Here is a 142,703-nt window from a genome sequence, read left to right on the forward strand (position 1 = left end):
CCCAGTACTTCCAGCTCCCACATTCCAGAACCCCCCAACGCCAGCACTCCCCGCTTCCCCCAATCCCAGAGCTCTCCCACCCCTCCAAGCTCCCCCCAAGGCCAGTCCCCCTCCCCCAGCACTCCCAGCTCCCCCCAACCAATCCAAGTCCACCAGCACTCAACTCTCTGTTAATCCCAGAGCCCCCAAAGCCCCAGTACTTCCAGCTCCCCCATCCCAGAACCCCCCAACACCAGCCCCGCTCCCGCCAGCACTCCCTGCTCCCCTGCCCCGTCGAGGCGGGCCCCGCACATAGACAAGCCCCAAATTCAAGCTTAACCGAGACCGCGCGTGCCCCACCCTCGGCTCCGCCCCCTCACTTGTAATTGGCTGGCAGGGACACCCGCCCCCGCATGCTGAGCCGCCGCTCCTCTCCCCGCCCCCTTTCTGCCCCCTTCTCTGAATGGCTGCTGTGCTCCCTTGGCCACGCCCCTCCCTGGTGTGCGGCCGCGCCCCCAAACGCTTTGCCCCTGCCGCGCCCCCCGTCGTGAGTGGCTGCTCCCCATCCTCGCCCCGCCCTTCCAGCGCACTTGTCGCTGTGATTGGCCGGTGCCGCTCCTCGCCACGCCCCCTCCCTCTCAGCTCTCCCCTCGCGGCGAGTGGCCGCGCCTGCCCCCGCCCCCGGCCCCGATTGGCCCGGCTGCCGGGTGGGCGGGGCGGGTTCCGACGGGAGCGGGCTCGGCGGCCGGGCCCAGGGAGGGCGGGGGAGCGGCCGGGATGAGGGAGGCGGCAGCGGCAGCCGGAGCCGCGCGGAGTCGGCAGCACCATGGAGACGGGCGGAGGCGGCTTCCTCGTGCCGCTGCTGCTGCTGCCGCTGCTGCTTCCCGGGGCCGCCGCCGAGGAGGGTGAGTCCGGCCGGGGTGCAGGGGGGTCAGAGACACGGGCAGAGGGGCGCACAATAGCTGTGTGGGGTGTGTTGGGGATGGGGCAGTGGGCGGGGGCTGGGTAGAGTGGATGAGGGGGCTGGGCGAGGGGGCTGGGGCAGTGTGTGGGGGCTGGGTAGAGTGGATGGGGCCGGGCAGGGTGGATGGGGCGGGGGGGTCCTGGGGCAGGGTGGATGGGGCAGTGGGGGGCGGGGCAGGGTGGATGGGGCAGTGTGGGAGGGGGCCGGACAGGGTGGATGGGGCAGTGTGGGAGGGGGCCGGACAGGGTGGATGGGGCAGTGGGGGGGGGCGGGTAGGGTGGATGGGGCAGTGGGGGGGCAGTGTGGGATGAGGCAGCGGGGGGAGGCTGGCAGGGTGGATGGGGCAGTGGGGGGGGGGCCTGATAGGGTGGATGGGGCAGTGGGGGGTTGGACAGTGGCAATGTGGAGGGGTGGCTGAGTAGGGGCAGCGTGCAGGCTGGGTGGGGAAGGGGCCATGGGAGGAGGTAGGCATGTGACAGCGAGTATCTGTGTGGGCGGGAGGATTGGATGGATGGGGGGGGGGGGGGGGAGACATCTGGTTGTCATTGAGCCATGAACTGGGCACTGACAGGAACATCTTCAAGTTCCCTGTGCCCCACATGGTTCCTCCTAGCCTCCCTAGGAGGGTCCTTTGCCAAAACAGGTGCCTTGAAGAGAGGGAAACAGTTGGGGGGTGAGGAGATGGGGATGTGATGAATAAAGAGTTTCTGCCATCTGCATATAAATAGTGTTTCCAGCATGTTTATAAATAGTTGTTGTCATTGTAAATTGCATTTCCTGAGTGTCCCTATAAACAGCAGCTAGTCCTCACCCTCCTTTCCCTTCCCCTTCCCCTCAGCAGAAAGGAGGGTAGCTGGGGGCTGGGATCAGGGGAGTGAAGTCTGCAGAAAGTCTTCCCTTCTGTGGGGAGTCTGTCCTGGACTCTGGTTGCTCACCCCTTCCCTCTAGTCTCGGTGCCTGGTCCCTTTCTATCTTGTGCCTGGAGATTCCTTGCACAGATAATTCTCTTTGGCACTTGCAGCTTTACAAGGAGCCCCTGGTTCTTCGTGCTAGTTTTGTCTGCTATGTGAAGAGAAAAGGCAGAATGGGGAAAAGCAAGCAGATTGCTCAAAAAGTCAACAGCTGGGAGGGTGCACATGTTTCCCAGTCTGCCTCCAAGATCCAAAACCTCCGCAGACTATTACTCTGGCTGTGTGAACTCCTCCTGGTTCATAATTTATGGGAGAATAGATCAGTATCTAGAGAGAACATATATAATGCGAAATCATGGTAGAGCTGTCAATTTGTGGTTGTAAAGACGTGAATTTTTAGTATTGTATTTGTGCTATTGTGGGGACAATAGAACATGTGAAGGTAGGTGAGTTTCATTAGGCTGTGCAGTTATCATTCCTTTCTTAATTGACAGAATAACACAGAGAGAAGGTGGGTGAGGTAATACCTTTTATTGGACCGACTTTTATTGGTGAGAGAGAGAAGGTTTTGAGCTTACACAGAGCTCTTCCTCAGGTCTGGTCTGAAGAACCGAATAACATCAAGGCAGCTTAGATATTCCCTACAGCCAGAGATCGGAAAAGGTTACAGTGTAGTCTGGCCAAATCAGTGGATTTTCACTTCCTCTGTCCCTGGACCTATAAGTGTCTAATTTAGCTGAAAGAAGTGTGTAGCTTAAAGATTTGGACAGCAGTTTTATGGTTTCCAGGACCAAAGAATCAAAAGCTTCCATCCTTGTCTGATTAATTCTTACTGTGTTTGCTGGGTTGTAATCCCATCATTTAAGGAGAGAGTAGAAGATGGACATCTGGTGATGTGAACAGTAGAGTCACTACTAACTCTAAATTCCAAGGCAGACTGGCTGACATTGTGGATAATCTGGTAAACTAAACCATGTAGATTGTATACCTTAGGCACAATTGTCATCCAGGTGAACTAACATGAGGTGCTGGTATAGAGCTTGTAATTAGTGCTGTAACCAGTTCGTCCCTGTATTATTGGTGAATAATGCACTAAGTGAGAACATGATTATGATTTAGGCCCTATGTGATAAAAGTTAATAATTCAGGTAGCTAATGCAAATTCCCAATATGTTGTTGCTTGACTGGAGTTTTTTTCCCCTATGCTATGCACGTGTGTAGTTGGAAAACAGTTCTGCTTTTCTGTGGTATGCAGAAATTAATTTAGAGTCCCAAAATTCTCCTGGTTACATGACTAGAATATTCTCTGGAATGGAAACTCTAGATTCAATTCCTTTTCCTTTCTTGAATTAATCCAGAGGAGATCCTGGTAATAAAGTCTGGTCAAGTGTAGTTTGTTTCGGCTTGAAATACTATTTGTGGCTGCTAACTTCCTGTATGTCTAGGTGCCACATGACTGCTGTTGCATTAACTGCATGACACTGCTTTGTTTTGTGTTGAAAAGTGTGAACTGTTGCTTCTGTTTCCATTGCCAGTGCAGTGTGGGTACTCTGGAGTCCTACACTTCAGAGCATCCTTCATTATGGGTTCCCTGGAAGCTACCTGACTTTTGGCTTACAAAAAATGCCCCATGGATATTGTGTGCGGGTCCCCATCTGGTCACTTACCCAAGTTTGTATTTATCTGTAGACCAACACACAAGCTTGCCAACACTGGCTACCTCCTCCAGAAGTTGACTAGATTACCAAGAGCAATCCTACAGACAGTGGATCTCACTGGAACTCTGCTGAGAGACTGAGTGTGCCCACCTCTGGGATGGGACAGTATCTGATCTAAATACACAACCCGGAGATTGGAAAGGGGGAAGGAAAGTGAACTCCTGTAGCTTGGGACTGTGCTTGTTGTACTAAATGTATCCTGAGGCTTCAGCCTTCTCTCTAATCCCTCTGCCCTTACCTCTTCCCTGTCACTGCCTACCTCAGCTGCTGCCCCTTCTTCATACTTTTAGGTCATGATGCTCCCTATGCCTGGAAAGACCCTCGCTCCCCCCATGCTCTTCATCACTGACCTCCCCTCCTGGACTGTCTTCTCCTCCTCCTAGCTCAGTCTCTGCTTCAAAGTTGTGAGCAGATCAGATTTGCTTACCTCAGTTCCACCTCTGTAAAGAGTGATGATAATCCTTCCTTTCTCTTGTCTGCTTCGATGGTAACGTCTTCAGGGCAGCGGCTGTCCCACTCTCCGCTTGTGCAGTGCCCCGCACAGCAGGGCCTCTTACCGCTATTGTAATACTAATAACTGGCGTATATTTTAAGCTTCTTACCTTCTCCCTGTATCTATCACTGCTGTGTTCTATGCTTATCTTCTTTAGAAAGAGAGCTCCTTGGGGCAGTGACCCTCTCTGGCAATCACTGGAAAATGCTGGGCAAAGCTCTGATGCTGCATTAATGGTTAACAATACAAATAACAGGATGCATGTTGAAGCTATATTGAAAAGTGTGGTTCTGCCGGTGCTGTGATCACCTGGAAATTCTTGCTGGCAAGTTCCCTTTCTTTACAGTTGGTTTCACAGCAACTCTCTGAACTTGCCCTTTGGAGGTGCTTAAAAATGTCCTAGGAGGAAAACTCAGATAGGCTGACTTTGTTCTAGTCTCATGTCTCTCACCCCTCTGCCATCTTCCTGCTTTACTTTCACACTCAAAACCATTGAATTCAATCTGGCTGTAGCATATTGATCTGCTTTCTGCAATATTTTTCATTCAAATAAAGCAGGCAAATAAATGGCTAGGAGTTCATATGCTTTTTTTCCAAATGAGCCCAGTGAAGCTTAATTGAACAGCCTTTGAATTTCTGAAGAGCTGTAGTTAAAATACACTAGGGTCACTAGTGTTGCTGACATTCCCATTCACACCGTGAAGATGGTGTTCAGTGTTGCACTGTGGTGTGAAGTGGCCCAAGCCCTAGAGGATGCTGAGTGTTGTAGTCAATGTTCTGTCTAGAAATGGCATGGCAAGCTTGGTTTCTTTCCCCATTCTGCCTCTTGCTTTCTGATTACGTTGGACTCTGCTTTTCCCCTAACATAGAGCTCTGTGCTTTCCACTTGCATGGATTTAGTGATGGGTAGTGGTTTGATTTATCACTGATTGATCTCTCTATTCCATCCCGCATGTGCTCGCTGCATTTACAAACTCCCGTGGGGGAGAGGAGCCAGGACTCCTCTGAGTGTCTGCGCCATTCCCTTCACAGCAGAGGGCCTTAGCGTGGGAGGCTGGACAGTGAATCTAAGATCTGATGCTCTAGGCAAGATAACATCTAGGACTAAGTTATATGCAACCATTTGGATCTGAGAGCTGTTGCTTTTAAAGGCTCGACCTAGTCTGCTGTGCAATAGTCTTCAGACTGCTATTTATTCTGTGGCATTCAGATTTGGCTCAAAAATCTTGTGCAATCTGTGCCTATAGTGTGGTTTGCTTGAAAGGAAACATTAAGTTCTCACTGTAAGAGCAACCTGGGCTCCTCTGCCATTGTAGGTGAAATACACTCCTTTTGTAACTAAGAAGCAGTGGGACTTTCACATGCAGGAGTTGAATCCTAATCCTGGGCTATGTAGAAGTTTCTCAGACTGAGAAGCAGTCCCTACGTTATTGAGAATGTTCCTGCATTGGGTTGCTCTATTTCTTCTAGGACCATAGAGGATAGAGTTGGCCGCAACTTCTCTCGTTCAGTGGATGAAAACAAAGTTGAGCCCTGGTCTGACCCCCTTTCTGTTCTGTGCAGTAAACCCTGATCCTGGCTGCATGGTAGAATCTGCCCATGGTGAATTCTGGGGGAGGGAAGCTCCCTCTTTGAAGTTAAAAGGTTCCTGGTGGTTTCAGTGCATCACAATGTCTCTGTTATAGCCCTCTCTCTTTCCTCTTGCCCCTTTCACAATTCATCCATGCCCAAAATACTATATTAGTGCCCCAAATCTTAGAGTGGTCCCTGACACCATATCCTTCTGGGAGTGCGGTGGAAGCATCAGAGTCTGAACACCGGCCACCAAGAAAGGCTACGGTACGTGGATGGAAACGTGCTGAAAGCCCAGCTGGATCTGGTGGTTGAGTGGTTGCAATGTTCATATTAACAAAGCCTGATTTCAACCTCGATCTGCAATTAAAATGACCCCCCAACATCAAGCTGCAGCACTGGTTTTCAGCCCAGATCATTTGACTGAACAATCTGGCTCCTCTGCCTCTCTTCCCCTCTCAGGAATGAGGGCAGGTGCAGTCCCTTGGAAGAAGGCAGTTTACTGTCCGCCTGCCTGGCATGTTTTTAGCTCTGCTTCACTCTAGTGACGCCCTCTGGTGGCTGCAGTTTTTTCATTCCAAGTAATCCCACAAATTGCACCTGTTTATTGCCTGATGTGGGTTGCATTAACCTTGCCTGTTAGCCTCTGTCGGCTCCAACCTTTTGCTTTTCCTATAGGAGCCTGAGGAATTTGAAACGTTGTTTACGCTTCTCAGCCTTATGGGTAGGAAGACCAAAGAATGACTGAAATGCAGTGGTGTTGTAGCTTTGTCGGTCCCAGTATATTAGAGAGACCAGTGGGTGAGGTAATAGCTTTTACTGGACCAACCTCTGTTGGTGAGAGAGACAAGCTTGCGAGCTTACGCAGAGCTCTTCTTCAGGTCTGGGAAGCTCACTGGTGAATTGATCATAATGCTCCTTTCTTGCCTTAGAGTCTATAAATGAAGGAGTCCTACGCTGACTGTGCTGTGGGATTGCTTTCATATTTAATGCAATAACTACCATGTTTAACTCCTCTGCAGAACTTGGCACCACAGTGCCATGGAGCTGAGGGAGCCTTGCTGCAGGATTTCGACCCTAGTGGGGCCATGTGTGTTACATGGTGGGATCCCTGCACTCCTGCCCACTGTTGGAAAGCTACTGACCTTTCACAGTGGCGTCACAATGAACTGGAAGATGAAAGGATTTTGCCCACTGTGCTAATTTAATTTTCTGGACACCTGCCTGTCTTTCTGGGTGTTCTTGGTCTCTTTCCTGGGGTGATGTGTACTTGGTGGGAATCAGTTTTCACTTCTTGGCTTGCCCTATCTTTTTGCCACACTCCTTAGAAGTCACGGAGACAGAACCACTTGCCTTGAGAGGAAAAGAGCTTAAATGAATGTTGTAAGCAAGGGATGAGTGGAATCCAACAGAATAAACTGATTCTTAGTCTCTGGATGATGATTATCAAGAGAGTTTATATGCCTGTGTCTTCAAGATGTGTGTTTCAACAAGAGCCTCCTTATTACCCGGATCTATAAGGAATCTACAGACACTGAAAGGCAGAAGAGAAAAATAGAGAGAGAAGAGTGACACTCAAGTGTCTAACTAGAACATGCAAGGATTTTAAGGAACCTCTGTAGCACTTCAATCATCAGATTCCTAAGGACTGCCAGGAACTCGGCCAGAGTTCAGGTGTGCTCTGTATAATGCTGCACAGAGCTCTCCCGAATATGGGCAGAGCTAAGTTGACCTTGACTACGTATTTTGCCTATTTTTTTTTTAGAAGCATTGGAACAGATATGTACATGATGTCCTAAGTATAAAACTGCCTGGCAGTCCCGAAATTGTCAGTGTTAACCCTTTACACGCTCTGTCCCAAGTCCACACCTTCAAGCATAGTTGTACTCTGTCTTGACCAATAGCGCCATCTCAGCCAAGACACAGAGATTTTGTGTATGAATCCTGAGCTGTGACGGCTTCATGGCACCAGAGACCCAGGGGCCAGTCTGATAAAGGAGGTTTCATTATTCTGTTCAGATGTCTCACAGCCATTGCTATTACACAGTGATAAAGTGCCCTCCTCCAGCATGTGCAAACCCTTCATAGAGTAAGTTAGTGGGAGCAGACACGGTTACGGCAAGGCTTACGATTTAAAATAATAGAGCATCATAAACGTAGTTTATTGCACCAATATGGAGGTTTTCACACACTCTGGTTTTTGCAGAGTAAGAGCTTTGGCTATTCAGCTCCACTGATTTCACAAATTAAACAGTCGCCATCCCATGTGCTGCCTCAGAGAGCAGGGTTATTTTTATTCAATCTAATACAGCTTGTAGGTCAATTCAAGCTTGGCAGGAGAGAGTTAGTATTGTACAGCAGTAGTGGGGGAGAATCCCTGTCCTCTTAACCCCCCAGCAACACAAGAAAGATGAAAACCTCTATTGCAGCTAGCCCCACGAATGAGCCACCCACACAACCGACTGTGCTCCCAGGAGACTGACTGGAAACTCAAGAAGTTGGGACACCAGCTTTTCCGTGTAAACCTACTTTATCGGCCTTCTAGTAGGAATATCCCAGTGCATTTCTCTCAAAGTGGGCTGTCATTCAGATGGTTTGAGCTCCTGGGCCCGGCTCTCCCCAAACAGAACACCTGCAGCTCCCACTAGAGCCTACCTCCTAGTGACCAGGGGAGCATTAGGTGAATAGGGTTCTGTGTGTACAGAGCACACCTGAACTCTGCCTTGGCTGACCGAATTGATGCTAATCTATGGTTACAGGAGTTGTGGAGGGATGAGAATCCCTGGCAATCCTTAGGGGTCTGATGACTGAAGTCTTGCTTCATGCGTTCCTTAAAATTCTTGCATGTCATAGTTAGACACTTGAGTGTCACTCTTCCCTCTGGATTTTTCTCTTCCACCTTTCAATGTCTCAGACATCTGCCTGTAGATTTCTTGTATATCTGGGTCATAAGGAAGCTCTTGTTCAGGCACACTTCTTGAAGACATTGGTGTATAAACTCTCTCCTCAGGAGGCTGCCCAACATGTTAGGGGGCTTGATTATCATCATTGAGAGACTAAGAGTCAGTTTATTCTATTGGATTCCACTAGTCCCTTGCTAACAATGTTCATTCAAGCTCTATTGCTCTGGAGATGAGGGGTCTGCTTCCTGGCCTCCGAAGGAATGCGATTCTAGGAGAGGGAATGGCGATCCAATAAATTAGCAAGTATTCAACAACTCTGCTGCTCAATTAAATTTGGGAGTTGGTGTCATGGCAACTGTTACACTATGGCGTAGCCTTCTCTGTGCTGGGCTGGTCAGAGAGTTTGAGGCCAGAAGGGACCCAAGATCATTTAGTCTGACCTCATGCATGGCTCAGGCCACCAGTACGGCCCAGGGCCCACACGCTAAACTCAACAACCAAAATTAGGCCAAATTATCACAGCCCACAGGAGACTAGACCCTTATGTGCTGCAGGCAGAGAATAGGAGGAACTGAGGTGCACCAGAGCCCGAGACCCGTGCAATTAGCAGGGAATTGATTAAGTGAGAGAGACCTGGATAATCCTGGCAAGTGACCCTCACCCCATGCTGCAGAGGAAAGCAACCCCCCCCCCCCAGATCACAGCCAGTCTGACCTGGGGAAAACTCCCTCTGGAGCAATCCGTTAGACCCTGAGCATGTGAGCAAGAACCAGCCAGGCAAGCATCTGAGAGAGAATGCTTGCCTGCCCACCTGTCCGGTGTTCTACCTCCAGCCAGGGCCATCTCTGAAGAAGAAGAACAAAAAGCTTGCCTCAGAATACATTTTGGGGTGTGTGTGTGGGGGGGGAGGGGGAATCCCTTCCTGACCCTTGCAGGTAACCAGCTAAGTCCTGAAGCATGAGATTTTAGGAACACAAGGCATGAACCAGAAGAGACCCCGAGGGCAGCTGAGCCCTGCTCTCCCCCCAATCACAAGCAACCCTGCCATCAGGGCCGGATTAATGCAGGGGCTTTAGGGCCTGCAGCCCAGGGCCTCCGGCTAAGACGTGAAATATCAGGTTCTAAGTGCTGGGGAAGATGCTGCTTGTGTGTAGGTTCTGCAAAGTACATAACACAGCCAAAGTGTGGGATGGAATTTAGGTCTAGAGTTCTTGCATGCTGCGTGCTTAACCTGGCAAACTAGGTAAAGTAAGTTGGTCAGAAATACCTGGAGCTCTTGGGGAACCCAGCTGCACAGTCCCTCGAACAACCAGCTTGAAGATCCCATTAGAGTCCCCTTCATAAAATTACCTGGTGGCTGTGGTGCACCCTGTGATACTTGAATTAGGCAGCAGAGCATGCTGAACGACATTGCCATCAACTGGTAGAGAGAGCATTCAGTCTTCAGCAGACCGTTCTGAGTGCCTGTTGCCCTGTGGGGAGGCCAGGAAGAAGGAATGAATATGGATACTTCTAACCTTCTGCTCTGCCAAACACGTGCAGTCAGTGCTCCCCACGGGGCTCAGTTACTAAGGCAGGTAATCTTGGCAGCGCAGGCACCTGTGCTTCACTGGAATCCATGCACGCTGACAGGCGATAATAAACTCTCCTGAAAATGAGAAATCCAAGAATTCAGCATCAAACGATTTATAAATAACGTGATTTTTCCAAAACATCCCTTTGTGTTTTTCCAAATATTACAACACTGTCTCACTAGGTTCATGTTCTATGACAAGCTAAATGTTCTCTGAAACAAAGCAGAGATTTTCAGCACCTTGGGGTATTCTGTAGCCCCTGGATGAGTGGGAAGAGTGGAGCTGCAGCCTAATGCGAGGGGAAGGATGGGCAGGCTAGAGCATGTGGGATGCTGGCTTCTGGGACTCCCACCCTGTCTCTTTGCTTGGCACACTTTAGCACTAGTGTCTCAATGCCTATGGGACAGTATTAAGAACAGGCATGCATCTGGGTGAAAACTAGATCGTATTGTTTGAGAGGGGAAGGAGGGTCAGAGAGCAACTAAAGCAACAGTGTGAGATGCTGGGGTCTGAGAAAGCTCCCGCTTGTTCCTGTCGTTAGGGGCCCTGGGGCTCGGGACATGGAGTTATGATGTGTAAGAGAAGATGGAGCCAAGGAGCACAGAGGACTGTATCCAGAGAGGCCCCACAGAGATTTCTGGGACTTAAATTTACTGTACTTGTCACTCCACTGCAGCTCTGAAGGCTGATTTGCATGTGCCTGCTTTCTTAGCTGCTGTGCAGTGGTAGCGCTAAAGAGAGATCTGAAATCTCAATACTTTCCTGTCAGGTTGTGGTGCTGGCAAGGAGCAAACGAGCGCTTTGCTGTGCTTTGAGAAACATGCTTTATTGCCACTCCACCAGGAAACAATATTTGAACATCTCATTAGCTTTTAAGGCCTCTCTTTTATGTGGTTTTATTCTGTTATCCAGATGTGCATATATTTGCTTAATTTCTCTATTAAGCTTCAGTAGCAGAAACATCTGTCTCTTTGGTCTTTGGAGATGGTCTCTCCCAGGGGATCTCTCTTCAAAATGGCAGCACGAGTGGATTTTATAAATATAATTTAAAAGGGCAAATAATTAATTTTGTAAAATATTGATTGCTCCTTTGAGAGCTCCCTAATACAATCATGGCGGTTCTGTTACCTGATATCAGATCTGATCAATCAGCGGGTCCCTTGGAGAGGGGATATTCCATTAAATTTCAGTTACAATACAGCCAAATGGACTGCACACAAATTTGCCTAGCAGGTACGATGGTGTGTTGCAAATATGGAACTCAGCAGCATTGCTTATTGGTTGAAGCATGCGGTGGAGGAAGGAGAGAATCTAGCGTCTGTTCCTGGCTCTAGAACAAACACAATGTGCCTAGGAGAAGTCTATTCCTGTTGTCGACTGAGCATGACACCCACTGAGGTCTGACACACTCAAGTTTATTAATTCAGACCTTTGTTTGAACAGAAGCATGCCTTGGGATTGCAATTACTATTAAAGTAATGAATGACAGAGAGAGAGAGAGAGCAAAAAAAAAGAGAAAAAGACAGTGGCCAGCTATTTTCCCCTGGGGCATCAGCGGGTCACAATGGGTTTCTCCTACTAACTCCCTTCAGTTTATGTAATATCTGTGGTCAAAACCTCTCCTTTGTCCTATGCAGCCTCGGCTGTAAGCAAGTTTGCTGACTAAGAGGCTCGCTAAGAATACACTCGGGTCAAACAAAGCTGAAGCCAGCCAGTCAGTACAAACATCACCTCGGTCAGTCCAAAAATACTCATCAGACGCAACTTATAGCACTTCTCACAACCACCTTTGCCTCTGTTTCTTCATCTGTAAGGTGAGGACAATGTGCTCCTCCCAGGGATGATGTGTGGCTTCATTCATTACTGCTTGTAGAGTGCTTTTGGGTCTTTAGTAGAAAGGCACTAGAGGACAATGAGTTGTTAGTGTAAATTGTGTAAGGTTCTGCATTATTGACTGTTTTCCTTGTTAGCCCCTGTGTCTGTCACACTTTGTTGCAATTAAATCCAAAGCAGCCCAGAGTAACACCACTGAGGTAGGGAAGGAGACCCGGTAGGGCTTCCTCTTCATCCTCCACCCACCTCTCCCACACCCATTTTACTTCTAATACAATAAGACTCCATTATGGGCATGTAAGGAAGCTGCTGGCTGTGTCGTTTGTGGGGAGTGAACCCAAGATCTGTGGATTTAAAAGCATGAGCAGATACTGCCTGAGCTTCAGGTCTGTGTCTATTAGCTGGAGGTAACAGCAGCCTCATACCTGCCCATGTAATCACGAGAGGGACACGCAGAGCCAAACGGTGTTAACATGGGTTATGTGCAGATCTTTTGCCTAATAATCCCCCTGGAATTGTGGGTACGATGAGATAGCTAGAGTGTGTCCTGCTGACATTTTTAACCACAAAGAGCTCTGTCTGGAAAGGGCAGAAGAGTGTCTAAAAAAGTGATGTGAAAACTGAGTCCCTCTTCTTCCCCCCACCTCCCCAAATCAGAAACCCCTGAGCCTAGAGGAAGAAACTAGCTGCCAGTGACTTGCTCTTGCGGTCTGTTTTTTAAATTGTCATTCATTTGTTGAGGGATTTTATTCATCGCTCTAGATTTTCAAATAACGAATGCCCCATCACTGGGCTATTTGGTGATTATGTAAATAGTCGCACAAGTGTGGTGAATAATAATAATAATTCCTCTAAACTCAGCTGTGATCTGGAAATATAGGTGCTTCATTTGAACATTCACAGCTCGAAATGAAAGCTGCAGACCATGAAATGCAGGGAGGGAGGTTATTTGCGAGAAGTACTGGTTTTGTCAGAATTTGTTGCTGTAAATAATTTCAGCATCGCTGTAATCCGCTCTACTATAATGTAGGAAAAGAGCATTAGCTGAACTATGCCCAGTGGATTGTGGCCAATTTGATTGGGCTTTGGAGTAAAATGTATGGTCTGCATTGTAACCAACACCCCCCTGCAAATGAATGATTCGAGGACGGAGAGAGCCAATGTTTGTTTTCAGTTCACTCTGAACTTCACTTCATACACATTATATTTCTTTTAAGTATTGCTCATTGTGCTGTCCAGAAACAGCCCTCTCTCAATTTGCTGCTCAGATACTGAGAAGCCTAATGCCGCTAAGCACCGTTGGTGATGATCAGCGGAATTTATGAAGTGGTACAATATGGTGGGTCTGGCAGGGGGCATAGCAAATGGCCAAATCAGCAGTAATATCATTTGATGGAAGAACTAGCATCTGCTAGGAATACACAGCACAGGCTGGCAATTTAAGGCTTACAGATAACTAAACTTGATGGTGGGGGGGGAATTCTGCATGTGAATTAAAACTTCTTTGATTCTATGGAAAGCGAAGGTAGAGATGAGACTACTTATTCTCTGCTATTGAGAGGCAAGCAGGTCATGGGCTGTGTTTTGTCTGAATCTCTGCCCCCCCCCCCCCCCCCATCCTCAGGTTGGCTTGGGAATCCCTTATTCTCTGGGGGAAACTTTGTACCAAGCTCACAGTTTGCAAACTCATGAGTAAAGCTACTTTTTAGTCACTGGTATTTCACAGGCAGTAAACCACTCCATGACTTTTACTATATACCCCTAACTAAAACTTGGGCTGGGGGACCTCAGGGGGGAGGAGGGGCGTGGGGGTGCTGGGGTGGTGGTGGCCTGCGATCCCCACTGGTGCTGGGAGGGGGGAAGGGTTGGCAGGGCTGGCAGGCTACCTACCTGGCTCCAACCAGCATGTCCCTGTAGCTCCTAGGGGGAGGGGCGACCAGGGGGGCGCCGCGCGCTGCTTCCGCCACAAGCGCCAGCTCTGCAGCTCCCATTCGCGGGGAACGGGGGTGGTGCCTGTGGGCGTGGGCAGTGCATGGAGCCCCCATGGCTGCTCTGCCTAGGACCTTCAGGGACATGCTGGTGGGAGCCGGGGAGCCCCCCAGGTAAGCACCGCCACACACCCAACCACCTGCCCCAGCCCTGAGCCCCCTCCCACACACCCAAACTGCTGCTGCTGGAACCAGCACCGGCTGCTGCAGAAGTCACGGAATCCGTGACAGACACGCAGCCTTACTCATGAGGGAATCAGTAATGACAATTTTTTTTAATTATTGTCCGTTAACTGAATAAACAAGCTACTCTCTGTTTGTCTGTGACTGAAGTTATAGCACAAGTTCCTGAGAGCTAGCAGTTATCCTTAATATCTTCATTGTATCGGTTTAAATGTTTGACAGTCTTTATATTCCAAAGTGGGTATTAAAAATGAACATTTTTATTATTATTGGTGATCGTCTCTTCCAATAAAAGGCCCATGTGCAACACTTACGCCAGTGAAATGTTTATCACTGTGATAAAAATGCAGATGGTTCCAGCCTATTATTTTTGGCATGAGCCTGTAGAGATTAGCCTTTATATCCTGTTAGTTTTAAAGAGAATCCCACTACAGAGGGATGGTGTCTTTATGACTTTCAGAGGGGTGAGTGAGTTTGATCCTGCCTCTCTTGGGGTACTCTGCCAAGATACTTGGTTCATTTCTACACTGGAATAAATGAATGACTTGGTATAGCCCCGGCATGGAAATTACAGCTACTGAGAGTAGAAAAGACCTGTTGGGTCATCTCGACCGTTCCAGGATCTGTCCCTGCTGGTGACCTGTGATGTTTGGCCATTACATATGGGAATCAAAGTGGGCGTTTATATTTAGTGTAAAATGATATCTAGTATCTCAGGCCTGGTGGTGGCAATGGTGCATTTGGAAAGGGCAGCACCATTTTCCAATGTGTTGGAAACTGACCTCACCCAATCCCTTTTGAGTAACTTGGATCAGAAAATGGGAGAATTTCCAGCAATTCTGCTGTTGTAAAGGTTTTGATGTTTGTAAAGTGGAACACTGTGCTTTGCTCCAAGGAGCCGCGTGGGCTAACCTGACCTAATCTCAAGCATTAAAGTCAATTTCAATGTGGTATTTAATGTCAAGTTGTTGTCATGGGATTAGTACTGAAAATCACTTGTTCCAATGTCATGGTATTTCTAGACCAGACTTACACACGTGAGTCATGTCCCTTTGCTGATCTTTTGGTTGTAGTATGAAGAGCTGTGTTGCAAGACACTACTCAGAGCCCAATGCTTAGCTGTCTTTAGCTAGCTAAAGATTTTTCTACTAGTACCCATCACCATGGGTATCTGAGAGTTTTAATCCTCTGGAATGAAAGCTGTGCCGTTAGTTGGAGTTTTGCCATGACCCTCAGTGACACCAGCATTTCACCACTCAGGTGTAATTGTGCTCCATAATGTGTATCCTGGAATTCTTCTTGCCACTGTAAAATAGACGTCCCTCATAGATGCAATTACAGTGTAGCTGGGTAGGTCTGCGGAAGCTTGGTGAGGTAGCTCTACCACAGCTGGTTAGTCAGAGGTACACAGGAAAGTTTTTTAGAAATGAGATTAAAGACTCCACATTAGCAGCAGTAAGTTCTTGAACTTAACAGTTCTCAACTAACTTACACGTTTGCAACAAAATATTGGATGGTCTGTTCCCCCCTCTTTCTCACCCCACCTGCCCCATTTCAGGGCTCTGTGGTTACCCTGAGATAGTTGCTGACCTTCCAGACCCCCAAAACAGCATGTCCTCTGGCAGTTTTGCTGCTGTTGGCACAGTAGAAATGGGCAAATGCAGAACCTGGAACTCTGGTCTCAGCTGGTCAGGGAAGGCAAAATGGCCTTTGAAATAGTTTGCAGATGTGGTAGTTGTCGTCATTACGTTTCTAGTGTCAGCTGGTGACAAACTGGGATTTTAAGCTGTTTCAGGGTTTCCTTTAGAGCACGGCAGTTTCACTCCTGTGAAACTGCTCCATGGGGTGTACATCTGAGGCACATTGTGCCTCTTTAAAAGTGAGAAGTGGTCTGAATACTGTCTCCAAATGGTCGAGCTAGTTGGTCATTTCAGAGGCTGGATGTTCAGTGTAGTTCGTCAGGGTGGCTGAGATGGGTGTGAGTTCTATAAATTCACTTTTTAACACCTCTGTCTCCCATGCAGTTGTTTTGCTGGATTCTAAGGAGTCGCAGGCCGAATTGGGCTGGACGTCGCACCCATCAAATGGGGTAAGTGAAAACATACGCAGATATGTTCTGTCACTATAATACAGCTCCAGCATCTCACCCGTCCCACCCCCGGTCAGCCTGGTTAACTCTGATTTAGAGCAATGGTGTGCGTCCAGCAGTACTCGCCGCCTACACGTGTCACGAATCTCTCCTGATTCTGCATGGTGACTCCAGGCTGTTTGGATTTATGGGAATGGCTTGGTGGCTCGAGCGACCTAGCTTCAGCAGCTGAGTAACACCACCTGTGGAAGTGCATTCGTTGGTGCACTCCCTTCAAGGAGATGAAGACAGAACTCTTGATCCCGATGATCTCCTCAGGGGTGTCCAATGCTCTATACTGTGGAGGGCCTTTGCTTTCGGCTATTGCTTGTCTAGATAGGTATCTGCCTTCAGCCACTAAATAGCATTAGAATGATGGGTAGACAAAATTCTGCTTAAAATCCAGATCCCAGAGGTGAGCTGAGAAGCAGCGACACGTCTCCGTGATGTGAACAGCAGGCTTGACAAGCTGACACAATGCTGCCTTGACGTGAACGGTGATGTTTGTCAATCCCAGACAGCCGGGGAGAGGAGCTGAGTGAATGTATTGATTATGTCAGAGGAACACTGCAAATTGAGCATAGCTCATGACAATGTGCTTTGCATTCTTGTACTAAGAAAAGGAACTCAAGTCAATTAAAGCTTTTCTCTCTAGTTCACTTTCCAGGCCGGTTGCCTTAAGGATTCACTCTGTTCCCTGATGAGCAAAAAGGGCAGGATCTCTGGAATTCTTGGGGAACTTGACCCCATACCCCTGCATGATTTGTAGTTTGTCTAAGTGAATGGCTGCGGTGCCGCCTCTGTCTATAGCTGTGCCCACTTTCACCTGAAAGGGCAAATCAGTGAAATCAGATGTTTCCTGCTGCTCTTAACTCTCTCTTCAGAAGTGACACTGCATGTTTGGAGCTTGGCTCAGGGGTCAGCTGGACTGGAGCCTGTGGGTGGCTGGGAAGGAACTCCATTAGGGGGTTTCTTTGGTTATCTCACTACAAACTCTGCCACCTGTGGAAGGACTTGCTGTGAGCAGCCCTCAGATCACTTCCTTCTCAGGGCTGATGATCTAATCACCATCTCATCAATCAACACTTCCCTGGCTGCTGCAGGGAAATGCCACTTCACTTACACTTGGGGTGAGTTTGTTCCTTGAGAGCATCAATGTCCTTGGCCTGCTTTCAGGCCGGAGATTGTCCCTGTTGGGTTTGAGGCACTTGGCTCCTTCATCCCCAGCCATCTCTAGCTTCTTTTGATATTTGGCAGTGTGAGCTGCTTCTGGGTGACAAATATTTCCTGTCCGGGAAGGTAAAGCCATGAGAGACAGATGGTCTTGGGGACTTTGCCCCCCATTCTGACCTGAGTTGCTCAGCTTGCCGGAGTCATTCTTGGCAGGGAGGGTGGAGTCCTTCTCCTCGCCTGTCATTTGGTGGGCAGGAGAAGGAAGTTGGCCTGACACTTCCTCTCTTCTTACTCTCCTTCCCCCCCCCCACCCCCACCGGTGCTCTAATTAGGAGGGTAGTTTCCCCACTGGGGAGCTGTAGTTGCTGCTGTGTTATACTAAAATACAGCTTATGACCTAAAGCTAGTGGAGTTGCAGAGAGACTGACAGTCACCACCTTTAGAACAGTTCAGTAGGTGCTTGGAGAGAAGAGGTCAGTCAAATGGGATTGGAAACTGACCCTGATAATACACTTAACTATGACATTAGTCACTAATACAGGGAAAGCCATCCCTGGCCCTGTGGGAGTGAACTAGGGGATTGTGCACCTTGCCTCTAGCTTTGCAGACAAGACTTTTCTGGCTTTTAGAAATTAGATCTTGTTTTAGACATTAAATCCTGTGTCCATTCTCTCTGTTACTGGCTGTGTTGGGATTTATGTATTCTGTGGGCTTCAGGTTTTATTTAATGTCTGCTATAATAATGCATAGGTTAAGGGGTTTTTAGTGGCTGTATTTATAATGATCTCAGTATGAAGGGGTCAAGTATCAGAGGGGTAGCCGTGTTAGTCTGGATCTGTAAAAAGCAACAGAGACGCGTCTGACGAAGTGGGTATTCACCCACGAAAGCTTATGCTCCAATACATCTGTTAGTCTTAAAGGTGCCACAGGACTCTCTGTTGCTTTTTACAGTATGAAGGGGGTTTTACTTGGAAGACTGGTTCTCACTAAATAGCAGTTATCATGACGTGTGTGTTCTTTTTATAGTGGGAAGAAATCAGTGGAGTGGATGAAAACTACAAACCGATTCGTACCTACCAGGTCTGCAACGTCATGGAGTCGAATCAAAACAACTGGCTGCAGACAGGCTGGATTGCCAGGCGCAGTGGCCAAAGAATCTTCATTGAGCTGAAATTCACCCTGAGGGACTGTAACAGCATCCCTGGAGTGGTTGGCACGTGCAAGGAGACCTTCAACCTCTACTATGTTGAGTCAGATTCTGATCTGGGCCGCAGCATCCGTGAGAACAAGCATACAAAAATTGACACCATCGCTGCCGATGAGAGCTTCACCCAGGGGGACTTGGGTGAGCGCAAAATGAAGCTGAACACAGAGCTGAGGGAGATTGGGCACCTGAGCAAGAGAGGCTTCCACCTGGGCTTCCAGGACGTGGGTGCTTGCGTGGCTCTGGTTTCCGTGCGGGTTTATTACAAAAAGTGCCTCTCTACGGTGCAGAACTTGGCAGTGTTTCCAGACACTGTGGCAGAAGCAGCATTTGCAACCCTGGTGGAAGTTAAGGGCACCTGCGTCAATCATTCTGAAGTAGACCTGGATAGTCCTCCCAGGATGCACTGCAGTGCGGAGGGGGAGTGGCTAGTCCCCATTGGGAAATGTACATGTAGTGCTGGCTTTGAAGAGAAGGATGATGGGTGTGAAGGTAAAAATGGCCATTCATGCTCTATTTCTATTTCAGGCCCCAATCAGTCCATCTCATTGTTATACTGTGTCCAGCACCCTGGTATCAGAGCACAATGTAAACAAATGGAATTGCATTTTGTCAATCTTGTGTTGTGGCTTTTTTTTTAGTTCATTCTGATTTACTAATCCAATAACCAGAGCTTTATTTGGGGACCGGGAATAAGGTATGTTGTCTTTTGTGATGGTGGTTGTACTGTGCCGACTGATTCAGCAGCATCTTTGACTAAACAGACATGCCAAAGGCTCAGAATAGCTTCAGGTATTTTCCATAACTTTGTACGTGCCATAAAATGACTCTAGAACATTAATATCCCCATTGTCGTGCTTTACACTCAACTTAATAATTCAGTGACTTTACAGCTTGCAAGGTTACATTTAATGACAGCTGTAAAAATGGATATAACCCCTACTTAACTAGTGTCACTTTAATGAGTCTGATGCTGAAATTCACGTCAGTTTCTCTCTTTTAAAATGATGGTAAGAGAAACTCAGCATTACCAAGGGGCTGAGTGAGCCAGGGGGCTGGTGCTGTCCTTAGAATCAGTGTTTGGAAATGCTTTTGGAATGGAAGAGGATTATTTTGTTAACGTCTTTTTCTTAGTTCTTGTTCAATACCTAATCTCAGCCCAGCATTGTAGCAAATGCTTCTGTAAATCAAGTTAAAAATGTCAAAATAACTAAGATGCATCTGTTCAAACAATTTCAAGGGCAGGATGCTGAGAGTGGCGTTATCTGTGCAAATACTAGGAAGTTCTTGTGCACCCTTTTGTCACAGACTAGTCAAGTGTCCCCTCTTGGGCACTGTCCAGATTGCTGTGAGGGGAACCAATTGCCGGATCCTGAGTGCTTGAGGCCTAACCAGTTCATGTACTGCCCTTAGTCTGGGGTCCCAGCACGCAGATCCTCTGTCTAGCTACCCCCTCTTGAGAGCTGAGGCCTCCATGTCCAACGGTCCAGCCCCTGTGATCAGTGCCGACTCCCCCTCCCACTGTACTCCCCCATAGCTTAAACACACCCTGTTCCAGAGCTCCGTCTGTGTGAGCATGCTGGTCCCACAGGTTAACCTTTCAAGGGCCTGAGACTGGTGTAATACAATGCACATACAGCCTTTGCACAGGAATCTAACATGATTGCTCTTAATCGTACAAGATATACACAGATCTAGACAAAAATAATAAACTTTTCATGCATTTGCCTTAGTTTCCTCCCTACTCCAGAGCATTCTTTGGGTTGGGGTCAGTCTTCCCTGTGGACCTCCAGGGTCCTTCTACAGCTGGTTTGTCTTCCCAATCATGGCACCTCTCTCTCTTTCTCTGTCTCTTTCTGTCCAGGTCAGCTTGTGTTGACTTTGGTTGGTCCCACAGCTAAACTATGGATGGGACAAGCAAGCCATATGAGCAAAGTTTGAAGGAACTGGTTATATTTAGTTTGGAAAAGAGGAGATTGGGGGGGAACATGATAGCGGTCTTCAGCTACTTGAAAGGCTGCCATGAAAAGATGGAGAAAAGTTGTTCTCTTGCCATAGAAAACAGGACAAGAGGCAATGGGCTCAAACAACAGCATGGCAGATTTAGATTAAATCTCAGGAAAAACTTCCTAACTGTAAAACCAGTAGGACAATGGAACAGACGCCTTGGGAGCTGGTGGAAGCTCCTTCACTGGAGGTTTTTTCAAAAGGAGGCTGGCTAGCATCTGTCTTGGATGGATTAGACACGACAAATCCTGTATCGTGGCAGGGGGGTTAGACTAGATGACCCTTGTGGTCCCTTCTAACCCTGTGATTCTATGATTCTAAAACGGAGGTTATCTCGGTGACTGTCAGGGTAACTTTATTTTTAAGATTGCAGTGGCTCTGTAGCTATTGCCAAAATGCAGATTGGGTGAAACCCCTGCTACCCTCTGCTTCTGGAAGGCCATGCAAGGCTGCAGAAAACTCACTCCGTGAAGAGGCAAGAGGCGAAAGGACGTAAATATGTCCTAAAGTGTTAACATTTCTCTGTGGTAGAAATGCACCCGTGTGTTAGAGTGAGCTCTGCCTAAGGACAACAGTTCAGTTGTCAAATGAATACTTGGCGCCATGCAAACCTTAAATTCCCTTTACAGGATGCAGTGTGCCGGCCGTCTCTGCTCCCTCCTCCCCCGGAAGGCGGGAAAGCCTTTAATGGTGCTCTTGGTAGTAGTGATTCACTTAATGCCCTCTTTAAGAAGACCATAATAAAACTATTGAATTGAAATCTTGGTATTGTTCATTGCTTCAGTGCTTGCGTGGCAGCTTGCCATGCTCTTCCCATCTGTTTGGAGTGGGGAATTTACATAGCGAGTCCCAGAAGGCTCTTGCTAATGTTTCAGGTTTCTCTGTGTTGAGTTTAAATAATTCATATTCTCTTAGGAAAAATATTTGAAGTAATTTAATGGACATAATTAAGTTTTTTTTTTTGTTTTTTTTGTTTCCCCCCCCCCCCCCCCCCATTCACAGAAAGCAGGTCATTAGTCACTCTGTGGAGCTGCATCTGATGTCTGGTCAAATATCAAAATAATTTTGAAAAGTGGAAATTTCTTTAAACCTTGCTTTAGCATAGTGCTAAGTGAATAATGTTAAAGATTTATGATGAAAGCATCCAAGGCCGCAGGAATTCTTCGACAAGGACACAAAATTAGCTTCACTTGAAGGCAAACAACAATGGCTTTTTGTGGATGTTAAAATTGACTGGCTGTGCAGCAAATCTGACTCCAGTGCTTTGCTCCCAAGATCTGTTCTGAGAAGGGCCCTACTCCAGGTTAAAGTTTTCCAGGGCCTCCTTCCCAGTGAAACTGTGACTCTGACCTCTGACAGCAGTGCTTTTGCCTACCAGTGAGGGAGAGAATCCAGTGGAGGCTTGGGGAACTTCATGGATGGCAAACATAAGTGAGGGAGAAGCAATTCCAGCCCATGTGATTGCGGGCCAGCTCAAGGGAGCAGCAGCTCTGACTTGGGATAGTGGGAGCTGCTTGGACCTGCAGCAGAAGTCCTTTCCCAGTATATCATGATGGTTGCAAGCCACCGTGCTGATGTGTGGGCTGTGGGTGAAGGCCGGCGTCTAGGGGAGAGTGTGTGCAATGCTGTCTCTCACACACTGAGCTGGTCTGCCAGAGCATTTGCCAGGGTCTTTTCTCTCCCCCAAGGAGAGGGCATCGTGCAACCTTGCTGGGCTATTCTGCTCCTCTGTTGAACACCCCCTCCCTTTCCCTCTGGGGCCATGTCTGAAACATGTGGCTTGACTGATTTGTGATGAATTGCTCTGAGGCTCCATTTGTCTGCGGGTGTCACTGCCTGATTTGGTGCGGGGGCTGGGAGCAGGGCCCTTACTCCATGAGGTGACAGGGATAGAATCCTAATCTTAATGGGCTTCTCTCGCTCATTCTTTGTTGGCAGCCAGAAGTACCTGTTCTTTTGTTCAAGGACAGCTCCCAGTTAAACTGGGATAAGCTCGGGGCAGACCATTTGTCTGGTGTAATGGGGGCCTGGCAGTTAGGAGGCCCTGCTCTTTGCCAGGCTTTTCCTCATGTTACACTTCAGAGCTCCCTGGCCTCTGTCTGTTTATCCTTCGAGACCTTCTTTGACACCCTTCTGGCTGCACCTCATGTTTGGAATTTGCTGGGAAGTAGCAGCATGTGCAGGACCAGCAGTCACCTGGCATCAGGTCTGCAGTGAGCTACCCAGGGCTGGGAACTCTCTGAACGCGGGGGGGGGCGGTGCCAAGCATGAGAGGGAGAACTGCACCTGCAGTAAGATACTGCAGGATCCAGCAGACTGGTCAGCTGTAATTGTGACCTGCCTGGGGGCTCTGCAGTAGGAGGATGCCATGCCACGAGAGCACTTCAGGCAGGAGGCCATAAATGCACCTGAAACATGGCTGCTGCGGGCACAGTTCTGTGTGCTTGCTTGGCCCCAGGCAGTGGGTTATAGAGGTGGCAGTGAGCTGGGTCAGAGCCAGTGCTGCCCCATGGAGAGGTCAGCAGGAGTCAGCTTCTTGTGGCCTCCCAGCTGCTCTTCCCACGAGGGCTGCCAGTCACTATGAATGGAGCTACAGGTGATAAACAGCCATGGTGTGCCAGACCAAATCCAGCCCTGCTGGCCTGGCATTGCACCTACTAATGCAAGCTTGGATCTGGCCCATGTCTTTTAAAACCTGTGGAAACGAGAGACCCTGCAGCAGGGCTGGGGCTCAGACAGAGCAATGAAATGGTTGGAGCAGCACTGCTGGAGTTAACATCTTCTCAGTATTCAGCCTTAAAGAGGGGTGCTGAGCAAAGCAGTGTCTGTCTGTCTGATCCCCAGCCTCTGCTCCTCTACCCCGACACAAGCCAGGCCCTAATGTTTCTTCTGATTACTCCCTCTTCCAAATGTTTCCTGCCTGCCCCGGTTCTGACGCTGCTAACAGAGAGTGTGCCTACACTATGCCCTGCAGGGAGAGTGCAGAATTAGGCATTGATTGCAATGAGGAAATGATAAAGTAACTAAAGCTGGATGTGTCTGAACGTGTGGGTTGCCCTTTGCAGATGAAAACACCAGGGCTGAGTCTTTCTCCCTTACCAGTGGCACTGGCCCTGCTCTGACTGGCCTTTAAACATGAGCCCTTGAAGACAAGACACAAACTGGTTCCTGAGTTAACTCCAGACCCAGGTAGCTGCCAAGCCAGGAGCCTTTCCCAATAAATCAATTTTTCATTTGAAAAATCTGCCCCATTCTCCAGCTCACAGTAAAAGTGAAGAGCGGATCCTAGTGTTTTAGATTTGTAATTGGCTGGGTGCACAGAGCCCACAGACAGGTGTGTTTGATTAACTCTAAATAGGAAGAAAAAATAAATTAAATGGTGGCAGGGAATGAGAATCATGCGAATAGTCATTCACACCCCCCCAGCCTCCCCGACAATAGCATCCTCTGTGGTTCTCCTTGGCAACCTCTAAACCTGAGCTACAATGACCCTGTTTGCAAGCATGACACGCTACATCCAGATCAGAGTCCTGTGAACCAAATGAGCGCTGGGGTCTGTAGGGAGTGTATCAAGCCTTCTGGTCAGTTTTATTTCCTGCCTTGCTGATCAGTACCTCTTTAGTTGGGCGCTATGAGATTGGGCGTTAAAGCTGGCATCTCTGCAAAGCAGAAGGGATGGGGATCGACACAATGGAGTTGGATAAAATAAGCAGGGCGGAGTCATGGACTTTGGGTGGAGAGGTTGCAGAGCTTAAACTTGATGTGGTGGAGAAGGAAGCTCTTTTAAGACATGCTTTTCTCAGTGGGGAGGAAATGGATTTCTGTGTCTTCTTGAATTTGCAAGGCTGGGCTCTAATTAGATTATAACTCTCTAGTATTCTAGTGATTAAAGTACTGAAGTCATCGTTGTGCTGAGGGAATATTCATGTTTTAGCACACTAATCAGCAGAGATTTAAAAAAGGACTAATAGGATTTCTAGCATGCACTGATCACTGCTGCAATAAATCCAAATATTTTTGCTGTTCATCTTTCTATACAGCTCCTTTCATCCTGAAGGCTCCCAAGGCAGGTGACAAACTTTGTATGTGTTCTCATATATTATAAATCACTTCACCAGTCACTGAAATGCAGCCACCTCTAGCGTAGAATGAGGTAGCTGTTGACTATCTTATCAAAGAAGATGAAGTTCTGTCACTAAATACATTTGACACACTCTTCTTGTTTAGCGTATGGCTGTAGCCAGATGCTGCTCTGTGCTTAGCTTTGTTTTGAAATCTAGCTCCAGTGATCACATAGTGAGTGAATTAAGTCTTATTACACTGTAGCTGATCAGACCTGTCCACTCCTGCCTTTTTCCTGACCGGGTCCTCAGCAGCTGTGTCCTTTTACCCTTAATATCATGAGACACATGCGTTGGTCCCCTACGTATAATTTACTTTCCAGTGTATGCAATATCTTTTGTGAAACTGAAGCCCTAATGTAGAGACTGTGCCTGACATTTGTTGTAAAGTTGTCTCTGCTTCGTCTTCTCCATCCTTCTCCTCTTTGTATCTGCAAGGAGAATTTCAACAAAGCCCAAGGTTAATATTTACCAGCCAGATTTGTTGCAAATGAGACAACTTTCACCAGAGGGTGAATTAATATGATGACCAGTTTCCAAAAATAGCTGTCAGCCACTTTTCTTTGACAGAAACGTAAATTCGCGCCGTAGCTAAGTTTTTTCTTTTCAATTTATTTCTGCCCAGTTTTGACAGCCCTGGTGGGAGCTGGCTGCGCGTTAGTATTCTGCTGGGCTTGCAGCAGGCACTGGAGAAATAGCCTCTTTGTATGTAGTTCTTACTTCACCTCTATCACCTGCCAGTCAGCATCTTTTCCCCCAGGAGGCTATGATCTAATTAGCAGGCAATTCCACAGGCTTTAGGACACCTTCCTTGTGGGGATAATGGCACTGAAACCAATTTTGGGAGGGATGTGGAATCTCTACTGCTTTGTCAGGATTTTAAAAATCCTGTTAAAAAGGTGAATTTAGTGCTGGTGTAAAGGGTCAGCTTGACAGCTCGGGATGTTGCAAAACCATGCTCAGAAGTGTCCTCTGTTTGCCAGAAGCTGGGAATGGGCAACGGGATGGATCACTTACATTGGCCTGTTCTGTTCGTTCCCTCTGAGGTACCTGGCTTTGGCCACTGTCGGAAGCCAGGATACTGGGCTAGATGGACCATTGGTCTGACCCAGTATGGCCGCTCTTAGGTTCTTGTGTGCAGAACAGGTATAGGCACAGCAGTGGTACTGCATGCTCCTAACCCATTGATTTGCCTCAGGGTTAACCTGTCAGGACTGAGATCAGCAGAGTTCAGCCTTGTCTTGTATTTGCTGTGTTATAGGAGCCAGCGAGATGGCGAAGGGACAGTCCACATTACAAGCCACCACCATAAAGAAGCTGCGTGTGAGCAGTGGGGATCAGTCTGGAAAGTGTGTGTGTGTGTGTAATAGAATGTGCAGGGTTGTGAACCATTGCTGAAGGGTTAAATTATCTATAAATGCAGCAATGCTTCTTTCTCCAAGTGCCTGCCTCACTAACCCTCTTTCCCCTTCTCTATCCTTAGTACGCTGAAAGCAACGCTTAGATTGCAAGCAGTCCCCATTTACACTGTGCCTTGCTGCCCCTATAGTTCTCCTCTTCCTCCGAACGACAGGGAGTTGGATTTAGTCATTCCTGGTCCTAGGTCACTAGGTCTTTTCCTTAAGAGGTGCTGACAAGAACTCAAATTAAATCAAATCCTCAGGTGACATTAATTAGAGAGAGATTCTTGACACTAAGACCCAGCCTACCCTTAGAAAGCATGGCCATGACAGACCATCAGTGTGTGTTAATGATGGGAAGAGCACACACTCGGACATGAATATGGAAATGGCTTTAATATTAACATAACAAAGAAGCAAGGCGTGTACTAATTGACTCTGTCTGGCACTCTGCACGCGGAGATGGAAATGTGGATTTTGCTGCTGGACACCTGAAGCTGTGGTAAATTTTAACCAAACTTTCCAACAGATTTCCACTAGTGGAACATAGCCTGGGTTTAGCCCAGTGCTCAGGACCAGCACAAAGGAGATGGCGATTAGAAATGGACATGCACACTGAAGAACATCGGGGCACCATCCCAGAGGGGTGATGGGCTAGTATTATATTTTCATAAGGGAATTCGCACTGTATTATGTATCACTTAAAAAATGCACTTGTACATGGACTCATAGACTATCAGGGTTGGAAGGGACCTCAGAAGGTCATCTAGTCCAACCCCCTGGTCAAAGCAGGACCAATCCCCAGACAGATTTTTGCCCCAGATCCCTAAATGGCCCCCTCAAGGATTTAACTCACAACCCTGGGTTTAGCAGGCCAAGGCTCAAACCACTGAGCTATCCCTCCCCCAGTGTCCTAGGCTTGGAGCCCTTTGTGCTGCAAAGGGCTTTTAGGGATGGGGGGCTCAGCTCGTGAGCTGCTAACCTGTTCATGGGAGAGATTCCTCTGATTTCTTCATTTGTTTAACATATTGAATGAATTACTGTGGTAACTGCAGCCATGCTTACTACAAAGGAGCAGGCTCTGGAGACACGTTCTGTCAAACACTTGATGGTCATGAGTTCTGTTCTGGGCTTATCATAGTTAATACAGAGGAGGAAAATGTACATAAACGCTCTCCTAACAGATCAGGGTGATGGTAACACTAAGTGCTGTGTGTGCCTGTTTTGCTGTTGAGGGACACGCGTGTCCCACAAGTCATATTGGCAACTTACTGGCCGCATCAGCTCATTATCTAAATTGTTGTTGGGTAACCGGTGTGAAGCACATTCTCCTCCCAAGTTGCTGATTGGATTTTTGAGCAGCAAGTCAGAATTGACACAGCACAGACCACTGGAGACATTAATTCACTGTGTGAGTAATTGCAGATGTTGATTACTCACTAATATATCTACAGCAAATAATGGCCCAAATCTCTACTTACCCATGAACTTGGGCTGGGACAAAAACCTCTTAAATATGGATTTTTTTCACTTCTCTGGTAAGACATGTTCACTTTATTTGGGGCACAGGGGAGTCTCGTGGTTCCCCCCTACTCTCTATTGGCCATTGACACCCCCCTCCCCACTGGTGATGGAGATTCTGCACTCTACAGGAATCAATGGGTGGTAAGAGAAGCATGTTCAGTGATACAGTGGGCCTCACCCTTTCACTAGTGTGGAATGTGGGGTGGAGCATAAGTCACCACACTTGTTTAGGGCAGATATTCAGGTAACTAACCTAATCCCAGTTTGAAAGGTGCCCTTATAATTGAGGCCATGCAAGTCTGGGCAGGAGTAGGGGGAGCTTTAGTTTTCTTTGTTACTCTGCTCAGGTTGTGTACACGACTGTCAATAGGCACGTTGTAGTACCTGCTGGGCTGTAATCCTGTAAAATCAGCCGTCCAACAGAGTGTGAGAGGGTCTTGTGTTCCCCATTGCCACTCACTGAAAAGTGGCTGCAACAGCAGGACTCTGCTTGACCCCTCATCTCCTTTAGAAGAGCGAACGGCTCGTCCTGCTGATGGTTCGCTTTCCAAATACACACCGCCTTCCTGCCCTGGAGAAGAGCTGTGTAACTGTCTAGTGTTCTGTTGATCCCTGAAGCTAACGGTTTGCCCTATTGTCTTTCAAGTGTGTGCTGGGGTGTCCTTGCCTATATCTAGTGTGCTCTTCCCACAGCCCCTGTTAAGTTAGATTAATACAGTCCTACAGGAAATTCTAATAACCCAGTAAACAGTAATTTCCCCTTGCTGACCATGTCCCAGTCAATGTTCATGAAATTATTACCCTTTAGCATTCTTAGATTGTTACATAGCAATTCCAAGACCATCTGCACAGGCAGAAGTGCCATTCGGGAACGTCTAACTTGTTCCTGTCTAACGCAACAGCACCTTTAGAAACAGCTGGAAACAAGGAGAGTCAGCACCGCTTGACCCGCCATCTCGCCAAACCCACCTGCAAGTGCCCTGTGGGAGTTCTGTCCTGTGTTGCAGTTACTTCTGAATAACAATCCGTTTACATTTATCTTCTGACTCTCTGCGTCAATGCCAGGTGCCCCAGAGGGAGTGAACCTAACAGATAATGATCAAGTGATCTCTCTCCTGCCATCCATCTCCACCCTCTGACAAACAGAGGCTAGGGACACCATTCCTTACCCATCCTGGCTAATAGCCATTAATGGACTTAACCACCATGAATTTATCCAGTTCTCTTTTAAACGCTGTTATAGTCCTAGCCTTCACAACCTCCTCAGGCGAGGAGTTCCAGAGGTTGACTGTGCTCTGTGTGAAGAAGAACTTCCTTTTATTTGTTTTAAACCCGCTGCCCATTAATTTCATTTGGTGGCCCCTAGTTCTTAGTATGGGGACAAGTAAATAACTCCTAGCTGCGTTAAATGTTTGGAAAAGGGGAGTCTGTGTGCCAGGCTCCATCTCATGCCCTGCGTGCCATCCCTCTGTGAGCAAACTGTACTTCTTCAGGAAGTTAAGATGCTCCCAATGACCCTGCTGTTTCTCCAGGTGTCTCCTGACTCTTACATTCCCTCTAGTCTTGCCCAAGCAGCTTCTGCCATGAAACTGTGACAGAAAGAGAGCTGATGTCGGGGGAGCTTAGTAATGGACAAAATGAGTCTGATGGGACAGCCACGCAAAACTTCCTGCAGAGCTGAACATTTGCTGCCAGGCTTGGGACTGCTGTGCTCAAACTGCTACAAATGTCGCACTGCTCACTCAGTTCGAGTCCCCATAGAAAGGTCACCTAGCCCCAAACTCTCCCCCATTCCCCCCCAGACACATGGGTCAGCCGCTCTTCTGAGTCCCCGCTCGTATTGTAAATGTGACGCTTCTCCCACCTGTCCCTTCTGAGAAACATTCCAACTAGTTTAAAAGGCGCCCGAGGCGGAGGGAAGGGAATGCGGGGGAGCTAGTGGGGTTGCTGATGCAGAACTTTCACCAGTTGGGTGGATTTTTGTAGTATACACACGTTTTTCCTAAATTCTGTAGATGGGAAATGAAAGCTGTGCCCCGTGTCGGGGGAGGATTCCGGCCAGTCACATCACTCTCTCTTGCATTCCTACCAGCTTGGCGCTGCTGGGCATGTTTGTTTATGTGGGAGTTGCTGCATTGGCCAGAGTCTGTGGGACTGAAGGTAAAGTCATTAGCTGTTCAGGAGCTAGCAGGCTGCTTTTCCTGCTGAGCGGCTCCCAGCCATGCTGCTGGGTGCTCTGGGGAAGGGATTAGCAAATGGGATAATTAACAACCCGCAGATATGGTGTGCGCCTTTGGAAGGCTTCCTCACTGGCTGAAACGGGCCCTGTATTTTGCAATGTGTTTTTAATTAGTAACAGTTCTGTGCCCTTTCTAGCACCTTCCATCTGAAGGGTTCCAAGGACTTTACAACCCCTAACTCAGCTAGCGTCGTAGGCACTTCCCGATGAGACAAGGCCCAGGTCGATGTCATTCCAGTTACAAGCAAACTGTCCCAGAGAATGGTAGGTGCCACTGGCACTGGCACAGAGCTGTGCAATGGGGACAACCAGCCTCGTGCTGGTTATGCAGTGGGCGGCATTGTACCTCTGCTGGGTGATTAGGCCAGGGCATGTTATTAATAGCTTGAATTGGCTGTTGAATCTAACCGTGTGCACAGTATAATTATGTTCTCTGGCAGCATGTAATTGTTGTTGGTAATGCCGAGACAAGATTTACGATGGCAAAGCCTGGCTTGTTATCGGGGCTCCTCACCCATTCTTTACGTGCTCCGAACACTGAACATCCAGAGACACAAGGGGGGGAGGGGAGGGGATAGCTTTTACTGGACCAGCTTCTGTTGGTGAGAGAGAAGATTTGAGCTTTACACAGAGCTCTTCTTCAGATCCTGAAGGCAGGCTCTGTGTAGCTGGCAAGCTTGTCTCTCTCACCGACAGACGTTGGTCCAATAAAAGCTATTTCCCCCCCCCCCCCCCCCCGTCTCTCTATTAGCCTGGCGCCAACCCAGCTACAGCAACACTGCACTGTACAGCTAGACTATTGCCCGAGAGTGCAAACACAGCAAGGAAACCTTCAGCCTGCCTGTGCTCTGGGTGTTTCCTTCTCTTCCTCTGGCAGTTGTTAATGGTCCAGCTATTTCTCAGATGCTGCCATTCTGCCTCAGCCTTTGGAGAAATGCCTCTTGCTGAGCAGCCACCATCTTTGCCCAGTGACCATCCCTTTGTCAAATGCAACAAGGACTTTGATTTGCAAATACCTCCCCACCTTTCCCCATCGTGATTCAACCAGCGAAGATCCTGCTGCAGCACACGCTTGGAACGGTGGTCTGCAAAGGGCAATTAAATTGGGCCCTTTCTTGCACTGATATATAAAGAAGCCTGAAGTATCTGCTTTGGTTTTTACTGCAGAAATCTCAGGCAAGAAGTCTTTTCTTTCCTGTATTTGGCTTCTTGAACCCTTTAGCTGAAGGGTTGGTGTGCAGAGCCCTTAATGAAAAGCTTCCCTCTGTAGAACTTTTCTACAATTCAAATTGGTTGTGGGTCAACTGGAATCTTTGTGTTAAAAGTCCACACAGTGTGTTGCAAATCTGGCTTTTTAACACGTGTTATCAGTCGAAGCGTATGTGTATAGCTGCAGAATGAGTTATCCCGCAGCTACAACAAAAAAGCTTTAACTAAATAGGGAAAAAAATCTTCTTCACGATGTTTAATCAGGCCTTATTTACATACAGAGCTGGTTGAAATTTTTTGACCAAATTTTTTTTCCTGTCAAAAAGGGGCTTTGTCGAACTGTAACAAGATAATCTCATTTTGGATTAAATTGTTAGACTTTTTTTGAAGGAAAATTTTGAAATGAAATTAAAATTTTATTTCATTTTAGTTTTTGAAAACAAATAATTGGTGTGTCCCCATCTTTCTTCCCTCTTTGCCTCCCCCGCCCCATTTTGACACTGGGTGCAATAAATGTATCATTAAATAATGTATCATGCCCAGGGCATGTGTGGGGTTTTGTTTTATTTTATCATTTTGTAACTTTTCAAAACTTTCCCAACTTTGGAAGAATTGCAGTGTGGCAAAGTTAGGGTTTCAGTTTTCCTTTTGCTTCTCTCTAACTTGTCCAAAGCTGGGGAAGTTACAGAATGTTAATGGGGGAAGAAAGAGTGAGAGAAAACCCAACCTCTTCCTCAGGCTATGTCTACACTATGCAGTTTTTAGCGACACAGCTGGCCGTTACAGCCGTGCTGCTAAAAGGCGCACAGTGTAGCCGCTGTTTGTCGGCAGAAGAGAGCTCTTCTGCTGACAAGAAAGTTCCACCCCCAACGAGCGGCGCTTGTCATCGACAAAACTTTTGTCTTTCGTGGGGTGGGGGAAGGTTTTTTTTTGTTTTTGTTTGTGTTTTTTTTAACACCTCAGAACAACAAAAGTTTTGTCTTTCACTTGCCAGTGTAGACGTAGCCTCATTCATTCTGTTACACTCCATGCCAAAAAGAAGAGACAAATCCAAACTTTTTTTTTCTATTTTGGAATACTGATTTGAAACAGCAAAATTGATTTGAATCAAAATGAAGTCTTCCTGCAAAAAAAGTCAAATTTTTGAATGAAATTTTTCATGTTGAAATCTTTCACAGGGGGACGGGGAGAGAAATCGGGTTTTCAACCAGTGCTACATGCAGGAGTTGTCCGGTATCTTAACCTTGCTCATTTTCTGGTCATCCATGGAGACTTTTAAGACTGGTTCAACAAGACCTGAATGTCTGTTACTCTTTAAAAAGCAGCGATGTCCCCACTGTATTTGAAAGGGGGAGATTAAACCTTTCAGGCCCTGCTACCCATCATAGAGAAGCAAATAAAGACACGGTTTTCCTGCCACAGACCCTAAGATGGGGGACTCAACAAAAATGGAAGAGATGGCACAGCTGCAGGAACTGAGTTGAGCGTCAGTGCTTGCTTGACGTGTGAGAGTCTTGACACACTGAGCGCCTCACTGAGAGGTTAGTGGGTGCTATAATCGCTCACTCCCAGAGGTCAGATGAGGATGACGTAGCAGCAAGTAAATCAGAATGCCTCCCCTCCAGGGTCTTAAACTCAGGACTTGATTTAGTGTCTTCTGCCAGAAGCTGGTAGTTAAGTTTCTTCATACAGAGGAAACGCAAACATCAGCTTTATAAAAGGCAGTTGCTGGCACTGAGTGAGTTATTGGCAATGTCTTTCCCGTATTGGCACTCAAATGCGTACTGCGCTTGTGTCCTTGTAAATCCTAAGGGTTATTTGTTTGCATTGCACATCAACCATTCTCTCGCTGTCCTCAGTATTCATCCTGTACTTGAATGTCAGAATTACTGGAATGTGGAACAAATAAAACTGCACTAGAGCCAAGATGAGACAGGCAGATGTGGGGATTCAGGAGCTGCAGAAATAGAATATATTTATGTATATAAAATGTCTAGGTTTTGAACACAGGTCTTTAAAGAAAGACTCCATCTTCGCTAAATAGGGAAAGTGCTTCTGTGGCATCTTTCCATGTGGCTGGGACGGTGTGTCTGACTAGTACTTCTTTAGATGGCAAGTCTGGTGCAACATCTGTCTTTTTGTTTTGTTTGTACAGCATCTAGCAGAGTGGGGTCCTGGTCCGTGTTCGGGTTCCTTGGCACTGTGATAATACAAATAACTCAGGATAATAATACCTAAATCCTGGCGTGCTCCATGCCGTGCTGGGAACAGAGGCACTTGCATTAGCCAGGTAAGAAAGCAGAATTCAAAAAGGTTGAAGACAATCTGAGCCTTAGATTTGATGGGGGCCCCGTGCAGGTCACCTCCCCTCCAAACAGTCTTGGAAGTTGGGGGACTCTTCTAATAAATGCCAGCTGGTGTTATAGCCATTGGAATGAACAGAAACCCAAATCTAACCTAAAGCAACAGGAAAAGACACACTTATTGTAAAAGGGCAACAGGAACAATGGGGCCTCTTTACAGAGAGACCGGCAGATGTCCAGAGCCATGCAGAAACTAAGCTGGCAAGCCAGGAGAAGCCCTCCTGTGACTGAGTGGGAGGTGAAATGGGAACGCCTAGGGAGGGTGTGTTGGTTGTAGTCATCCTCCAATGGAAACCAGACAGCAGCAGGTTCCTTAGTCCACTGTGGCCGTGCACTGCATGCACATAGGGTGACCAGACAGCAAATGTGAAAAATCGGGACGGGGGTGGGGAGTAATAGGAGCCTATATAAGAAAAGGACCCAAAAATCGGGACTGTCCCTATAAAATCGGGACATCTGGTCACCCTACGCACATGACTTTCTTCCTAGTAGAGTATGTGTGATTGCCACAGCCTGGGAGAGGTCAGAGAGTGTCATGGGTATGTGCAAGCCTTAAGTAATCCAAGGTATGTGTCTGATACAGCCTCCTCCCATCTGTCCATGGCTTCCAGGTACCACACGTGGTTAGGACCTGGTCCAGCAAAGCTCTTAAACATGTGTCTGACTTTAAACACATAGGTGCTTTCCGAAACTGGGATCTTACCTGGCTGTGTCAAAGCATGGGGTGGAGGATAGTGTTGGGGGCCTTTTTAAAGGCTGTATATTTTAGTATCCCGTCTTTAATTTGAAAATTCTCTAATTTTTAATGGAAACAAAATGTTTTAGTTGAAAATTAGAGAATTTTTAAATTTAATATGGGATTCTTGTAGCTCTTTAGTGCAAAAAGTCTTCTGAAGCCTCAAATCTGCTTTTTCATTTAAATTAAAGAAAGGGATCCATATGTACAGCACTTTGTTTTTTAAATGTGTTTAGTTTTTTATACATTAGCTTAGAAACCTGAGTTTATTTTGTCTTTTGGCTGATGCCTGAGTATTATGCATAATCAACTGCATATAGTTTAAGGATTTATTTTTCTCTTGGGATTCTGGTGACTTGCACCAAACACCCAGGCTTTACTTTCATGATTTATCCAGTATCCTTCACAATATACAGCTTTGCATAATTTCCTTGGCAGATAGAATTCTGTGCATTTAAAGGGACATTCTTTATATATACATTGATTTAGTAACACTAGTAAAGGATTTTTTTTTTTTTTTTGCTTAAAAATAAAACCACCTGAGTCCATGTAATCTGAGAGCTTTTATATTGACTCTAACTTCCTTTTTGCTCCATGACTTTGTTTTGGCATCTTTAGCAACTTGGACAGTAAAAGCAGACAGGTCACTTTCCCTAGTCAGGTTCTGCATATTAGCATACTGTGGTAGCAGTGCTTTTGCAACCCAAGCAAAGCAACTCTTTACACTGCATTGAGAACGTCTGTCTTACTGAAGCCCTCTCTCATCTGTTTAACAACCTACAGTTTGAGTCTATCCTACCCCGTAACAGGTGCCTCTCTCTCCCACACACACTTTCTCCTGTGCCTTCCTTATGAGAGATGTTTCTGCTGTAAATTCCTTTTTGGAGTGCTTATCAAGGTTGGGGATATTTTATTGTCCTGCATAGTCTATCGCTATGTTACGGTGTGTCTGACATAATTAGGGCCCTGGAAATCCTGACAGAGCTAGACACAAATTACCCAATGACTCTTTATTTTAGCGTAAAATACTCAGAAAATTACAAGAATCACAACTTGTTTGCAAAATTCCTGTCAAGCTTAAGGTTATAGATGTTTGGCTCCTAGATGGACATACTGATTGTTCTGCTGAAAGGCAAGGCAGACGATAAGTATTGCACTCTTAGCCGGGGGAACGCTGGAAGGCAGGTAGGTTCCAGGTTGTTATCGGGGGTAGGCTGGGGATATTCCTGTGCAATGTATGCACTGACCTGTAACTTGGTGAATTACGTTACAAAATTGAAACAGACAAACAGTAAACTACAGTAGGCTTCTGTTGATGTCTCTGCTTTTATGTGGCCTTGAGGAAGGCTCTACATAAAGAGAAATGTTTATAAGGTTTTTGTTCAGTACTGGGGATTGCACTGAATTAGGGTGACCAGATGTTCCGATTTTATAGGGACAGGCCTGATTTTTGAGTCTATTTCTTATATAGGCTCCTATTACCCCCCCATCCCCGTCCTGATTTTTCACACTTGCTGTCTGGTCACCCTACACTGAATTCAAGTGAATATTTTTGTAGACTTTAAATTGAGGGATATTTCAGCGCTGCCATACTGATAACACTTGGGGTATTTAATTTTCCTTTAGATAAAATCACTGAATTTAATTTCTCCTAGTAAGAGCTTATTAATATTTCAAGAGATGCACACAATTCTGGCATCTGCACATAGTTTATTTCACTTGTGTTCTTAAAATTAATTAAGAAGGGCAAAAAATATACTGTAGTGTTGTCCTAAGAGTTTCAAAAATACTGAGAACACATTAGACTGTAGACTTTGAAAAGTATTGTTGAAAACCAGTTCTCTAACAGAAGAAAAACTACCTTTGATTTCCCTCCTGTTCCAAAGTGGCACAGTCTGAAAGATCCATTTTAACAGTAAGGTACCAAGATAACAGGAGTTTAAAAGGGAAGAGCATGACTGTCCCTTGAAGAACTGATCCACTGCTAGTATTGATCTCTCTTTCCCACAGACTTTGTCCCTCTTCCACAGGCACGGAGATTGTACAAGATTTTCTTTTCTTCCTCACAGCGGGGCTTGTACCAGAATTGCTCACCGTCTGCAAAATATTGATGACAGTTTTTGCAATAAGACAAGGCAAGATTGCAAACCCAGCATGTATGGGGGAAGACAGGAGAGCTCCTCTGTGAGACAGTGACAATTGTTGACTAGGCTTTTTCCCCAGCTCAGGGGCTGTACCACTTACACTTTATCATAGATTCCAAGGCCAGAAGGGACCATTGTGATCATCTAGTCTGACTTCCTGTATGGGGGCGGAAGGGAAGCCCGTAGAATTTCCCTACCCATGCCCTGCCCACCCTCCTCAAGGGGGTTCTCATGGTAGGTACTGGAGCAGCTTATAAATAAGACATTCAATAACGTGCCTATCTGAGCAAAGGAATTGCTCTGTAGAGATTGGTGTGTCCTTAACTAATTGAGCCCTCCTGCCGCTGCCTGTCTCTCCGCCTCTTCCTTGCAGATGCCAGGTGTCGCTTGCTTAGTTACAAGAGGGCTGGTGGTGATGTGGGAGAGGTGCCCCTAGTACTGAACAGCAGCTCAGCTTTAAGCTGAGGTGCAGGGGCAAAAGTCTGGACAGGAAACGGGAAGATTATTTTTCCTGAGCGACCTGAGTTTTCCTCTTGAACCGGCAGCGTGGCCGCTGTTCGATTCAAAAGGCACTCTTCAAAGGAGCTGACCCTTATTTTAAAGTAAGACCTGCTGCATTAAGTCATTGATCGATTGCAACAGTTTTAAGGAACAAATACCTGATGGGTTCCCCCCCCCCCCCGAAATATCAGGGAGGGGCAATTTCAAGCGGCGTAAACTCCATTTAGCTCCATCAGTGCAAGCTACACTTATGGGTCAGCACTGGGCTAGCCGTACCGGGTGCTGGGCATTGATTGCTGAACAAGAGCTATTCCCTAGCGTAGACCCGGCCGGGGATTAGGAGCTGGGAAGCTAGTGGGATCTGTCAGACTTCTGAATGAGTCTGCATAGAGAGCAATGACATGAAGGCTTCTCTTCCCATTTTCCTCCAAGTACATTTCCAGTAGTGATGGCAGATGTGACTCATTGGTATCAGCTGTGTCTCAATCAGGGTCAGGGTCCTGCACACTCTCCTGGTATTTCTCATCTTGATGTAAGTGGTGTGTGTAGCCCAGGAGTAAAACAAGAGATCGCAGCCCTAATGAAAATGCACTGGAGCAATCTATCTCACTTGGAATTACTTCTATCTGAAGAATAATTTTTTTCTCTTCCTAGGTAGGTCTAGAGAGTGGAACAGTTTGTTCTTGTGTAGTCAGGGGCTGGGCCAGTTTGTGTCTTGAGCAGCCAGATGGTACACTAAGCAGCAGGATTGTGTTCTGCTGTATTTAAGCTTTTTCTTGCAGTATCAGAAAATAAAATTTGCAAGAGCAGACCAGTGTGCTGCCCAGAAATCCGCCCCATAGCTGGGCGTACCCAGGGGCAGCTACCTCTGCTGCCTGGTGTTGTGAATTACTGTCTGAGTGCTACGACCCAAATCTGTACCTCACCGGGTGTGCGGTGGAGGGAATGGCCCTTCTGTGCACTGCCTGGCAGGGCTCGGAGCTGCGTAGGACTCTGTCTGTACTTGCTGTTTGGGAGAGGCAGGGGTTGCTGCTGTTGCCCTCCACCCCAGGGTTTCTTCGCATGACTGTCACGGTGCTGCCAAATTAACCTGCGGGCGTCTCGGCAGCCGAGCAGCTGTCTGTCCATGAGTGTGTCCGTATTTCGGGCGCTCTCTTTATTCACTGTAGGAGGGGGGTGGAGTGGAGCCTGTGCTACCTGCTGCTAATTTGGAGCTGTCACGGTGAGCCTCCGAGAGCCCGAGCAGGGAGCAGTCAGGGCTCTGTAGGGACGACACCTCGTTCCAGTCTGACTGCAAACGTGTTCATTCAAACCCACCCAAAGCGCCGGATGAAGCTGACGCTCTGCAGAGTCCGTGTGTGTTGGTTAATCCTCCTGCTGGCGTTCACTGCCCACAGTGCGAGGCCAGGCTTGTTCAGAAACAAGTCCAGGACCTTCGGGGGGGGGGTCCACCAGAACTTGCTTCCTTGTGGGCAATAAAATAAATGTCTTTAGACTCCTCTGCTTTCTGCTGCATCCCAAGAGTGTGAGCACTAGCAGGGCTCTCTCTCCAGAGCGCTGACTGGTGCTCCTGCCCGCGGGCGTTTCAAACCAGGGGCACAGATACATTCTCCCTTGATGGCTCTGCTGAGGGGTATCTCCAGGGCTCCCAGCGTGCCCCCGCCCCACCATTCTGCGAGTGCTGGGAGCTGTGAAGGGGCTGGTGTACAGCTAGCTTCAGATGGCCACTTCAATCAGCTTGGCAGGGTGGGGATTGGTCCAGGCAGGCTCAATGGGGGCTGGACGCTATCTGAGTCCCAGAACCATAGACTGGGCTGCACGTTCGCTGCTTAATGCTGGCAAGAAATTCTGCTCTGGTTATTCCAGTTCATTAGACTGGGCTTCTCCTTCCCTCCTGAAATGACTCCTTTCCTTGATCTCCTCGGCACTGCAGCTAATTGCCAGACCTCTGGTGTGGAAGGATTCAAACAGTCAGTAGAGGGGAGGATAGATGTGCTGGAGAAAGACAGTTCAAATGGAACTTGTGAGGAGGGCCAGCACACAGGTGGCGATAGCATTTTACAGGTCAGCTGGCAAAGCCTCCCCCGGGGCCAGGTGACTGAAGGGAAGTGGCAGCTCGCTGGCATTTACTGCCTTTGTCAGTAACTGATATGTCTCGGTGGTAATGGAGGGAAACCTGAATGATCGACAGCTTCAGTGCGATGATCTGATGCTCACAGGGGTGCATTGGCCTCAGTGCTGGGACTCAGACACTCCCATCCCGGCAGCGAGCCGGCAAAGGCAAACTCCAGGTTCAGCATTCAACGTGCAGAGTTATCCAGACTGGCTGAGCTTTACTCGACCCATAGGTCGCGTGTTCCATGGGCCACCTTGGCTCTCTGGCGCCGGTAAGGGGTGTGTGTGTGAGAGACACTCCCTTCCCCCCAGTCGGAAATAGATGGGAAATGAACACTGCTACCCCTCCAACAGCTCCTAGTGGGAGGAGAGGGGTACGTGGCCGCCTCCCATCCCCCCCCCCATCCTCCAGGCGTCTCTTTGGGGGTATCAGGGCTATTCTGCCCTCTGTGGGGTGAGGGGCAGGGCATGATGCTTCTTTGGGAGACTGACTCTGGCCCGTTGTGAGCACCACCACTTTGCACTCCAGAGAAGCTTTGGCTGGAAATTAGTTGGCCTGTTTCTACATCAGAGTCTGGTTTGCTGCCCAGGGCCGAGCCGCTGCGCTTCTCGCCCGGACTTCCTTAATGATATTTAAATGTAATCTTCAGAGTGTGAATCTTAATTACATGAAATCTGCAGCACCTCGTAGCTCCTGTCAGTGCTGGAGGCACGTAATAAAACCTCCGCTGTGCTCACAGGACGGAGGAGGCGCCTTGGTGCTTTGTCCGGGGATTAGTTCCTTGAAGATCTTGGGCTTGAATTTACTTAAAGTAAATTTGAGACAGCAAGGGGCAGATTTCCAGACGTGCTGAGCACTAACAGCCCAAGTGCTCAGCCTCCTAAAAACCAGACCTTTCATATCTCAAGGTGGGAACCCAAAGTTAGAGACCACTTTGGAACACGTGGGTCTTGGCTTGAATGTGTAGTGAGTGCCGAAAATGGGGAAATTGTCCCAGATCCAGATGATCACCCAGTGGTAATGTGCATTTATTAGCAGTGGGAATGTCCTCTGATCTACCTGGCATGAGATTGTGGGTGAATTTCTCCCACCTTTTAGTACTTTGATATTCTGATCCATTTCCCCCCACCGGCCATGGGGCTTGGGAATCTACGACATGCCTACACGGAGCACTTGTAGCTGTTCCTCGACAAAGGTTCTCTTTTCATCCATCCCCGTGTGTTAAGAAGCACACGTCCTTCCTGATAGTCTGATACAATGTCTGAAACATAACTGAGTTAAGCTTAATAATGGCAATCAGATGGATGAGAGGCCAGGAGTCAGCCTGGTACAGGGGGCATCAGTGGTAGCTAAAATCCATGGGAAGAACTCCGGAGAGAAATTGCAGTGAGAGCAGTTTCGTAGTTCACAAATCGCAGGTGTAGAGACAAGTGAGATTGATGTTTATACAGTACTTCGAATGTCCAGTTTGCTGTAGACCCGTGTAGCTGGGACCCTTTTCTTCACTGACATCAGGAAGGGGGCTGGCGTGCAGCTGAAACTGTGCTTTCACGTTACTTCAGTCACACAACAGGACACATGGAAGTAGCATCTGTGTAGTCCACACGCAGGGCTCCACCTAGGGACCTGCAGATCCGGTATGTGTAAAATACATAAGACAACCTGTGAACAGCTGTTCGGTCCTTTGTAATGAAAAGTCACTAACATTGTGTGCGGTGTTTGTGCCATAGTTCTGAGTAACCGCTCCATTTGCCTCGCACTGGAGGAGAAGGTACCGGCCAGCCGCAGACTGAAAGGGGATTTGTGGAATCACTGGTAGAGTGTGCTGGGTTTTCAGATGACTCAGATGACCTTAAGGCCAAGAATGCTACTGGGAGAAGTGAGCAAGAATAGGATCATCACTAAGAAAAATGAAGACTGATTCTTTTATAGGGAAAAGGGGCTGTTTTAACGGCTGCCCCTCTATCTGATTCATCTCTCATCCTTGCCCTTTGAAGGGGAATAGATTATGCAGTTAATCCCTGGCTCCCTCTCGGGGCCTGTTGCTCACACCCCTCCCTCTCCTACCTGCTGATGTACTAGACCAAATCCAGTTCAATGGTTCATCCACCTTTTTCTCTTATAAAAGGTTTCACCCTGGCATTTCATTTAGTGACAGCAAAATCTGTGATCATATACAATGGACACCAGAGAATTTGCCCTTGTCTCCAGGATTGTTCTTTCCTTCCCCCCCCCCCTTTTTTTTTTCCAGGTGGATGAAGTGAGTGAGTTCTCCACCTCTGCTCCTCAGTGAAGCAGAAGGGTGGAAGTCCAGTAGCACAGGAATGATTTTTCTGCAGCTAGGGAGAACAAGGCCCACTTGCCAGAAAGATCTTTGTCTGTTGGCCTGTGAAAACCCAGTATGACCCAGTCTAGGCAGGTCTCCCCAGGGGGAGGTGTTTACAACCTGAGTGATAAATCTTAATCACACTCACACCCCTCCCCAGTGTTTGGTTCCTGGAGGAGCTGTGGGTTGCATACAATCTCTGGCCCACGGTGATACATAAACGTAATACAATATGGTCCCCAAAGATATTGCATGATATAGCTGTTACAACTGAGAAGGGGGCAAGGCTCCAAAGAGGATCCCGTGAAATGCTGGGTAAAATCCAATTTGCTAGCTGGCCGACAGAAGTTTCTGCTCTTCCCTTCTGGTATCTCCTGTCTCTGAGGGCTTGTCTACACGCAGATGTCTATGTTGCCTTATCCGTTTCTCGGCTGATACAGTTACAGTTAAAGCAGTATGACCTCCCAGTGTGGATGCAGTTATAACAGCATAAAGGGGCTCAGGGACCAGGCCGCTTTAACTCTTTGTCTAAATCAATATAGTTACAGTGAAGCAAAAGCTGTGCGTGGAACAGCTCGAACATAGCAAAAGCCACTGCAGAGTTTCTTTAACAGAGAAAAGCGTTCATGTTCTGGACATCCACCTCTCTGCTCTGTCTCGTCTTCCCCCACCTGGCACCTCAGAAGCTATAGGCAGAGTTGGAACTCCTCTTCCCAAAGGAGTGGGACTGAATGTGGGTCCTGCAGCCTTCTGCTCAACTTCTGTTTTTCCCCTGGGCAGCGCCAGCAGCCTGTCTGACTGTGACCCCACTCGGGGAGGGTGGTGCTGAGTTAACTTGGCAGCACATTAGAGAATGCTCTGTCGCCTCCAGCTCGGGGGCTTTGCTTTGAGGCTTCCCTGTTGTGACACACCAAGTTTAGTCTGACATGGACTCGCACACAAAGGTAACTACCATCTTGAAAGGTGGTGTCTGAAGATTTTGGAGAGGAGAGACAAATCTTAGCTATCATACAGTGTCAGCTGGTTCTGCCCGTCTCTCCCCTCTCCCAGGAACCTGAATGACGAGGCTTGGGCATTCTAATCAGTCATGGACAGTGATGGAAAAGAAGCCCTATAGGCAGAGGCAGAGTTGACAAAGAGAGACTCGCGGAAGGAAATGCACTAAAGCTGCATTCCCGCTCTCTGAGCTCAGCAATCCCACTGCAGGGGGGTGGGAGGGGAGAAGTGAGGGGTGGGAAGAGGGGTTTTATGGTAGAGCACCAATGTGCCAGTGTCCATACTCCGTTGCTTCTCTCACAACAGTGTCTGTATTTTCTTCTATGCCCTTTCTGAGCTGGTCTGTCCAGCCTTCTTGGCATTCAAATCCTTCCTAAAAGCTACGTCTACCTCAGCCCCCACAAGCAACCTGCCAGGCGTTCTTGGCTCGTAGCAGGGCAGCAGGTGCTCTAGTATATGTGCAAAATTAAAGTGGGGAACTGAGACATGTACCAGGCGCCACCCTGCCCCCTCTTCTCCCCCTGTTTTCTCTTTCCCTTTGGAAGCTCTGCAGGGCAGGGGTTTTGACCTCCTACGTCTGCCCAAAGTCCAGCATGCTTTGGGTGCCGCTGCACTGCATTAATCTTCATTTATGTATCTGCTGGATACAACTTGCACCCTGTCAGAAGAGAGACAAGGTCACTTGGTTCAAGACAGCAAGTTAGAACAGCGGACAGGGTGAGTGCCCCTGGGAATTTGAGGGCGGGGATGATGGCTCCCATTCTCCTTAGTGGTCTCCAGAGCAGTTCCCCTGCTTTTCCATTGTCCCTTCGCTCTCATTAGTCTTGCCTCGCCAGATCAGACATGTAGTCCATCTGGTTCCGTGGCCTGCCTCCCAGGAGTGGCCAGCAACTTGTGATTCAGAGGGAGGAGGCTGTCTGTAGAAAGTGCCTGGCGAATTGTGCAGTGCTGAATGTGCCGTCTGGACTTGTCCCAGGGGTGGTGTGAATGTGGGTTCTTCCTGCTTGAACGTGCGTGCTGCCCTACTTCTGCCCACCCCTCAGTTACGGGGGCACAATGATGGGAGGGGAGTGTTAACTGGGTGGGGGAGAAGGGCCAGAGCCCTGATGTCTGTTCATCCTGGATCATTGGCACAGAGCGGACTGGAGCGCTACAAAGGAGCTGACTACGGAACTTTCAAACGTCATTGTGAGGAGCCACACACAGATAAATATTGATTTTTATTTCTACTCTTTGGCGAAGAGCAAATTAATTCCAGCTCACGTTGTTTGTGGCTATTGGATTAATAGGCGGCAGCGCTACTCCAGCTGGGACAGTGGCATTTCTCTTTGTATGAATAGATGTCAGCTTGAAACATCGTTTTATCTATACGACCGAGTTGAAATTTGCAGCAAATGCTCTTGCCTTAGGGGAAATGATGTCACTGTTTTACCGCCGTGTGACAGGAGCTGGCTTTGGAATAGGGACTTTGAAGGTGCTCGGCGTGTGTGATTCATCACGAGGCCTTGACACAGCAGCACAATTATCCTCTGTGAAAGCCAGTTCCCTCCCTTCTAAACCGCCATCCTATGCAACTGATGGATTCTAAGGAGAAAATCTGTTTAGTGCTAAGTTCTGCCCTGTCCCTCACCCATGGACAACAAAGAACTTTCTCCTGCAATGCTGTGTGCTGGTGTTTGTTGCCACTGTGCTTCAAAGGGGGTCTTTCTAGTGTCTCTCGGGACCTACCCCATGGTGTGTTAATTTGTATATAATACCTAGAGCTTTGGGTGAGCCCTGTTAAACGAGCAGAGAGTTGAAGGGGCTAGTTTCTGAGCAGAGGTTAAGGGGAACCTAAAATGTATAACAACCCGCTCCTCGTTTGCCCCTGCCCTTCAGTGTTTTCCCTGCAAGAAACACCCACCACCAAGTGGTCATCCATGTTCTGCTGAGAACAGATTATCAACAAGCCTCAGAATGAACCTGTAACCCCCCCCCACCCCTACTGCCGAATGCAGTAATGGGGTGTATGATGATGTGTGTAGCACTTGGAGTGGATAGACCAGGTTAATCCAAATCGGCTTGCATTCCCTCTCCAGCTAACTAGCTTCTCTGGCTCCACGCCAGGGACCTGTTTGAAGGAGGCTGGGCTGGTGGCTCTATGACTGGGAGGATGTGAGGGGATTGAAGGTTCCAGGTTTAACTCGTGAGGACGTGTACACGTGACCAATAACAGTCCATAAACATACTGGTCTGAATCACTAGGTTTGGCGTGTTTGTCCTGTCATCTCTCCTTTATGGCCTTTTCATGAATGCATGCTATTAAACATCTCGGCACAGAAAATTAACACACATTAAAAGTGTACGAACTTTGTCAAATACAATTTCTCACCAAAAAATGAAAGGAATTGATTTTAGAAGACTACTGAGCTGTAGTGTTAATTATAAATGATCGTATAGGCGTTTGGGGGAGAAACTGCAGGCGTTATTGATTCGTGCTGGCAAGCATACAACACTTCCACTATAGCTATGAATTAAACAACATGAACAAGTTCAATAGTGCTAATGCATACTGTGTCCTTCAGGTTTTTTGCCTCTCTGCTTTAGAGATGTCTAAAGGGTTTGTGGGTGAACAAAGTAAGTTGAGACAATGAGAAAAATACAGATCTGTCAAAAAGTTCAAAAATTAAATGCTTAAGAGGTATATAAAAAAACAAAGGTAAAGGCGACCATATTGAACAGCAGAAGAGCCATTGTTCAGGGAAATGAAGAATTCCAGAAAGGGGGAGTCTGATTTCGCAAAGACAGCTATCTAGAAGAAACAAACTCATGACCAAAATTTGGCTGCAAAGCCACAGTGAATGTGGGAAGATCCCAAGGGGGAGATAGATTTATCATAGGAGCTCAAGTAGAAGGTGAAAAGCCAGTGTGGCAACTGCTCCAGAAATTGTTTACTGGTCTGAGGATTGGGACAGTGTCCTCAGGCTGTTATGGAAACATGATTAGGAAAAAAGTAATCTGTTTCCTCCTACACTTACAGCTAAACAAACCCTCTAGATTTAATACATCTGAGCCTCACACAAGAGCAAAAAGGGGAGAGAAGAAAGAATAGAAGAAAACGTGTTTAATTACAAAGTCAGCTTCTGTTCGGGTGTTTGAGCCGTAAAGCTCTACCCTTGGCTCTGAACCGCTGCACGTCAGTGGGCAGCTTTCTACCTTCTATGAATGTGCCACTGCCGTGTGAAGCAACCGGCATCCTTAGCTTTGGTTAGGAAAAGTGAGTTGGATTTGAGGGTTTTTCTGTTCAAGACTCTAAGGGACTGGGTGGCCTAGCTCTAGCATAGCTTCCCCCGCTTCGCCCCGGCCGGAAAGCAGGCTCTGGCCACTCTCGGCGTACTGTCCTGTCCTGGGAGCGACCTGCGAATAGAAACCTCAGTGGGATTCCCACATGCAGCTCAGGCCCCAAAGCCACAAAAATGGTGTTTGTGTGAGACCAGTGAGTTGCATTTTGCAGAGAAATGTGTGTATTTGTCCCCTAATGATGCACTCTCTTCTGTGGGGGCTGCAGCTTGGCTTTGTGGAAAAACATTTGTATGTGGCCCTGGGGCGTCTCCTGCTGCGCTGCCTTGTTTGTGGAGGAGCTAGAACCGGGGGAATAACATCCTTTCTCCCCCAGAGTTCGGGGAATCTCTTGACGGTACCTTTGCAGAGAGGGGTCTTGAGACGAGGAACGTGGCTTTCTGCGTCGGTTCAGGGTTAGCATCCCATGTGAGGCGCTCAAAGGTGAAGACGGTCCAGTGCCACTTGTTGAGAAACTGACAAACAGGTGGCTGAAGGGCTCGGGGTGGTGGCCCAAAGAAGATGTCTTGATAAGCGACAAGGGGAGGTAAATCGGAAGGAGCAAGAGCAGAGGTGTAAAAGTGAGGACAGTAAGCATGGATTTTTGGTGGCATCAGAAAGGGGAGCCAGTGGAGAGATTGAGAAGGGGTGAGGTGGTTGCGGGAGAGAGGCACTAGGTGGAACACTGGCCTGCTCTTGTGTTCACCACCCAGATGGTGGCATGTCCAGACTTCCCACCACACGAATGCTTAGGAAGCGTGTATGCGAGCAGTCCCTGCAGTCTGAGTCACCTACAGTCACACTGGGGCCTTGCACTCCCATGTCTCTAAACCATGTAACTTTGCCACTTTAATAATCTGGAGCTCAAGCTGGGTTCTCGGTAACTACAGCAAATCAGAGCTGCGAGTCCCTGCCTGTCTGCCCCCCACCACCACCAGTGCTTGTGATGTCACAGTCGTGTTAGATGCCGATCTAGCAGGGAGGTGAGTTGGCAGTGGTCACAGTTCGTTTCAAAGCTGTTCTCTGAATGCTAGGTGAAGATGAATGCAACTTCTGAGAATGCCTCCTTCCAAATCTGTGGGGTTTCTGTCCCACGCTGGAGCCCTGCTAATGCAGTGGCGGTGGGGGGTAAATACCCCAACTCCTGCTCTGACAGCTTCCTGGGGGTGCGGAAGGCTGGCAGCTGCACTGAAATTTGGAACTTCACAAATAATTTGACATCCTGTGAGCTAAAGTAGCTAAACTTCCTTTCAATCAGATCCCTCCTGCCTTCACCATGCCGCTCTCTCTCCTGCGGAGGGCTCCTCTGTGACCTGAATCTTGTGGCTCCTGCCACGTGCACTGCAAGCTGCCCCTCCAGGCTGGGGTGTGTGCTGAGAGTTTGCGCAGCATGGTCAGAGCGTGTTTCGCCGTTATTGCTGATGGGAGAGATTGACATAACTGACTTCATTTCTCAGTTCTTCTCTTATTATTCTGGATTGACCTTGCCATGAATTCGGTGCTTTCCATTTCCACAGAGAATGTCTCTCCCATCTGAGTGCTGGATTGGCTACATGATGCTGTTTTGTGACGTTCTGAGCCCTGCCAGTATCCACAACCATTTAGCCTTTTACAAATGCTTCAAAGTGCCTTGCAAGGAGCCGGAGCTCCCCTCACAAAGCCCACCTCAGCGTGATTACATCTGAAAACGGCTCCATGGAGGAAATGTTCAGAACATCCTCCTCTATCCTGCGGCTTGGAAAGATGAAGCTCACATTCAATACGGGGAGTTCCAGATTTTGACTGGACAGCACACAAGGCAGCACAGCATCCTGGGCGGGGGGTAGTGGCCAGAGGCTTTGCTCCCAGTTTCAAGGAAAGAGCTACTAGCACGAGCCACAGGAGCAGCTCTGGGTTTTTATAAGCAGAGGCATCATGCAGGTGGGCTAAGAAATCCAGCCCCCCCGGCAGCAGACAGTTGTGATCTTCAAAGTGCTTGTCCTGAAATTCACCCAGAAGGGAAGTCCTCTCCCAGTCCTGCTGGAGCAATTGCTGGTTTCCATTCGCAGGTCCCTCACCTTTTCTCTACAATATCAGCCTACCCCTTTTGAAGGAAGGCGTGGAGGAGCAGACCTGTACCACTGCTGTCCGGTGGAGAGGAAGCATATAGAGGAGTGTGTCCTTGTTTTAGTATTAGCATTAGGTTTCATTCCTAAATCCATAATAGGAAGTGGCTTCCACCTCGTATTTAATCTCCCCTCTGTGCTCATCCTCTTTATTTTATGCTAAGCTGCCATATTTACTCAGGTCTCTGCCCCACTCCTCTTTGCAAAACAATAAGCATGTTTCAGTTAGTCAGGTGAATAAGGCCACAGAGAATGGATTATTGATTTTCACTGGACTCTACTGATTTGCTGGGTCAGTTTTAGTGGGTTTTAACATGCTCATGCTCACATTTGTCTGATTAAATACCATTGCATAATTTAAAAAGCACTCTGCAGCTGCTGCTTCTGCATTATGCAGAGCCAGACAGACACTCAGCATGAACCTGGGAGAGGAGGGGAGGTGTACTGCTGCGTTGCAGCTAGCCAAGCCCTATCAAGGAAGGGTTCTGACTTTACCAGTGTAATAAAGCTGCAAACATTTAAATGTGACAGCTGTAACAAGCAAACGGCTGTGGAATCCGGGCAGTATGGGAGGATTTCTGACCGGGACCCCTCTCTGCAAATAAAATTTACTTCCACAACGGACCTTTGGGTACAGTGAACCCAACAGCACAGTGGTTCTCGACCTGCAGCCTGCGGCCCAATCAGCACAAAGCTGTGGCCCATGTGATATCCTCAGGGCCATACAGGTAGTATTGGATGTGGCCCACAACGTGTTATGTTATGTTATGTTATGTTATGTTATGCATATGCAGCCCTCGATGGTAAACAGGTTGAGAACCACTGCAGCAGCAGGATCACAGCCCCTGCTATTACTTACCCCTGGTGGGTTTCTACTTATTTAAATCTAGCCGTGTCTCCATGGTTCTTGCAGCAAGATGGCAACAGAAAACTGGCTGTAGATTTTCCCCTTAGTGAGAGTGGCCGAGATTGAATCTCTTTGCCGAGTTATAAGATGCCACTAGCATTATCCCAGCCCGTCCTCCTGTTCTCCTAGAGAATTGTCTTTCCCCTAGGAGCCACGTTGCTGCCAATTCCATGCTGAGAGGAGCTGCTCTACACTGATGTCTGTCCCGATGGGATCGTGAGCTGTAGATGGGAATGTGGACAGGAGAGCAGACGCTGGCAGTAGCTGAGTCCTGCACTGCACTGTTAGCCATTAGGCTGCAGGACTCTTAGAATTTCCATCTCAGATGCTATGTTGGCATCAAATTAAATCCCTCTGCCACCACTTAATTAATAACGGGACTCCATCGCTCAGCCAGGTCATGATGGGACATGGTGCAGAGCCTTGACCTTCGAGTCTGTCTGTGTCCCCCGGAGACCTGGGGGGAGGGCGGTTCTCATGTGCAGGTCACAGCGCCCCAATTACCATAGGCGCTGCTGCAGAGCAGGTTTCACTTGCCCAGCCTAAGGATTATTCGGTGTCGCTTTGTGTGCACTGGCCATGGCTTCACGCTGCTTGTGTCTACGTCACTATCTCATGCTACAGTACTTGCATGGAAGAGCTGGAATCCATCTGTGGGTCTAGAGCAGTCTCTGCTCTAGGGGCCTGGTTGTGCAGACACTGGAGTGGGACTCCAGAGACCTGCATTCAATTCCTGGTTCTGCCACTCTTCCTGTGTGACCTTCAGCCAGTCACATGATCCGTACCTCCATTTCCCTATCTTTAAAACGTGGTTAATACTTTCCTACCTTACAAGGAAACGGAGGATAAATTAATTGTTTGAGGCTCTCCGTTACTAGTGTGCTGTGAAATGGAGGGGATGCGGCAGTTCTGCTGGGCAGGGGAAGACCGTAATCTGAGCAGCTTTGCCATGTGCGTCTGAATGCTGCATCCCTGCTAGCATCTGCTCTCCTTCCAGAAAGGGTCAGGCATGAAAGTTTGATGTCACTTTCTTCCTTTCATAGAACCACCTCCACAGAAATGCAGATGCGTCCCACGGGTGCATCTGCCAGGTCATCTATCTGCCAACCTACAGCACAAATCAATGATGCTTGTTTTGCTACTATTTTGAGCGCGCACCGTGTTTTAACAAGATGGGAACAAGTGCGCTTGCTGTCAATACAAAGAATAAAGAATGCACGGTAAATGAGTGGTCGCTTGCATGGGCATCAGTGATGGGACTAGGAGGGAGGCAGGCAGTTTGGTATGCTTGGCACCACGAGTTTGGTCATAGATTATTGAGTCATTACCATTATTTAACATTTATATTGTGGAAGCACCTGGGGGCCCAGGAGTGGGGTGCAGATGACAATAAAAATGGTGATGCCATTATGTAAATTGATGGTGTGTCCTCATGTGAAATACTTTGTGCATCATTGGTCACCCCCTCTCAGGAAGGATAGTGCAGAATTTGGGGCGTGGGAGTGGGAGAAGATTGGAGAAGGATTCCAGAAATGGTTAGGAGGCCTGGAAAAATTCTTTTAGAAAGAGACATTGAAAAGTTTGGGGTTATTGTCCTTAGAAAGGAGACAAGAGGGGATTTGATAAAAGTCCATGACATATTGAATGGTCTGGAGAAGATAGGAGATTGGGGGATTTTGTTCTCCCTAACACAACAAGGGGACATTCAAGGAAATTCTTCATCAGCATCATGGCAAATCCCACAGGAATGTGGCCTCCTTGCAAATCGAGCACCACTCTCTTGCAGCAAGTGAACAAACAGGAAGGGACAAATCCAGTAGAGGGGAAAACGCTGGGCTTGAGCTTTTTGCAAGGTTTGCTTAAACCAAAGACTGCCAAAAATATATGGTATTGTGCTCTCTTAAATCGATCCCAGCTAAGAGAAAAAGAGCAGGATCCAAGTCCTAGTTTGGCTTCCTCACCATGATTAAGGGCCTGTGGTTTGTTATGAATTGGGAGATCTGGGAGGCAGTTGTTGGCAACTGCAGCCTGCAGACCCTGGTTTCCTATTTCAGTGCATCATCCTGCAGCTTCCCCAGCATTCTGGTGAGTGCCAGGAAGGATGACAAGGAGAGAACAGCTGCTTCAGTGACACAATTTCTCCCGATCGCTCTATTTTTGCTTCCAAGAATTCTGAGCTGACCTGACTGGGCTTAGGAGGCTTAGCTTGCATCCCATACAGAAGTAGCGTTGACAACGGCCAGGCAGTTGTTAGTTTTTTGCATGGCTGTAACATTGTGCAAGAATCCTATTTAATTTGGGTTTTCAGAGACAAGAGCAGATTCACTGTCCTTTTGCAAATAGGGAAACAATCCTTGTTTTAAGGTTGAAAGCTGCACAAGCTGCTATCGATCCCCACTGCAGCAAAGCTCCTCTGCTGTGCAGAGCTGAGAACGGGCAGCAGCTCAGTGCAGCGCCTGCAATGCCGACATTATGCAAGGTTTCCGTTTGTGCCGGCCGTCTAAGAGAAGATGTCTCTTACCATGTGACCAAGAGGAGTGGGCAGCTCTGCCTGAGTTACAGACCTCTGGGAACATGGCACATGGGCCTTGGGAAAGTGCTGAGCGGGAATTCTCTCCCAGGCTGAGTGGGACTGGCAGTCTAAGCTGTGAAAGCATTTTGTTGTTGTTACTGGACACATTTGGGGAAGCTTGTTGGCAAAGCCTGCTCCATTCTTTCCCCTGATGCTCTTGGTTTGCTCGGCTGGTATCGGGTAAAGCACTCTTGGAGGAGGTCTCATGGACATGGGCTCTGATTCGACACTGAAAGTCTATGGCTACTGAGCATGCTTCTCCTCTTCCCTTGGTGCACATGTACCTAGAACTGAGACAGGACATTGCAGGGATCAGGACATAAAACAAATGTGGGTTTGGGGCAAGTCCTGAAAGGTATTTATGTAACATTAAAAAAAAAATTCTCTCGTTTGCATGGTAGACCTCAACTCTGCCAGCCAGCAATCCATACATGTGCCAGACTCCAGGGAGTAGAGAATACCAGAGAATGGTTAGCTGAACTTTGCTCTCAAGGAAGAGGAAGGATTAATAAAATGCTTCATGCCGCACCTTGATTTGACTTGCAGGGCGATGTGAATTCCAAAAAGACTTTGCAATAGATGAAAATCTGCCTTTCACTTTGTGTTGCCTGAGCATTCCATTGTCCGATGAATAAACCCCATTCCATTGTCCTATGAATAAATGTCATCCACAGCTGATCCTATATCTCTGGTACTTTGTCCTAAGATCACAATTGTAGCTGCCAGTATTATATCACGGTAAAAAATTAATGAACCGGAGTGCCCTGGAATAATTTCTTGTAAAAGGAACAATCTCAGCAGTGAACTCCTTAACAACGATAAGATATGGGTGCAGCTGGGAAGTTTAAAAGTGATTAAGTTTAAATATTCAAGAAGCTGATGAAGGGCTGATGCAGGCATAGCAGACAGCAGCACCTCACAAATGAGAGGAAGGAGAAGCAAGCAAAGTGTGGTGCTGAAAGTTATGTTCTGCTCATACGTTCGGCTTGAATTCCAGCTGAGTCAACCTCATTGCAGCCCCTATTGGCTCAGCTGGAGGTGGCTCCCGCAACAGACAGAGGAGCTGCCCAATAGAGCAAAGGGGTCCTGGTTGGAACTCCTGCTCCATAAGCCGTGCAGGAAAGCGCGTCTATCCAAGTCTGTCTGGCTGATCGCACCACGACTCTTACGCATTTTGTTTTCAGGCTTCTCTCTTCCCAAATGCTTTTAGGGTCACCATTGAAACTAATGACTTGTTTGGTTGAACCTCAAAGGTAATTTACAGAGACTACATGGGAACCAAAAGTTTATTAGTTTGTAAATTTGTATCATTCAGTATCGATGACTATATTACACCACCTCACCGCCCACAATCCATCTCCTGTGTCGGTAAAGCCACAAGCCTCCTGTTTGCCCAGGCTTGCAGCCTTGTGGCTTGATTCTCATTTACACGGACACCATTCTGGCCTTAGTGTAAATGCTCTGTCATTGTTGGTTCTTCCCTCCCATTCAGACTGTGGCTAAATCCTGCTGCTGCTGCTGCGTCTGTGTCCTCTCTGGAACTTTCCCTGTCCCTCCTGACTCCTAAAGCCCATGGCCATGCATTATTCATCGCCTGCCTCATCCTGCAGCCACCTCCTCCTTGTCCTCGCTCAGAGCCCCCCATTGCTCTCCTCATGCCTCTCCAACCTGCTGGAGCTAAAATCTGGCAACCTTGACTCCGCGGAAAGGTTTCTGAACACTGAGACCCAAAGCAAAGGGGGCCTCAGGACTTGGGGAAGGTTGGTCACTAACAACTGCTCCGTTTGCTTGTGCTGCCAGAACTCGGCTTGCCATAACAGTCTGTCTGTCTCTTCACAGCTTGCCCTACTGGATTTTATAAGCTATCCCCCCGACTCCCTCTCTGCTCTCCCTGCCCCGAACGCAGCTTCACACATCGAGAAGCCTCCACGTTCTGCACGTGCCAGAAGAACTACTCCCGGTCCCCGTCAGACCCGCCATCTGCCTCCTGCACCCGTACGTCTCTCTCCAGCAACATCCGTGGTTCGGTAAATGGAAGGGAGAGAGAGGAGCCAGCCAGAGCCGCCACTGCCCTGGGGCTGGCCAAGCCTATGATAGGCCAAGGAGGTGCCCCCAACCCGGGTGGCAAGGCCACCAACACCCAGGCAGAGCCGCTTGGCCTCTATAGCTGTGTCCCGGGGCATTAGCATCACCGGGAGTTATTCCAGTAGCACCCGCAAGGAGCTCGGTGCTCTCCAAACAGATAGGAAAAGCCAGGCCCTACCGCAGGGAGCTCACAGTCGGAGGTTATAAGGCCTGAAATCTGGGGCTGTGAACATGCCAGTAAGGATTGCCGGCATTACCCCAATAAAACGAGGGCATGCTTGTATAGACACAGCCTAGCACAGCTCACGTTTTTAATTAAATGGCATCAAGTTAATTACATTTGATTAATAGATACTACGGTGATGGGCACTTTAGAATTGCTTATATAATAAGCAGCAGCCTTCGTGGTTTGACTGACAGCTAGCCCGAGTGAGAGGTGTCTTATTCTTGGCCTCACTGCAGAGCCAGATGGCTTGGCTCTAAGCTATTTCACCGTGTGAAGCAAGCAAAGCCAAATCTCCAGCTTGGAGCAGTGTGAGTAGCCGGCATGTGTCAAGTGTCTGCAGGTATCCGACACTAAGGCTCTGTCTGCACTGCAAGGACACTGCACTGTGTCCTTAATCTGGGTTAAAATAGTGAAGTTACGGCATCTTGGCTTTTCACTCCAGTTAGCAGCTTGAGTGCAACCCCATGTTCCCCTACAGGCATTCATTTAAGCTGCTAATGCAAGTTAAAAGACAGGCTAACGTCGCAGTGAAAATGCAGCAGTTTGAGTTAGCTAATGCGGATTAGCTAACCTGAGTTAAGAACACGCCTTTTTCTGCAGTGCAGACGTACACTCACACTGCAGGGAGACTGATCGTTAATCCCGTTCTGCCTTGCTCAGAGCTTTCTTTAAAACGTTGCTTCAGTGTGGACACTCTCCGTGCTGCACCTGCAGCACATATTGCACAGGGCTGAGGCTGCCCAAGTGACGCCTTGTGTTACTGGATGGCATTACGAGTGCCCTAGAAACAGGCTGTCTTGGATCCAGCTTTTCCTCTGCCATTCTGTAATTTCCCCTGAATTCCAGTGGCAGTGCCAGTGTGGTTATAACTGTGACGGCCCCGCACTGGTGCTGCTGGTGGTTGCACCCACTGCACCCGCAGTGAAACGCTCCCTCTTCTGCTTGCAGGTCCCCCATCTGCTCCAAGGAATCTCATCTACAGCCTGAAGCAGTCCACGCTGGTTCTGGAATGGAGCGCACCAGCAGACTTGGGCGGCCGGACCGACATCACCTATAACCTCCTTTGTGACCGCTGCTCGGCGGCTCTCCGGCGGCAGTGCGAGCAGTGTGGCAGCAGCGTTGGCTTTGTGCCTCAGCAGACGGGATTGGTGGACAGGACTGTTACCCTGGTGAACTTGCTACCACATGTTAACTACACTATCCGTGTGGCAGCTGTCAATGGCGTCTCTGATTTCAGTGCCTTGTCAAAGCCGCAGTACGCGGAAGTGAACATCTCCACCAGCCTCACAGGTACGGGCCACGCCTGGCTGCACTTGCTGCTTTACCCCCCCTCTGCTCCTTCCTGTGAGCATCTGGGACTTGCACTTTGTGATGCAAGAATCCCGAAGGGGTAGAAGGGGAGTGGTGTGGAGAGCCCCCCCCCCCCCCCCCGCCCACGTCCAGTGAATGACCCCTGCAGGGAGCAGCCTCTGGTTTGAGCATTGGCCTGCTAAACCCAGGGTTGTGAGTTCAATCCCTGAGGGGGCCACTTAGGGATCTGGGGCACAAATCAGTACTTGGTCCTGCTAGTGAAGGCAGGGGGCTGGACTCGATGACCTTTCAGGGTCCCTTCCAGTTCTATGAGATAGGTATATCTCCATATATAACCTGCCCCCGCCCACTTGCACTACGAATAAGGTTCCAGTCTTAGCCTTTGGTTGCAAAGCCCACAGCCACTGGCTTTAACTCCCCTCAGTTTCTATGAACTGCACACACCGAGCTGGGCACGGCTCTGTAGGCAGCTGTTCTTTAATCCAAGTAACTAGTGAAACCAGCAGTGCCCTGCCCCTGCAAGAACTAAGCAAAACAGAGCCGCCTAGTGGGGTTACAGGAAGGGGACCGCTCAGCCTGCTAGACCGCGCTAGGATGCCACACTGGCTCCCCTCAGCTCCAGTGACTCCCCCAGCTTTCTGCTGGCTCGAATGGGAGCTGCCTGGCTACATGCAGCGCCGCTCTGGCCAGCGAGGCCTGCAGCTGACTCTGCGGCCTGTGGTGATTGTCCAGCATGGCAGTGGCACAGCCTAGAATGAAGTTCACTGGCTTAGAGTTCTGACCAATTTTGTTAACTTAGAGCTCTCCTGGAAAGCCCAAGGTTTTCTGAGCAGTTCTGCAGCACTGAGCCCCAGGGCCCCGGGGAGGAACAGTCAGGTTAGCACCCGCAGCTGCTGTCACTTTACAGAAGGGGCGTGGGTCATGTTCACTGCTGGGCCAATATGCTCCTCTTGAAGCAAGTGACGAATACAGGAGCCACTGGGCCTGATATGCAGGAGTGTGATCCAGAGCAGCTGTTTCTGGAATCCCAGACATGCTCTGAGGACACAGTGCTGGGGCGTGACGTTCCTCGGCAGAGCTCCTGGGAATGCCTGGTTGGATGATGTCTCCCCAGTAACATGAGACCATCTGCCCCTGGAACTGGCCTGTCCAGCACTGCACCTCTTTCTGCTGCAGCCCGTGCTCCATGCCAAGCCGTCAGGGTCTGGGCTGGTGCTAGCTGAGGGAGCAGCAGTTTCCAGAGTCTCTGAAAGAACTGCTGACCCATAGGCACTCCCTGAGAGTGCTGGGCTGGGAGGCTGGGGGATACAGTGCACAGGGCTGAGTAGTCACATCACAGTTCCCTGCATTCCCAAATGTGCTGGCCATGTTCCTGGCACCTTCATCAGGAAGCCAGAGATCCTCTCATTTGTCTACCTGCTCTCATGAGCTGTTAGGAGTTTTTCTAAGATGGCTGAGCGAGCCGGAGGGGTTTACACTGCTCAGCTGGTGTTTCCGTAGCTTTGCCTGCTGGGAGGAGGTGATTGCTCACATACAGCTCGGCCAGTGGATTTCCCCCACACGAGGACTTGGCAATGCCCCCCTCCCAGGCCTCTCACCTTCACCCTGTCTGCTGGATACTCAGGGACACACAGATACTACAGCAGTGATGAGGACCATACCAGTGCCTAGGCAGATAGATGGGAAGAGACAACAGCAGCTCTGTGACACTCGGGCTGGGTTTTCATTGCTAGAATACAGAGAACAGAAGCTTGCTGGGTTTAGAAAAGCCCATTGCTCAGCAGTGAAGATGGACAGTCATTCCTCTGCTGCAGACAGGGCCGGATTAACGCAGGGGCTTTAGGGGCTGCAGCCCAGGGCCCTGGGCTAAGGGGGGCCCCAGTGCAGCAGGGCTCAGGCAGGCTGCCTGCATGCCCTGGCCCCACGCTGCTCCCGGAAACGGCTGGCTGCTGGCACGTCTCTGTGGCCTCTGATGGGGGGGGGGGGAGCGGCTCCGCGCACTGCCCCCCCGCTCCCAGGGAACCGGCCAAGAGCCCCGCTGTGCTGCCGACCAGGAGCTGCCTGTGGTAAGCGCCTCCCGGACAGAGCCTGCACCTCGCACCCCCTGCTGCACCCCGACCCCCTGCCCCAGATCAGAATCCCCTCCTGCACCAAACTCCCTCCCAGAAAGAAACGAATATAACAGCTGTTCTAAGGGAAGAAGCAGGATATTTTGAATTAATTTAACTATATTCTACATGTTTTGAGACTGAAATGTAACCACAGAACGGCTTTATGTTAATTAGAAGGCAAGTTTAGTATAGCATTAGTAGCCTTGGTGCCATAATTGTGATCATTTTGTTTTAAATTAGGAAAAAGACTTGTAGACAGGGGCCCCACGCAATCTAGTAGCCCTGGGCCCACGGGAGAGCCCTTAGCCCTTAGCTCTCCGTGTACTGTGCTATTTCAAAGCTACACGACAGTCACTATTCTGACAGTGAGGTTCTGAGCTCCATGGAGCTGTGAGTCCATTGCGTGATTAAGTTACAGTTTGAATTTATGGATCACAAAAATGTCTTCAGGGAATCAGTTCTTGCAACCCAGCCACGTGAAACTCCTTAACGGAGAGTGATTCAGCGGCTCGCTGTCCCACGGGAATAGGAGAGCGTTAGAATTGTTGGTTACATTGTTTTCTCCAGGCCACGTTTCAGGGCACAATTTCCCATTGTAAATGTCTTCCTTCCCCTAGGGGCTCACACCTTTAATTGCCTGACCTGAGCAGAACGGAGGAGCCTTTCTGTCTGCATGCCAGAGCCCTTCCCTGGTGGAGAGGGGCTTGTTCCCACTGCTCCAATCCCGTTCTGTTTCTGCAGGTCCCTCTCCATGATTTAAACCTCCCCAAGGCAAGCCGGGGAGGGCTTGTTGTGTCCTTGTCTCTCCCTCTGTTGGTGTTAATTTGCATGAAAATCCATTCCCCAGCCACAGTTAATGGAGAGGAGCCATCTCCATGTCCCTCTCCATAGGAATTGGCCAACAATTTAATCTTGAGAGATTAAACTCTGATCTTGTTATGAATAATTTCCCCACCATTTGATCAAATGTTTTTGCTCACGTTGCTGCTTTTTCTTTCCTTACTCAGTCATTTCTATGACTGTGCAGTCTAGATGCAAGGCCAACATGGACCCATCCTTCCGCACAGGAGACCTCTTCTGGTCAGTGGAGAGTCCTAGCGTGGTAAAAAGCTGTTAGTGCCTGAGCTCATGTTAACCCCGTAGGTCCAGGGAGTCAGGCAGCCAGATGGCTTGTAGAAAAAGTCAGATTAGCCCCCAGGGAAATGCTGTGGCTGCAGGAGAGCTTGTTAGGGGAGCTCTCTGAGAGGCAAGGGGGGGAGGGACGTGTGTTTGAGCCACTCACAGGTCACTGAGTGACAGATTCTTGCTGCCGTTGGAAAAAGAAACTTTCCTGGCTTGTCAGCAAACAGGCAGAATGTGTTTCCATGTTGCTTTGACTTCTCCACAGGTGGGAAGCCAACACTGGTCACAGCTGGCAAGTGGGGAAGGACAAGAGGGCTGATTTGCAAGTTTCCGGAACCAGAGGGTATTAGACACGGGAACTGGGTGAATCTGTTAGCTGACAGGGATGAGAAACAGAGAGAGGTTTCTCTAAAGCAGAGGCTCTCAACCTTTCCAGGCGACTGTAGCCCTTTCAGGAGTCTGATTTGTCTTGCATACCCCAAGTTTCACCTCACTTAAAAACAACTTGCTTACAAAATCAGACCTAAAAATACAAAAGTGTCCCAAGCACACTAGTACTGAACAATGGCTGACTCTCATTTTTACCATATAATTATAAAATAAATCAATTGGAATATAAATATTATACTTACATTTCAGTGCACAGTATATAGAGCAATATAAACATCATTGCCTGTATAGAGTCCTGTGGCACCTTATAGATTAACAGATGTATTGGCGCATGAGCTTTCATGGGTGAATACCCACTTCGTTGGATCTGTCTGTGTCCCCCTGGTTGAGAACAACTGCTCTAGAGGAGCTCCCACAAGGTCTCCCAGCAGAGGGCAGTGGGGAGACAGGTGCGCTCAGAATCTGCATCCAGAGCTATTATGTCATATAGGATGAGACTAAAGCAAAGCTAGGACAGCAACTATTCTGCAAGATCCCTCCTCCACCAGTGAGCGAAAAGCAAGTGGCAACACAAGTCAGATTATCATACACCCCAGATGTGTGTATTTAACGTGTCCCTTCTCCTTCGTAAGTGGGAATCCTGGGTGGTTCTCGCAAACTGCTTAACAAATACATGACTCCCAAAGAAACTGAAATGCAGACAAAGAATTTGGCAGAAGTAATCTCGTAAACTATTCCAAATCAAGGTCTCTTGTCAAGCCGCTGAGATTCCGGATGCAGATGGCAACACAGAAACTAGCTAACCAGCTGAGACTCCTGCACCATTCAGGAAGTTTCCTGAAGCATGTTCATTTTTGCTGCTGAAACTGACTTTTATCTAGGTGGCAAGAATCAGTGGAATTACTAGATTGGAATGGCCGATTTTGTTCTTTTTGTGTTTGGTCTTTTGGGGGTTGTGCTGAGTTGCAGGAGACCCAATTCCTCTGTTTTGATCTGTCGTGTAAAAAATGACGGTGATAATTAACTTGTGCCCACCAGCCAAGAAGGAAAGGAGGGCACCTTCCCACACCAAGGTGGCTTATAAGTCTGACTTGCCTGCAACATTCCTGCAAGATAAGAGACCAACCTTCCTTGGTGAAATCCCTGCACCTGTGTGTGTGCCCTGCTCCAGGGGGGTCAGACGGGAAGAGCAGCAAAACTCATTTTGAATGTGCAATCCAAACTCTGGGCATTGCAGTTGCAGTTCCCGGGGCCTCCGCTTTGTTTAACAAGCTGTCACTTGCAATTTTCTGTGAGCCTTGATGTTCCTGCACGAGAGAAGCTCTGTGCCCCAAGTTAAAGTGGGCTGTTAATGCACTGCAGAGCATAAGCCCATTCTGCGAACTCTGTCCTGGTGAGATGGGCAGGGCTGAAGTTCAGACCTGGGGTTCTCCGCAAACATGCATCTTCCAGGCACTCCCATTGTGGGGGGGGGGGGATGTGCTTCCCTGTACTGCCAGTGGAACATTCCTTACATCAGGGAAAGACAGTGAGCAGAGGAGAGCTTGGGGCAGTTTATATTCGCTCCTGAATGGCCGGGGCTCCTGCCTGCCTGGGGGGAAGAGTTTCTTTTTCAAGGGCTTTTAAGCTACTGGTCGGATCCTGAACGTGCACTGGTCTTGGTCGAGGTGCAATAGAAAAGAGCAGTAACCAGGGGTTTGGGACTATGGCTCATCGCTCTGAGCCGTTCCTAAGAGCCTGGGTATGAGAATCGCTGAACTCCTGCTGATTTCAGAGACTTCAGAGACGGGTGTTGGACTGAGCCAGGCACAGGGAGGCTGTAAGGAGGTGGGGGAGGGAACGAGCTGGTGCCCTTGAAGTCCAGCTTTCCCTCTGGCCTTCCACCTGCCCCTTTCTGCCTTAGAGCCTGGCTGCCTGTGCGGCGCACTGTGGCTCTGAGTCTGGAGACCGTGAGATGCAGGAGGCTTTTCAAGGCAGCATGCTTAGCACGTGTGAGGAATCCACCATTATGGCTGGGGACCCTCGGATACAAAACCAGCAGTGGCGGCAGCGGCTGCGCTGGGGTCACAGAGCCGTCGGTGGAAGCAGCGCTGAGAAGCTCTTTCACGTCTCAGTTGCTGCAGGGTTGTGAGACCCTTATAGGTTCCCGGAGCACCTGTGAGAAGGTCGAGCCTGAGCATCCCCGGCTCTCGTTCCCTTGGCGGGTGCCTCAGCAAGCCCAGAGCTTTCAGACCATTCCAGGCCTCAGCTAGTCCGCTTCACCGGGGAAGAGCATCCTGACTACCGGCCTGGAAAGAAGCCGAGGAGCCCAGGCTTCCTACGTTGCTTCAGTTACTATCCGAGCACGGGTGCATGTGTAGGAGGCTCACGGAGCTAAGGAAGGGGCTGTTTGCTTTCTGGCATAAGCCCTGGAAGCAGGAGCGCCACCAGCTTTGCTGCCGCCCTAGGTGGCGGAAGGTCCCGCCCCGAAATGCCGCCGCGGTTGCCACCCCCCAAATGGTAGCGCCCTAGGCGACCGCCTAGGTCGTCTAATGGGTTGCGCCGGCCCTGCCTGGAAGTTAGGGTTTAGCAGGACTCGTTAGAACAGGCATATCTCCAGCTGTGTCCTGGCCTGCCCGAGCTGCTCTGATTCCCCACGACAGTGTAATGTGGATGTCTCTGTGGGAGAGGAGAAGTGTGGAAAGAGAGACGCCAGGACGCACTGGAAGATGCAGAAGCAGAGGAGACCTTGTTCGTGGCTGGGACGTGGCAGCTTCAGGGGATGAGATCTGCAGCAGCAAAGCTCCGGCTGCAGCTATACAGATTCAGAGGAAAACTTAAAAAAAAGAAACAAGGTCTTAGTTAGCTGCCAGGTCCCTGTACCTGTAAATATAGCTTTGACTAAAGCTTTCAGCTCTAACCACTTCCCGCCCCTTCAGTGTTCACAAGAGGTTTCATTAACACTTCTCCAGTGTGTCTGCAGCGGGGAAAAGATGCAATTTAGTCCACAGGAGGCAAAATTAATACTGTGTTTTTTCTAATCTGGCCCAGCATGGGGCTAAGTAAAAGTGTTTGAGGAGAGAATGGAGCTGCTTACCTGCAGGGGAGGAGTGCATTAACCATGCCAATGTACACTGTAGGACAAGGTCCTTTACATTCCCCGCAGGTGTTGGGTTCTGTCTTTTAAATTTGTTGCAAATTAATAGTGCGGCCATGGCTGAAATACACTCTAATTTCTGTCTGTGGGGGTGTGATTTGTGCCCAATTAGGGCCTGGTAGGGAAGCTTTATATGGCCACACGTGGCTGGCATGCTCCTGACCACCCTACCAGACTTCTCCTGGTCTATTGCACAAGCGTGAGGGTTAGGAGACACCGGCCAGTCTCCTGCAGAAACACCCCTGGGGCTCTTTCCTATCTGCTCAGAGGAGAGGGGATCCTGGTTTTTAGCATCTATTCTGAAAGAGCCTCCCAATGAAATGCCTGGAGCTTCATTTACAGCATAGATTGCAAGTTCCTTGTGGCACGAACTGTCCTGTGCAGTGCTCAGTTGGCCGAGGGAAGAGTTCATTACCCCAGGCAGGCTGTTCTGTGGAATGTGTGAATTATTTTGCTCAGTTCCCTGACGTTCTCCCCACTTATCTGCAGCCTCCAGCAGGAAAGTGCTGGCATCTCCAAGTGCTCGTGCCAGTTCTAGCGCACGCTCCCTCGGCATTTCCTCACTGATCTCAGACTCCCTTTGAACCGGCAGGGGGCTGGCCATATGCTCCCCTTTGCCATGGTTCATCTGGATGTGCCAACCGCGGCAGGAGAGGCAGCTGGACTGTATTAATGAGGAAAACTCCCTCCTGGATTTGAGTAAACCAGAGGTTTTGAACTATAATTACAGTGCTCTATCTTCACCAGCCAATAACTACTCAGAGTGACACTTATTAACAAGGAAATTCAAATGTCCTCATTCTTACCAGTACGGAGAGAAACATTAGGTAACAAACAGGAGCTGGGCACAGCCCACATTACAGCACCAGCTCAGCAAATAAAAGGGAGCTGCTGTTGCCTGCAGAATTCTCAACAGGCCTTGGCTTCTAGCCAGCTGACTCGGCTGAGACGCCCTGCCCGAAGCTGCATTTCAGTCCTGGCTCCCAGTTGCTCCTCACATACCGGCACTGGTCACTGTTGCTAGATACGTGGGTTCAGTTGCTGCTGCGTTTAATGGGCAGCTTTTCTAAATAAATTAAAACAAATTCAAGAGTTTTGCCTCTACTAGTCCAACACCAGCCATGCCCCTGAGCGCTGGCTTCACTCTCTGGATCTTCGGGAGGGAGTGCAGTCTCCTGAATGGTTCAGAGGGGAAAGGGAGTCAGGACTCCTGAGTTCTATTCCTGGCTCTGCCACAGGTTTCCTGTGTGACCTTGGGTGAGTCACTTCCCCTGTCTGTGCCTCAACATCCCCATCTGTAAAATTGGCCAGCATGATTATCCCCATGTCCCAAGGTGCTTGCGTCTGTCAAGCACTCGTTTGCTGAGCACTCAAGTTCTCACTGAAGTCAGTCCTCCTCCTCCCAGGCTCTAAGTGTCTGATTTTCAAATACCCTCTGGAGTGAGAAGTGGGGTTATTCCTGATGAATCCACTTCTTCTGCCCTGATACCTGGTCTGCGTGCATAACTGGGCAAACTACCAGGGCCGGAGGGTCAGTGCAGTGCCTTTCAGGGACACTAAGCACTAGATTTATGGCTCACAGAGTCCATTTAATGTCACAGCCTGGAGTTCTCTGCAGCCAATTCACACAAATTAACAGGTGCGAATTAATGTTTGTGGCTTAAACTTCTGCTGTGTGTCCCTGTGGTCATTTAGGCTTTGTCTTGGCTCTCTTATGGCTGCTGAACACAATCGGACCTCAGGTATAGAGTGTGCAATAGCTGAATGCTGCTTTTGTAAAGCAATTCACGAGCTAGGAGTGAACAGTTCCCAGCATCACACATCCTCGAGCCATCTTTTCTTTGGCATGTCTCTGTGGCTGTTGGGCTCTGTCCAGGTTGAGAGAGATCAGCTGCCTTTCCACAATGTTCACTCCAACGTTCGTTCTCTTCCCTTCCTGCCTTCGCTTTGGGACCCTCTTGCTAATTTCTTTGGATGATTTTGGAGTGTGACTTTTCGGTTGCACGCGGGATGTGGTTTGCGTCGTAGCTCTGGCTCCTGAGCTCTCTCCCATACTTCCCCCCCCCCCCAGTGTGTTAACTTGGAGTGTGTAGCTTGACTTGTGCTTATTACACGTGTTCTCCCTGCATGCCAAATGTCAACAGCGACAGACAGAAAATGTCTGTGGAGAATAATCTTATCCTCTAAAGATTTCCTGAAGGGCCCCTCTCAGTTCCTTAGCCATTAAATCACACGTTCAAAGTTCTTTTGCACAGATACCTTACACACCATTAATTTCCCTTCTGTGCTTTCCTGGGAAGCTCCTCATGTGCTTTCCCAGGCGAAAATCCCACCTTTGCTTTCTGGGATTTTTGATACTGACAGGGCACAAACTGGGCAGGATTTTCAGGGAAGACTTGCTGAAGTTTTCTAATAACGCGATGGCTCATGCCATGTTAAACCCAAATCCTCGCCAACTCTGCGAATAAACTTGGATGCCTGGTCTCATATCTACTGATAGCGTGCTGTGCCAGGAAGCAGTCCCTAGGTAGAGAGGAGTTTAGGCACTGGGGTCTATTAACCGTCTCTGGCCATTAAACCCCAGGAATAGCTGCATGGAAGTAGCTAGGTTTAAAATGAAGGGTGTGTCTACACTGCAGTTAAACACCCAAGGCTGGACCATGGTAGCTGACTTGGGCTGTGGGGCTGTAAAATTGTGGTTTCCACGTGCGGGACCCCGCCAAGGGGGAGGGTCCCAGAGGCCAGACTCCAGCCTGAGCCTGAACCCGAACGTCTACACTGCCATTTTACAGCCCTGCATCCCGAGCCCCATGAGCCCCTGTCAGCTGACGGGGGCCAGCCCAGCCACAGGTGTTTAATTGCAGTGTAGACACAGAAACGGCATTACCCAGAAAAACAGAATCCTCCTGGCTCTGGATTGTTTCCGTTTCAAGGGAATTAATGCCTTGCACATGAGCCAGTTAGGCTATTTCAGCCCTTCCCAACAGCTCGTTGCATTTATAATGATAAATACCTTGGGGGGAAGGAGAGTGGGGAGGAGGGAATCTTTTACTGCCCTATTAAAGCAGTGTTGCCCCCCCGCATTTGAAATTCTTGAATTATAAATTGTGCAGCCCCAGAGAGAGCTGCTTTCTCGTATCGATGTTATGTTAGTGACGTGCTCTTTAAATCTGCTGACATGATGCCCTCTTGGTGGGTGGGTGGGAGCGTTTAAAGCAGCAGTTTCAACTTTCTGTTTCCTTGGGGTTGCCCTGGGCAGTCTCTGGCTGAATCTGCCTCAAGTCACATTCCAAACCTTTGCAAGCGTGTTCATCTTGGAGTTGTTTGGCTTAGACCTTTGTTCCATGCAGAATAAAAAACCTGATATTTCACTACTCCTGGGGGGCTTGCATGATGCCCACAGTTTACAGGGAAAGATGCTAAATTAATGCTGCATTAAAGGACACAGGATGCCTATGGGAAGCAATTGAGCTGGAAACTGAAAGCTTCTCTCTCAGAATAAAGGTGAGTTGGTGAACTTGGAAGAGAGATCCCAAAGCTCGCTCTTCTGCCATGTAGTCACCCATGTGGCACCTTCCCCGGGACGCAGACTAGTTTGCCTCTCTAATTATGATGGAGAGAGGGGGATTTATCTGGCACCCCCACAGATCTCCTCTGTTTCCCTATTCTCTCCTTTCTGAGCCTCTGCTTCCACTCCCAGTAACACCACAAGAGTTGCCCATATGCACGGAGAGGAGATAGTTATTCTGATTCCTTGGTGGATCACGTCTGAATGTCTTTGCGAAGCCTCCCTCTCCAATCCCCCTGGGGAATGGATTGGTGAGAAACATTGCAATGAACGTGGATCCCAGCCTCCCCCAGGTCTCCTGGGCGGACAGGAGGCAGGAGCGCTCCCCAGATATTTAGGACATCTTTAGACATCTCCTTCTAGAATCCATATTTCAGATGCCGTTGTTTTCTCAGCAGATGGCTGCAGTGAGTACACCTATTTTTATGCCTTTTCTGCTGGTTTGTTTGTTAATTAAGAGGAACAAAGCCACGCACAATGAGATGGAGTTTATAAAATCAGGCAGAATGGTGAATAATTTAATGTTTGCTTTTCAGAATAGAGGCAATGTTAGGGAGTTTAAAATATTAATAAGAAACATTTTATTCACAATATGAATTACTCTATAGCTGTATGATTTTTTAATTCCTTTTTAATGCATCTGGGGCTTTACTTTTTAGCTGGTATCTACCATACGGCACGAACGAAGAAGCCCCACACACTGGTCTGCAGCAGATCACTGAGTTACCAGAAAAAAACGTAACTATGATTAGCAATGAATAGTGTTTATTAACAGCAGCAATGATTAGAGGCGATACAGAGGTAGAATTGTGTGGGTGGCTCTGATTGTTAACAAAGACAATATGACTTTTCCCAGCTTGTTTGGAAGGAGAAGGCCCGGGAACAGAACTGCTGTTGGTCACTGCTAGGAATATGTCCTAAGTTCAAGACGTGGAGGGTCTATCTTTATTTAATTTATAAAAAGGCTCAGGCCCTAGCCCCCCTGCACAAGTTAGGAGAGCAACACCGAAGTTCAAAGAGCAGGCTGCTCTCCAGAAGCCAACAAAACTTGACCTCTTACAAAGCACAAAGATATTTTGTCCTGTGACTATAGGTTAACGGGCTGTTTGACATTGACTGGTCCCTTAGAATATGTGCTAACTTCTTATGCTAAACTATCTGTTTGACCTTGTATTTAACTGTGAGTACCTTCCCCAGACCTGCAGGAGAGCTCTGTGTAGGTCAAAAGCTTGTCTCTCACATCAACAGAAGTTGGTCCAATAAAAGCGATTACCTCACCCTCCTTGTTACTCTAAAAATACTACAGGTATGCAGTAGCCACTAAAGCATGGTGGAGGTGGGCATTTTTCCAGCTGTTCCAGTTACTACAGCTGAAACTCTGTGTGTGTGTGTGTGTCTTTACCTTTGCAAGGCTGGCAAAAAATTGTCATGTTTTCATCTAGAATATTTCTGTTTTTTCTCTATTGTTGAAAGACTCTTTGCAGGTAAAAATAGTTTCTCCCCTCCCCTCATCCCTTAGCAAATATTGCACTTGAATTTTTGCCATCACAGAAAATGGCTCTGAGGAAAATGGCAGCCAGGTGTAATTGGCAAGATGCGGTATAAGGAAGTACAGACGCGGCACTAATCCTGTCATATTAACTATTGTTCTCTGAACTACCACAAGGGGGCAGCAAGCTTTGTGCCATTCCTGTTATTCCTGAAACCGGAGCTGTTCGTGTCTTTGGTGGGACGGGACCCTTTACTGCTGGCACCTGACGTTTTCAAATACAGCTGCGCACCCGAGACTCTGGGGTAAAGGAAATGCCAGCCAGGCGCATGTTGCAGGAATTACAGGTGGAATCTAGTATCGGGGGGAGCCGTGTTAGTCTGCATCCTCAAAAACAACGAGAAGTCCGGTGGCACCTTAAAGACTAAAAGAACAGGAGTCCTTGTGGCACCTTAGAGACTAACACATTTATTTGAGCATGAGCTTTCGTGGGCTACAGCCCACTTCATCGGATGCATAGGGTTAGGGTTAGTATGCATCCGAAGAAGTGGGCTGTAGCCCACGAAAGCTCATGCTCAAATAAATGTGTTAGTCTCTAAGGTGCCACAAGGACTCCTGTTCTTTTTGCGGATACAGACTAACACGGCTGCTACTCTGAAACCTTAAAGACTAACAGATTTATTTGGGCATAAGCTTTCGTGGGTAAAACCCCACTTCTTCAGAGTTGTCCTCTGCCTGTTGTTGCGATTACCTGACAGACCAGGCAGGATGCAGAGTTAGCTGCAGTGGTAATGCAGGCACCAGTGCTGCTTCAGACCACACCTGGACACCCACCTGCAGAGCTGTCACAGGTGTGCTTCTCTGACTTCATGCTCTCATTGGGTCTTTAATTTCAAATACAGCAGAATCCCTTCCCTCCCCCAATACTACACAGGGGTTTCATCTAGGAAAAAGACTTGCCAAAAGTTGAGAGCTCAAGATGACCCAGATGTTTGGCGTCAGTAATAGGCCATCCTCTGTCTCCGGTCTCAGCTGAGCTGTGGGAATGATGAAGCTGACCCTGGTGTCTATGAAAGTCCCAAACTGTGCCTTTTAATTCTGGGCCTTGAGACGGATTCTAACCTCTGCATTCATTCCTGCTGCTCCCACCCAGGGAATCAGGCCTGTTCTGCATGGTCTGTCAATATGTACTGAAACATTAATAACCTTTGTTATCCTCTTTCTCCATTGCTAGAGTGAATTTACTCCACCCTCTTCACATATGGATAATTCAATATCCTCCTAAAGGTCAGTGCCCAGAGCTAGTGTATTTACTTGGAGAATTAGTTCTTAAAATGTCAAATAACAACATCTAGTCAGATTAGAAGTAAATGACAAGTGACCTGTGCAAAGAGAGTGCCCACACGTGCAAACAGCCGCTCCCTGGCTTGCTTTGCTGGTGGCACGTGTTGAGGCTGGTCTGGCCTGTACCAGTTGTTTAAATAGAGGCTGAAAGGACCAGGAGCCAGTCAACATGAATAATTCATCAGCAGGACTTTCCTCAGCAGAGATTAATGAGCTATGTAATAAATACAACATTTCACAGCTACTTAAGTTTGCTTTCCAGGGACTTGTTCCTCTCACCGGAATTCCCTGTAGGATAGTCAGGCTCTAGCAAGCTTCCAAAATCTGGGGGAGAAGGAAGACAACATAGAACTAGCTAATTTCCCAGGCAGCTTTTCCTCAACAAGGTTCCTTTCAGGCTGTCAGCTCAGCCCTGCCATCTCCTGGGCCAGCTAATGGAGGGGTTGTGAGAGACTCTTGCTCTGATTGACAAAAAATAAAATCTGCCTGGGCTTTAACGATTGGGGATTTGTGTTTGAATGACCTGGCAGGATATAAACGAGGAAGCCAAAACTGACCCTGCATCTCTGCAAACTGACCTAGGAAGACAGACAGCATCCATGAAAACAGGGTACCCTTTTGCATCTCTGTCTGACCTGCCCCAGGCTCCCATTTCCTGTCAATTAGCCATGGGGGGGCCCTCTGGAGCAGGAGAAATCCTAGGTGTGCTGATGTATATAACAATGCTGGGACTCCCCAGAGGAAGGATGCTACAGAAGGGCAACATAAGGTGCCAGTTCAGTGATTAAAATTCACAGCGCTCCTGCTGTGAGACAGGAAGATCCTGGTCTCAGCTTTCCAGAGGAGGATGCTGGGGAAGAAAGATGAAGTGTCTTGCCAAAGGCCACCCACAGTGTTGGTGGTCGAGTTGGTATAGAACCCAGGAGACCTGACTCCCAATCCCTTGCTCCAACCTCCCAGACACAGATGCTCCCTCTGACTGTGAGTGAGGGAATGTAAACGCCCAGCTCAGTGGGTGTGACGGAAAATGGGAGCAAACCAGAACTAGGGCAACAGCAAACTCCCTCCTTTGGGGTCTGCCCGCTGAGACTGATTATCGCTGCTGTTCTCTGGTGACCACTGAGGATCGGGGGAAAGGAACATCAAAGAGTTTGTGTCCCTGATTCGGGGCCACGGTTCGGCCTCTTCGTTGCTCCAGCAGCAGAAAGGGGACAGGTGCAAGCAGTGTCCCCAGTGGGGAATTTGTTGTGAACAGCCACCAGCAGATCAGAAGTTCCTCAAAGAAGCTCATTTCAGAGGATAAATCAGCCAGTGTAAACTCTCTTCTCTGCTCTTGCCTTGCAGCTTAAAGGGGTGAAATGCGATGCTCTGCTCCTTGGGCATCTCCAGGACCCAGATCTGAGAATGAACAGCCTAATGGCTGGGGGAAGGTGGGAGGTCTTGGCAGCCCAACAAGCTCCAGCGAACTGCGAAAGAGACTTTGTATTAGGAGGAACACGCCAAGAACAGAAAACATTCCCCCTCTCCTGTCAGAGCAATCCGTGCTGTCTCAAGGGAGAGACGTGACAGGCCTTAATTGGCATGGTCAACTGCAGGAGAGAGTCGGGGTTTCTCATTAATCTGGGACAAAAAAGGGGCTTCAGTGGACATTTGTATCCAATGTGCTAGAGACAGATTTTCACTGCTGAACTATTTAGCTAAGTGGTTGGCATCCCCTGGGTTCTCCAGCCCAATCAGCCCATTCCCCTGTTCCTGATAAATCAGCAAAAAACACATCAGTGGGGAGGTGAGGCTTTGAGTCTGAGGCCTCTATCCCACAGCGGGTGTCCCGTCCCTGACCCAGCTCCTTGTGACACTCTGACAGCTCAGTCCGGGTCCCGCTGGCACCTGCAAACCCTGCTGGTCTCTCCCGTACAGCAGAAGAGTACAGGACAGTTAGCGCTCTGGCGTGCCACCCACAACATGCCCGCAGAGCCCGGTGAGTACAAGTGACATGCTGCCTGGCGGGCACAAAGGGCTGGTTATATCAGCTGGCAGCAGTGTAAGAGGCAGGCGCTGGGGAGGGGAAATCCATGCAGCAGAGGGAGGCGGACAAGTCGGTCCCTTCTCCCTGCCTCGAGTGCTAGGGGCAAAGGCTGAGCTCCCAGGGGAGGGGCCCAGGGTTAGCACAGGTTGGCTGCTTTCATGCTCATCCACTGGTCCTGGCTCCACATAGGTCAGTTTGCTTTGGCTCCCAGCCGGGTTAACACAAAGTGGGAGAACTAAACGCGAACAACGCGGGGAGGAAGGCTGGGCACTTGGTTCTGGAATCCTGGGCTGGGGGTTTCGTTACCCGTTACCCTGCTCGTCGCTTCAGATTTCACACTGTGAAGCTGAGTTTGAAACAAACCAACAGTTTTTATCCCTGTCGGGATTTTGTTCCTTTTTAAAACTGAATGTGCTCCGCCTGGGTAGAGTGAATTCCAAGTGGCTCTGCGCTCCCGTGGGCTGAGACCGTGCCAGCTAGTGCTGGGTGCTGCCGCTCTCTCCTCATCTGAAGTGGTGTTGAATCAGGTACTGGTCCTGGGGACAGGAAAGCCTCTTTTTTGCCCTGCCAATGATTTTTGAGTGACTTGCCTTCTGCTAGACCCTGACAGGGGCTTGCCAGACTGATACTCACTGCTGTTGCTGGCTCCTTTTCTTAAGCGAATTAAGTACTCTGCACTTTGGAGCGACACCCAGCCAGCGCACTGGGGCTTGGCTCTCCTCTGAGCCTGTGCAATAATCAAGAGGCACCAATTTACACGAAATTATCTTTATTTTCACTTAGAGTCAGATTGTCACACGGGACTATCCGGCCAAATAAAGAGCCTGATTTTCGTGTCACTTGAGCAGCAGTTCTGTGCTCCTGGGGGATGAGTGGAGAGAAGCTGCCTGCGTGTCGAACTCTGCCCCATGTCTGACGTTCAGTGAATGCCAGGCCATGCTCTGCTGCATTATGTCCAGGCCGAGATTTGATTTCTCTGTATTATCTGATGGGTTGGAAGGGCCTGACCCCGGGCTCTGCTCAGATTTCCTCTTCTAGTGTGAAGCTGACTAATGGGAGTGTTGCTATTTACAGTCTCACTTCCCATGGAGTCTGAAGCATTCCAATTGTCTGCCCAGGGGGCCCGTTACTGCCTATTAACAGCACAACAGGAGGCTAATGGGGCAATAAGCAGCTGAACTCTGGTCTCCTTCATCTACTCTACATTCACAAAGCAACCCTCAGAGCCTAAGCGAAAGGCTTGCAGTGAAGAGATGCCAATGGGCTGTAGCTGAAAATACCTTCCCGCTCTGGTAGCTTGCCAGAGTTTGCTCTAAGGTTAGCAACAACCTGTAGCAGCTGATGGTCTGTGCATTGGTGAGTTTTGTACTTTCCCAAATGACTGGAGCTTTCTCTTCATTCTCTTCATAAGCTTTGAAATCCAGCTAGTCGCTCATCATGGTAAATGGCAAGACACTTGCTCTTGCCTGCGTCCCCATGGCAGTAATACAGCCCTGACTGACGGGTGCATCTCTCCAGTAAATACTGCAAGCACAGACGGGTCCAGGAAATCCAGTAGCAGCCATGTTCCCTTCAATTGCAAGGCATACGCTTTTGGAAAAGAACCTCCCAGTGGAGACAGCCTTGTTGGTTTGTTCTCAGATCTTAGCTCTGCTAACACCCAGCTTCTGGTGGAGCTTTGTAATTCCTCTGGCCATAACAGTCACTTCAAGGAAACTGAGCTACGAGTTAATTTATACTGTCTGTATTTTGTGGGCCAGATTTTCAAAGGGAAAGTGAAAAGGTCTAAAAAAACCTCACTACCGGAGATGAAAACCAGGTGCTGTGACCCTGTGGGGCTGAACTGCGGTACAAGTATCTAGGGAAACAAAATACTTTCAGGAGTTTGTGCAAATGGACCTTTGTGTCCACTGGTATCTGTTTTGAATGTGCGAACATGGGCTCCTGCCTCTGGGATGCACCTCACTGCTGGATGTGCTGCACTATACCCCATGTTATTCCAGTGCTGGAAGTTGCCAGTTGTGGAGTGGTTTTCTGATAGACCAGTGTCCTCTAGAGACCCCAGGAGACTCATTCTCACCTGTGACCATGCAGCCCTATAACACTGTCTGACTGTAACTCTGACAGGCAGAAGGTCCCAGGAAGTTGTGTGCTATAAACCCCAGCCCCACTCAATCTCCCCCCTGTAGATGACTAAACAGCCCAGCGCAGACTGATTAGCCACTGATTTATCTGCTGGCAAAAAACGGTGCTCACCTAACCCAATGGGCTCAGGCGAGATTCCCCTCCCAGCTCTGCACTGCAGAATGCTACTACGGTACCCTGCTTTCCATACACTTGCAGAATTCCTGGTGACCGTCAATGCGGGGATGTGCGTGTAGCAAGAAGGGAATGCCGGAGCTAAGATACAGAGCTGGGAGGAGAACCGCTCCTAGTATGGACGTTCAATGCAAGTCCACAGAGCTAAGCTGGCTGGCTGGAGACCCCCTTAGTGTGACTGGGGGGATCTGGCTCAGGGTGCTTGAGTTCCACATTTAACAAGGTCCTTTTTAAGCAAAGAGCCTGTTTGTGTTGCCTGGACTAATTGACCGGACAGATCCCTGTGCGTTAAGCTCCAAAACAATTAAATGCAGCAGCAAAGAGGGTCCCAGAGCCCTGTAGTGTTTGCTGTCTTCATGTTTAAAACCAGTTGCCTAAAAGTTGAAGCAGTTTCCTTCTGTTTTAATGCAAAAGATTTTGTCTGTAACAAAGCTGCTTCATTTAAAAATGTTACGCTTTGAACTTGTCTTCGGATTACCTTTCCTGGGCTCTGCCAGGCCACCCCTGACAGGGTCAGTACTTTTAACCAAAACTGAACAGACGAATGACATTAACAAAACAACTAAGGTTACAAATTCAGCTCCCTCACCCCCCATGTATTTCTGCCTGTTTCATCAGTTCTTGACCTATAGGGCTGTAAATGCAGGCAGCCAGGCCAGGATCTAAGCAAGCCCCAGGGGATGTGACCGGCCGACTGAATAATCTATCAGGAAGAGTTGATTTCCTCTGCTCCGTGTTTATACTCTGAATCCTGAGAGCCCTGGGGTTTGTAAAACTGCAGACAGGGTGCAGCTGGAAGGCCACTAAGAAGGCAGATGCAGCTGGGTTTATTTAAGTGCCCTGTGGAAACTTCTTGTCTTCTAAAGGAGCTAGCTGAGGGCCTCTCTTATCAGCATAGGAATACAGTGCAGTGGAATTACCTGGGCAGCAGTGACTGGCTGGTGTCTTGTGACTAACCCTGGGCCTCTGTCTCCTCATGGCTGATCAGTAGTCCTAGGGAAGGACTTGTACTCCAGGGTCTTATTGCCCAAATAAAACCCAGTCCTCCTCTGCTGTCTCACTTCTTGGCCACAAAGCAGGTGCTTGCGAGCTGGGCAGCAGAGTCTTGCTGCATTCAACACCCTGGTTTTATGGCGGAAGAGTGAGATTTTCTCTCTGCCCTTCGAGCCTCTTGTCTCAGCAGAGAGAGAAAACCAAGGCGGTTCCGTGCACGGTGTGTGTGTCGTGCAGATGCCGACTAGCCGTTTATTACATCACAACTTAGGCTAATGTGGAGTGAAACCTATTGTGTCAAAGGGTTTGTCTGTGAAACTCTGTGTCGGCCCCAAAGCTGAATGCCCTTTGTGCTGCAGAAGGAGCGAGTATTTCTGAAATGCATTCATAAGTGATCTGTCACTGGGGCACATTTGTGACCAGGCATAGAAATGGGTTGATGATACTGTTCCTCAAGGGCCCAATTCTGCCGCAGCTCTGCGCATGGAAGTCTCCGTGAGATGTCTCTGCATGGCACGGCTGCACGGTCAGACTCTACAATCAGGGTGCTGTTTTTCTGGGGTGAGTGGTGGGGGAGCCCAGCCTCTGGGCGATGGTGTTAGTGATCTGCTTGTTTCTTCTCTCTGCTTTTTCAGCACCAGCTCCTGTCACTGACATCCGCACAGATAAAATTGAACAGAAGAGCGTTTCCTTGTCATGGCAGGAGCCGGGCTTCCCAAGTGCCAGTAACACGGAGTACGAAATCAAGTACTATGAAAAGGTAGATCCTTTGGAGACTTGTTTGCCATCTTTTCAGTGAAATGCCAAAAACTCCAAATGAGAGGTTCCCCCGCTTCCCAGCCAGATTTGTGATACATAGAGCTGTGCTTACGGATGCTGTCTGCATGTCTCCCCTGTAACGTTTGCTGTGACCCACTTGCTTTGTAAATCCTCAATAATGGAAAGAGTGAGAGTGTGTGTGTGTGTGTGTGTGTGTGTGTGTGTGTGTGTGGCGCATTGTCAAGACTTTACTGGCATAAGTTTGGGTTGCTTCTGCTACTTACAAGTTCCACATTCCTCAAATCACCACTACACAATCTGGTTGTACACGCTTCAAATTATTTTAGCTATTTTTAGAGTTTATTTTCATTGGGTTTTTTCTGTCTCCACCTGTGAAGCCAGTCAGGTTGCATCAACACTGCGAGTCCTAATCTATAAACCTCCAGGGAGAAAGAGTAGAATTTAAGCATTTGTAGAGGTTTTTAACAGCTTTTCCTTAAATGCATTAGAATTCTGAGACTTGGGAGCTTGCAACCAGCTAAGTTAGTGTGCTTAGTCCCTTTGGATGAAGGGCATTCCCAGAACCGCAGGAGGATGAGGCTTATATTTTTGGCACTGATGGATCACAAAATACTGAACCTTAAAACTTCAATGAGTTCAGGACTGACTATTACCAGTCCTGGATATTAGAGCAATGATATGTGAGTGAAATTCCACACTGGAGGGGAATGAAGCAAACATTTTTGTGATTGTCTTTTAAATTAAAAAATGGCCACTTTTGATAGCTGTTGTGAAGTTTGAGAAGGTTAGAAGTAAAACTAGTGGGCAGAGAGCAGGGGAATATGTTCAAAGACCAAATAAATGCAGTTTATCACATGGGTCTGTAAATTATCCTGTCAGTGTATGGGGATGCTCCTTATGAAATTCCTTACATGCCAAGCAAAAGGTGCAGTGACATGCTGAAATTCTTTCCCTTGAAACAGATGAGTTTGAAATAGATTCACATTAACTTGCTCTTTAATATCTGAGAGATTCCAAGAGAGGAATTTGTTGTGAGGTCAGGTGCTCAAATATAATATGATGATTTCTTAGGAAAAATACGATAGCCACGAGATTTGGAGCATATGTGAAATAACAATCCACTGCCTCTGAACTTGGTTAGTAAGTTTAACTCTACAGTTTGGCAATTGCTCACGTGTAAACAAATCAATATTTGATCAGACTCCAGAAAACTGGCTTGGTACCTAGTCCTTGTATTTAAGGACTCAGTTTTTTCCTGATTCTCTACACAAAGGGCTCTGAGAAAAAACAATCTCAACTAGATAACATGTTGCACAACAACATCTACAGACCCTGGAGAAATGTAATGAACTCTGTCCAGGCTGTGGCATTAATGCTAGAAACTAGGGTTTGAGAAATGTGTTCAGGTTAGTTATTCAGCATAAACAGTGTGTGAGAAACGCAGGCTTGAGCTCTGCTAAGCCTTTGACACAAGGTACAGCTGTATGAATTCTGGAACCCACAGACCGCAGTAAAACCTGGCCTCAAATAACTTCTACCTGAGCTTTGGGTGAAAAGAGACTAATCTGTTTGCCAAGCAATTTGTTCCAAACTGTCATTGTTACCTCCCATAAGAGCGTAACCCATTCATCATCCTCATCATCGAATGTCCCAGCTTTAACAGTGCGTTTCCCCACATCTCACTCACGCCTGCACACACAGCCCCAGTTGCCTGGGAATGCCTCCTTCCCGCCTTGGAATAGCAAACAAGGCAGTGAAAATCCTTCTGTTCTCACCTTGCTACCTACTCTTGCTATTACTTACTTTACAACACCCAAAACATATGAGGCACCTCACAGAAACCCCCTAAGGTTAGTTCCTGCTCCAGGGTGCGACAGGCTAATAGATGGGAATGTAGCACCCCCCAACAGGGCGGGGCAAGGCAAGACAGAGGGTCTGGACGGGGCCTTGGAACAGTTTGTGTAGTGGGGGCGCTGAGAGCCATTGAACTAGACTAAACCCCGTATATGAATCGGGGTGGGAACCGGCCAATGGGAGCTGGGGGGGGGCAGTGCCTGCGGGCGAGAGCAGCGTGTGGAGCCTCCTGGCCCCCCCGCTAGGAACCGGACCTGCTGGCTGATTCTAGGGTGCAGCGCGGTGCCAGGACAAGCAGGGAGCCTGCCTTAGACCCTCTGCGCCCCTGACCGGGAGCCACCCGAGATAAACCCACGCCCCAACCCCCTGCCCCAGCCCTGAGCCCCCCCCAAACCCGGAGTCTCCTCCTGCACCCCAAACCCCTCATCCCCGGCCCCAACCCAGAGTCCTTACCCCCCCGCACCCCAACCCTCTGCCTCAACCCGCAGCCCCCTCCCACACTCCGAATCCCTCGGCCCCATACCCCCCTCCTGCACCCCAAACCCCTCATCCCCAGAGCCAGCACCTCCAGCCCAGAGCCCTCACTCCCTCCCACATCCTAACCCCCTACCCCAGCCCAGTGAAGGTGAGTGAGGGTGGGGGAGAGCGAGCCATGGACAGAGGGGGAATGTAGTGAGGGGGGGCGGGGCCTCAAGAAAGGGACAGGGCCAGGGGCGGGGTGTTGGGGAAGGGGCGGAGCTAGGGTGTTTGGTTTTGTTTGATTAGAAAGTTGGCAACCCCATATATGATGGAAATCATTTCAAGCCAGGGGGGTGCAGCAGCCCCCAGCACCTCTAGTCCCAGCACCTATGGGATGCTACGTATGTCTAGATGGTTTGAGTGGTTTGTTAAGCATAAGCTCCTTCTCTGGTGGTGCTGTGCGAGTGATTGGATTGACGAGAGTGGAGGCTTGTCAAATTTGCTTTGGGAGGAGCTTTCCTAACAGGAGGCTCTGCCTGGGAGAAGCATGAATTATACTTTGAGATTCCCAATGGAGAACATGGAGAACGTCATCTGGACTGTGACAACATGTGCCTGCTGTAGGCATGTAGAGGCTGCATCTCTGGAGCCCACGGAAAGTTTGTCTTTAAGTTCTGTGTGATTCCTCGGGACAAGGAATACAGCAAAGCCCTCAGAACGGCCATTCTGCCACACTGAGACCTATTGCCTTAGGAAATGCTACATCAGAGCTTTTCTGTTCCGGGCTGCCATGCAGAGACACAGCTTCCCACTCTGACATGTGTCAGCTGCTGCTTGAAAGGTTCTGTCCATCTCAGTCATAACAAGGCAGAAATCCGGAGCTAGATGGGTAGGTGAATCACATTCCTGGGACTGGAATCACTAGAGAATGTGCCTGCCAGCTTTGATTACTCCAAGTGTGCTAATACATGTTTATTTAGTCTTGAGAAACAGCCCACTGCTGGTGCCAAGAACAGCCTGCATCCGGGAAGAGCTCTGCCCTCTGCATTCCAGGCTGCTCCAGTCCAACATGCCTGGGAAGCGCCGGTGGGTTTAATACCATCCCCCCGTCGTGGCAGGCACTGGTTAGTAACAAAGAAATCAAGTTAGACTGTTTGCAAACATCCAATGTGCTGCCTTCACATTAGCCATGAGAACAATTCACTATCCAAACGGCTTTCTGGCCAAAGAGTAGAACATGCAGCCCCCAGTGGAGGGGATGCAGTACTCTTCATGCTAACGCTGTGTGACTTGCGTCCTGGGCAGGAGAGGCTGCGTGAGTGAGGCATTGCAGGGCGGGGGCAGCTCCAGACTAGCTCAGCTAAGATGTTTCTAAGTGGACGTGTCTTTGCTGTAGTTGGTGCCGTGGCCGAGAGATTCCCCCTGATGCTGTTTGCTGGAGCAGTTTAAAATGCTGTGTTCTCGCCAGGAAACCTGGTTTGTGTGCCAGGCACTAGGCCACTCTGTACAGTCGGGAGGAAGGGCTTAGATCTAGCTGTCCAGTGGCTTTCCACTGGCTGTCAGCTGATGGCCCAGCTGGAGTGTGATGGGATTCTGGCACGGAGCTGGTGAGCTGGTGCACAGAGGCCTTGTTGGTCTGGGTAACCCAGATCTCCCTAGCCCACCTGCCTGTAGGACTGCCCAGCATTCAGAGCTGGCTCCAGGTTGCGGAGAGGGCCCTCTCCAGACGGCCTGGTGGTGGCAGGTGATCAGATTCCAGCTGGCGGACGCCTCCTCCCCCTGAGTAGTGCAGTGAGTACAGGCGCTGTCTCCTCTGTCCCTCACACCTCCACCCTGCTCACTGCTTTTCAGGGTCCTCCTGGGCTCTGGCCCAGCTGTAGCAAAGCCCTCTTTGGGGGTGTGGCCCCATCTCGGTGCCTTTCACTGAGAACCTGCTCATCGCTCTGGCGAGAGGCAGAGGGGAGGGGCTGAGGCTGAAGGTCCCTTCTCCTCTCCTTGGAAATGGCTCGTAGCAACACCACCCCCCGGGACACACAGCAGCCCCCGTTTAGTTTAAATGAACCCCTCTCTGGGGACCCAATTACACATTCTCACCCACTGTCCCCGGTCCCAGCGTGAAAGGCCCCTTTGTTACAGAGGGAGCTTAAAGAGATGGCCATGCTGCTGCCAGGATGCACCAACTTGCCTCTGTCCTAACCTGCCTCTGCTCTCGCTCAGCCTGCCCCTTCCCCTTCCCCTGATTCCTCCAAGAGCCTCTCTGTTCGAGCAGCCCCCCCTCCCCATCCAGGGTACCGAGCATGGGACTCCTTGGCCCCTCAGGCGACTCATCCCCCCAACCTGCCCTGATGCGTTTGGGGGTTGGTTAGCCCCTTCCAGCCTGTCCCTCCCTTTGGACTCTTCTCCTCCGATATCCCTTTGGGACGCCGGCATCTTTGGCCAGCAGTTCCAGTGACTTCCCAGGCCTGCTTTGAGGCAGTGCCGTTGTGTACCCCAGTCCCCTCGAGGAGCTGGGCCCTGTCGCTGGCTTGATTGTGTACTCAGCGCTTCCCCCGGACATGCCATGCAACCCCTCCGAATGTCCTTCCATAGCCAGACAGGGCTGCCCAAGGTACATCCACAATCACCCTCTGCCCATCCTCTCGGGTTCTTTGGAGATGGTAACTTGGACTGGGAGGGGTGGGGTAGGGGGACAGGAGTGTGCTGGCTGGCGTCTGAGTGCATGACAGTATGTGACTGCACCCAGCACCCTTTGCTGGCTGGAATGCTAGGCCTGTTTAGCTGTTTATTCTCAGCCCTACCTGGTGGAACTACTTTCTGTTATATGGTGAATATTAATCTTATCCTATATGTAGAGCCACGCTCAGGACCTCCTTGGAGGTAGAGGGGGAGGGGCTTGGCGTGCACTCTCCTAGCGTGCAAGGTGGTGTGAAAGAAAATGTAAAGACGTGAATGGGAGAGGACAGCCAAGGAAGCTGGTGTATCGTCCCTTTTATAACACCCGTTCCCCAGCCTCTCACCTGTCATATCCGCTAGTCCTAGCTGCGTTTATTCATCCTTCTTGTAACTTTTCAATGTAATTTCTATTAATGAGGCATCTAGAAAACGTTTCATTTTCACTGATGGTCTAACGTTTGGCTAGTCAGCCCTGCTAGGACCCAGAGGCACAGCGATAAGACAGCTGCTCCATAGATCAGCTAGAGGACAGCTGTCAAGCTTGTTAAATCTCCCATGTTTCATTATTTCATAGGATCAAAGAGATCAAAGTTACTCGACCGTGAAAACCGCGTCGACGGCCGTGACAGTCAGTAACCTCAGGCCTGGCACACTCTACGTCTTCCAGGTCCGGACAGCGTCAGCCCAGGGTTATGGAAACTACAGTCCTGGCATCGAAGTGGAAACCTTGGGGGAACGTAAGTGCTAGCAGGCCGGTGGGGTGGGTCTTGAACCCAGAGCACACGTCAGGGGCGTTACTTTGAGCTGGAGCAGCTCTACGGCTCACGGTTCGTGCCTGAGACTCCACTGACTTCAAGCAGCAGAGTCTGTTCTGGGTGTGGGCCTGTCCCCTAAGGAGGGAGCAGGCCCTTCTGTTGAGCGAGGGCCTATTCCTTCATTGCTAGGTACCCGTTTCCTTCCGCTGTCAGAGACTGATGTCGTGCTAATGAGGGCTGCTGGCTTGACAGCCTTGCAGGCTGACGTCCTCCGATTGTCCACAGAGCAAGTGCAGCATCGACAAGGGCACCCGCCTGCCCTGCCCTAGAGGGAGCCCCTTGGCAGGAGAAGGGGAGAAATTTACCGGACATCTCTGGGGGTTCTACTGAGCCTGCCCAGGAGGATGCCCAGTAGGGCCGATTGTGACTTGGTTTTTGTGACATTGACATCGGGATGGATCCCCCAGTTCCATTACACGGGCCACCAAACAGCGGTCAGATGGGAACGGCTGTCGGTCACTGCCTGCTGAACAGTCGTTCAATCCTCTGAGCCAGGTGGTCTTCAAGTAGTGCCACAGAAGGGGGTGGGGGTCAGTTGCACTATTGTCCAGTGGAAACAAAACCAGGGTCCTTCAGATCATTTCACATGGAAGCAGAGCTGGTCTCGAGCCTGTGTCCGTGGAGCACTTAGGATGTTGGTCACTTTGCTGACTCGGCTTCACTGGATCTTGTTGGGTTTTTACTTTTTACAGCTTCCATTCAAACCTGTTGTCAAGAACATCTGATTTCACTGTCTGAAGGAGGGGCTGGGAGAGGGATGGCTGGCTCAGTATGAAGTTCTACAGATTGTGTTTAACAGGGCCTTAAATTGCATCCATTTACCACACGGAGACGTTTTCAGAATGAATTGAATCCAGTAAAAGTTGTCTATCGAATGTCGCTATCTCAGACCTCGGTTTGCCAGCGCAGGAGAGGAAAGTATTGAACTAGTGAGGGAGACCATTTGTAAGCTATAAATTTTAATGTGTCTCCCCCATAAACAGGACTGTTTCCTTAACACCAGCTAATAGAATGAGGAGTCCACTAAGGCTGAGAGCTAGAGGTTCCTCTGCTCACCCTGTCAACACTGCCCTTCACTCTGCTCGCGCTGGCTCTGGCTGCCAGAAGGGCCTCGGCAGGTGAATTGGAGAAATAACAATAAGCAGCTGCTTGGCGCCTGCGGTGAAAGTTTCTCACAGTCTTTGCTAGAGGAACCTGAGCTGGTTTAGCAGGAGGAGGGGCCGAGCTCTGGGACAGGGAGATGCTCCGAGGGAGCATGGCAAGATTGGAGACCCAAGTGCGTTTACAGCCTTACCAAGGTGTGGCAAATCCTCTAGCTTTTGTCTAGCTGCGTTTGCTTTGGAAACAAGCTGCCACTCGCCTTGTGAAATCGGAGTTAAACACCAGTCCTAGTGCTGCCGACCCTACGAAAATAGCATGTTGAGCTCCCCTTGTTGCCTTTCCACGAGCAGCTACTGTGAACCCTGCTCCCAGGTCTGGCCTGACATCTGACAGGTCGTGTGCTGCTAACACGGGGTCAGCATGAACGTCACTTCTGGCATTTCGAATGCATCCTGGTGGAAATCTTTTCTCAGCTTCAGCCATCAGGGCAAGGTTGTGGCTTAGGCAAAGTTTTCAGACCATGTAACATCTGCAAACTGCCAGCTTAGTCTAGTGCAGTGGGCTCTCAACCTTTTCATATGACTGTACGCCTTTCAGGAGTCTGATTTTTCTTGTGTACTCCCAAGTTTCATCTCACTTAAAACCTACTTGCTTACAAAATCAGACCTAAAAATACAGAAGTATCACAGCACTCAGTGACTGAAGAAGGGCTGACTTTCTCATTTTGTCTGTGTGAAATGTTAGTTTGTACTGACTCCGCTAGTGCTTTTTCTGTAGCCTGTTGTAAAAGTAGGCAACTATCTAGATGAGTTGCTGTACCCCCAGGAAGACCTTTGCATACCCCCTGAGCTATGCAGCCCCCTGGTTGAGAACCACTGGTCTAGGGCGACGCACCTGCATTGCAGGGAATGTGCAAGGGGAGGCTAGGCTGTTAAAAGTGACCTGCTTTGTCCCCTTTCTTGGTGCTTTATGATGCAGAAAAGCCTGAAAGATTTTTTGCCCTACCTCAGTCTCTCTCTTGTGTTTTGCCCTAGAAATACCCAGAGTTTTGTTCCCTTTTCCGGTTGTGTTTAAACACGAGGGGCCTATCGTACACTGCCAGTGATGCAGAAAGTGCTGTCTGGTGCAGGAGCGCCCTGGAGCTTGCTGCTCTGGCACACACAATGACATTGCCAGGGCCCCGACCTTGGTGCTGGAGATTCCTGGTCCCGTTGGTGCAGGAATGCAGCACAAGCCAAGGCAGTCTGGTCTGGAGTTGTAACCATGGTGCCGGGTACGTGCAGAGGGGAATACAGACCTAACCCCTGTTTCGCTTCCCTCCTTGGCAGTGACTTTGGCTCCCAGCGAGCAGAACCCTATCATCATCATCGTGGTGGTTGCAATCGCTGGGCTGATCGTGCTGGTTTCCATGGTGATTGGTGTGATGATCTGGAGGAGGTGAGCAGACTTCGCACCTCTTCTATTGTGCATATGGCAATAGACCAAGGATTTCTGGGGGCGGCTTGCTGGCTTGGTGTAGCTAATGCTCCTAATGCTGCAGCCGGGGTTCGGGGGACACTGGGAAAGAGACAGGTCTCTGTAACAGCCAAGTTCTGCCCTGTGGGCTGTGTGTTTGGCTGCCTTAGGGTCAAATCCACTCATCGAGAGGGCCAGCACGCAGCCTAAAGCTGTGAATGTCACCTTCCTGTTCCAGGCTTGGAATAGCTGGCGTTTGTGCCAGGGGATCAAGTGGGGTTACAGGGTTTGGTAGCTGAAAAATGCTTTGGCAACTCATGTGTGACTCTGCCCATGGCCAGGAGCAGCTGGTGGCACTCAGAGCTCCCCCAGGGACAAGCTGTCCTGAGTCTGACATGGCCCAGGCTGTGCTGTTGTCACACAAGTGAGCCACTTTCCCGAGGCCAGAGAGTTTTGTGGAACGGACAGTGGGAAAAGCTTAACCTGAGCTGTGTGTCTGCAGCCATTGTGGTGCTCGGCGAACTAGTGATGTGACTGTGAAAATGGGCCTGGGTGGGGGGAATCTGGGAGAATTTGTTGGCTCCAGTTGATAACAACTAAACCCCCAGGATTCTCTGCACTGTTTGCAATGTGGCCACCACGCTGGCCAACTGGAGACATTCAGAGAGAGCACAAGAGTCTCTGCACTTCCGGCTGTGTCTTGGAACTGTACCAGACTCGCAGCCTCTGTGGTTCGGGGCGTGTCACCAGTGGGTCACACTGGGACATCTCCAAACAGTGTGAAACTCTACACATTTCCAACTGGTAAATCAAGGATAGAAATTCCCTTAAGTTAGTTTAGCATTTTTAAAATCTGTATTTCTGTTAATCTTCCTAATCTGGGGCTTTTCTAAGGCTCAGGTTTTTGCTTTGGCTGGGTCTAGCTGTGGAGTTTAAGGATGGGTGAAACCCAGACAGCTGGAGTTCCAAACTGCATGGGGAAGTATATGAAGCAGATAAATGTGCTGTCTTTGGAGCCACTCGCTCCGATCGCCATTCCTCCGGCCAGGGCTGCTGGGACAAGGGAAATGGTTCAGAGGGGCATCGGTATTCATCTGACGGATGGGTCAGTGGAACGATCTGTACTTTTTAACTTAAAAGATTAAATTGAGCCCCAAATGAGAGTAATTTAAATAAATAGAATAATAAAAAATGACAAGTGAAGACTCGAATGTTGTGTAACGACAGGGCTGGGGTGGGAGCAGGCCACTGTCACTCGCTTCACCGCGGGAATCCCAGGTCCCTGTGCCCCTTGTCGGAGCGGCGGGAGGGGGCGACTCCAGAGTGGCAGGCCGACCTCCCGTGCACAGAATGCCTGAGCTCCGAGAGCCAGGCTCACGCAGGCAGCGAGAGTTCACTCAGCTCCCCCCAGCGGCCGTTTCCCCTGAATGCCCTGGGGTGGCAGAGGAGCAGCTCCAAGGGAGGTCTCCTTTGTTTAGAGTTGCACAGTTTGCACGTGCAGGCAGCCCTGGTGCAAGGCTCTGGGCCCCTGCTTTAGAGCTGGGGAAGTTCCTTCCTCCCTCTGGCTGGCGTGGAGCTGGTGTCAGTGGGGGGCTGAGCTGGGAGGTTGCCGGAGGAGCAGCAGGGCGTGGTGTTGGCTTTGCTTTTAGTTTATTAACCAAATGGCATCTGGGGCAGCCTCAGGCTCTGGCTCGGTCCTCACTGGGCCCTGCTCCCTCGGACACCAGCAGGACTTTACCACTGCCTGCAGCCAGGGCAGCTCAGCCCAGGGAGCACAGCTCTGGCCTGGGCAGCCGGGAGGGGTTAGGCTGATGACTGGCGGTCCATAGGGGCGCAGCAGAGCGGGCTTTGCGTCTATGCTAACAGGAGTCCCTGAAGGTCAGAGCAGGGATCTGACTGTCGCACTGCTAGTGCCACGTCTGAAATCCTGGTGAGTTGGTTGCTTGCCGCACTGGAGCGAGTCCGTCCATCCCATGGCGTTTGACTAGCATCTTTGTCAGGCTGAGATTACAGGGGTGTGGACACGCGAGCAAATATCCTGCCTGCAGCAGGGCTTATCTGCACCTGTCACAGGATGTGGACATCTGAGTTATCCACATGACTGAGCTAGCAAATGCTCTCATGTGTCAGGCGTCCGGTGCCCGTCGGCTCAAGGAGACCAGCGAGCTCTTAGTGCGGGCTGGAAATGACCTGGAGACGCTGCTCTGTCATTATTCCTGGGAGTTCGGAACTTGCCTTCATGTTGCAGCTCCAGATTTGACCTGCCCTTTGTTGGCTTCCACCCCAGCCCCGGATCAGCCGGTGCCCACTGTGCATGGTTTGCCCCCGTCATTTGCTCGTCTGCTGTGCTGTAACCCCTACGCTCTTCCACGCCCACCGCTGAAGCTGCAACTCCACATCCAGTCCCTGTCTCAGCAATTCTCTCTTGCTGGGGTTGGGATCACAGAGACCACAGTGGTTAAGCGTACAGGTTTGCTTGACCCTGGCCTCTGGGTCCTGGTGCTGGTGTATTTTGGGGGGTTGGACAGCACTCTTGGGCACTGGCATTTGGGGCTTTGTATCCAGTGGGAGATTCATGCTCAAAGCCTAACGTGACAATTGCTTCTCATTGCAGACAGTGTGGGTACAGCAAAGCCAGCCAGGACGGAGACGAGGAGCTGTACTTCCATTGTAAGTGACGTCTGGCCACTGTGCTGTGTCTGATTGCGTGGGGAGCTCTGCATTTACTGTCATTAACAACCCTGCTCTCTGCAGAGCAGCCCGGAATCCTTCCTTTGGAAGTGCTGTCATCCCGTGTTAGCCCAGAGAAGGCCAGCTCAGCACAGCAAGGCTCTCCGGAGACAGCTGGCTTGACAGCTTCATAAGCCAGTGGTCGTCCTTCCTGCGCACAGAGCACTGGCTGCTCAGGGAGGTCACTGGCATGCCACAGGAAATGGAGATGCTTTCAGCTTTCTCGAGGGCGTATGAATTATTCTGTCAGCTTTTCACATACAGCTACGGGAGAGCGGGGGTTTGTTTTCTGGGGCATCTCTTGATTATCAAGCAGTGATAATTTTACAGACAACAGTTGTCAAAGGAAATGCAAATGTCAGAACTGACGAGTGTATTTGATTCCTGGCATATGCCGGTTAAGCACACACCTACTCTTCTGCTCCCTGCAGCATCTGAGAGGCAGCAGAGCCTGTACGCTTTTCAGACAAGCCTTTGCTGCTGTCATCCGCTTTTCAGGATCCTTGATTATTGCTGAGCCGCACTCCGAAGCTTGCTGAGAGTTTTCCATACAAAGCAGGGGGAGAGGAAGGGCAGGAGCTGGGGTTTCTTAGGCTACCTGTTAGTGATCTGGGTAGGGAGGGGGTTGCTCCTGGTGCCCTGATCCAAGCCTCAGGGGCCGTCACGCACAGGCAGGACACCAGAGGAGCCGCATGCGTTATATTTACTCTTTGGAATTTGTGCTCAGTCGACGTGGGATTGGCCTTCGCTGCTGGTTTGGTTCCCCAGTGGGAGCACCACATGCAGCAGGCACAGCCCCCTGCCTGTTCCGAATGTGCAGAAACTCAGCCAGTCTTTGGGCTGAGCAAGGCAAACCTCCCAGGTCAGGGCAGCCAGTGCTGTTGTGTTGGGAGCAGAGGCCCCAGGAGCAGCCGAGCCAACATGCTCCTGTCTTTGTTATTTGTTCTGGGAATTTAAAATGAAGGTTTACAGGAAACCCGCGAGTGGCTGCTACGGTCCCCACCCGCGCTGTGCAATGCTCTTTGTAACTGGGTCGCTCTCGCTGCACTTCGTTCTCCTGGGCTCGGTCCAGGCAGCGTCAGTTGCCATTTAGCAGATGGTAGCGGCCTGTGGGGGAGGCTTTGCAATCCATGCGCTGACCATCAGGGCCTGGAGCAGCACGTGGTTCTAATTATCCCTGCTGGGGGGCTTGGACACCGAGGCTGGCCAGGTAGGGGAGGGTTAACCTGGGAGGCGGATCTGCTCAGACTCAGAGGGGCTGTGTCCCTGTTGGAACTGGTCTGGGTGAGAATGAGCAGGGGGAACGGTTCCTTTTCTCCCTGTAGGAACTTGGTAGCAAACAGACAGAGCCAAGTTTCTCAGCGGTTTTAGCTAGTGCAGCGGGTCAGTCCCAAGAGGCAGGAGGTTCCTGCCGAGGCAGATCAGGGGAAAGGCAGCACGTTGGCTCCATCCGTCCTGATGCTGGAAGCAAAGCTCCTTCTGCGTCCAGGCCCGGAGAGAGCACTCCCAGCAACGCTCCCAGGCATGTCCTAATGGCAGTTCTGACCAGCCCACCCCCCCTCCTAGAGCAAACCTGACCTACAGCCGGAGTTGGCTGTATCTCTAGAGGTGGTCTGGGGCTAAAGCAATGAGGAGAGGCGCTCTGTCTATCGGAGCAGTGATACCGCTGGTGGTTCAGAATTGTACTGTGTCAATATGCCTGTAGCCTGAGTGGATAGCGTGTCCTGGGGAATGGAAGCCTGGTCCCTGGCCTTAGTGATTGTTTCCATAGACGACAGGAACAGCTGCCTGCCTCACTTCATTTTGTTTCATTAACAGTGTACAGAGAGGAGAGGACAGTCTATTTGCCAAATGTAGTTTGGGGTTGTGAGATAAAGAGCAGAGCCTTGCAAAGATCTCCCCAGTGCGGGAGGGCTGGGAGCAGCGGAGCATATTGTAGATTGCAGAGCCGCGTGTTCTTTTCCAAATCACCTGGCTACGCAGACAGGAGAGCGGCTCCACGAGAGGCCCCAGGCGGCACAGCTAGAGGATACAGGTTTGTAGGGTTTTAGGGAAGTTATTGTCAGACTTCGTTAAGCTGAAGAGCTAATTACCTGTTTAACAGCAATGTTTTTTAGTTAAATTAAATTCAGATGGATGCTGTTGCTCCAGTGCTGAGTCCGGCTCCTGCTGCTGCATCCTGGCGCTCTGGGTGCTACAGAATCTTGGGTTTTTCTTATTTACGTGGAGCCTTCGTGCTCAGCTGAGATGTGAACGCTAGCTCTGGGGCGACTGTGACCGGCTTTCTCCGAGCTGCTGTCTCAGATCCTAAAAGGGGACATGGTGTCCGAAAGGAAATCTCTGGGCATGGATTAGCTGCTGCAGGGCCCCTCAGTGTGGGCCCAATTCGTGTCCTGAGCCCCAAAGCGCAGCTAAAAGCCCGGGGAGCAAAGAGCAGCAGCAGGAGTAGGATGGGCTGGAGACAGCGAGGGGAATGCAGCCTGGAGGAGGTTTCCAGTGCTGGCAGGTAAAGAGAGGGGCAGAGCTCCTGCCAGTTCGCACTCTGCTGCCTTTCGCTCAGTGGGGTCCCGGCTGGGCAGAGCTTCGCGGAGGTGACACAGGGTTTTCTTCTCACACACTCTGTTTATTCCCCCTCTTTGCTGTAGTTAAGATACCAACCAGGAGGACGTACATTGACCCTGACACCTGTGAAGACCCCACGCAGGCCGTGCACCTCTTTGCCAAAGAGCTCGACAACTCGAGTATCAAAATCGAGCGGATCATTGGAACAGGCAAGTATCTGTTCGAGACGCTGCAGCATAGCTCCCGGTGTGCTCTGCAAAGAGGCATTCCTGCCGGGCCGAGGACGCCTGTGCCACAGGGACACAGCGATCAATCTGAAGAGGAGACCGTGTCCTCAGCCCATTGGACAGGCGTTGGGTTGGATTTACAGCCTCCTCTTTCATCCCAAAGGGTTAATTCCCAGCAGGGTTCCCAGGGCTCCAGGCTGCAATCCAAGGCTGAGGCAGGATTTCCAGGTGGAACAGGTCACAGCCTACCTCCCAGCTCAGTTCTTCCCCAGCCTCTGCCCTGGAGCCCGGCAAGTGCTGCTGGCGCCTGTCCTCAGGACCCCAGCTAGGAGCCAGTGGGAGCGCAGTGAAAGCTGCCCCCAGCTAGGAGCCAGTGGGAGCGCAGTGAAAGCTGCCCCCAGCTAGGAGCCAGTGGGAGCGCAGTGAGAGCTCACTACCCCCTGGCAGGTGCTGCGGGCCTGCGTTCCGAGTGACATCGCTCACCTCCCAAAAACCCTTCCGCACTCCCAGGTGAGGGAGTGTGGCCCAGTCTGTGTAATCCCCAGCCTCTGTCTGGCCTCGCGGTTTGCCGGGCACAGAGCCCTGGTGCAGCTCTTGCCATTAGCGGGGACTTAAGCAAAACTGTAAATCCATTTTGTGAGCAGTACGTTGCGTCAGCAGCCAAGAGTTTTCTGTTTTAAAAAGCAGACGTGTGTGTCCGACTGGCTGAGCCGTCAGGACGCTGTCTGGCCCCCTCCTAGGGAGCCAGCAGGGCGGAGAGTATGAAACAGACACAAAAACTCAGCAATATCTGAGATCCTGCCTGTTCCCCCCCTGGGACTAGAGTTTCTCCTGCTGACTGCGAGGGACAAGAGATAGAGAATTATTAATATTTTGACTTGCAAACACTTTAGAGGTGCTCAGACGCTACAGGCATGGGGCTGTATAAGCACCTGAATGGAGAGATCAAATGTCACTCGAGCCTTTTCTAGATGATAAACTGATCCTCCAAACCCTTGTATCTCAACTGCCTGCAGGGACTCGGGGAGGCTGTGGATGTTACTGGAGTGTGCAGAAAAGGCTGGCACTGGCAGAGGTGTGGATCTGGGTTCTGGGTCACAAGTCTGACACTTTGCATTCAGAGTTGCATCGGGTCGTTGTTCCGTGCAGCTGTAAGGAGCTGGTTCCAGAAGTGCTACTTCTCCATCTAATGCAGCTCATGAGATTTAGACAAGTCACTTGTGAATAGGCTCCTGTCAGAAATCAGCAGTGAGGCACGGGGATCTGCTTAAACAAGCTTTTAACCCAGACCTTTTCCCTGTAAATGTGTTCCAAGGTGCTCCTCCCCCACCCAGGAGACTGAGCCATATCAACCTGTTCACAGCGCTACTTAGCTGAAATCGACCGCAGCTCCTGGCTCTGTAAGGTGATGACTCCTTGCATTATTGCCGGTGTATAAATACAACCCTCGGTTTTCTTTCCATGGTGAGGTTTCTGCGGGAGCTGCCATGTGCTAGGAAACAGATACCTGGTACTGACTGGGGTGGAGAGTTGAACTGTGCCACGCACTTGGATGGTGGTCATGGCAGGACCTCGCCAGCTGTAACAAAGGGCAGCAAGTGTAAACACCTCACTTCCCCCCTAGCCCTCGCTGCCTTGTCTCGCGTGACCCCTCGCTGAGTTCTGGGGAATGAGGAGAAATGCAGAACTCACAGTGCATCCCACTTGGGCTCTGGATTGTTCCACTCCGCTCCTCCTGCTAGAGAGGAGGCTCTCACCTGAGACAGGCCTGGGAGGAAGGTGGAGAGTGGTGCCCTCGGAGGAGAACTGAGTCCCAGTCTGCAGCAGCGTCAAACCCGTCAGTGATTGTAAAGGAAGGAGGCACAGCCGGGGCGGAGGCACAAGATCCCTGGGAATGACTAAAAGGATTGTGACTTTCACCTGCTTCCTTGAAACCAAGAGGACAAGGGCCGCGGTGCCTGTGAATTGCTGCTATGTGCACTGAGGGGACCGCAGCAGGTACCAGGGTAGGAATGAATCTCAGCAGCCCATTGTTACCTGCTCGGCTCTTTATAGGATTCTGGGAGCCTCGTCAGGGTTCTTAAAGCCATTTACATATTTCCTGCTACCGGCTTCATTAGGGATTTTCAATCTCATTGTGGTCCTGGCCAGTTTTGTATGCTCGTAGCAGGGAGAAGCAGAGTGCGGTTGGTTAGTATTTTGTACATGAGCTTGATTTAGTGTCCCTGTTTATTTTCCTCAGGCAGAGCATACAGTGATGTGACCAGCATCTCATAGAGAACGTCGGCAATTATCTGCTTCTTAGCAGGTTGACAGCGGCATAAAAACTATTTATGAATATGCTAACTCTCAATGATTTATTGATTTTCATCGACTTTACGGCCTACAACGTGAATGCAGATTAAAATCCCTGCAGCTTTAATTGCTAATGCAAGCCAGATCTGTGGAGGCCCTGGTATGCTGGGTGTCATTTTCCCAAAGAGAAGCTCTTTAAAAACAAAAACGACAGATGCAGGGGAGTAGCTTAACTAGCAGCTTAAATATTAACATGGAAATAAAAGGTGATTGTCAGACAGTGGAGAGCAGAGGAATCTGGGCAGAGAAACTGGCCCGGTGATTCTGAACTTTTAGCAATAGATAAGTAATGAAAAGGAAATCCAAGTAGGGTAGGTCTTTTAAATAGGAGGAATGTAGAATGGTTTGTATTAGTCTCCCGGGTGACCTAGCGGATACCTGTCTCTCAGATCAATAAAGCTCTTCATATCCATTGGCTTTTCCCTGTAAAACCAAAGTTGGCCTTTTCTCATTCGAATTTGTCACTTTGTGCTGCCGCATTTGTGACTGCGAGGAGCAGAAAGTTCTGTCTCAAGTGCTGATGAACAATGCGTGGCCCTGACTATACTTCCTGTGGGCAGCAGATTTGGGGTGGTTTGGGAGTGGAGAGAGTCGGAGCCCAGTGAGGACTGTCTTGATCTCTGGGAGATAATCTTCCATTCATGGAAAGCACTTCAAAAGTGCAGTGTGGACTTGGCTGGTGTATTAGGGGAATGGCCTAAGCAGCCAAAGAGAGGAAATTGCATCATGTGTTGTTGCACCTGCTAGTTGGCACTAAAGAGTTTCAAGGTCTGTGTGTTCACAGCAAGTCACAATGCCCCCCAGAAGTGGGGGAAGATGGTAAACTGAGGCTAGGGTGAGAATTTTTAAAGGGACCTTAATCCACTTTCCGGTGTTGTGGGTGGATGTTTCCCCTGAGCGTTTCTGGCTGTACAGTTCCCTGCTATGTCAGAGCAGAGCCCATCTGCCTGATTAGCCAGGTACTCAGACCCCGGCTGCCCACACCCCAGCACTCAGATCAGTGTTTGCAGGTCCAGAGGCAGAGGTCCTGCTAGGGGATGTGGGGCACAAGGAAACGCTACCAGAAGGGGAGCTGATTTTCTAGAAGAGCAGCACTGCCCCTTGTCCCATTGCGCAGCAGCAGATCTGTGCAGCGATATTTGAAGATTTGAGAAAGCCATAAATAAAATCAGCGTAGCAATAGCTCCCGTTTTCATGGCCTGTGAGTGACCGAGAGCAGCTAGCACAGCTCCTAGAACGACAGTATGAAAACAGTCCCGTGCGGCGTTCTCTTGGGATGTTCACTCTCTCAAATGTCCAACCACAGGGACGCTAAACGGCTGCGCTCCTTTAGCTGGAAACGCTCTAATTCCCGTCTCTCCTACGGCACAGGAGAGTTTGGAGAAGTCTGCCGGGGATGCTTGAAACTTCCCAGCAAGAGAGAGCTCCCGGTTGCCATCCAGACCCTTCGAGCTGGCTGCTCAGACAAGCAGAAGCGCACCTTCCTGGCAGAGGCTAGCACCATGGGCCAGTTCGATCACTCCAACATCATCCGCCTGGAGGGCGTCATCACCAGAGGTAGGGCTTATTAACTCTGCATGTCATGGTATGCAAACTCATTGGGTTTGGGGTTTTTTTAACGAAAGGGCCAATTAATCTAGGACGACGCTCGCCAAACCCATTGTGACTAGATTCTAGAGCTAGATCTGAATCCAGTCCTCCTGCACGGAAAGCCTCATGCACTAGGTTCACTCACCCCTGCCTCCACCCCCTCACTTTCAGCTTGGAAAGTTTTGGATTCCTGTTCCCTCTCTGAGAGAGGGCTGAACCCCAGAATACTGGCAGCTTTGTGCTGCGTTGTGGTGGCTTCACTCACTAGCCGTGCAGTTTTAACAGTGTGCGATTCTCAGAGTGAAGGCAAGAACATACAGTGAATGGTCACACAGCCCCCTTCATCCAGGGCACCCGAAGCTCTCCACAAAGGCAGGTGTGTATTGTCATGGGGAAACTGAGGCATGGGGAGGGGCGAGGACTAGACAACACAGACTGTGCCTACGCTAGACTTTTCTGCCAGCTGTTTCCAAACACGCTAGCACCAGCTGATCACCACTGTGGTAGCAATGCTGGGAGCGCTTGGCTGCTGACTTGTATCCCCTGCTCAGAGTAGGCCTGCATGACGTGGTGGTGAGAATGCCGGTGGCTACAGCTAATGGTAATAACAACAGGAAAAGTTGAGGACAAAATAGAGCCACAGACCAGGAGTCTGGCAGAGCTACAATGCCCAGGTTCCGGCTCGCCGGCTGCGGAATCACTACATGGAGATGTTCCGGACCAGAGAGACGTGCGTTACGTGATGAGACTTTATGCTCAACACACATACGGGACAGCTGTAAAAACACCCTAGCCACACACAGCAGTAATGACATGTTTGCTTTAGGTTAGGACACAATTCCAAGTCCCGTGTAACTCAGAGCGTTTATGGGCTGATAACAATGCAAGTTGGGCAGCATAAGGGGGATATGCACAGACAGCCGCTCTGCGATTGCATGGCACTTACTCTGATCGATAGATACAAAGTGATTCCAGCATTGTTATACGCTTATTACTGCCCAGCAAAATGAAGCGATACGCTCCCTGATCTGATTTTTGTGGCAACAATGTGGCCTCATTTACTCGGTAATTTAAAAGCAATAGAAAGCGATTGTTCTGTGGAAAAGCAGGAAGAATGCTGATTGTTTTCTTAATTACCCACCATGGAGTTTGGGTCATTAATGCAGGAGTCTCGCCTTTGAACTAATCTGGTAATATGCTCGAGCAGTTGTTTAGCAATGTGATTATCTGGTGGTGGAGATGCTGGACAGTCGCCCTCTGGAAGCCAAATGTTTGCTTGTGTTGGTTTTTATTATTTTATGGTTCTGATGCTGTTTAATCGAATTTTTACAGCTAGATTAATAAAGCCAGGGAGTCAAACTGGGTTAGCAGCAAAACCCAACTCTTGGCATAAAAGCAAATTAAAATGAGAGTTTTGTCAGCAAACAGATGAGTGTGTGGTTGCTGTCTGTCCCGGTGGGAGTGTGTGTTCTTTATGAATCTGAGGAAGGTGTGGTTAAATATGGAGAAACATGAACACGCATGTTGTTAACTGTGCTATTTATAACACAGGGGATCAGCTTCTGTTTTAACATAGGGCCCGATCCAGCTACCCTCACTCGCATACTTTTCTCCTCAATGGTGCTACTCAAAGTGTTCCTAGTGATAGTATTTAATATTCCTCCCCAAATCAAGAGCAGGGCCCCTTATGCTGACTGCATTCCTCAGGGTGAGATCCATGTCTCCCTCTGAGACGCCAATCTTGCGCTTGGATCCATGCAGGCAGAGCAAACTGCAGGATTGGGGTCGAAGGAACGAGAGAATCAGGCCCTTAGAGTTTAAGCCACTTGTGTGCAATACAGATGCACAGAAATCCATCCTCTGACGGTCAAGTGCTTAAGTATCCCTAATTATATCCATTCCATTTCCTACCTTTTACTAATTTCTTCTTCAAAATACGACGTGTATGCTTGCTTTGTGGGTGTGTGAATTATGCCATTTAGATGAACAGCTCCACCATTGGTAGTTAGGTAATCAGAAACACTAATTAGTTGCTTTCATTATATGTTTGTGATAGAGAATTGCAAGTCTCTCGCCCTGAGCAAACGCACCCTCCTCACTGTTAATGGCCCTTTTTCTGTGTAGTTCCCTCCTTTTCTGTTTGGCAGATGTGATCTTGTTTCAAAATAAATGAATCATCTAGCTGTGACTCTGGAGACATCTCAGGGTCTGAAAGCCTCAAAAACCCACATGAGCTTTGTGTTCCCATCATTCCCACAGCTACTTGATATTCATGAAGCATTTCACCATATAGGAATTGTATAGTAAGCCATACTTTTGAAAGCCCTAATTCACTGTTCTCATAGCAGAAAGTTGAAGTCTGTGGATGTAAAATCTGAAGGGTGGCTGGGAGCTTGTTGAAAGGGGGAAAAGAAATGTGTTTGTGCTTTTTTCAGCTGCCTGATGATACTGGAAGGAGGCCGAGATTATTGCTATTTATTTATTTTAAGGTTTCTTTTTCTGCTTTTTTACCTGAGAAATATCAGGAGTATGAGGTCATGTCTGTCTTGTTTTTTGGAGGTCCCACTGCAGCAGTGGTTCTCAACCAGGGGTACACAGAGGTCTTCCAGGGGGAACATCAGCTCATCTAGATATTTGCCTAGTTTTACAACAGGCTACATAAAAAGCACTAGCAAAGTCAGTACACACTAAAATTTCATACAGACAATGACTTGTTTATACTACTCCATATACTCTACACTGAAATGTAAGTGCAATATTTATATTCCAGTCGACTTATTTTATAATTGTATGGTAAAATGAGAAAGCCAGCAATTTTCCAGTAATAGTGTACTGGGACACTTTGTATTTCTATGTCTGATTTTGCAAGTAGTTTTGAAGTGAGGTGAAACTTGGGGTTCACAAGACAAATCAGACCCTGCAAAGGGTACAGTCATCTGGAAAGGTTGAGAACCCCTGCACTGGAGGATCTAGAGACCTGAAGCAGGACCTTTCATAAATTTGTAGAGTTTATAACCAAAAGGGACCATTCCATCATCTAGTCTGACATCCTATATATCACAGGCCAGTAAATTTCACCCAGTTGCCCCTGTACTGATCTGGATAACTTCCAGAAAGGCATCTAGTCTTGAGCTGGAGATAAAAGAGGGAGAAGCCACCACTTCTCTTGGTAGTTTGTTCCTATGGTTAATCACCCTCGCTGTTAAAACCATGTCTGATTTCTAATGTGAATCAGTCAGCCATTGGGTCTTGTTCTGCCTTCCTCCACTAGATGAAAGATTCCTTCAGTGCCTATTATTTTCTCCCCTGAAGGTCCTTGTAACAGAAACCAAGTCTCTTCTCAATCATCATTTGGATAAGCTGAGGAGATGGAGTTCTTTTAGTCTCTAACTGTCAGGCATTTTCTCCAGCCCATAAATAATTTTGTGGCTCTTTTTTGCATTCTCTCCACTTTTTCAACATCCTTTTTAAAATGTGGACACCAGAAGTGGACACACTATTCCAGTACTGGTCTCACCAGCGCCATATACAGAGGGTTTTTTCTCCTGCTGATAATACCGCATCTTAATTAATTAACCTCTTACAGTTGGTGTGGCTACTTCCACCTTTTCATGTTCTCTGTATGTATACATATTTCTTACTATATGTTCCATTCTATGCATCTGATGAAGTGGGCTGTAGCCCACGAAAGCTTATGCTCAAATAAATTTGTTAGTCTCTAAGGTGCCACAAGTACTCCTGTTCTTTTTCCTGGACTTTGTTACTTAACACATTGAGTCATATGCATTCATGGTCCTGAGACTGAGTCGTCAGTCACTCTAAAACAGGTCCTGTCTATCGTATAGAGTGCTGGCCCACTCCATCCTTCCTGAGTAAGGTGTAACCAGTGATTTTAAAATTCCCCTCATGGACAGTCCGACCATTCGGGAATACCAATTTTATCAAGTTTCTTCTCATCAGAGAGAATTTCCAGTTCCTCTTTCTTGTTACCCAGATTCCCAGCATCGGTTTTTAAGCCATTGAAAATTTTCTTTTCTTCACCTTCTTTATCACATTGGTTCAAATTTTTTGCGACAAGCTAAGTTTGTGTTTGTTCTGCATTTGTCTTCTGAGCACCCTCCCCTCTGTTGCTCTGACTGCCCCAGTTCGTCTCCAGCTGAGACGATTGTAGGGATGTAGACCGTCCCTTGGACAGCCCCCTCTCCCATGGGACTGTGGCCCAATGTTCCACAAGACCAAAACCTTCAGCTTCATGCCCGGTGAGCAGCCAGCAGCCCAGCTCCAGGAGTTCTCCACTTTGGCGGCAGGAGGTGGGGTTGCTGAATCTTCAAGAGAGATTTTCTCCCCATGGTTTATCAAGCATTTGAGTTTGAGGTTTTTAAAAAGCTGGCTCTAAAGGGTGAGTAGAAATCCCTTCCCCAGCTCCCCTCCTTTGCTCAGGGGTCCCTTCCTTTGAATGTGGCTGCCTGACTAACTCTCTAGTTATGCACAGAGATTCCCACGACAGACAGAGCAGACGAGACCCAAATCTCTCGTGTGAAAAGCAAGCAGAAAACGATCTTTCGAGGAGCGAAGCGTTAAGGGCTGGGCTGGGCATCTTCGGGTCTGGAGGCTTTGCTGGGTGTATGTATTTATAGCTGTGCAGAACTGTGCTCGATAAAAACCAAGGTTAGCTAAATACTCCTTTTCTGTCTGTGCGCCCAGGAAATACCATGATGACTGTGATGGAATACATGGGGAACGGAGTGCTGGATTCGTTTCTCAGGGTGAGTGTACCTGGGTGTCGGTTACCCCCTCAGACCTTGGCTAGCAGTGCTGCCATTTTCCTAACTGGAGAGTCACAGCACGAGCTGTTTGTGCGACATGCTGAACCTCCCTGAAATGCAGCCTTCCCTACTCCTGCCTTGCAGAAACACGAGGGCCAGTTCACAGCCGCCCAGCTGACTGGTATGTTACATGGGATTGCTTCCGGCATGAAGTACCTGACCGAGATGGGTTACGTACATAAAAGCCTTGCTGCTCACAAAGTCCTTGTGAATAGCAACCTGGTTTGCAAAATATCAGGCTTCAGACAGTCCCAGGAAGATAAAATGGAGACCATCTTCACCACCATGGTAAGCTGTGGGGGACTGTCAGTGCAGTAGCTGTGCTGTGACAGAGCTGGGTACTCACTAACTTTGTGGGGTCATTGGAGGGGGGAGGGTTGGGTTTGAAGGTGCATGAGATGGAATGTCAGGGACAGTCACTGAGGAATACAAAGATGAGCTCCCTGGGTAACGTGGTTATTAGACCATCTCTTGTGCTTGGAAATGGACTGATATGTTAGTGCAGCGTAGAGTTTGAGAAACAAAACTTTCTGACATAGGTTCAGAAGGCAGGAGGAATTTCCTCGTACAAAGTACGAATCATGGAGGTTCTGGAAACGTAAGAATGGAGAAACCTCCCTTCTATGGACCTGGCGGGTGACAGAACCACGTTCCCTGCAAAAACCTGATAGAGAAAAGAACATGTCCAGATCCCTCTGAGATGCTGAAAGCCCCTTCCATGACGGAGCCAAGGTTATGAGGCTCTTTGTGCAGGTTCTGCTGCCACCCATCAGAACAGGAGCACAGTTCTGTCATGGGAGGGAGTGTCTTCTTGCACTGCCCTGCCCCTGAGAGAGATCTAATAGCTTCCCAGCAGCTGGGGTTACGGGCTCCACTTCACAGGGTTTGTGAGAACGTTTCCTTTAGCTTTGGCTTCTGGTACCAATGTTTCCCAAAGCAAACCTTGGGCAGAATGGCCACGTTCTCATGCTGAATCTTTGCAAAACCGGATCTTTTCTGGTTTCGATGCAAAGCCACAATCAGGATAACCTAAAACTAGGCTCAGCATTGCAGAAGAGGTTTGCAGGCCTGATCTGAATGTTGAATAGGGATCAAAATATGAAGGTAGCTGAGTTTCACAGCTCTAGTTAATACCAGATACAGAGAACCTGCTGCAGAAGCAGGATGTTTTCTGGTTGCCTCGTCTCTTCCTGATACAGTATTTGCATGTAAAAGAGTTTTCTTTTCAGCTGGAGATTAAAGTAAATGGCAGTGAAATGCTAAGGCTTTCTGCATAAACTACCTATGAATCTGAATCAGTGCAACACAAATTCTTCCCCTCTCATCACCTGTGTGTGTGTGTGTGTGTGTGTGTGTGTGTACATACATGTACACATTCATGCACTGGGAGCTGTAAGCAGCTCACACAGCCTGGGGGTTAGTTGTGTGTGTTTTATCACTTGTAATGAAATTCATGGTTTTCAATTAAGAATTTAAGACCTGTCTGATTCACACACGTGCCTATTCAGCGTTCCCAGCCAATAGGCTTCCTGAACACTCAGAGTCATAAAGAGATGGGGCTTGAGATCCCATTACATTCCCCCAGAAACACACCCACACCCCAAACATGGCACTTGGAGGGGGGAACTGTCCTGCAGACTCCGTTAGGGAGTCAAATTACAGGTTTGGGGGAATGACGCACACTTCCCCACGAGCACATCTTCAGCATGGCAGTATAGCGCTGCTCTCATTAATTCGCTCACAGTCCAATTTAGAGCATTTCACTTGCCAGTGAAGAAATCAATGTACAGTATTTTTAACTGAAAAGCAATAAAAAAATGTTTACTTTGATGTCCCACAGCCAGCATACGTGAGCCAACACCATTATATCATCCCATTAACCACGGCATTCGTATTTAAAAACGACAATGGATTCTTCACTCCAAAGAACACGTACTGTCCCAGGCAGTATTCTGGTAGCACAAAGAACTAGCGGCTGCTGACACACTGGCTTCAGCCAGCCCTTGAGACCGGGGGTGTGACTCTCCCTGCCTTGCTGGCCTGCGCGGGGAACTGCTGACGCTCACCAGCTCTGGCGAGCCTGGCACTTAACGACCTCAGTTAGTCTAAGTGTCTGATGCTGGTGGAGTGTTCGGCGCGTCCCCCCAGCCTGATCGAAGGTCAGGCCAGGGCAGAGCCTGACTTGGAGTCTCTGTGGAATTGGAGGGGAAAGCATGTCACTCGGAGCTATAGCTGAGACTCTGAGTCCCAAATGTTATCGATGGAAACCTCGTTGGCGCTAACCAGAGACTGGGGGCCGGATATGCCCCAGTTGAGGAAAGGCTGGAGAGACCTGCGGAAGCGCCAGGGTCCCCTCTCTCTAACAAGCAGGGTGTGTGATTGCCGAAGTCCGTCTCTGTCCCTAGCAGGTAATTAGTATTCACCGAGAGGAGCCCAGTGCCTGCTGTCCCACGTGCAGCCAGAAGGGTTCTGCAGACGCTGCAGAGGCATTTGCTAGTTACAAGGGAGGTGAGGTCGGGGGGAGTGGCGGTGTGTTTGCCGGGTTCAGAGGGTGTTTTCGTTCAATATTAATGGATAAAATGCCATCAGCTCCTTCGGGAGACTGTACCTCCCACGTTAATGTTTCAGGCCTCGCCCTGCCCTGCAGACTAGCACTGGGGCTTGGTCCATTGTTAAAGAATTCGGTGCAGAGTTTTCCCCTCCCATTAAAACTGCACATGGTGCCAAGGTCTGTGTCACTAACTGCTCCACAACACAGGTGGGACGCATGCCGATCGGAGGCATTAGTGAGCCTGTGTGAACGTGTCCCTCGTCCTGCTGCAGAGATCCTCATGTCTTCCTTTCTTCTGCCTGGCCAGAGTGGGAAGAGCCTGGTGCTGTGGTCAGCCCCCGAAGCCATCCAGTACCGTCGCTTCAGTTCTGCCAGTGATGTGTGGAGCTTTGGCATCGTGATGTGGGAGGTGATGTCTTACGGGGAGAGACCCTACTGGGACATGTCCAACCAGGACGTGAGTTGCTTTGCAGCCACCTTACTCTGACCCTACGGAGAGATCATGTTTCAATGACGGGCATTCGGGAATTGCAAGACATGCATGTCGCTTGAGTGGCTCTGTATTTGCATCTTGGGTTAACGTGGGGCAGGGGGACATTTGTCATATTTTTGGCCTATAAGAGCAGAGCTACGCAAATAACCCAAAAAGTTTAAAACAATTGTTTCGGGTTAAACTAGGGTTACCATCCGTCCGGGTTTCCCCGGACATGTCCGGCTTTTTCAGCTTTAAATGGCCGTCCGGGGGGGATTTCTAATAAAGTAGAAATGTCCGGGATTTCCCCCTTCCCCCTCATGCAGAGTGTGGCGCGGCTGATTGGACCGCTGGGCCTGATTGAAAGCCGCTCGCAGCCACTGGGGCCTCTAGCAGCCAGAGTCCCTCCCACTCCCTCCTCCCCCCGATTGGTCGGAGGTTCGGGGGGGCTGTCAGGAGAAGGGGGTGTAGAGAGCGGTTGGGGCAGGCAAGGGACAGGGAACGGGGGGGTTAGATTGGTCGGGGATTCTTGGGCGGGCTGTCAGGAGAAGGGGGTGTAGAGAGCGGTTGGGGCAGGCAAGGGACAGGGAACGGGAGGGTTAGATTGGTCGGGGGTTCTGGGGGGGGCTGTCAGGAGAAGGGGGTGTAGAGAGCGGTTGGGGCAGGCAAGGGACAGGGAACGGGGGGGTTAGATTGGTCGGGGATTCTTGGGCGGGCTGTCAGGAGAAGGGGGTGTAGAGAGCGGTTGGGGCAGGCAAGGGACAGGGAACGGGAGGGTTAGATTGGTCGGGGGTTCTGGGGGGGGCTGTCAGGAGAAGGGGGTGTAGAGAGCGGTTGGGGCGGGACAGGGAACGAGGGGGTTAGATTGGTCGGGGGTTCTGGGGGGGCTGTCAGGAGAAGGGGGTGTAGAGAGCGGTTGGGGCAGGCAAGGGACAGGGAACGGGGGGGTTAGATTGGTCGGGGGTTCTGGGCGGGGCTGTCAGGAGAAAGGGGTGTAGAGAGCGGTTGGGGCAGGCAAGGGACAGGGAACGGGGGGGTTAGATTGGTCGGGGATTCTTGGGCGGGCTGTCAGGAGAAGGGGGTGTAGAGAGCGGTTGGGGCAGGCAAGGGACAGGGAACGGGAGGGTTAGATTGGTCGGGGGTTCTGGGGGGGCTGTCAGGAGAAGGGGGTGTAGAGAGCGGTTGGGGCAGGCAAGGGACAGGGAACGGGGGGGTTAGATTGGTCGGGGGTTCTGGGCGGGGCTGTCAGGAGAAAGGGGTGTAGAGAGCGGTTGGGGCAGGCAAGGGACAGGGAACAGGGGGTTAGATTGGTCGGGGGTTCTTGGGCGGGCTGTCAAGACAAGGGGGTGTAGAGAGCGGTTGGGGCAGTCGGGACAGGGAGCAGGGAGACTTAGATAGGGGGTGGGGGGGGTCTCAGGAGAGGGCAGTCAGGGGACAGGTAGGGGGTAGGGGAATTCTGAGGGGGGCGGAAAGTGGGAGGGGGCAGGGCTAGGGCGGCACCCCGTGTCCTCTTTTTTGATTGTTGAAATATGGTAACCCTAGGTTAAACAAGACGTTTCTCTTCATCCTGAAACAAAACTTTTCATTTACTTTTTGACTTTGATTACCCTTTAAAAAAATTTAATGACATGGAAAGAAATTTTGAAACAAAATAAATAATTTTGAATCGATAGATTTTGTTTTAAAATTTTCAAAACAAAACCTTTTGATTTTTTTCAGGGTTTTTTCCCAACCAAAAACAAACAATTTGGCAATTTCACTAAATGTTTCAGTTGACCCAAATCGGCAATTTGTGGTGAAAAATGTTTCCTCTGAATAATTTGGCTCGGCTCTCTCAAAGCAATGGGAATGTCGCACTCCAGCAGCGCTGACAGACAGGCACTTCTCTGCTGCTCTTCAGTGACTCCTTTGTATAGCTCTCTTCTCTTCCTGCCCCGTGTGGGATTTCAGGTGATAAAGGCCATCGAGGATGGGTTCCGGCTGCCTCCCCCGATGAATTGCCAGCCCCCGCTTCACCAGCTCATGCTGGATTGTTGGCAGAAGGAGCGAAACGAGAGGCCCAAGTTCTTACACATCCACAATATCCTAAGCAAGATGCTTCAAAACCCAGAGCCACTGAAATGTACCACCTCCACTTGCACCAGGTGAAAATCTGCCTGTATCACCAATCTTTCTCTTTAATTCTAGAATGCCGGAGCGTTCGCCTCTGTATGTATCCCATGGGCCACACCACACGGCTCACTCCTGGGTGACAGCAGATGCTGAAGCAAATCCAGAGCCACTCCATCTAAATCATTGCAGCAATTCCCAGACGGGCACTGCTGTAACTGAGATCAGGATTGGCCCTCTGAGTGCAGTCTGCCTCATGGGATCTGGCTGGATTGAGGGATTCCTGGTCAGTTGAAGCTGAGTTCACAGACCGCTGTGTGGATCTCATGGGGCTGACACCAGCAATATGGACCTGCCAAGGCTTGGGTCCAGCACGGTGCCTAGGGGTATGTCTACATTGCAATTGGACCCCCAGGCCTGGCCTGGCCTGTGCCAGCTGACTCGGGCTAACGGGCTGTTTAATTGTGGTGTAGACATTTGGTGGCTCGGGCTGCAGTCTGGGCTCTGGGACCCTCCCACCTCGCAGGGTCCTGGAGCCTGGGCTGCAGCCTGAACATCTACAGCGCAATTAAACAGCCCCTTAGCCCGAGCCAGCTGGCACCGGCCAGCTGAGGGTTTTTAGCTGCCGTGTAGCCAGACCCTTGGAGAGCGACAGCCCCAGTTCTACCCTCCCGCTCCTGTGGGAACACAGAACCAGTACAACCTCTCTGCACAGGGTGGGTGGCAGGGCCCCCAAAGCGTCTGTCCCCCCGCCCTCCATCAATCTGTGCGGTGCCCTGCGTGCCAGCGCAGAGAGAGGTATCACGGGAAATGGGATCCAGCAAATGCACTCTTGTGAGGATCCTCTGGCCATGCCCTCGTTGTTTGATGTTTTCTCCCACGCTGCCTCTGCTGCAGAGCCAAATCTCTCCCCACCTCTCTGCCTCCAGCTAATGCAGCACTGACGGGTCAGACACACTCTCTCCTCAGCCCCCGCGGGTGGGTCTGGGAGCTCTGGCTGGAGGAGGATTCTGCAACTGAAGTTGATTAGAAGCAGAACCCTTCAGAGGAGGAAGCAGGGGTTTAAGAGAAGCTCCTCTTCTGCACGTTGGGGTGTGTCTGTCATGCGGTGCTATGTGACTGAATTACTTCATAAGCCATTGGTAGCGGTGCTGCGTGGCTACGCTGGCAGAGCTGCCGGCCGTCTGGGACTTTCGGGTGACCTGCTCTGCTCTGGTTCCTGGTGGAGGGGTGAGACCTGCTCCAGCAGACTGAAGCCTTCTCTATTGTTGAGTCACTTGGGAAGAAAGTGAAGTGCCCAGTAACCCAGGATCACAGCCAGACACAGCTCCTGATGGAACTGCAGAACATTCTGTGATTCCAGATCCTCACAGAGTGGGTAGGATTAAGGAGCCAAATAGCCACCATCCCTCAGTTCTCCCCTTCCTTACATGGCCAGTGCTCAGATTAAATTTCCATGTGCCTTTCCTTAGTTCAATCATAGAATCATAGAATATCAGGGTTGGAAGGGACCTCAAGAGGTCATCTAGTCCAACCCCCTGCTCAAAGCAGGACCAATTCCCAACTAAATCATCCCAGCCAGGGCTTTGTCAAGCCGGGCCTTAAAAACCTCCAAGGAAGGAGACTCCACCACCTCCCTAGGTAACGCATTCCAGTGCTTCACCACCCTGAAAACTGTTCCCTGAAAACTTGCATGGGCCAAGCCCACTTTCATGCCTGCTAGAGAGGTAGCTGCCAGATTCAGTCCTACGGATGGGAGCTGAACCTTGCTTTGGTGTGATCTAACTGCTCGTGTGCTGTTTGAGTTGGCAGGCCTCACAGTCCATCCATCCCCCTGGCCGAACGCACTTTCTCAGCCTTCCCGTCTTTCAGCTCCGTGGGTGAGTGGCTGGAAGCCATAGAGATGGGCAGATACAAAGATAACTTCACCGCTGCGGGGTACTGCTACCTGGAATCTGTGGCAAGGATGATGGTCCAGTAAGTGAAGAGTGTTCTAGAGAATAGATGCAGCTTAAAATAGCCTGCTCTGAAATACCAGGCAGCTGCTATTACATGTGAACAAGAGATATGCATGGAGCATCGGACCCCCTAGGAGAACACGCTCCAGGAGAGGTTGGAGCTGCATGTTTTTTGTGTGTATCTGTCCTTTGTTTGACCTGTTTAAATTTTAAAGCTGGAAAACTGGAGGCCAATTATAGTATTTATGGGTGAATGGCTGGCCGGCTACCTCTCCCAGCACAGCTCAGATCATACCGGGAGTTTATAAAGCTGCAAATAAATAGCCCTATTTGCAGATAATACAGGTAGCACAGCCCCAAGTGAGCTCCTGATCTCACTGTGACCCTTCTCCTCCAGCCTGCTTCCTTTGGGTTTGGCTTCTCTCCTCGTGACCCCTGACACTGTTCCAGTCTTTCTGTTGCATCCAGTGGCGATTACAGTGTGGGACCCCGTCCAAAGTCTGCAGGGCAGAGAGAGCATCTGTTGCCTGTGACGTGCCCAGCATGCTGCAGTCTCTGTCTCTGAGTTGCTGTCTCCTTTGGCTGGGACTCCATGTGTGGGCTGCTCCAAAGAGAACTGCATGAGGCTTCGTGTCCACACGAGCTGTACTCCTGAGCCACAGTTGCCTTTTAGTCTAAAATCTTCATTTCCACCATTGGCCGGTGGCCTTGGGGGCCTGATGCTGTGAACTCACCTCTGCTGTGGGGCTTGTTTTCCAGAGATGTCCTGAGTCTGGGAATCACCTCAGTGGAACATCAGAAAACCATCCTGAGTGGGATCCAGACCCTGCGAGCCCAGGTGATACAGATGCATGGTCGAGGCGTGCAGGTGTGAGCCCAGCAGGGACGGATGGACACTTTCAGAGCACTGACGTAAAACTCCCCGGGGACAGTGGTGCAGCAGGGCCAGGAGCTGGCCCCTAAACTGGACCAAATCTCTGAGACTTTACCAAGAGCAGCTGTGTGAGTGGGAGGTAGGAAGTACAGGTCTGCCTCAAACTAGTCATTCCAGAGTAGCGAGGGAGTCCAGGAGTTGGCGTTTCCTGTCCTGGGGTTCTCCCATCAGCAGCTTTAGTGCAGTGTGCTTGGTTGGTTGTGTTTTTCCCCAGCAATGTTTTGTAGGATGAGAGTCAAGCTACAATGATGCCGTTTCACATGGTACCTAGGTTAACAGGGTGGACTGGACACTTGTGTACTGGTTTTAAACTGGATTTGACAGTGTTTTAGTATCTCGCGTTCTACTGATAAATCCATAGGTATTTTTTATACAAGCTGATGTGTTTCACTGACCCCCCCCCGAGTACCGTCTGTTTTCTAGAGTCCAGAGCACAGCGCACTCTAATGGCCCAGCTTTGAAAGGTGACTTGGCCCATCCATTCCTGTCCTTCCAGAGGAGATTCTGAGTTCCCACTTTTCCCCAGCGTGAGCCATTCCATTCCAAGAGTTACCTCATTACGTCACAAAAAGTGTATGAAAAATAACTAATTCAAATCAAAGTGGCAGGAAAAAGTCCCCAAATTCCGTCAGAAATGGGACAGAGAAAATTAGGGAGTTAGTCTGCAGTTATTGAGAAGAATATGGCATGTGTCTGTCCATTCCCACTCCTGGGATGTGCCCACAGCCACTGAAAGAACAACTCTGGTTACAGGTGAGTAGCCTCCATTTCTCCCCCAGAGACTGTCCCAATGAACTCCCTAAAACCATTCTCTGGAGCAGGACTAGAAATGGCTGGTCAGAATCACCCTGTTCAATCGTAGCACAATATTGACATTTCACATCACGGATCAGTATCACACTATGTCAGAGCCAGAAGGTGCATCCCAAAGCTTGTCGCTGGGTGTGAGACGCACGGTGCTGTAGCACCAGGAAGGGTTGGGCCATGTGCGCTGTCTGTGATGAGAACGCTCTACACTGCTTGGGGGTTGGTTTGATGAGCCACAGTCAGGGTGTCCGTTTCAGGTAATTTCAATGGTGGTGTTGCCAGATTAGATCCCAAGACAGGAAATTCTGGCCAAATGGTGGAATTGGGTATCAGAACGGAATCAATGAACCAATGGGATCTCTGAAACTGTCTTGAAATCCAGACAAGGCAGGCTGTATCTGCCCCTTGTTTTGTTGTAAATAACAGGCCCAGTCCTGCATTCCTTGCACATCAAACGCACCCATTGTCTTCAGTCAGGGATCACAAATGGCATTTGCTTAGCAGTACAAGTTTCCTTTAAGTTAGTTAATTAAATGGATTTTTGCAGCCTGGATTCAGTTAGATGTACAGAGTTTTGTAGGCCCTTGATTATCATCTATAAGCATTACAAGTGAATTATTGATGATGAAAGACAAAGATTTACAAAGGGAATTAATGCAGTGGAAAGTATCAGAGGGGTAGCCGTGTTAGTCTGAATCTGTAAAAAGCAACAGAGGGTCCTGTGGCACCTTTAAGACTAACAGAAGTATTGGGAGCATAAGCTTTCGTGGGTACGAACCTCACTTCTTGCATCTGAAGAAGTGAGGTTCTTACCCACGAAAGCTTATGCTCCCAATACTTCTGTTAGTCTTAAAGGTGCCACAGGACCCTCTGTTGCTTAATGCAGTGGAAAGTATTCAAAGCACATTTAGAAATCTGTTTGCATTGGGATTCAGATGTGCCTACTAGCCTGCACCATAGGGATAGAAAACTAAATTGAAACTAAATACAGGACCTTAACTCCTCATATGCCCTGTAGTGTTGGCACAGTATTTACCCACTGCCTGGGCATCCTTCATCTGCTCTCGTAGAGGTGATAAAACAAAGAGGCAATAGCATGTTTTAACTTCTCTCACTGGCGTGGGGACCCTTGCAGAGCCTGTTACGTTGGGGATCTAACTATTCTATTCAGAAAGGTTTACTTGGTGGTGGGCTTTTTTAATTGTCCATACTTGAGTACAATTCTGTCTTGGCTCAGGTGCTGTGATCTGTTCAGATTCTGGAGTCCTGGAGTCCAACGGTTTTGTTGGCAGGATTTAGCTTTATGTTGGTTTTGTTGCATTCTCAAAGCAAATGGGAACGTTCCTCTCGAGAGGGGATTTTCTCAGATAACATTTCACGACCACTGCCTATAAGCTGGGGAAGGATGTGTGCACGTTTTGTGACGCTCTGACAGCTACATGGGACTTGGCTGGCTGGCTTTCTTGGTTATTTTTGTACTGCCTCCTTGTGTCATCAGGCTGGATTTATATCTGTTTAGTTCCACAGAGGGGCAGTTGTACGGTCCTGGGGATGGGTGTACAGATAGTGTTCATCATGTCACTATGTTAGACCCTCCAGATGTGGCACCAAGAGGGTGTGTATTTTAAATACAACAGAGGTCCCAGCTAAAGCTCTTTGTAATGTTCCTGCCCATATAGAAGCTTTCAGGCAACGTCACAGCCGAACTCTCCTGTCAAAGGATCCTGAATCCTGGCAGCTCAGACTGTGTGAGCTGACCTTAAGGAAGTTGCCTCCTTTCTTTGCAGGCTTTTGAAACAAATTTAAGCAATTCCTGGTAGTAAAGGTGAGGAACAACGGAGTAACCAGAGCACAAATTGTGTGCAAAGCAAGAGATAAGAAATATTGCCCCGTGGAGAACTGGACCTGTAATTTGTGCTACAAATCTACAGAGCATGCAGAAATCAACATGCCTTTCAACACACCATTTCTTGGGGGAATTGCTGGGGTCAGGAACTCTCCCTGAGGTAGATAAACTCTCTTCTCTTTGTCACTTCTTCAGTTAAAAAAAATACACCTGCCCCAATGTCACCTGGTTAACTTTTAATGGAAAGAATTTGTCTTCAGGGTTCATCTAATTCCAGCCCACTTAGTCAACATCTTGTTGTTTCCTACCCAGACAAATAATAATTGTGAACTGAAACCTTCATTTGGTAGAAATGCCAGATCCTAAGGATCAAGTGCAATTTGTATGCTCTTTATGTTTACATTTTATCTATAGAGAAAGTGTACTGTAGTCCTCTAGCTAAGAAATTGAACCAACTTGATTCCTGATCATTTCATTGCATTTGAAATCTTCCCTTGGGTTCCCAGTATCTGTAACCTCTTGGCTGTGATCCTTTCTAAGGGTCGTCTGCACTCTGGATGGCATGCAGAGAGGCTGTGGAGACCATTGCTGGAATAACTGTGTCCAGCTCTGGGGTCTACTCTTTAAATAGGTGTTGAAAAATTGGAAAGGGCCCAGAGAACAGCTACACAAATGAATTAAGGTCTGGAAAACATGCCGTACAACGGGAGTCTAAAGGAGCTCAACCTCTTTAGCATATTGAAGAAAATGTTAACAGGTGATTTGTTCATGAGCTATAAGTACCTGCACGGGGAAAAGCTACCTGAGGACTCGAATCTAGCAGACAAAGGCATAACAAGATCTAATGGCTAGAAATTGAAGTCAGCAAAGTTCAAAGTGGAAATCAATTGCAGATTTTTAGCAGTGACTCTAATCAGCCATAGGAACAGATTGCCAAGAGTTGTAAATTCTTCATCACTTGGAGTCTTTAAATCAAAACTGGATCTCATTCCAAACAAGGGGGTTGAACTGGAGCATAAATTGTTGGGTTAGATGCAGGAATCGCTGGGTGAGGTTCTCTGGTCTGTGTTGTGCAGGAGGCCAGACTAGGTGAGCACAGGAGCGCCGCCAGCTTTTCTGCCGCCCTAGGCGGTGGAAGGTCCCGCCCCCGAAATGCCGCCCCCGACAGAGGCGGCGGAAGGTCCCGCCCCCGAAATGCCGACGATGACTGGGGCGGCGGAAGGTGCCGCCCCCGACATACCGCCCCCAACAGAGGCGGCGGAAGGTCCCGCCCCCGAAATGCCGACGATGACTGGGGCAGCCGAAGATCCGGCCGCTGCGGTCACCGCCCCCCAAATGTTAGCGCCCTAGGCGACCGCCTAGGTCGCCTAATGGATTGCGCCGGCCCTGGGTGAGCATAATGTTCCCTTTGGCCTTAAAATCTACCAGGCTATCAGAAAAAGGTCGAACACGAGCCCAAGGGCTGGAAGTTGAAGCTAAACAAATTCAGACTGGAACTAAAGTGTGAATATTGACCCATGAGAGTAATTAACCATTGGAACATGGTATCAAGGGTCGTGGTGGATTCACCTAGTCTGACCACCTGCATAGCCCAGGCCAGAAAACTGCCCCAAATCATCCCAACGGTGAATCTTTTAAACAAACATCCAATTGATTTAAAAATTGCCGCCAGCAGCAGTACAGAAGTAAGGTTGGTATGGTATTGTATTGCCACCCTTACTTCTGCCCTGCTGCTGGCAGGGCGCTGCCCTCAGAGCTGGGTGCCCGGCCAACAGCCGCCCAGCTCTGAAGGCAGCACAGAAGTAAGGGTGGCAATACCACAACCCCCCTAAAATAACTGTGTGACCCCCCCGCAACTCCCTTTGGGTCAGGACCCCCAGTTTGAGAAATGCTGGTCTTCCCCTTGAAATCTGTAAAGTATAGGGTAAAAGCGCACAAAAGGCCAGATTTCACGGTCCGTGATGCGGTTTTCATGGCCGTGAATTTGGTAGCGCCCTAGTTATAGACTATTGTTATATTTTTAATATTAACGTCTATCCCATCAGTAGCTAACCTATAGGGCTGTATTCAACGCCTTGTAATTCAATGAATTAGCAACGCAGTTTGTCAGCTGCTCAGCCAAGGGAATTTATTCTCTTTCCCATCCAACCTTTGGCACAGTGAGAACCAGCATCCCTCCTGTTAGTCACAGGGATACCCTGATCACTTGGGCTGTAAGGAAGGTTTAATGCTCCTGCCACAGTACTCCCTCTCCCCCCTGGGCGCATTAGTGTAATCTGACCTATTTAGAGGAGAATAAAGATCCCTTTTTGGTAATCAGCAGGCTTTACTGGAGCTAATAAATGCAATTACAACAGGATTAGATTGTAGACGTTAATGCGGCCAAGGGTGTGTGTGTGTGTGTGTGTGTGTGTGTGTGTGTGTGTGTGTGTGAGAATCCACACCCAAGTAGGATTGTGCTCTGGTCTCCCTTCCCCTCCCCTGCTCTGGGAGAGGGAAAAGCCCCTGAACCCAAATTGGAGTTCTTTAGCTTGTCCCATTGGCCTCCCTGCCCTAAGCCAGGCCACAGTTCTGTACCTCTAGGTACGGGGCCATTATCCTGTATGTAAACAGCTGAGCTCCCAGTGGCCAAAGGCTGGGTGCTTTTCCTCAGCCAGGGCTCTGGCTGCAAGCATGAAACAAACAGAACAGCCGTTAGATCCCAGATGTCCTTCTGCAGAGCAAAGCGACCCAAAGAGCTTAACACGCAAAGGCTCTGTGACCTCCTCAGGCACCAAGACCTTGTCAACATCTGCTTTGGCAAGTGACATGGTGGCCAGTGAGAACCGGCATTTCCCTGCAGGAGGGTGCTGAAAACCCCTAGGTTATCACCCCCTTGGTGAGTTCCTTGTCTGGGTAAGTGAGGAGGACTTGCCAGGCTGGTAGTGGGTGTCCCGGTTCAGCCCATGCCCGTATGGCCAATAGGCCATGCTCCCAGGGATGGATTTTCTGCACCCCCCATCATGCCTGCAGAACCTGCGTTTTCTCATGCAAGAGGTGCCTTGGAAAGACACTGGTACCTGAGTAACCAGAAATGACTCCGGACTCACAGGTCAATTATATTGTTAGTGCAAACAACTGGCCTTGAGCTGCAGCTTCAATTCCCTCTTCAAAGAGGCTTATCAGCAATTGCTTCCTCTGTCCCTGCACGCTCCAGTGAAACAATCTCTCTTTGGGGGGGAGGGGTGTCCATCTGCCCACCTTCCAGGCTGTCTGTTCAGATTCACGCAACGCTCCTTCGGGTGCCTCTGCATTAATCTGCTAACAGCTCTGTGACAAAGGATTTTCTTTGGATGATGACGATCGGAACAAAAGTACCAGTGCAAAAAGCACTCGACAGGCAAAGCTGTTCTTGGCATGCTGCTAACGCAGGGCGATGCTATCGGGAGGACTTAATTCTGTCAACTTACAAAGGATAAACTTTGATTCAGGTCTCGGCTGAAGGCTCAACATGAGGCCATTATTCTTGCACTTTGGCTTTTCCTTTTGTTGCTTAGTCTCTGGCTCCCTTCCGGCGAGGATTCTGTACCCCGCCTGGCTGCCAGGGCTGGGGGCATTTCTCAGGAAGTGTATGGAGCAGACCTGAGCGTGTCATCCCCATCTCATGCTAGGTGTCTGGGCATATTATTGGCTTCCTCAGACTCATTTTTCCACTCCTTGCCCCTGGTAGCATAACTGCCACCTCAAGCCACTAGCAGGGAGCAACGTTGAAGGGCTTTTCCGTATAATCCCTAACTAATACCTCTCCATTGGAAATGCGACTCTGCCAGGGTACAGGCACTTTGCCTGCAGCTCTTGGCTGTCCCTGTGGGGGGGATAATTGTAAAGTGTCCCTGCTGTTCAGCTCCGCCAGCATTAGCTGCGTTGGGAGCCCGTGTGGGGACAGGCTGCCATCTGGTACCGGCATTCCCGGCTGTGCCAGTCGGAGCTGGTCTCCTCATCACCTCTCCCATTGTTTGTTAAACCCGCTTGTTGCATCTTGTCTTCAGGCAGGCAGGCCCTGTCCTGAAGGACTTACCTGTGTGGGGCGTGCCCTGCACAATGTGGCCCTAATCTGATCAGGGTCTCTGGACACTACCACAGTTTCCATGATCCCATACCAAAATGGGGCTGGGCAAGCTGGTGTCTCTCTGCTGGGGGATAGTGAGGGGAGGTTTTAAAGTAGGAAAACTAGCATCATAGTCAATAGCGTCGGTACCCACGAGACCTGAGGGAGGGGACAGCCTGAAATGAGGATGGTCCAAAGTGCTGAGTTTAAAAGCACTCAGTAAAAATTAGCTCCATTCTTTAATTTAACAAGAGTGTGTTTGTTCAAACTAGCAAGGTATTAAATCTCCTCCTCCCCCTCCCCCCCCAACCAAAATTGGAATCAAGTTGGTTCAGCAGTTTAGGTTTTTTGATATTCATTAACCACATGTTATATATTGTAAATACATACTGGAAAAGTCAATATATATTTTTATAAGTTTCAAACAAATGTAATATAAGAACACAAGGGACACTGTACATTTCACTATTTGAATTCTAGTCCGGCGTCTCCAGGAATCACTATTGTTTTGGAATAATAATAATATAATTAATAAAGCTCTATTGACATTTTTGTTAATTTTGTATGTATTGACTCATGTTTGAAGGTTGCAATAAAGAGAGACTATATGCATAAGTGAAACCCAATGCCAGCTGTGCCAGGACTCGTCTGTGTGGGTTTATTTCAGGTGTTCCAGTGAAATGCACCAATTAGCACAGATGGCAATTATCAGCCAATTAGTAGTTTAAGCTCTGACAAGGTGTGACATGTGTCAATGGTTTATTAAGTAGTGTGCATGCTGAAAGGAGACCCTCCCCTCCTGGTGCGGGTGGTGGGTAAGGCGGAAGCCCGTCCAGAGAGATTTTTTGCCCGGTGTTCTACCTCAACAATCCATCCTGGGTACTTTCTTGGGTGAAGAGCTGTCTCCATCTGCCTGTTTCCAGAAGTTGTTCAGGAAGTGAAGGATCCCTCAATGTTCTTCCAAAGAGCGGGTGACCTTAGCGCTATCAGCAGTGCAATCTCGCTGTCAGTACAGATGCAAACTCTCTATTCTGCATGTTGCTGCAGGGAGGGGAGAGGGAAAACCACTGTAGAGTACTGTGCATAAAGCCGATCGTTGTTTTACTGAGTAAACGAAAGCAGCGTATAGCCAGCACGTTACATGCAAACGCAGCAGACACAGGCCTTTAGAAATAACCAATTCAGTGCGACTCTTCGTCAGCCCCTATTTCCTCTCTCAAGGGGCTTGAATATTAATGCTAATCTACAGAAACAAAATCCCCTTTTCAGCATCCTGACAGTAGCGACAGCTGCTAGAAGGAAGCTGAACGGAAGCTAAAATGGGTGAACTCCTCTGTGCTCCCCACGGTCTACCAATTAATTTAGCCAGCCTCCACCAGGAGCTCTCTCAGCAAATCACACGGGCACTGTAAGGAAATCATCAGAGGCTTTAGCAAGTCAAGGGGATAGTGCACTCGCCTCTCCAGCTGGGAAATAAGGCCCCAGTTCTACCAGGACTTTACTCCTGACTTAAGCACCTCCTTGGTCCTGTTGAAGTCACGTGCATGCTTGTTTGCGGGAGTGGGGGCCTACCGCTCATCTCTCTAGCAGAGACGCATCGGCTCCATCAGTTCTCCTCTCCCCTGTGCCACGGGACTCACTGCTCTACTCTCTAGGATCCTGCAGAAAACGCGAGTCCGTGTGCAGCCGGGAGGGGTGAGCGAGTCTAGACCACGGATCCAGGATCTTTGCCTAGGCCAGTGGTATTCAGCCTGCGGGCCACTGGCGCTCAGCTGCGGCCCGTGTGACATCCTCAGGGTAGTATATGTATTGTGTGGATGCTGCCCACGTAACACTTAGAGAGCTGCATACACAGCCCACAATGGTAATAGATTGAGAACCCCTGGCCCAGGGGCTGCCCTCCTCTGGAAGGGGCAGGCTGCACAGGTGGGGCCTGACTCCTTTAAACATGGACGCAGGAGCCTGTCCTGCACAGGTGGGTGTGGGGCTTATTAATCACTGGGTGAGGAAGCGCTTTTGCTACACCCCCGCCTCTCCGAGGGAGCTTGCCAGCCGCGTGCTGAAGGTGCTGCCTTTGTAAATCAAGCCATTTATAATTGAAATCTTGTCATATTGAGACAAACCCTCCACTGGCTGCATGCAGCGGCGCACAGAAATAACTGAAATCATTAGCGGCTGCCTCCCTGCACGGGAGGGAAAGGTCAGCCTGAAAGGCAAGGTTAGCAGGGGAGGCGCTGGGGCTAATTGGAGACAAAACCAAGGTTTAAAAAAATTGTTCAGGTGACGACTCAACCGACCCCTGCCCAGAAATACAAACCAATGCCTGACCTTCGCCGTCCCCCGGGGCTCAGCAGGAGGAACTGCCTAAACCCTGAACTTCTGCTGGTTTGCCTCCCCTTGTGGGGGTTGAGCCAGAAGTGCCCAAGATATATCTCTCCTAAAAGATCATGGGACACTTTCAGCATCACAAACATGACTGGTTTGGACCTCCCAACACCCCCGGCCACGCTGTGGGACGTACCATTGCTCTCATTACACACGGTGAGCTGAGGCACAGAGAGATTAAGAGACTTGCCCACGGTCACCCAGAGAGTCTGTGGCAGAGCTGGGACTTGACCTCAGATCTCCTGAGGCAGAGTCTGGAGCTGTAAACCCACAAGATCAGCCCCCATCTGTTGCCTGACCAATCTTGTCTCTAACTTAGTGTTTTGTGTGGAGAAAGGAAAAAAGAAAGGGAAATTGCCAAAAACTGAGTTGTTTCAGCCCAACACCTGTCTCATTAGCCGGCATTAATTAATAGTATGAAATGGGCTCCTTCACCTCTGCAGTTCAGGAAATAGTTCCACAGCTGTTGGATCTCCATCTCACTGAGCCACACTTGAGCAATTCCCTGAATTGGCTAAAGTGGAGGCTGGTTTTCTGGCTTATTGGATTAAGCTGTCATATTGAACAGTGTCAATGTCTCTCCGCTCTACTCATGTTGGACGCTTTCTCCTTATAGCTGGTCACAGTTTTATAACTGGCCCCACTGCAGGGACTGGTTACATAAGCTGACATTGACTTTGGTGTCCTTCCCTCTCACCCCCTAGGCTGATGCAACTGACTGGTCTGCAAATATTTTCTGTACAACACACCAACCCCCCTGTATCAACTCACTTCTCCTAGAACAGATCCTGCAGCGCAACAGAGGACAGCATCACAGCCCCATCCATTACCATGTGTACGTCTTGCATATTCAACAACATTCTTAGCATGGTACCAACCTCTCCCAGGAGGAAATTACCCTCTGAAAAATGTCTGCAACAAACATCCTGGTTAATTGTAGCTGTCCAGCCCACCAAAAGAAAGCCACTGTCTGCCGGAGCTACAACTGCTACATTAGTAAAAAGCGACAGAGAGTCCTGTGGCACCTTATAGACTAACAGATGTATTGGAGCATGAGCTTTCGTGGGTGAATACCCACTTCGTCAGACGCATGTGACATGGCTCTGATGAAGTGGGTATTCACCCACAAAAGCTTATGCTCCAATACATCGGTTAGTCTATAAGGTGCCACAGGACTCGTTGTTGCTTTTTACAGATCCAGACTAACACGGCTACCCCTCTGATACTTGCTACATTCGTGTTTGCCTTTGATAGCCTGGTTGGAGCCTCCCAGAAAGATCAATCCCAGGGGTTCTCAAACTTCATTGCACCTCGACCCCCTTCTGACAACAAAAATTGCCAAAATATCCCCCCAAATCCCATTGCATTCGTGGAGCTGTGCCAGCATCCGTGTGGGTAGGTCCGTGCTCCAGACTGGGTGGATGTGACATGTTGGGAGTTGACCTTGGCATATTCCTTCACCAGAGTGTGATTACCTGCCATGGGAAGTAATGAGACAAGGTGGGGGAGATGTAATAAATACATTCCATGGGTGGCGTACCCGAGCCCACTTATCCACTGACGCGTTAAAAACTCCCGCATCCCAATCTGGGTCTATGCTGGTTATGTGACATGTCTGTACCTCGTGAACTTTGTAACCGATATCTGTAATCCTTCATAACTCAAGCCTGATCCCAGATGTACAGTACCTTCCCTCTTAACTTGTGTATATTTAATTTTAAACATTAACTTTAATACAATTTTTAACTGGACCAACTTCTGTTGGTGGCAGAGACAAGCTTTCCAGAGCTCTTCTTCAGGTCTAGGAGAGGTAATCAGAGTGACACAGCCCTATAGGAGGTGGAACATATTGTTATGCATAGAGGGTTACGGTGGCAGGAGACCAGTTAAAGTGAACTGGGCCATTAACACCTCGGCAGTCACAGGACAAAGGAGGGTTAGTAGGTTACAAATTGTTGTAATGAGCCATAAAACTAGTGGCCTCTCAGAGTTGGTAAGACAACTCCCACCTGTTCATGCTCTCTGTATGTGTGTGTATATATATCTCCTCAATATATGGTTCACTCTATATGCATCCGAAGAAGTGGGTTGTAGCCCACGAAAGCTTATGCTCTAATAAATTTGTTAGTCTCTAAGGTGCCACAAGTACTCCTGTTATTTTTGCGGATACAGACTAACACGGCTGCTACTCTGAAACCTGTCATAAAACTAGTGTCTCTGCTGAGGCCAGGCTTTTTGGTGTCTAGGACAGTTAGGAATATGAGTTCCCAGGCTCCTCTGCGGAAGGGGCTGTGCAGGTTTCCTTTGAGGAGCAGGACTGAGAGAGCCAATGTGGCGTGATCACGTAGTGAAAAGCGTTCGCCCACAGGGGATAGGGTGTTTTTATCTTTTACCATTTTCCTGTGTGAGTTTGCTCAAGAGCGCAGTAACTGGCTGGTTTCACCCCCATTGTTGTTATTGGGGCTCTTAGTGCACCGGACGAGGTACCCACATGTTGTGTAGGACTCTTGGAACTGGAACGCTGTGTTGACTGTCACAGCAGTGGTTTTGCTGCTGGTTTTGCATCTGTTGTTCTGACAGGGTCTGGTGCCGCTTTGAGTTGGTGGGTCTGTGTCTGTGGGGAGCTTGCTTCTGATGCACAGCTTGGCAAGGCTGGGGGGTTGTTTGAAGGCCAGAAGAGGGGGGTTCGGGAAAGATTTGTTCAGGATGGGGTCCCCATTGAGCATGGATTTTATCGGAAGTAAACACACAGCAAGAACGCGTGGGAAGCCGGCATGGTGCTTCAGTATTCCAGTGATGAGAACTTGAGAAATAGCTCAGCTAAATTAGTCATGGAGAGCAAGGTGCCTAGATACCATGTCGATAAGCCTGGGGCAGGCAGAAAACCATGTCACGCAGTGCCCATGACATCCATCATCTCTGCTGGATGCCCTGGGAAGGGGGTCCCGCTAGGGACCCAGCCGCTGTTAGCATGACACGAGAGGGAGTGGCTAGCTCCGCTCCCCGGCATTCGCTGCAAGAGCCATGGGGCTGCCCTGCACCGGACGCTGCAGCGGCAAAGGTTGGCAGTGGGGTTCCTCCCCCAGCACTCTCTCGTGGAGGCATTCCCAGTGCAGTCACCGCCGGCGCGCGCTGAGCCTCACTGACCTTCGGCGGGGGCCAGGATGGAACCTTTCCCTTGGCGCTGGGATTAGCTGGTTTTACCAACTGCTCTGCTTCAGGAAATGGAGCTTAAACCTTATTAGCTGCTCCAGCACTTGGCCTGGTGACCTGAGTAAGAGAGAATGGGATGCTCTGAACAGGCCTGCTGAATACCACTGTTCTGAACAGAACTGCGGCTGTAAGAACAGCTGCTTAGCATGAGTCCGGCCCCGTACGGAGGAGGCTACGTCTCAGGGGATAGCCAGGCAGAAGGGAATAGGGACTTGCTCCCTGGGCAAAGTTCTGACCTCTGGCAGCCCCCCAGGTGGTGCAAAGGGCAGCCGCAGCCTCTTGCACCTCTCTGTTCTGCTGTCACAAAGAGCGATAATGATCCGGATGAGACCAGGCCTGGGGAGCAGCCATGCTGAAGGTCAAAAGTTTGGGCCTGTCCACGTAGCAGCCAGTAGCTGTCCCCCTCCCCCCGATCCCACGCTGCCTGCATCCCCAGTGAAGAGAAGCACCGGCGTGGGCTGGAGCTGGGCTCTCTCCTGAACCCAGCCCTCTGGCACTAACCAGTCTCACGTGTAGTAGTATGGCTGGTGGGAGTCTGGGGGGAAGATGCTGCAGCGCGGTGGCAGCAGGATGGGAAAGGCGGATGGCAGCAATGGTGCAAAGCATTCCTAGCACAGCTCTTTGCACACAGCGTGTGGTGCTGTGTAAGACTGACTACGGCGGGGCTCCGGGCAGGCCCAGCAGGGATCATCCCCCTTTCACAGCGGCACAGGGCGGGGCAGGCCACGGTCACAGAGCGAAGCAGCAGGACTTGTATGAAAACGTGTGTGTGTGCGCACCCCCAGACGCACAGCATGGTGGGGTGTTGGTGTTTGCTGGCACATTGATGGATCCCTTTCCTCCCCAAGACACAGCTTTATCCATATCCACTCAGGCATCCAGGCAAGCCGAGGCGTTCGCCATCCCGGCGGATAATGACCGGGCACACAAGGCTGATCTCCCTATTGATGGCTGGCTGGCCCCAGACCCCGGCAGCTGGGAGAGTGGAGAAAAGAGAATGCTTCCCTCCCCCCAGGACAACGTTCTTGGTTCTGCTGCAGTTACCCCGCCTGGCAGCAGCAGTTCAGCTCTCCGTCTAAGGGGCTCTAGGGCTGCAACGAGAGGGTTTAGAACAAAGCAAAGACTCGAGCAAAGGCAGAAAGGGAAACGCACAAGGAAAGAGAGAATTGGGTAGAACCGTGCAGCTAACTCAAGGGAGATACCCAAGGCTAGACCTGGTAGTGCTGACCCCAGGGGAATCCTGCTGTAGTCCTGATTTACACCAGTTTATGGGGGAGGAGAATCTAGCCCTGGAAGTGCCCTGAATATCACATTGCCCAAACCTTTTAGCCGGAGCAGAAGATAATTTGGTTCACTACAGAAATAATTCTAACCCTCTCAGTCACCTAGTTACACTGGCAATTGGATTAACACTTAGCGGGGGAAAGTCAGTGTTGTTTTCTGAATCGATAAATATCAAGGCAGGGGGCTGGTTCACTCTCACTCACAGGTGTAAATCAGGAATAGCTGCAATGAAGCCAATGGAAGTGACCCAGCAGGAGTCACCGAATCACCTTAGCAGCATTTATGCCTCTTACTGACGATGGTCCTTCTCTCTCTGGTCTCACTTCCTTTATTCATTCCCCCTACATACGTTTTGTCCCCCTCCATTACCCCAGACTGGGAACAACTTAGCTAAATCTAAGTCAAGCCAGGCAATAATTGAACCAGCCCTTGTATGATGCCAATGAACCTTCAGCTGTCCTGCAGTGGGCACGTCCCCTGTAGCTGTACACAACGCCAGCCCAGCCGCTGCTGTGTGTGTTAATTTGTCCAGCTGAGTATTGTGTTATCGGCTAGCCAAGTGTGTCAGAGAGCCCTCGGGGGAGTGGGAGGCGAGAGCGATGAAATGGGGTTACAAGGAGAGCGGAGGGCCTGGCTGAAGTGACAAGCTGCCGCATGCTGCTGGCCGTGGGGTGGGTGCTGAGCTCTCAAAGGAGCAGCATGGCTTTGGGTACTTGTTTTAAATGGCCACATTCCCAGTCACTTTTTCTGTCCTTAGGGCTTAGCGCTGCCAAGCCCCGGTCAGCAGGAGACAATCCACATACAGACAATGCCACGTTCATGTAGAAACCCCCATCCACCCTGGAGCAAAGCGGCATGCAGCTTGGCCCTGTCTCCACGTCCCTGTGCAGCTGAGGGCTGTGCACGGCCGTGACGTCATGGCGCTCTCCTGTCCTGCTAAGCCCGGCGGAAACCAGCTTCAAAGCTCCATGTGTCTGCAAGCACTGAGTCAGGTAATAATAAAATAATAATATTATAATAAAGGTGACCAGCCTTTCCTCCCTGGGGCGCGCAGTGCGGGAGGGGAGCTGTGAACACTGACCAGCTGATCCTGCAGAGCTGGGTTCCCAGCATGTCACCCTGCATCTCCCATTCACTCCACTACCAGCAGACGCTTTGCAGGCTCGAAGTGGGGAAGGCCTCCCTCAGTCCTGTCCTCGTGCCCACCAGGCAAAGTGGCTGAACCAGGAACAAAGCCAGATTTAGCAGCAACAGCATGTGACTAATGACACAGATCATAGGTCAGGTTACATATGAGAGCGGCTGCTCGCCACAGGCACTCCTCCCCCCATTGCATACGGTCACCTCCATGGGCCCATACAACCAGATCTCTTGTCTGCCACAATGGCTTGACACCGCAGCTTCAGCGGGAGGGATGTGAGAGCCCCACAGTTACGGAACTGCCCCCGAGGAAGTTCCTTCCTGACCCTGATAGATAGAGGTTGGCTCATGTCCTGAAGCAGGTGGATTTATAGCTCTTCTGCATAACTTTCCTGAATTAATTGTAGCTTATGAAATGCAGAAAATAGAAAGCACAGAAACCAGGTGAGATTCCTGCCAGCCTGTGGCCCAAGCATGGAGCAGTGACATGGGAAAAGCTACCTTGTCAGTGCACCGCACAGCTGTTCTTAAACGTTCTGTCCTGTGACTGGGCCAGGACCCAAAGTCTGTTCTCTTCCTGGCACTTGAGTGTGTCACACCCTACGTCACACTCAGATCTTTCCCTCTGCTCGCTGCTGAACTTCTCTTTCGCATTCCCGGCGTCCCAGCAGCCCTAGCAAGGAGATAAATGGAATGTGGAAGGGCCATCACCCCTAATTTGCTGCTAAAGCCTCTCTGAGCCCTATACTGACAGCTGTAACTGTAATTGGAATATATATTTCTCTGGTGATGAGCCGAGGGATCGATAAGCCGTTATGGCAGAGATGACAGTAAAATACAAGGTGCACCACAGGTTAGTCAGGGGAGGACTTGGCAGTTTACAGGTGCCACCTGCTCCGGGAGGATTTTTTGATATATGTATTGAGTGTTACTGATCAAAACGAATGTCTGGCCCTGCAGCATCTGGCCGTGCCCAGGCCCAGCACTGAAGGCAATGGATTCTCCTTCCCGATGTGCTGTTCTCGCTGCGAGCTGGAATCAACTCTGCAGTTTTCTGTGTATAAAGGAAAACGAAGGAAAGACTCAGATTTCTCGCCTTATACGGTCTCCAAAATGCAAGTCGTCGGGCAACCAGCTTCCCCGTCTCTTTAACAGAGATTTGCTTAAAAAAATAAAACAACAAAGCTGACGTGAGCTTTCCCCGAGTGTTAAACTGCCGCTAGGATCAAAGCTGCTGGACACAGGGAGCCCTTTGGACTGCAGCAGAACTGGGCAATGTCAGCGATTGGCCCAAACAAACTGGAAAAGTGGCTGCAGCAGACTGGCTGGGGAGCAGAGCTGGTCAGCCAGGTGGGGGCCTCCCGGAGGGGGACGCCTGCCTGCTTCAGCGGACACTAGGCAGCCGGGTCCGGCGGCCTTTCTGGAAGAGGCGTTAGTCAGAGACGAGTCCCTGGGCTCAGTGCCGGGGTGACTGGGTCGCTAAGCAGGAGATCAGAGTAGTTGGACGAATGGTCCCTTCTGCCTTAAACTCCATGAAGTGGCCCCTAGGGCCCTGCAACTGTTGCCCTCTGCTCGCTCCTTCGTGGAGTCGGCTCACAGGGGGATGAGGGCCCAACACGCTCAGCCAGGACTGCTGACCAGGGTACCCAGGTGAACCTGCCAGGAGGTCTCCTCTCGAAGGGCATTGCCCAGCGTTATTGCCACTGACCCTCGGCCTTGCTCTGCATGGAGCGCTGTGAACTCCTCTCACTCAGTGGCCAAGGAGGCAGAGAGAGGAGCCAGGCCAGCCTCTCCCTTGTCATAACTTCCTCACAATGGGAAACCCCCAGCTCCAGTTCCTAATCAGCACTCACAGTAAGTTACTAGCAATTACCTGAGCCATTATCACTGGCTTTATGGCCTCATTAATAATCATTGTCCAGAAAGGCGCTGTGATATTTTCACAATGAGAATCTATTAACCCGTTAGCTGGAGGTGAACTGCCCTGTCTTTGAAGTTCCAGCTTGTTAATTGGCCAATTGCAACAAACAGGGACATTTGCCTAAGTTTCTGGACTTGCTGGGCCTGTCCCATGACCGGCATTTGACCCGTTCCAAGGCATGCTGCCTTAGTACAAAACCTGTAATGAGCCATGGGCAATTATATGGGTAAGTTGTACTTCCCCCGCCACTTCCGCAAATGGACCGTACAACCTGATCATCCTAACAAGCAGAGTAATTTGCCGGGATGGTGGCTCCGCACACGCTCACGTGCTGGGCTTTACTGAATGGTCCATGTGCTCTCGGCCACGCAGAGAAAGGCAGGAAGAGGAGTCCTCTCAGTCAGAGTGGGCTGTGCTGCAGGAGCAGAAATGGGGGTTCCCTGCAGTAAGGGGAGTGGGGGGGTGAAATAAATGTCTGTCACCTCTTCCACCTGGAGCAAAGGCTGGAAAAATTGTCCTTGTGGGCATGTGGCTTGGCTGTGGAAGGACAAGTTCCAGTCCAAACAGAGAGATGCAGGCTGGTCTTGTGCCCTGGACTGGGGTTCTGGTGAAGTGGGTTCAAGTCCCAGTTCTGCCACAGAGTCCCTGTGTGACATTGGGCAAGTCCCTTAACCTCCCTGTGCCTCAGTTCTCCCCCTGTACAGAATCTGATGCACCAGCTCCATGGTTTGTGCGGAGGCGTTAACCAGACTGTAATTGTTTCATTGCCACACACACCAGCTTGACTAAATCACGTTCTCGTATCCAGAAAAAGGTGTCTTCAGTTTCCAGGTGAGGCACAGCTCTTCAGCTAGGGAAACCAGCATCGCTGTATGGACCTCCTGACACCAGCAGAGCATGCTGCAGAACTGGACCATTGTTGCAGGGACAGTCTGTTGGACACCTGGCAACAGAAGGGAGTTTGGAATTTCACTTCCCAAAGGCGGAATTATTGTTGCTATTATTAAATAATGAGTCTTATGTGCAGTACAATGGAGCCTAGAGGCCCCAGCGGAGCTCAGGGCCCCATACTGGTGGGAGGGGCCCAGACAGACCCTGTCCCATGGACAGGTAAAGGGTGAAAGGGAAGGACCTTGCCCCAGGTCACCCTGCATGTGACCAGAATATTGTAAAAGTGTGTTCTGTGGTTCTTCCCTCTGTGACAGTTTTATTTATTCCAGATGCATCATTGATTTCCTAACTCGGTTTCCCTGTCAAGTCCTGGAATTCACAGGAAACCGGGACAAAAAACAAGTTACTTGAAAATGTTAAAGATACAGTAGAAACGTCCTCAGAAAAATGATAAACGATGAGGAAGAGAAATGCTGTGGTTGCAGCCGCTGAGATTCCTGATCAATCAAGATTAAATGCCCAGGCAAATGCAAATGCTTCGAGCATGAGACAACAAGAGCCAGGCCGAAGATCTGCAAAGCGGAGGAAGGGCAAACCATGGGGTTTCCATTGCACCGTTCTGCTGTATCGTGTTCATTGCAGTAGCCCCTGGAGGCCCAGCTCCGTTGCTCTCGGGCGGCACACACAGGTACCGTCTCTGCCCGGGCTGGACGTGGTCTGTCGGCGGGACTGTCCCGGGCTCTTGGCTGCGATTGTTGCTCTATACCTGGCAGTGTGGCTGAGTCACCATTCTGGGGAACATTCACTTTTAAACACGAGCAGGGCACAGAGCTTGCTGCCAGCTGCCCAGAACCATGGGGGGGTTTCTGGGGGAGGTGGGAATGGCCTTAGAACACAGGCCAAGCTCTTCCACAAAGCTGACAAAAAGAGGCGGCGGGGGGGGGGGGGGGAGATACACCTGCTCCCAAAGAAGGAACTCAGCTGGTCTCCCTGACGGAACACCCCCCCACCCCACCCCGCACGGAAGTACAGGAAATGGGCTTCTTCCTCCTAATCTTGCTGCAACACCACACGCCTAGGCCTGTTTGAGTAGCAGAGCCCCTTGGAAATGAGCAGTGATGAATGTGGACAGCCGGGCCCCTGGCTCCCAGAAGGCAGGGATGGGGCTGGTCAGATTACCCCGCCTGTCTCCCTGGGGCCACGGCAGGAGAGCGCACGCAGTGAGGGCAGGCTGCGTTTTACAAGGCACTGGAGGAGGGCTGGGCTTGCAGGCTCTGGAAGAGCTGTCGCCGCGGCTCCTTGGCTGCGCTCGCGGTTTGTGGCTCGCTCGGTCCCTGTGGGGACAAGGAAGAGTTCCACACAAAGGTCACTCGAGTTGGCCCCTGGGAAGCAGCCCTGTAAGGGGACAGGATAGAAGGAGACGTGATTCTGGGGACTATTAACAAGCGCCCAGGTCTGGAGGGAGCATAACAATTGCTAATTATCATGAAGATCCGGCACCATCCATCATCCTAATCAGCGATTTGTCAATGCGAGTGTCACGGAAATGGCTGCGTCTTTCCTATTGGTATTAATCTCCCAGCATCTCCATGCTAATGAAGCGAGCGCGTCACTCGCTGGATCCTAGCCAGTGCTTTCCAGCCCCCCCCCCCCCTTCGCCCCTGCTCTGTGGCTCTGGGGTGGGGGGCAGTAGCTAATACTTCGGAGCTTTCTTTACGGCCAGCTTTCAAGCTGCTAACTACATTTGGCTCGTGAATGAAGCTTCGTGCTCTCTGCTTCCATTGTGACACTGCCAAGAGGGACCAGGCTGTGCACTGACAACACACACCTGGTCAATGCCCAGGCCTGCAGCATGCTGGCTCCCAGACCAATGATCAAACCCATGGCATGATGGGAAGCAGAGAGTAGGTTTAAAAAAAAATTACCCCTGCAGCTCTCCCTGCAGATGGGTCCTCTCTGAGCGAACAAAGCAACGTCCCTGAAGAAGTGTCATTTGGGAGCCACTGCAGACGTGTTCCCGATTAACACGTAGCTCCATGGTGTTAGCACCAGGGCCATGCGACTGCTTCTCCCTGCCCTGCAGGCTCTGTGCACAGCCGGGATCTCTGCTGGCTGGGCGAGAGGGGGGGCCCTTGGCCTTGCTGGATGAAGCAGCCAGTGGAGGCCAAGTCTGAAGTGACTCTTTGGGGCTCATCTGGTGTTGCAATGTCCATCCCAGGGCAGGTGGCCTTTGCAGGGGGGCAGGTGGCCTTTGCAGGGGAGCTAGTGCACAGAGCATCTGCGCTATCCAGGGCAGAGGTAGCCTTGGGTGTCTTGCCATTTCCTACTGATGGTTGACAATAAGCCGGGCAGCGGGAGATGCCCTTCGAGCACAGGAGCTGTTTAACTGCACAATTAGAAATGAGGTTTTATCACAATGAGCTTGAAAAGCATCTTCCACCTCCAACAAAGGGAGGCCGTTATCACTGCCACACACAGCCGCCAGGGCAGGGCAGCGGAGCGGCTGTGAATGGCTGGGAACAAAAGCCAGCCGCAGAATGGGAATGAGGCTGCAGTTGACGGCACCGGGGGAGGGAGGGTGGGTCGTGCAGCTGGCGGGCGTGGTGGCATGGGCTCTGTTACACCGACCCAGCTCGAGGACCTTGTTTCTGTTTGTTCAAGGCCTTATTTTTTGTTGAATTACAACAATCTGCTGCATAATGAGCCCAGTGATGCCGCCAGGAGCACAGGCTCCCTGGGGTGCACTGAGCTGTAATAAAGACGCGTGTGGAAGCCAGCAATATATCTCCGGTGACAAGGGGAGCAGAGGAGAGGCACAGTGGGTTATTTATAGGCTTTAATAAAAGCAGAGATAAGACAGCTCGTCAGTCCACATTTTTAAAAAGCAGCATCTAATTTACGGGCCATAATTAAAAATGACCTTTAGGAGCCCCTGATTTATTAACAGGCCCAGAATGTTAGGGCTCAGCCCTGCCAGAAGCGCAATGCAACACTGCAGAACCAGCACCGGAGCTGTAAACAGCAGGGCCAACAGCCGGGGCCTGGCCTGCCTGGGCGCATCGCACGGGAATGGCCGCCTGGGGAGAGCTGAGCCCTAGGCCCCCAGGAAACTGACCCAGCCTCTCCCCTGGACTAAAGCCTTTGGGGGGAGCAGCAGCAGCTTTCCTTAGCGTGGCAAAGACACTGGCCTTGCAGGCTTTACTGTCTGCTGCTCTCTCTATGGCCTAGTCCTGCCCCTTCTCTCCGCCGGCCGAGCTGTGCCCTTTCCCCAGCTCACCATGTCCAACCCCCACTTGGCTGGTTTGTTTTCAGGCTCAGACATTTTGTGCCCCCCGGCTTCGTGCCGGCTGGGCGTGCAGAGAGGCAGAGGTTGTTAATGCTGCGGCAGGCTTGGAGTCTGTGTTCGTGCCAGTGGGCTACATAGCAGCGTCCTCCACCTCCTCTCCATTCTCCCCCCCGTAGCACACTTGGTCCCTACCCTGAAGACTGGGGCCCTTGCCCAGGAGACTGTGGCTTTGACACAGCAACTCATTCTCATGCATTGTCTGGTCACAAGGGCAGCAGCACCACTGGGAGACGAGGGGGTCCAAGTTCTAGCCATCCCGTGCGCTCTAGAATAAAACCCGTTGTCATATTGCATATTGAACCACAAGCCAAAGCAACTGCTCGATGGAGGAGGAGCAGTGGAGACATTACATCAGCGAGCTCCTTCCCTCTGCAGCCCAGCTCACAAAACAGGGCTGAAGGGCAGTATCAGAGCTGGGGGAGGGGAAGCTTGTAGCAGTTTCCTGTACTTTTCCTTCCTCCCAGGCTGCTACACACACATCACAATCACCACATGGCATTAAAAATGTCGACTCAGGATTGCAAAGCTGGCGTCCTCTGATGAGCAGTTAAAGGGATGAGCAGTTTTCAGCGGTGCAGCCTAATTTAGACACAAGTATCAGTGTTTTGGGGCTTGCCTGATCGTTCAGTGCGGCGTGAGGGGAGCGGTAGCCCGTGCGTAGCGGAGTGCAGCCCTTACGCAGCATGGGGCTGGCTGGGTAGACATCCTGCTCAGCATGCTCCGAAGATAAACCTCATCTTCCAGTGGTTTTATGGCCAGACAGCACACAGCCAAATGTGAATACAGTCCCCGTATGGCATAATAGGAGAGCAGTTCACTGCTTTATGTACAATCATAAATGTCTCCATTAAGTTGCACAGTATTTAAATTCCATAGTGGACTTGAACTAAAGCAGCAGTCTCGTATCGGAGTTAGAATCGCAGATCATACGTTCTGGAGTCACTGCTGTGCAATCCTGCACGTTTCCAGGATGAATTTACAACCAGGCAATTCAGGTTTTGCGTGGAGTAATCTTTTGCTTTAGTGATGCCCACTCTTGCTGCTGCTTCCCCCGTTGGAGCCTGTGCCTGGGCTAGCTGGCGTTCGATAGCAGGCTGCCTCCCCTGCGGCGTGGGGACCAAACAGACCCCTAGGACTGAGTGACGCGTAGGAACTGGCTCATTGACGCTGCGTCACTCGCCACAGCTTGGCAGAACCTCAGACAGCAAAGTTCTGCCAGGCTGTGACCTCGGATCCTCCCCCTTCCCCAGCAGCAGTTGCTCAGGAGGAGTGAGGAGCCTCCAAGGGTTCCCCGAACGCCGGGCTCTGTATGAGGCAGCCCTGCAGCCTGTGCCCATAGTATCACCCTCCACCCCGCCCCCCAAGCGCAGTGCAGGCATATCCCCTTTTGGGATTCAAACCCTGGTGCAGCGCACTACGGCCAGTGCACAAGAAGCAGGCACTGCACTTTGGCAGTGTCTCTGAGATGGTAAAAGCCAGAGCTAAGCCAAGCGTGGCGGTAAAGAGCGGCGCAGAGGCAGCCATTTGCATCAGCAGCTGCTTTTACTGGGACCTACAAAACCCAGCTGCTGGTACCTGATCGATCAGCTATTCAGTTCCAGAGCAGTTCTGCAGCAGCCAGCATCTGCCCTTGAATGCCAGCCCCTCACTCAGGCTTTGGGCCCAGCCTCTGCCAACCATGCCTTGGTTATCCAGAGAGCCCTCCCCTTTGCAGCCAGATGTTCAGTCAAACCCCCATGAGTAGAGGTTATTGTGCATGGCAGGGGAGGGGAGGGGTGAGCCCCTGATAGATGCATTCACTGCTGGAGGAGGAGAAGCAGGGCAGGTGCTCAGCATCTCACCAGGACAGCTGGGCAGGAATTAATGAGAGACTCACACCTATCTCGAGGTAACGGCTTCCAAAGACCCAGGGCCAACAGGGCCAGAGGAGCTAACCGTGCGAAGCAAAGGGCAGCCGGAGCTGCAGGCCCAGTGCTGAGATACGCTCGCGGTTCGTATTTCAAGGCGGTGCAGGGAATGATATTCAGTCATGGCGGTTTTATTCTGTTAAATATTTTTAAGCGAATCCTATTAAACCTCAGGAAGAGGCGAGATTGATGGGGCAATGAAAATGCTTTTTGTGAGATGTAGGTGCTCTGGACCGATGGCAATTGCACCTCTGAATAAATAGCCATTGGAGGCTGTAAATATCAACGTCCCAGGGTAAGTGGTATGTAAATTGGCAATACTGTACATCTCCTGAGAAGAATAGACTCTGGGACCCAGATTGCATTCATTGTGCCTGTTTCTGGACAGAGTTAAATTAAGTGAAGATATAATGCAGTTTCTGCGGGGAGAAGTAGAATTTATTACAATGGCTCATGTGAGCAAGAGCAACAGAGTTATTCCCTCTGCATGAACTCATAACCAGGAGCTCTGAAGCAATTTCTTTGTGTGGGTGTGTGTACACGCTTGATGTTAGTGATGCTCAGGCTATGATGCAGCTGCCTTTGTTATCTCATTCAGAAGTCGATATGCCTGTATAGTACAGTCTGAACTCGAATGTCGGCTCTTCCAGGCTATAGTCCATCACCCAGCAGGTATGTGGGGCCCCTGACCTACCAGCTACCCTGACTGCGTGGAGTGTGGGTCAGGAGTTTGTTCACACACCTAAAAGTTCCTGTTGGGGTGAAGCGCCAGCCCTAGGGGAGGATGCGATTGTACCGGCTGCGTGGTGTGTGTGTGTGTGTAATACTGTGAGTGTGAAACTGACTCTGGACAGCTATCACGTTGTGCCTGCTATTGGTTTAGTTGTGTTAATTTATTGCTGCTCTAACCTTGCCCTGCAGATGTGAGGCTCAGGCTGGCAACCAGGACGGGAACACTCTCCCCTTTCAGGTCTCTGGGGTTTGTGCAGTACAGGTACAGCAGGGTCACACACACGTTTGCTCACTCCCTCTCCAGTAACTGCGCAATGGCACCATCCCAAGTACACTGGCAAAAAAAGAGGAATGTAGGTAGGAAAAGCCCATGAGCTGCAGTCTAAAGTCGTCAGGTTGCAAATACACATGTATGTTAAGAAGGTCGTTAACTTGACAAGTTACAAGAACTCTGATGGTCTTCCAGCTGTGGCTCAAGGGACTGGTAACGAAGACATCAGATCTGCTGAAGTCCTAGTCCTGCCAGAATAATTCCATGTTCAATTTCCCACCATATCCTGTGGCTGGGCAACGCTAGCATCTAGACTGCGGGAAGCCCCTCCAACGCGGCACAGTAAGCTGTAGTCGTTTCAAACAGCAGCTGTGGTTTTGGCGTCCCCTCGCACTCTCCATGAATGAAAATATCGCAGGACTGATTCAGCATGTGCCCTGCTGGGAGAGGAAATCACATGAGCCAGATCAGACATGGCCTTTTCGGGAGGCTGAAGCATGTTATGCAACTCCCCAGCTTTCCTCAGCCACACAAGACACGTCCTGAGCCCTTCTCATTTGTAGCCTTGGAAGTCTCAGTCCTGACATTACCAGCGAGGGACGTTCGTGCTGGAATTGACCGGAATGCAGAACGGCCATTGCAGTGGTGTAGCCCATACACTTCACTCATCACATTAGAAACACGTGGCAAAATGTCATGCCTAAGAGGAAGGGACTCACCAAATACCTGCCATTTGGGAAGATCCCTTTGATCTCCACAGTCTATTAGTCAGGGTAGGGAAATGCAGTTGCTCGCATTAAAATAGCTTTTGGCAAAACAATAAGAAAGCAACCCCACTCAACTGCCCAAGAGAGATCCTGGGGCTCCGGGGGTGCACAAGGGTAGGCTTTGAATCTCTCTCCTTGGTACACAGAATTAATAATTTCACCCACCAACTGAAGGTCCTTCCACCGTCACATAGGTGAGATTTGCCTGTCTAGCCAGTAAGAGAGAACAGACTCACCCAGAGTCACAAAGCCAAGCAGTGGCAGAGCTGCACTCCAGATCTCCTGAGTACAGTCCAGTGCCTGGTCACTGGTCCACTCAACCACTTTCCAGCAGGGCGGAATTTGGCCCTTTGTATTTGTTAGCCAAGCCAGGGGTGCCCTGAGGACAGCAGTCTCAGTGGGGCAGACCATTTGAAACATAGCAGTTTTACAGCTTCCTGAAAGTTTTCCATTTTCTGTTAAAATATGTGATGGTATGTTTAATGTCTGCACTTGGGCCAGGTCCTCGGGTTTATGTCTAAATTGGTGATGTCTGAATCTTGTTTTCTAAAGCGCTATGAGAACTGCTGCATTTGTCTGCAAAGAAGAAAGAAGGTTTTCCAAGGGTCTGTTACATTTTCATCTTTAGGATGTATTAATTGTGTTGCCTGGTAAGATTGGGGTGGATCTCAGCTGTTTTCAAATTTGTTTTCAGATGTTGACACATTGTGTTGCTGTATAAAGCAGAGTTGTACATTAAATTGTTACATTGCCTTGCATGGAAATGTGATGTGTCAAACGTCACATCGCATGCTGTCAAAATGTGATGTGGCCATAATGAATCAAACTTCTGAAAATAAACTTTCTTCTCTGAACAGACCCATCACTGTCAATTTACAGTCTGCCACACAATGGCCATTTAATACATATTACTTTTGCCAGCAACTTGCAGAAGTGGATGTTTTTAATTACTATTTATAACATGGGTGGGGCTGCAGAAGGGAGGGAAAGACATCGCTACCCAAGTACATGTTACAGACACAATGGAAAAACCCCAATCCAATCCATACACACAGCGCTGCCTTTGCTGGGGTGTCTGCCACAACACGAGCTGTGCCACGCTGGGCACTCTGCATGAATACGGCATCGCTCAAAATAACAGAGTCAGTATTGTACATTCAAGTACAATGAGTAAAAGAGGACTAGACAATTTACCAGGTCCTTAGCTGGTGAAAATCAGTGCAGCTCCATTAACTTCAATGGAGATATGCCAATTTACAGCAGCTGAGAATCTGGCCCTACAGATAAGCAATATGGCTGAATAAAGGTTGCCAGAGAAATTATGGGCCTGTTTTTTGTAAGTCAGCAGGAGGTGAGTACCTGGGGTCATGTGTGCTCAATCCTGAGGAGTGCTTTGCTCCTGGCTTCAAGACCCCTTCACTTTAGCTGCTGGATTCCTCAGCATTAGCATTGTGTCGTGACACGGGCTCTGGCATTTCATGTCTCGGGAGCTTTCATTTGTTTTTATACATTTCATTTTAGTCACAAAAAAGGGCGATGCCAGGAGAAGGTGGTGAATTAGAGACAGACGTGGAAAGATAATTCTCTGCACTTGCACATGAATATTACAGTACAGCCACCGGGTACAATCCCTGCATTCTATACAACATGTGTAAGTGGGAGAGTAAATTGTTCAAGGTATTTTAACCATGAACGAAGAACTAAATTAGGCTTTAGTGCATCCCGCTGTTATGGTCTCCTGTAAAACAGGATAATTAACGAGGGGAGATTTGATGAACAATTTAACAGTCAGCATGTAAAAACAGAACATTTTTGAATGGCAATTTATTTTTAAACAATCCCCACCCGAATCAGCGAGCATGAAGTCACTCTAAAAAAAAATTAATCGCCTGCTTGTATAATCTTTGCACTAAGGGTACAGCTGCTCTGCAGTACCAGACTCGCCACACGGCCGAGGCTGGCCCAGGCTCGTGGGGCAGTGGAGGTGTTCAGAGCCAGGGCTCTGGGACCCTCCCACCTCGTGGGGGCCCTGCTAGCATGAGTCAGCTGACCTGGGCCAGCCAAGGGTCTTTTATTGCAATGTAGCCATACCTAGCCCAGAAAGGACCCCCCCACCCAGACAATTACTTAGTAATTTCCAAGCTGGAACAAATTGCAGGCTATGTTTGCACAGAGCGTGATCAGAACTTGCCTCAAATGCCAGCATTTCCCAGATCGCTATGGAGAAAGGGACAGGAGGGCAAAGTTTAACAGCATCTTCATTTTCAGCGTGGCTGCTGGGCCAGCAGCGCCAAAGGGCTTGGAACACAGGGCCTCCCTTGGAGGTGGTTTTCATACAGCCAAGGTGGGGGATGGGGAGGCTGGAATATATTTGTAGACGCCGACAGGAGCTTGAGCAGACTCCGAGGCAGAACTTTCTTGGGGGCTCTGGAACAAATGCCTGCGGGAATGAAGGATGATCCCAAACCTCCTACTGCAAGTGCCAGGCATGTTTCTCCAACCAGCTGTCTTTAATGAACGCTGAGCACCGGGTTTTAAATCCCTACCCAAACAAACCACAGCGCAGCACACAGCTGTTCCTGGGGGAGACAGAAGGAACCACCAGTGACAGATATTCGTCACATTGCTTCATGTACAATATTGTGGGGTGACAGAGGGATACGAACCTGAACCAAACAGCCCAGACTAGGCAGGCTGGGTTTTCTTGGCATTAACCATGATTTACACCGGGCGCGTGACGCTGCTCAGTGTCGGGGGAAACGTTTCCCTTGGTGCTTGCTGGAGTATCTAGGAATATTCAGCCCTGCCATTCCTGCTGGATGCCCTTGGCTAGCTGCAGCTCCCTTCCCCCACTCACCGAATCCCTCACAGCTCAGACCCAAATCCTGGCCATGCGCTCTGCAGGGAGGGGAGCAGGCCTTACAGCAGGGCATTGGGAATAACAAAGGGAGAGGAACGTGTTCTCCAGTCATGCTCACCCAGACGTGCACCAAGCGACAGCTGCTGCCTCTCCCCCCCGTCCCCCGGGCCCACTTCCCCAGGCGTCACCCTCCGCCAGGGCAAGGCTGGGTTAACACAGGCCTGACCCAACATGCAGGAGCTTGGCTGGGGCTTGGAGCTGGAGCTCAGGGCCCATTGTGAGAGAGGATCTTTGCAACCGCTGAACGCCTTGGGTCTGCCCAGTGGGCGTGGCAGCTGAATTCAGCTGGATGTAACCCTGCTAAGGAGTGACGCTGCCACCTTGCCAGGGAGGGCGACTGGATGGGAGAGCAGGCCGTGAAAGGCAGCTTGGCCTTCTGGAGGCGGCACTGGCTGGCGGCTCCGGAGAACTGGCATCTAGTCTCAGCTCTGCCACGGACTCCTTGTGTGACCACAGCCTTGTCGCTTTCCCCTGCATGAAATGGGGCGAAATACTTTCTCCCACCTGTGTCTGCCCTGCCCCTTAGCCTGTCAGCTCTTTGGGTCAGGGACTGGCCCTGATTAGGTGTCCGCACAGGGCCCGTGCAACGGGGCCTCTCGCCCCAGCATACTGCAAAGAGTAAATCATAGCAAAGGAGCTGAGGAGGCACCTGGCTTTGCCGCTGCTGGAGCGGGCAGGATGGAGGGATTACGACAAGACTGCAGATGGCCTCTCCCTGTTCTTATGGGCAGGGCGACAGCTCTTGGCACAAGGTCTTTTCCTGCTGAGAACAGGCAGGACCTGCCAGGGCGGGTGCTGGGTAACAGCCTCAGGCATTGCCCAATGTCCCTGCGGGGCAGGCCAGCCCTGGCGCTCTCCCCGGTCACCGAGCAGCAGGCCCTGCTTTGCACACTCACCCCGGACCCTCTGCCAGGCCTGGCAGATGGAACTGAGCTGCTTCCTTGGCAGGCAGCTTCTGGTGCTCCTCCCCAGACAGACGCACTCTCAGCGTTTGCTGGGGACTGGATTGCCAGGCACGTTCTGGGCATTCTGCCCTCCCCCACTGCAGCCTGGCCAGGCTTGGCCTGCTCGTGACAGGGGCACAGACATAGCCTCTTGCCATGATACCGACTGCCCAGCCCAGCCCTTGGGATCAGGCAGGATGCGGCTGAGGAGCTGGGACTCCGCTCTCGGAGGCTGCGCTGGGTCTCAGCTGGGTGGCTCTTGAGAAATAAATGTCCTGAGCTGAGCACGGTGGTTTGAAACAGGCACTGATAACTGCAAAGGACAGTGTGCATGATCCCACTCTGTTACTTCTAACACAACGGCGCTGCCCAGCGAACCTACAGGAGCAGGGAGCTCGGTTACACCCCATTCACTCAATGGATGAGGTATGAAATGACCTTGGAGATGCTCTGCGGAGGTTTTTTTCCTTGGGGAGGGGGGAGTAGGCTTAGCTGATGGCCTGGGCTGTTGCTCTGTGAGCCCAAGAAAAACAGGGAGAATGCAAGAGCTCTTTGGACAGTGTGTGTGCGTGTGTGTGTGTGTGTGTGTGTGCGCGTGTGTGTGCGAGTGTGACGTGTTGAATAACATGGAGCAGAAACACTTGGAAAGACACAGCTTTCTCCCCTGATAGCTGCACCGTGGGCACCATGTCTGCCGAGGGCTTTAGTTACACACAGATTCTGTGCTAGGCCTGGAAAGGATGCTGGCTCCTGGAGCCAAGCCAGCAGCAGCACTGAATCCTGCCTGGACCCAAGCAGAGCACAGCCCTGCCCTGCTGTCAGGCTGCTGTATCGAGCTAGACATTCTTGACGTTCATACCCAGAAGGCACCAAGGGACTTCCCAGCTGTTTGCTGTTTCTGGGTAGATTCTTGCGCCGTGGCTCCAGGAAGCTGCGCACAAGTGATTTCTCTGTAACCCTCTTTAGGAGGGAGTGGCCAGGACAGTAGGTTTTTATTAACACTCAACCCTTGCTATGTTGGGACAAAGAGGAGCGAGGCGCTTGTGCCGCAGGGGGTGAAGGGAGGGAGGGAGGGATGGTGTATGTATGTTGGGGGAGGGAAGCAGGCGTCTAACAGTGTCTTGGAATAACCCCCAGCATCCCGTTGAAGGGCAGCGGGAATGGAGATCCTTAGATTACAGGCACTTGGGGGCGGAAGACCAATAAAAGTGATAAATAGTAAGATCCACACGACGCCCCTCTGCAAACAGGCATCGATTTCTGGTTCGCTTGCTTTCCCCACAGACTGTTATAGGCTGAGTTTGTGACAAGGTGGGAGTTTGTCACTTTGTTATATCCATGTTGTAACTGCTTTATGTGAGCTGGAGTAACCGATGGCCTGTTTATTTCTTTGTGTATTTTAAAGGGTGTCCACAGTGTTGGATGGGTGCGGTATTATTGCAGAGAAGCAAAAATCAAAATAAATTAATTTGGGCCAAGATTACTAATGCGACATCACAGGAAAATAATTTCCTAGAACTAAACGGCTTAGGTTTCCATGAGCTTAATCTATGAAAACAAATAGAGACTGCACCACCCAGGATAGCAGCCCCTTTGGGCACGCGTGAATTTGTAATAGGGGTTGTGTTTTGTAAGCAGTCTATTGATTATGAATCATTCAGCTGTTTATATCAGTCACTTCAGAATGCAAAGGAGGAATTTTCCTACATCTCACTTCTCATCTAAGAAGTCTTGATCACTGGATAAATATATACAGGCTCAACTGTACTCCGTGCAATTTCAGCACAGAGATTCATGGAATAAACATCGGATGAGGTGCAGTCTATCTGCTTGACATTTATTAGTGGTGTCAGTGTGGAAAAGAATGTATTTTGATGTGGGTCTGCAGTGGATTAGTACATGGTGGCTTTTAAAGCAGTGCCAAAGGATGAAAAAGGATAAAGAGGATGTATAGGCTCAGATCAAAATTTTGTCAGACTTCTCTTGTCAGTGAGGAACTGGGAATGAAAAGGAAAAAAAATCACAGGGAAAGTTTGAGAGCTTTGAATATTACACACAGTAAGCAGGCATGCCGGACGACTCCCATGCATTGATATCTACCTGCACAGAGGGATTACTATGTTCTTTTCTGATTTCATCTTAAAAACAGGAGCACTGGTTACAAGACAGCAGCATACGGGATTTTATTTTAAAGCAGGATGCAGTTTAGTTAGAGAAGAAAGCCATAAAATATAATTTCAGAGAGAGAGAAGTTACTGTTTCTTGTCAAACTGGTGGTGAGGAACATTTCCCCCCCTTGCACAGAGATAGAAGGGTTGATTGGAAGTGTCTGATCTGTGCATGGTGCTGATTTTTCAGCCCTATCAGTGGGGGATGTAATCAGACTGGCTCAGCCCTCAGCACATGCAGAAAATAAAGAGGTGATGGCACTTTAATCACAGGGGAAATATCCTAAAGTGACATGTCACCAGGATGGATTTTGGTGCATGGCCTTTTGCTCTGATCACAGCTGTCGCCGAGATGCTCATGCAATCAACTATATTTGGTAAACTTCATTTCAGCTGAGTGCTCGCCGGGGCTGAGCTGGCTGTATCTGGCTGGTGTCTCAAAGCTCAGCTGGAAGTGAGCTGCAATCCTGCCTGGACATTTGACCGAAGGGAAGTCATGGTTGTGGCATGTGTGGGAAGGAGAGTTAGAACATGGGGCCGGCTTTGCAGTTGGAGTCCATTGGCAGAGCAGTCTTGGCTGGGATAGAGTTTCTGGTTTATACCTGCGGAGAACATGTAGGTCAGACATTTCTCTCCTCCTGCAGCGCAGCTTCTGCTTAGCATCCTACGTCTTGCCACCATACAATGGCAGAGGCTCCACTTACAGCCGCAAGTGTATGGGGAAGGCACAGAGCCCACCTCAGAGAGCTTGGAGCCGACCCCCCAAGGCCTGCGGGAACTCAACTGCTGTCAGGTTAGGTCGGGACACAATTACAACTTCAGCAGTCTCCTCCACAAGCACGGGCAGGCAGCAGGCCTTGCTCACTAGGGCCTTCCTTGTTTATAGCAAGGCAGCAGCCAGAGACCTCAGCCAAAGCAGAGCCCCACAGTGCTAGATTCATACAGATACACCCGTATAATAAATGACAGTCGCTGGCCCAGACAGCTCACAGTGTCTCTGTGGGCTGTCATAACAGCCACCATGGGGAGGCTGGGCTGGTTTATGTTCCGCCTCCAGTCTGCTGCACAAAGTCCAGTTACTCAAGCTTTGCAAGGGAGCATGAGGATTTCACCCCAACACTCTCACCCTGAGCAACCTGAGAGTCAGCGTCAGGCCCCGCACTGATCAGACAGCCAGGGAGCATCCCCCATTCCCGTCCTACAGCCACCGGCAGCCACACAGATGCCACCCGCAGATTTCATTCCAAGGGGGTAGTTTATAAATATAGACTGCAGAGGGTGGGTTACCATAACCCTCCATGACATCACCCCAAACAGGCAACACTTGTTTCAAGGAACCTGAATCTTCAGCACACACGGTACTTATACACCTCATGCCTCCATGCTGCACATGCACAGATCTCGCAGCTGTGAGGTCTCCTCATTGTTCATGAGGGTAACAGACTATCTGCAGGGCCAGTTGGCAGTAAGACCTGAGACTACAGCCTAGAGGCAGCACCAAAACTCAGCACCCTTATTCCTTCAGCAAAATAGGCCCTGGGAGAAACTCCCCTGATTCAGACTCACTCAATGTGAACTACACCCTAATGCACCTTCCGCTGCCTCCAGCATCACGTTATCCCATAAAGCAGTGGTTCTCAAACTAGGGCCACCACTTGTTCAGGGAAAGCCCCTGGCGGGCCGGGCTGGTTTGTTTACCTGCCGCGTCCGCAGGTTCGGCCGATCGCGGCTCCCACTGGCCGTAGTTCGCCGCTCCAGGCCAATGGGGGCTGCGGGAAGGGCGGCCAGCACATCCCTCAGCCCGCGCTGCTTCCTGCAGCCCCCATTGGCCTGGAGCAGCGAACCGCAGCCAGTGGGAGCCGCGATCGTCTGGACCTACGGACGCGGCAGGTAAACAAACCGGCCCGGCCCACCAGGGGCTTTCCCTGAACAAGCAGCGGCCTGACTTTGAGAACCACTGCACATAAAGTGCTGAAATGGAAGCCGGCCTGCACAGACATCACACTTCAGCTCCACTTCTTCATTGATTCCTCCCATTGCCAGAGGCCCAGAATGACCGGGCTTCATGCAAACCAAGCAACCTCTCAGCCCCTCTGGGGACAGTTCCCACGTCCCGCCCCCCGATGTGCGGAAATAGGCTGCTCATGGTTTACAAAGGGAAACATGGACAACCCCTGCTCCTGCCCCCATTTTTCCATCCGCTCTAATGAAAAAGAACAGAGTCCTGGAAGGCCTGCGGCCGAGAAGCGGTGGAATAGTTCTGAGCAGCGCTTGGTCATGCCAAACTTCCCGACTGCACCTTTGGCCCACTTGCCAGCACTCCAGCTCTCATTCACCAGCCAGGTGAATCCCCTCTGGACAGATGCACCATGTAATCTCCAAAGCACAGGTGGAGCGGGACAGCGTGGAGAGCTGGTCTCGTGCTGGCCGCCAGCAAGGAGGACTAGCGAGGCACCCACCTGACCATCGTGTCTGAGCACCTCACAATCATCCCCAGGTTTTATCCTCCTCCCCTCTGCCCCTTGGGGGTAGGAAGCATTCAGCCTGTCACCCCGAGAGGTCTGCAGCAGAGGCAGGGACAGAACCCAGATCTCCTGAGTCTCAGCCCAGCTGCTCCCACCCTATGGTCACCGTTTGTATGTTAGTCATGATAACTGCGTAAGGGGATGTTCAGGAGCAGGCTTGCTGCCACGTCCCCGTTTCTCCATGTATCAGGCCTGATTCCACCCCCAACACACGGGTCCCATCCATCCTGCGTGAGCAAGGGAGGCAGGCTCGGTGGTGGGGTGGAGTCCTGGGGTAGTCCCAGGCTGGGAGCACAGCCCAGCTCATTCAGTCCAGTCTGTCAGGGACTTTGCTCAGCCATGGGGGCACGGGAGGGACCCCGTCTCGCTCCAGCTAGTGGAGGCCTGGGCTGTTGTGAGTGACGCATCAGGCAGGACTTTAGCACACCCAGAATGACTCTCTCTGCACAGTTACAAGGCAAACATTGCTGTGATGGCGATCTTAGCTAGGAAGTGGGGAAGAGGGGGGACAGAGGAATGGAAGACTGCTGGGCAGGTGGTAGCAGGGACAGAGCTCTGTGCAAACCTCCCTGTTCTTATATTTTATTGTTACCTTCCATATTCATTTCCAAACAGCTGTTCAGCTATTCTGAGCCATCCCAAGCCCTCTGTTGTATAAATCACACAATGCAGCTGGTCAAAGTGACTGTCATTAGATGTAGGTGTCTGAGGACGGGGAAGAAATGGGGGCAGCTTAGGCGCCGTTATTGATTGGAGGAATATTTCAAACTGATCATTTATTTTCATTAGGCTTCTGCAGATGCCTTCATTGCAGTGTCCCCTATGTAGGACGACATCTGTCCTCGGGAATGCGTTAATTGCATTTTCCTCGCTGTACGCAGCACGTAGCTAATGCATTCTGGCTTCAAGAGATTAGCCACCCCTTGTCCTGAGGATGTTGTCATGTTTTCAAATGGCTTCAATCAGAACATTCCAGACACTGGCTAGTTCAGGAGATAATAAAACTGAAACCTCATTCAGCCGGGGTGAGTAATGGAGGAGCATTCCCACCCCCACCCATCCTGGCTTTAAATCTGACACAGCTGACATGCCCCAGGATATTGACAGAACACAATTAACTCCCATGTCTTGGAGGCCTCGGCCGGGTGTGGTTACACACTGCTCAGGAGGAAGAGCTTTGCCACAGAAACTGGGTTTTCAGTGATACTGCCAGAGCAAACCGCCCGGCAAGATTCAGTGACCGGCCAGGGAAATAGTCCAGATCAAAGCTTTGGTTTCCAAGTGCCTGGAGAAAGCAGCAGCACCAGGGAGCTGGTCTCAGCGGCCACAGCAGGAACTCGGGGAGACTGTCCCCGAAGCAAACTCCATGAGGCAGCCAGTGAATCCAGTTGATGCCTGTCCCTCCCCCTCCCTTGGGAAAGAGCCCAGCGCTCTGTAAAGCTGTGTGTAGCCCCTTGTAAACGCCAAACAGGGCACTCTCCCCAATGCATGAAGGGACAAGGAAGGGTTTACACTGCCTTGGGCCTGCAGCTCCGTAACATGCTCCCCACCTTCCCGGGAGGGAAGCCACCGCCCAAGGCTCCTGTTTAATCAGAGTTACAACACCCAATCAGGGAACAGATGCCATACCACGTGACTTGGGTGACCAATCACACCACCTGGCTATGTAATAGCCAAGGCAGCATGGCGCGTCCATCTGCCTGCTACATTGGTAAGAATCATTCCCTACAGCGAACAGATTGAGGGAAACCACCGTTTGCAGTGAGGAAAGAGAGGGATGAGTGGTCCCCAGCTAGTAGTTAGATCAGGTCAAGTAGAAAGCTGGAGGGGACGAAGTTTCTGAAATGTGACTCATTACCATGCAGTGAATTTTTGAAGGATAAAGATTATATATTGCATTTACAAGACTCCCGAGGGGACTAGCTAGAACCTGGGGAATGCACATCTTAGCCACACCCCAGAGGGCTGTTATTTATTCTTCAGGGCAAAGACTGTCTTCTACTCTGTTTGCACAATGCCCGGTGCATTGGGGCCCCATCCTTGGCTGGTCCTTAGCTACTACCACAGTAACGCACATTAAATAATAATCCGCATATCCCTGGCCCCCACCAGCTGCTTCCAGAGCGGGACAAAGAATGAAAGTCCAGAAAAATGTCAGCTAGAAAGATCTGTGAGGGGAAAGGCTATTGCAGTCAAGCCAGGTTCCCTGTCAGGTTATGATAAAGGAAATGGCCATTCAGATGTAGGGGTAAGAAAGGGGACCAAGGCCAAAGAGAGCCCCCAGAACGTGGCCCTTATTTGTTCTGAATAACACGTGATTTAACCACAGACTTTGGTTACCAGGAAAAGAAACACAAATTGGAGGCTTGCTCATAGCACAAAGCTCGACAGCACTTCGATTACTCGTCAGCACAACCGGTTCCTCTCAGAGAGCCTAGGCCCAGCGTAGCAGCGGGTGCCAAGCCAGTGCTGGGGCGTCTGTGTTGAGCGCTGTACTGGGAGAACTGGTCAGGAATGAGGTGCACCAGCAGAGCTGCGAGTGGGAAGTGTAGGCAGCCCCTCCCTGCGCTCTGCCTAGCTCTAACCGGCACTGTCGGTCCCTCTTTGTATGGACACTAACCATTTACAAGAAACTCGCTCCTGACCCGTGTGCTGGTTTCAGCTGCCTGCTGAAGAGGGAAGAGCCCTGCTGAGCCTTTGTGGCTGGATTCTCAGCTCGCCAAGCCTTGCCTGGACTCCACAGCCTGGGAGACAGACTGTGGCTTTGTTGGGCTCAGCCCTGGACACAGGAACGTCTGCTGTCCTACACCGGCAGCACCTCTCCATTAAAGCTGGCAAACCTCCTGCTACGCCTGTTCCCTTCCGGAGATCGGGCCATGTTAGAAACCAAGTGATCTAACATGAACGGAACCGACCCCGGCATTATTCCTGCCAATCCACCCAGCACAACCCTAGCTGAGACCAAGTGCGACACGGCAGGGGTGTGTGTGTGTGTGTATTCTTTTTCCACAACATAACAATAGATAATTAGTTTCCTCTGTTTACCTACGGCAGGAATCTGTTAGCATAATTTAGTGTATATTCCACAAGGCATATTGGCCAGCATTAAAAGAAAAACTAGTTTGATCTAATGAAAGAGAATAAAATATAAAGAGGCAGAAGCAAAGATCATCAATTTTCAATGGGGCTTGGGGATTCTTTCCTTGATAACGCAGGATAAAAGTAAAACTTAGACCCTGTTCTGAGGAAGCCAATTTGCCCCCTAAAGAAATCCGAGAGTGCATTTATTAGTGCTTACAACAGCTAATGGCTTCATCACACAGAGACAAATTGCTCAGAGATACGGGAAATGAACTGAGGTAAAATGAGACAACAGGGGCGTTCGGCTTCAGGGACGCCAGCAAAGCAGCTGCTTGCTGGATGGCACTTCCAGCTACTGCGTAAGGGCATTTAACACAAAGCCGTTTGTCTGGGTCAGAATTGGAACCCGGGTGCAGTTAGGGCTTTGAATTGTATTCTGGGGAGCCGCTGATGCTGGGTGACCTGCCCCATTTTATTCAAGAAGGGAACTGGAGCGTCCAACTCCCTCTCTCCAGAGTTGCAAAAAACTCCTGCCAAAAACTGAGCTTGGAAAAGAGCAAAGAATCCAGCTGGGTGAGATTGATTCCTTTGGTTCCCATTGATCTGCTCCTGAAGCCAGCGATTCACTTGGGATGTTCCAAAGCAGGGACTGCTTCTCTGGGGGAGACCGTTTGTCTCTGAAGGGCAGGGCATGAGGAATGTGGAGCTGGCTGTGCTAGTTTGATACTGTATGTTGGCCTGGCTCTGGCCTCCTTTCCGTACACAAGTGTTTAAGTGAAGCATCTGGAGTGGTCCTGGTAGGAAAGAGAGTTCAATGGTCCCCTACCAGCCCCCTTCAGAGTGCTGAGGGACAATGCCAGAACTCCTAGCTCTAGTCTCCTGCCAGCCATTAGAGAGGAAGGACAAAGCCAGTGAACGCTGGAGGGTTTAAGGATGCTCTCTTGGGAGTGCAAGCGGGGAGCAGACACTCAGACACAGGAACCCATGGCGATGGCTGGAGAGGCGAGGTCTAATGCGGTTGCCTTTATGGGGCGGTAGGTAAGGACCACACTTTTCTCTAAGGGCCCATTGCTCACTGCCACTGGCACTAGCTTCCCGGGGGGAGAAGACACAAGGGCCCAGAACCCAGCTGCATCTGCAGGGCGCTGAGCAGCTGGCAGACCCAGGGTGCAGCAGCCGGGTCCCAGAGTGGGGGAATCGCGTGGCAGGAGCCTATCACCTGAGGGGAAGAGCTCAGAGAAACCTGAGCGGGGTAGAGGTGCAGCTGCCCCTGGGACTGTGACAAGGGCTTTTTGCCAGGGGCTAAGACATAAGAACATAAGATCGTCCATACTCGGTCAGACCAAAGGTCCATCTAGCCCAGTATCCTGCCTTCCGACAGTGGCCAATGCCAGGTGCCCCAGAGGGAATGAGCAGAACAGGGAATCATCAAGTGATCCATCCCCTGTTGCCCATTCCCAGCTTCTGGCAAACAGAGGCTAGGGACACCATCCCTGCCCATCCTGGCTAATAGCCATTGATGGACCTATCCTCCATGAATGTATCTAGTTCTTTTTTGAACTCTGTTATAGTCTTGGCCTTCACAACATCCTCTGGCAAGGAGTTCCACAGGTTGACTGTGCATTGTGTGAAAAAATACTTCCTTTTGTTTGTTTTAAACCTGCTGCCTATTAATTTCATTTGGTGACCC

The 142,703-nt window shown here is 49.9% G+C and overlaps 1 protein-coding gene across 2 annotated transcripts; it reads left to right on the plus strand.

Annotated features, from left to right (window-relative positions):
* The first annotated feature begins 862 nt into the window (after positions 1-862).
* Positions 863-104,718, plus strand: EPHA10 (EPH receptor A10). 2 transcript variants are annotated; one of them, XM_065421623.1, is made up of 17 exons: positions 863-884; positions 16,143-16,207; positions 18,446-19,115; positions 53,047-53,202; positions 54,467-54,808; positions 73,963-74,087; positions 79,668-79,830; positions 82,338-82,446; positions 85,079-85,134; positions 87,840-87,965; positions 91,710-91,895; positions 96,633-96,694; positions 96,839-97,042; positions 99,613-99,762; positions 101,728-101,921; positions 103,708-103,863; positions 104,604-104,718. In XM_065421623.1, the coding sequence occupies exons 3-17, from the start codon at positions 18,512-18,514 to the stop codon at positions 104,716-104,718; spliced, it is 2,748 nt and encodes a 915-aa protein (XP_065277695.1). In that variant the 5' UTR covers positions 863-884; positions 16,143-16,207; positions 18,446-18,511. The 2 variants fall into 2 exon arrangements, with proteins under 2 accessions (XP_065277695.1, XP_065277694.1); XM_065421622.1 differs by lacking the exon at positions 863-884 and having other exon boundaries at positions 16,091-16,207; positions 103,699-103,863.
* The last annotated feature ends 37,985 nt before the right edge of the window (positions 104,719-142,703 follow it).

Source organism: Emys orbicularis, chromosome 23, assembly GCF_028017835.1.
Source record: "Emys orbicularis isolate rEmyOrb1 chromosome 23, rEmyOrb1.hap1, whole genome shotgun sequence".
Classification (NCBI taxonomy): Eukaryota; Metazoa; Chordata; order Testudines; family Emydidae; genus Emys; species Emys orbicularis.

Bases quoted from the DNA above. Each gene is read 5' to 3' on its own strand.
- EPHA10 (XM_065421622.1), top strand. From the start codon at position 16,091: ATGGGTGTGAGTTCTATAAATTCACTTTTTAACACCTCTGTCTCCCAT. The intron at 53,203-54,466 runs GTACGTCTCTCT...TTCTGCTTGCAG, and splicing joins GCCATCTGCCTCCTGCACCC to GTCCCCCATCTGCTCCAAGG. The intron at 101,922-103,698 runs GTGAAAATCTGC...TTGAGTTGGCAG, and splicing joins ACCACCTCCACTTGCACCAG to GCCTCACAGTCCATCCATCC.